Genomic DNA, 144,179 nt, shown 5'->3' on the forward strand with positions numbered 1-144,179 from the left:
TGTGAAGAATTCTTCTACATTCAGCAATAATTTCATGGAGAAATATTTTCCATATCATCTTTCTGTTTGATTTGATTCTTTTCCAGTGTGGAGGGTCAAACACATGCCCTTAACAGGTTAATCTTGTCACCATACCATTCAGCTACCTGTCCAACTGTCATCTTAGTACACAAAATAAATGATCACTATTCTTTAGAATGGTATAAGGAAGCATACTACATTTTCCTCTCCTTGTCTTCAAAGAAAGATGTCACAATAGCTCAAAATCTGATTAAAATGAGAAAGCTTTTGAAAACCTGCAGTTATAATGTTTAAAAAATAAATGAAAGGAAAAAATAACACACTATTTTGAACAAGTGTAGAAGAAAAGAACTTGAAATAGTCCTCAGAAGTCTATGGTGATGAAGGCTGCCAACCGCTTCTATAGCTAAGCTACTTCCTTCCACCTATAATATTTCCTCATGCTGTTCCCTTGACCTCAGAAAGGAGGAAGGGAGAAAACGCTCACAAAGACCCCACAGTCTCACCCTGAAATTCTCAGGATCCACGTGCAGTTTGTCACAGTGCAGCTCACTCAGACTTGCATAGGTGGCCTTCAGGTTGTCCAGATGATGCAGACCATCATCGAAGGAATGCAGCACTTTCTTGCCATGTGCCTTCACCTTAGGGTTGTTCATAATAGCATCAGCAGAGGACAGGTCGCCGAAGGAGTCAAAGAACCTCTGGGTCCATGGGTAGACGACCAGCAGCCTGAGCAGTTGAAAAGGGAACAAAAGACCATCAAAACCCAGAAGACTTCTTCATCTCCCATGCCTACTTTCCCTTTGCCTCCTTAACCAGCCTTATAACCAGATACCAACCTGCCCAGGGCCTCAGCACCAGCATTGTCCACGTTCACTTTGCTCCACACGGCGGCCACAGCGGCCTTCTCCTCACCAGACAGATGCACCATGGTGTCTGTGTCAGGGGTTGCTAGAGAACACAGATGTGTCAGAAGCAAGTGTAAACAGCAGCTGGCTCTGCCCCTGCTTTTATGCCCAGCCCTGGTTTCTGCCCTCCCTAATCTTAGAAGCAGATTGGCCAAGGCCAGGGTGTGGTCTGGTAGAGTGAGGCCTGAGTGAGGGCTGATGTACCTGTCCTTGGCAGTCTGACATTAGCTTAGGAGTCTGCCCTCAGATTCTCAGCCCTCCTCCTATGTATGTACCTCCTGGTCACAGACCAGCAGGGCATAAGGCTCCTAAAAACATGGTTTATGACAACTTTAGACAGTTTTTGGACTATTTGGCAATTTATTACAGCTTACTACCCCAATTTTCTGATTGCACAAATGGGAAAGTGAGACACAGAAAGAGGAAGGAATTTTTTCTTGTGGTTTACCTAAGAAGGTGTGGATGCCACTCCCCTGTATCTCCTGTGTGCGCAGAATTATTGTAAGGAAAGAATGGAAGAAGCTAGCCTAACATCTTGGATCTAAGTGTATCATCCTCCCCTGGTTTTAAAGTGTATCATCCTCCCCTGGTTTGGATTCAACTTCCTGATTAGAAAATAAATAGTCCTTCCATTGTCTGCTCTTGATCTTTTTTTAAATTTTTTTTCCAGGTGTGCAGGGTTAGGGATGTTCTTTTGATTCTACAGTTTGGACCCCTAGCCAAATAAATGATGTTTAAAAAGAACTGAATCAAGCAGACCCTTGTTCAATAAGTAGTCTGCTTGGTCTTATGACACAGAAATGGAAGCAGAATTCTCAATGAATTAAAAATAAAAATTGATATGAAGCTTCTTAAAATCTACGTTGCAGAGTAACATTACAAGAACTAAGAGTTTTCATTGGAAGACTACTACGTAGGCACATGTAAGTACTTCTGCTTCTCCTTCTCTGGTTGGGAACTCCCTAGTGACAAGAAGGGGGAACAGCGACTTGCCCTTAAAACAGAATTTTCTTCTGTTCAGTCCACTGAGCCCACTGTATTTTAGAACCATTTTCATCACTAAAATTCCTTAGCCTGATCTCTTCTTCTCTCTCTATTTTAATGTATCTACTTCTCTATCTCTAAAAAATTAAATATTTCTACTCATTCTCCTTCCACAATTAATAAACTGTCCATTTCTGAGGCCAAAACAAACTTCTGAAATGGTATGTTTGTTCTATGCTGCTAAATTATGTAATGAAAAAGCAAGGGCAATAATTGTAACTGAACACAACGCAGGATCTCAGCTGTCCTTCCTTGTAGACATCTCCTACTTCCCTTTGTCTCTACCCCTACTAACCTAGGCTCAGGCTTAAATCTGCATTTTTTGGAGTATGGAATGAGGCACACTTATTTATTTACTGTATCCTTACCACTTTATAAATTCCTCCTGTTTCAGGGGACTCATGTCTGGTATGTGCTTTCTCTCTCTTTGTCATCATTCACAAATAATATTTAAAGTGCTCTTGGCTTCTCAACATTATCATTCTGAAACTCCTATTGCAATGTTATTTTTAGATATACCAGACAAATAGCTGTGTGTGTATGGCGTGTGTGTGTGTGTGTGTGTGTGTGTGTGTGTTTGTGTGTGTGTGTGTGTGTGTGTGTGTGTGTGTGTGTGTGTGTTTATACTGATAGTTACTCTAAGGGAATTAACAAATTTTCCATTTCTTGTTCCATTTTTTGCTTCCTTCTCTAAATAAATTCCTCTGTCATTGTTAAAGTTTTCCTCATCCTTTTTACCCATTCAAACATATAACACATATTTTGAACAAAATTTATGAGATTATTTCTGGGATGTAGGAAAAGCTGTATATCACAGGGAGAAATTATGTGCTTAGCCAAGATTATATTGATAAATCAATATACTTCTAGTAATTTCTATGTTCTTCTTTCCTTTGAAGCAACAAAAATCTAATCAGTTATTTATCCCTAAGGAAAGATTTTTACACATTTTTCTGGGAGAAAAGAGTTTTCAAGTATTTATCAATATTAAGGAACAGAGGATTGATTTTCCTTACCTTTATATATGTAAAAATTTTATTATATTGTAAAGATGCTGTACAGAGGTGGTTACAGTTACAGGAGTAAGGTCATGAATACATTTCTTGTCAAGCATTTTCCATTTTATTAAAATTAAAGTTAGCCAGGTGCCAGTGGCTCATGCTTGCAATAATAACTATTTAGCAAGCTGAGATCTGAGGATTGCAGTTCAAAGCCAGCCAGGGCAGGGAAAACTTTATCCAATCCTTTCTTAAATCAAATTTCAAAAATCCTTAACACCATTAGAAAAGCTTCAACAGACTAATTTTTTTCATAAATGTTATCAAGGATTTATTTTACTATAATAGGGTTAACGTAGGGAGAAATAGAACAATACTTCCCATTCAGGATATAGGAGTTGAAGACTCAAAACAAACATTTTTGGGCTTTTTGACATCTTCCAAAAATGTTTGCCTAAAAGAATCCTATATTTTCCTCTTTTTTGTTTTTTGTCGGTTTTGGGGCTTGAACTCTGGGCCTGAGTGCTATCCCTGAACTCTTCAGTTCAAGGTGAGCACTCTACCACTTGAGCCACAGTGCCACTTCCAATTTTCTGATGGTTTATTGGAGATAAAAGTCTCACAGACTTTCCTGCCCGGGATGGCTTTGAACCGTGATTCTCAGATCTCAGCTTTCTGAGTAGCTAGAATTATAGACGTGAGCCACTGGCACCCAGCTAGGATCCTATATTTTCTAGAATGAACATGTTAAAAACAACTTACATGGTTGAGTTGGTGGCTCACACCTGTAATCCCAGCTACTGGGGAGGCTGAGATATGAGGATCACAGTTTCAAAACTAGATAGAGCAGGACAGTTCATGAGACTGTTACCACCAAAAAAAAAAAAAAAATCGATAAGTGGAGCTGTAGTTCAAGTGCTAGAGAATACATCTTAAACAACCGAGTTCAGGGACAATGATCAAGCCTTAAGTTCAAGCCCCAGGACCAAATAAAAGCAAAAAATAAAACCACACACAAATATTACAAAAAAGGAAAACATGTTTATACTTCTCTGTAAATTACCAAATTGTCAAGGGTACATCTTTAAAAATTTGAGATTACCAGTCATTCTAGCTATTCAGGAAGTTGGAATCTGAGGATCAAGGTTCAAAATCAGCCCTGGCAAGAAATTCTGTGAGATTCTTATCTCCAATTTATTGCCAAAAATTCAGAACTAGAGATGTGGCTCAAAGTGGTAAAGCACTAGCCTTGAGCACAAAAGCTCAGGGATATTACCCAGGCCCTGACTTCAAGCCCTGGGACCTACATAAAAATAAATAAATAAAATTTTTGAGAAAGAATTCTCACCGTGATACAGATTTTTTCCACTTTGCCCTTTGTGCAGAAATGGTTTACCAAAGTTCTAGCTTGTTTCCTTCCTTTGTGATTGGGTGGTTAGCCATGCTCTTGTACTGGTTATTGCTGAAGTAAAACATCATCTGGTTTTGGCATAAGTGCTACTGCTAGGTAGGTGCCAGTGGCTTATACCTGTAATCCTAGCTACCCAGGAGGCTGAGATCTGAGGATCAAGGTTCAAAGCCAGCCTGGGCAGGAAAGTCCCTAAGTTTCTTATCTCCAGTTAACCACCAGAAGACTGGAAGTGGTGCTGTGGCTCACGTGGTAGAGCACTGGCCTTGAGCTGAAGCGTTCAAGCCCCATGACAGACAAAACAAACAAATAAACAACAAAAATAAACAAGTACTGCTACTACTCATGGCTGTTGAAATATCTTTAGATCATAAAAAGACTTTCCCTTTTATTCCCTGTAACACTGTAGGGACAGGTTACAAATAGCTCAAGACTATAGAAAAGGGAAAGTAGTGATAAATTTGATTGTATACGGAATCCCGAGTTCAATTCTAGACCATTAAGAAAATGCTATGAGTACTCTAACTTGTTCACTGTTGGCTTGTTCCCATCCTATGAGGGTCCCACAGAGAGTCAGCTACACTTTGCTTCCTGCCACACTGGTTACTAAACACACATACACATTCATACACACATATATCCTCAAAGTGAGACACAAGTTTAGCCCCATAATCATGCCAAACTTTCATAATTCCATGTGTTCACTACCACAGTGGGCCTGGAACAGTCCAGGATAAATATTTAAAGGATAAATATTAACTTCTTCATGGGAACCATTACTATCTTCCACAGACATGAGGTGTGGTCATTTGTTTCAAAAAGGACATTGACCTGGAATATTTTTGCACATGCTCTGGGGTTTTATTTTGAATCCTGCAAGTAAGACTTTGCAACCATCTAGTGTATATTTTCCTGGATCAAGCATAGTCCAAATACTTGCTACAGTCTGTCTTCCAAAGATGTATCTTTCCCTTCACTTAGCATGTTCTCAAAATAATAAAATGAAACTATCGCTAGAAGAGTAGGACTATTACAACCAAACCCCAGACACACAAATTAGTTTGGGAATCAGGGTTTTATTTAAGACATGGGGTTTTATTTAAGCCAGTGACTCATGTTGTAATCCAGACTTATCAGGGGGCTGAGCCCCAAAGATCAGGGTTCAGAGTTAATCTGGGCAGAATAGTATGTGACTCCATCTCAAGTATAACCAGCAAAAACCATGGCTGGAGGTGTGGCTTAAGTCATAGAGCATCTCCAGGGCAAGCAAACTGAGTAAGCATGAGGCCCTAATTTCAAATCCCAGTACCAGAAAACACAAAAAGCAACATTTCTCTCCTTAAAGCAATAAAATCAATGTGATTTTACCTTGCTAAAATATGTATCTAATTACTACAGAGCCATTGTTATTCCAGTGTATAACATATACATTTATATTTCTTCCAATAGATGAAATTAACCTTTATTTACTTCATTGAGTGACTTATTGTATTGTCACGTGTTGAGCTGTCTTTAAAGGAGGAGGCTGCAATGCTTGATAAGAAATGTACGCATTATCCTGCCCATGTAATTGTAACTCCTCTGTACAGTGTGTTCACAAAAAAAAAATAAAATAAAAAAATAACAAAGCTAACTCAGAGACTGAACTTCCTTAAAGGCTAAATCTTGGCTTTAGCCTAAGTACCCATAAAATCATTGAGGTTTCAAATCCAAAGCCCAAATGATCAAATCACATCTCAGAGGCTCAATAGCTATGGATAGTCTTGGAGGATATTATGCTCAGTTTCCTTGACATTAAACTTGCATAAGTTTTATTCAAAAATCTTTTTTTTTGGGGGGGGGGTCTGGTTGTGGGGCCTGAACTCTGGGTCTGGGCGCTGTTCCTCAGCTCTTCAGCTCAAGGCTAGCACTCTACCACTTGAGCCACAGCGCCACTTTCCGGCTTTTTTCTTTTTTGCTTATGTGGTGCTGAGGAATCAAACCCAGGGCCTCAGGCATGCAAGGCAAGCACTTCTAACACTGAGCCAACTTCCCAGCCCCTCAAAAATCTTTGTATGAAGGTACTGGTGGCTCATACTTGTAATGCTAGTGACTCAGGTGGCTGAGATCTGAGGAATCTGAGTCGAATCAGTCTGGGCAGGAAAGTACCTCAGACTCTTATCTTCAATAAGTTGTTTAAAAATCCAGAAATAGAGCTGTAGCTCAAGTGGTAGAGCAATAGCTTTGAGCAGAAAAGCTCAAGGATAAGGCCCAAGCCCTGAGTTCAGGCCTCAGGACTTGCATGTGTGTGTGTGTGTGTGTGTGTGTGTGTGTGTGTGTGTGTGTGTGTGTGCGTGCGTGCATGCACGCACACGTGCACCCCTCCCCACACACATACAATGTATGTGGAGTCCAACACACATTGTGTCCTCTATTTCTGTTTCTATTATCTATCTTTCTCAATTCCTTTCTTTTTCCCTTTCACACACACAAGTAAACTTACGCATATATCTTCACTTAAACATGTTGAACATAGTGTATAAAACATCATAGAAAACTAAGAAATTAGCTAATTATCAAAATAAAAATAAGATCAAGAAACTACTTCTGTTCATATACATTTATGGTTCTACTTCAGCAATATTTTAGAACATAATAAACTCTTGAGTCTCTTTAAACTCCTCTACTCCTAATCCTTAACACTGACACTGTGATCAATATGATTCCCATCCAGGGGACATTTGTTTGGGGACTCATAGGCCTAACTTCTGTCATTGATTAACTATCTCCTTTCAGAAGTACAGGAATAGGAGAAGAGATATAAGTTCTCATTGCCTCTTATTGATCTTTTGTAAGAAAAATAACAACAGAACATTTATTTCTCTTATTCATGATCATGACCCACTTAGCTCTCTTGCCCTCTTTAAGTATTTCCTAAATCTCTTTTTTTTTTGTTTAGCTTCTGGGTTTTAAATACTTTACTAAGCATGAGACAAATCTTCTCAATGTTGACCTGAACTTATCTGCTTCTGAGATGTGAGCAGGAGTCAATGTCTCCTACACACAAGGTCTTGAGAAGGAAATATGGACATGAAGGAGCCTCTGCCTCAGGCAATGGCAGAACAGTGAAATATAAATATAATGCATTACCAGCATATCCTGGCTGTAATGGAAGAGTTACTATGAAAGCATTTTTCTACAGAAGGAGGAGCTGGGTTCTGCTTAGTGACTCAATAAGCCTAAAATTAACCTACAAGCACACTATGCTTAAAAACATCCATTTAAGTTAAAAAGTCAGAAAATCCCCTCTAATTTGACACTGAAAGAAATAGTTGCTACAATGATCAGAAAACAAATGTCTTCTTCAGAGTGCCTTAGGTTTCCTTGTGTATCATTGCATTTACATCGAAGGAACTCTAAGTGTTAGGTGATTGTCTGCTACTCCCAGAAATTCTAAGACAAGGAATAATTAGTCATTCATTTACTGATGATTTCATTGAATAAAATCTTTTCTTGTTGACTGTATAAGAATTTATAGCACAGCACAGGATGTGTGCAAGGTAGAACAAAGTAGACAGAAATACAGCACGCTGTGTGTCATGTATCTATGTGTGTCTGTGTGTGTGTTGTTTAATGGCTAACAGAAGTATATAAAGTTATATTCATTTGCTTCAACTCAATTTTTAAGGTCCACTTCACAAGGAAGAACTACTGGCCATATCTTTTTTAATTGGTTACTAATTTAAAACAGAATGTTCTGCTAAAGAATCAGAAGTGGGCATCACAACCCAATTTCCACTTAAATTCACACCTGGCAGAGCACTGGTGGCTCATGCCTATGATCTGAGGATCATGGTTTAAAGCCAGCCAGGACAGGAAAATTCATGATATGCTTATCTCCAGTTAATCAACAAAAGAGCTTGGAAGTGGAGCTCTGGCTCAAGTGGTAGAGCACTACCCTTGAGCCGAAAGATTCAGGGACAGTGCCCAGGCCCTAAATTCTAGCCCCAGGACTGGCACACACACACACACACACACACACACACACACACACACACACACACACACACACACACACACACACACACACACACACACACACACACACACACACACACACAGTATTTTTCAAGCCACAAGAGATAACAAGGGTAGGAGAATTGAAAACCAAGGCATTCACTGTGTATGCCTTAAAGATGGTTTCCTATCAACACCATTGAAGACAGTAAGAAAAAAGTTAAAGTATGAAACTTGACCCGATCTCTAGAAAAGTTCATCCTTAGCTCATTATAACTAGCCAAAAATGTTTCATATATTGAAGAAAAAATGACTATAACCACTAGGTGAGTTTTATCTGAGATCATATAAATAGGAGGCCAAACAGGAACCCTTTGTCAATCTTATCACATCATCACCAACTGTTAACAGTCTTCTTTTTTTATTTTTATTTTTTATTGTGCAAATACTGTACAGAGGGATTATAATTGCATAGGCAAGATAATGAGTACATTTCTTATCAAGCATTTTAGCCTCCTCCTTTGTTTCCCCTTCCCATCCTTTCCTATCCTCCCTCCCCCCAGTCCTCCCCCACAACCAAAGTTGTAAAGTTCGTTTTAGACATAACGACTTGTACATCTCATTGTTGCAATGGATCCACCTGTATCCCTAGTTAAACAATTTGTTTTTTCCCTTCCCCTCCACAAATTATACCGACATGAAATACAGTGAAAGCAGGGGTTATACTGTGGAGGGGGGGGATATATATAGCAACAAAGAACAGTCTTCTTATACCTCTAAAGAGTACCACTATTCCCTCTCTTTCATTAAAGACATTGTCATTGCTCCACAGTCAACTTTCCCTTCCTAGAAGTACTATCTACTTGAAGTCACTACAAGGTCTCCTTTATCTTGAAAGATTTCAGGAATGTCTGTTCTCAATCCCCCATAGATCATAGTGTACAATATTCCCACTATCTGTAGTACATTCTCACTGGAATCAACATAAATGGTAAGAACAGAGAAGAAAAAAGTGATATTCCTTGTAGAGAATGATTTTTATTCTATTCTGAGTCTGAGTCTGGTAGAAAAGCTTCATTCCCCCATTTTATCTTCAGATAACGGAATTTTAGGAGCCTCCAGGTTAGCAGATAGGAACATCTTTGGTACTTGTAGACCACAGAAGTTGTCAGATTCTGTCTAGAATCTGGATTGCTCTGACAATCAGTAAGCATCACACTGCCTAAAAATGGAAATGCAGATGGAAAATTATACAGTAAACAGAAGACCTCAACGTGGCATTGCTACAAGTAAGTATGAAACCTACTTCATTCTTATCCAGTGTGAACAACTTTTAGAGCCATATTCTCACAACATCATATCTCTCTTTGCCTGACATGGGCTTAACATGACACTAGTCTGGAAGTTCCCATTGCAACGTGGTGCTCTATTCTCTCACTAGCTCCCAGAACACTGTCATTGGTTGTTTTACTGCTTTACTTTCTATCATTTTAAAAGTAAAACTGCACACTAAAAACACTGAAATTGATTGAATGATCAAATAACAAAGAGCCCTGTGCCATATATTCAAGAATTTTTGACAAATAACTGCTAAATATGAAAACCTATGTACATATGACCATATAAGATGATGCCTAGTGAAATGAACCTCAAGATAGGGACACAAGAGGTTTTATCTTTCTTGCTGTTGTTTCTAATGTACTTATAATGTATCATGTGATTTTTTTGTTTCTCTTTTATGTTCTTCCCCCATGGTATAACCCCTGTTTTCACTGTATTTGATTCTGGTGCCCTAATTTAGGGAGGGGATGGGAAATGACAAAAAGCTGAAATAAGGATACAGGTTGACCCATTGTAACAGTGAGACGTATAAGACACTATGTTGAAAACGAACTTTACAACTTGCAGGGTGGGGGGGGGGGTGGAGAGAGGAGCTGGGGAGGTAGAGAAGGAAGAGATGATGGGGGAAAACAAAGGAGGAGATAACAATGACCTATAGGAAATGTACTTATTACCTTACCCCTCTCTATAGTATCTTCACAATAAAAATATATGTTAAAAAATACTAAAAAAAACTTAAACACAAAAAAGAAAAAATTGGTGTTCCTTTGTTCTGCCAAGCCTTGATGCTAACCTTAACAAACTTCAGAAACATATTCATAATTTCAGTTACAAAGGCAAGACTGTCTTCCTGATCAAATTTGTGTTATCCAGGACAAAAACTTTAGTTCAGTATTGGGCACTCCCTTTCACAGTATAGAGATTATTCAAAAATAGTGGATGATTAGTGGCCTCCACTGTTCCTCCTGTTTCACTTCTTCAGTTAAGGCCAACGTTCTACCACTTGAGTCATAGCTTCACCTCTGGCCTTTTCATGATTAATTGGAGATAAGATTCTCATAGAATCCCATGAACATATAGCCATTTAATATTTGATAAGGAAGCCAAAAACACAGGTGGGAAGACAGACAGCGTCTTCAACAAATGGTGCTGGGAAACCTGGCTATCTATGTGTAGAAAACTGAAGCTAGATACTCATATATCACCCTGGACCATAATTAATTCTAACTGGATCAAAGACCTCAATGTAACACCCGATATCATGAAAATATTACAGGAAGGAGTAGGGGGAACACTAGGCCTTCTAAGCACAAGTTGAAACTTCCTAAGTAAAGATCCAGAACCACAACAGATTGAAGAAAGACTGGATGAATAAGATTGCATCAAACTGAAGAGTTTTTGCATGGCAAAGGAATAGAAAGCCAAGAGAATGGGAGAAGATCTTTACTAGATATGCACTAGACAAGGACCTCATATCTAAAATATACTTAGTGCTCATAAAATTAACCCCCCCTCCAAATAAACCCTCAAAAACTCAACAACCAAATCAAGAACTGAGCTAAAGACTTAAAGAGGGAATTTTTAAAGGAAAAAGTAAGAATGGCTAATAGACACATGAAGAAATGTTCACCATCTCTAGTCATAAAAGAAATGCAAACTAAATATTGAGATTCTACCTCATCCCAGTTGGAATGGCCATTATCAACAATAACAATTGCTGGCAGGGATATGGCCAAAGAGGAAGTCTAGTACACTGTTGGTGAGAATGTAAACTTGTTCAATCACTCTGGAAAGCAGTATTCCTTAAAAGACTAAACATAGAGCTACCCTATCACCCAGCAATCCCACTTCAATAGAACAGAATGCCACACTAAAGCTACCAGTCCAACAATGCTTATTGAAGCATTGTGTAACATAGCCAAGATACAGACTCAACCCAGATGCCCCTCAGTGGATGAATGGATCAAGAAGATGTGGTATATACAAACCATGGAACTCTATTTATCCATCAGAAAGAATGACATAGCTCCATTTGTAAGGAAATGGAAAGAGTTGGAAAAAATTATATGAAGCAAAGTAAGCCAGAGCCAAAGAAACAGAGGTTGCATGGTTTCTTTCACTTGTAGTAAATAGAATGTGCCTTTAAATCTACAAGTAAACCCACTGAATTATTAATACACACATATATAAATACTGGGACATAATAAATTATATATGACTCTAGACATTCACACACTGACGCCAAAGCAGGATATGCATAGGAGTGCTTGACAAAGGCTAAATAGCTATGTGCATATGATCATATAAACTAATAATATATGAAATGAACTCCAAGAAAAGGAAACAAGAGATCTTTTAGTTGCTATTTTGGCTTTCTTTTCCTTTTGTCTTGTTTGTTTTTTGTTTGTATTAGGGAGGGTAAGGAGGAACACTGAAAAGATGGAACAAAGTGGTACATACTAGAGAGTATGTGGAAAATAAACACTTGTGGGTGCGGAAAGGAGGGAAAAACTGGGAGAGAGCAAGGGAAGGGGAGACATGATTCAAAAAGAATTGTACTGAGCAACCCCATTCACAATAACCTCCCCAAAATAAAATATTTAGGAATTAACCTAACCAAAGATGTAAAAGAACTATTTAATGAAAACTATAAAAAATTAAAGAAAGAAATTGCAGAAGACACTAGGAAATGGAAAGACCTCCGATGCTCTTGGATAGGCTGACTTGATATAGTAAAGATGGTAATACTTCTAAAACTAATATACAAATTCAACGCAATTCCTATTAAAATCCCAATGACGTACATCACTGAAATACAGAAAACAGTCCAAAAATTCATATGGAACAACAAAAGACCTAGAATAGCCAAAACAATTCAAGGGGATAAAGACAATATGGGAGGGCTATCCATGCCGAACTTCAAACTCTACTACAGAGCTATAATAACAAAGACAGCATGGTACTGGCACAAAAACAGACCCGAAGACCAATGGAAAAGAATAGAAGATCCAGAAATAAATCCACAGGCCTACAGCCAGCTGATATTCGATAAAGGAGCCAAAGACATACAATGGAAGAAACACAGCCTCTTCAACCGCTGATGCTGGGAAAACTGGGCGGCCACATGCAGAAAACTAAAAGTGGACCTCAGCCTATCACCATGCACCAACATCAACTCAAAATGGATTAAAGACCTTAACATTAAACCTGAATCTCTGAAACTTCTGCAGGACAGAGTAGGAGAGACACTTGAACTAATAGGCACAGGAAGGAACTTCCTGAACAGAGTCCCAGGGTCACAACAAGTTGGAGAGAGACTCGACAAATGGGACTACCTTAAAATAAAAAGCTTCTGCACAGCTAAATCTATCGCAACCAAGCTAGAAAGACAACCAACTAATTGGGAAAAAATATTTACCAGCAATATATCAGGCAAGGTGTTAACATCCTGTATATACAGTGAACTCAAGAAACTAATCCCTCCCAAACCTAACAAGCCAGTTACTAAATGGGCAAGGGAACTAAAGAGGGACTTCTCAAATGAAGAAATAAAAATGGCAAAGAAACACATGAGGAAATGTTCATCATCCCTGGTGGTGAAGGAAATGCAAATAAAGACAACCCTGAGATACCACCTTACCCCAGTCAGAATGTCCCACATCCACAAATCAGCCAACGACAAATGCTGGAGGGGATGTGGAGAAAGAGGAACCCTATTACACTGCTGGTGGGAATGTACACTTATACAACCACTTTGGAAAGCAGTCTGGAGGGTCCTCAGAAAGCTAAAGATTGACCTCCCTTACGACCCAGTCATACCACTTCTAGCCATCTACCCTGAACAACAGGAACCAATATACAAGGACACGTGCACCTCCATGTTTATTGCAGCACTGTTCACAATAGCTAGGATATGGAAACAACCTAGATGCCCTACCACAGATGAATGGATCCAAAAATTGTGGTATCTATACACAATGGAATATTATGCAGCCATTAGAAATGACAAAATAATGGCATTTGCAGGGAAATGGATGGAGCTAGAAGGAATCATGTTGAGCGAGGTAAGCCAAGAGCAAAGAGACAAACGGTACATGGTCTCCCTGATAAGTGGATGCTAAATCCAAAATGTTAGGTGATACGGCAAAACTAACAGGACTTAAGAAACAAAGAATTCCCACTCATCTGATGGAACCACTACTAAATATCCCCATGCTGCTGATCACATGTATGGTGTATAACATGTGAACACCGTTATATGTTATAGACTGTGATAGACAATTTGCTCCAGGAAAGTTAGAATGAACTTGTGACTTTAAATGAGCATCATTATTCCACAATACTGTGAAATTCCGGAAATTATGTAATCACTTAATCACAATCAAAAAAAAAAAAAAAAGAACCTCGGGGAAGGTAGGGAGGGAAGTGATAGTAGGGGGAAAACAATGGAGGGGGTAACAATGTTCAAGAGGAAGTGTACTCATTACCTCACTCATGTAACTGTAACCCTCTGTATAGTATCTTTACAATAAAAAAAGAATTGTACCCATAATTGATTCATATAACTGTAACCTGTCTGAATATCACCTCTATAATAACATTTTTAAAGAGTCTTGTGACTTTTCTCCCCATGCTAGCTTTGAATCTCAATCCTCAGATCTCAACTTCTTGAATAAAATCAAGACTTTGCCTCCAGTAGTACATCTCCCAATTACTTCTATAAAATAAAATATTATTGCGTGTTTCTTCTAAAAATTCATGGTATAAATGCTGCAGATAAAAGAAGAGATCAAGCCGAGCACCTGTGGCTCACGTCTGTAATCTTAGCTACTCAGAAGGCTGAGATCTGAGGATCATGGTTTAAAGCCAGCCTGGGCAGAAAAGTCCGAGAGACTCTCATCTCCAATAAATGACTAGAAAACCGGAAGTGGCACTTTAGCTCAAGCAGTAGTGCACTCACCTTGAGCTGAAGAGCTGAGAGATAGTGCCCAAGCCCAGAGTTCAAGCCCCACAATCACCAAAAAAAAAAAAAGAAGAAGAAATCAGGAGCATGTCCACAACTCACCCTGAAGCTCTTAGGCTCATAAACATTTTGTCACAGCATAGCTCACTCAGCACAGGTAGTTTTGAGCTCATTCATGTATCTAACTGCCTTTCCAAAGGAGATCAGCACCTTCTGGCCATGAACTTTGACTGTTGAGCTGTTCATTATTACTGAGACAGACGACGTTTTAAAAATTACCCAAGAATCTTCCTACCCAAGAACCTTCTCTGATTTCCATTGACTATCTGCTGAGTATCTTACTTTTTTCCTCTTTTAGCTTCATCTGGTTCCACAGGCTAGTAACCACAGCTTTCCCTTTGCAGGAAAATGTACCACTGTGTTATCCCTGGGAGTATACTGGTGATCATAGATGAGACAGAAGCAGGTCTTGCTGGCCCCTTTCTTTGTGGCCTTCCATTTCCTTTATTTTTCCTGATGAAATGAGGCTGATGGTCAATGGTAGTCTAACCTTAGGATAGAGTTTGGACAAAGATTTGTGGGAGGGCTATCTGTGTCTCAGCCTATCAGGAAAGTCTGTTGTCCTTTCCACTATCTTTCACTGTTCTATTCTTATCACTTTCACCACTTCCCCTAAAGTGACTCATATCCTGACCCTAAGAAGTGAATTAGAAACAAGAAGGCTAAGAAGAATAAACCTGTTGAGCATTGAGTACAATGCTGTTGTGTGCTTGTGCTAAATCATTCTATTATTCAGCTACAATGCATATGAATGAAGCCGTAGGTGCTCTGAGTCACCAATTTCCCTAAAGCGTAGGTGGTGCTCATGATTTTAAAACTCTTCTAAATGAAAAAGTATCCCAATCCAACATTAGTGTGGACACAGGATAGATTAAAATTGGTGGTTTAGACAAGAGATAATTGCTTCATTTTTTCTTCATATTCATAACGTATTCCAACTGAGCAAACTTTGTTCTCTCATATATATGGAGAAGTGTTTGGCTGGTGTGGGAGAATACTCAATTTGGTATTGGGGAAGGTTATTAATATGCCCAGTGAAGAGAGTCATACACAATTCAGTGGGGATGAGGTGATCTCTGTCTGATCTATATTGTGCTACATTCCTCTACTGAGTTATCTAATCAGACAGAGTCAGTCTTCACTGACAACATTCCACACGCTGTTGTGGTTGTGGGCTGCAGTTGGATTTCGTATAACAAGCAATTACTCATATGGACTGGGCATAATTTTAATGGCTAAGAAAATAGAGTGTTATTATTTTTCATACACACAACCTTAAGACTCTGATTTCTTTCTTTATACATGAGATTAATTCTTGCAAAAGCTACAATTTTAAAAGTCACTATTTATCAATATTTATAGAAGTATTGGAACACTCAGATCCAGTGTTAGACCTGAATTAGAAATTATTTGTGCCTACTTGAACATGTAAGAGACTTCATCTGTTTTATCTGTTCAGACTTAAAATATTTGTTTAATATTTTAAATATCCATTTACATAAATATTTGTTTGCAATATTTAATGTTTAGCAATTGCTAAAGAGCCAGGCTGTTTTATCATGGCATTCCGAAATGTCTGTGAGCTCTCATTCTCAAACTTAGTTGGCACAGAAACACAGGAGAATCTTTACTTTGGTAGAGAAGCAGGCAAAAAAGTTTGAGTCAAACCCAGAAGAGTTCAGTTTAAAAGAAAAGGGTACTGGTGGCTCATGACTGTAATTCTAGCAACTCAGGATGCTGAGATCTGAGGCTCATGATTCAAAGCCAACCCAGGAAGGAAAGTCCATAAGATTGTTATCTCCAATTAACCACCAAAACACTGCAGTGTTAGCCTTGAGCAAAAGAGCTCATAAACAGTACCCATGCACTGAGTTCAAGTCCCAGGACTTTCACACAGAGAAATAAAAATGTCAGTGGAATATAAAGAAGAGGCAACTTTGACCACAGAAAGACATCCCATTTACACTCATTAATAGACCTGTTCAGATGGCCTGGCTCTGATCTGGTACTGATCTCTCTAATGGCCTTAATGTCTATGCATTATGTCAGACTAGAAGCACTTGAAGTACATGTCAGGGAATGCCCTGTATTGAATTTTGAACTTCATCTCATCAGTAGTAGATCCCAATTATAACCACCTAGCAGCTATACAATTATTCATTATGTATTTTTAAACTCAAACATTTACTGAGCCTAAATATGTCACACATTATTTCAAATACTGGGGTATTTAGTGAGCAAGATAGAAGCTTACAGGGACTTGTGGTGGTCACATCTAATAAAGGAGATCAACACAAATCAATAGCCTAACAAATTGGAAAGTTTCAGATAATGTTATATGACAAGAAAAAGTGCATACAATCATACACTGGCAAGTGACTGCAGAAAAGTAATATGGGATAATGTTAATTTAAAAAAATTACATTAGAAGTGACTTAATGATCCAAAACGAGCTTTACAACATCGGTGCGGGGGGGGGGGGGAAGGGGGGGAAGGAGAAGGATTGGGATTGGGGGGGAGGGGGAGGCTGGGAAGGGATGTGAAGGGTAAACCAAAGGAGAAGGGTGCAATGCTTGGTAAGAAATGTACGCATTATCCTGCCCATGTAAGTGTAACCCCTCTGTACAGTATGTTCACAAATAAAATTTAAAAAAAAAATTTTACCCTAAAAAAAAAAATGAAGTGACTTAATGATAAAGCAGAGACCGTTATAAATAGTTGGGAGAAACAAATTCCTATCTAAAAGTAGGTAAAAACAAGTGCAATATCCCAATAAAATAGAAGACGAGTAAATAATAAAATCTTGGTATTTTATCATGATAAAGGTTTTGTATTACAAACTTGGAAAAAAATAAGCTAAGGGAACTATGAGTGGATTCAATGTTATAAAGATGAACTCAGGCAGCCTATTATTTGTGAATTATTTATGACAGTTGGGCAGGGATTTAATTCCATGACATAGAAAACAATGAAGATGAATACATCCATTAGTAAGATCTCTTCTGTCACCCAAACACACTTTAATTTTCCTGAACTCTCTATCACAATGTTACATTCTTTTCTACAAATACAAATTAACTCCCAATCATACAAGAAACCCAGTGAATCTGCCTGCCTAGTTGATCTAGTCAAAGTCTTCTCACTTCCTTTGGATAGCCTGCTGTGGTTCTATTGCTCAGACACAATGTGTCATGGAGGGCTTCTTGTAATAAGCTATTTTATTTCCTCCACAAATATCCCCTCCTCTTCCAGAAACATATAATGATACCTTGGCCTTCACATGCAGTAGTTCACCTGCATACTTGAGTGTTATTTCTCCTAAGGCCTTTGAGCTGACTTAACCATGGTAAGGCATATGTCAACACACAATACACCAAATTCCTTAGCAACAAAATGTAGTTAACTTGAGACAGGTGTCAACTGTTCTGAGTGCCAACATCTGCCCCATTCTATCCTCAAAGAAGCTCTGAACAGCAAAGCCCTGTTGAAAACTAGCTTATACTAAATAGAAAGGCATTGTAATCCCTCTTAGACCTTGACTTCTTAAAGCCTGGACTAATTTTCATATACTGAACTCCATCCTTGTTACTCTGCCCCCAGCCAGCCTTGAAGTCATCACCGTCTCCACTAAATTGTCTAATTCTAAGAGTCCTTTCTTCCCAATACCACTCTCCTACTCCTCATGCTTTCCATTCAAGTAATCTATGCATGTGGGACATTGCTTTCTTCTGTGATCTTCTCAATAAAATCCATAATGCAGGCAAAAACAAATAGGAACCCAACCTACCCCTCTCACACACAAAAACATGCAAACATACATACAAACATACCCCCTCATCATAAAATTGGGGGCTCTATGGAAATGAAGACTGAAGGACCATCACCTATGATTGCTTAGCAGACTACTTTTATTATTTGCATTATATGAGGGATAGAACTTCTCTGTTAGAGTTCTAAACCATAGGCAGGCAGGCAGCTCAGTGATACTTAGAGGCCAGGGCATTGGCAACTCCAGACATCAGCTTCTGAAAGGCAGCCTGCACCTCAGGGGTGAACTCCTTGCCGAAAGTTTTTGACAGAGCAACCATTAGCACATTTCCCAGGAGCTGTAAACCAGAAAAAGACAATAGATATAAAGACAGTTAGCAGGCAACTCTACGAGATGCTAGATTGGTCTCTAGATACCTGAACCCCCAGCTCTCACTCAGAACCAAGCCTGTATGAGCTTCCCTCTAAGTCTAGAGTTTCACCTAGTTAATAAACACAGGAAGTTTATTCCCCTGGCAAGTATAGTTATGGCCTTTTCTTATGATGAACAGTCCTATATTTTATAGACTGTCCTCCTGAAGTTGTAAGATATCAATTTGGTATTAGACATATTTTATATGTCTAATGTAGGACTATATAGTATATAATATAGTAACTATAGGAATAGCCACTGTAATATATGTTCAATTGCCTAGGTTCCTTTTATTTTCAACGAGTCAGTATATGCCTGAGTTTCTAGGGCCATCAATAAACAAAAACAAGACAGAACAGTGTGATATTCTTTCTCCAGAAAGAAAGAAAATCATTTTGAACAAGAGTTTATGGAAACCTATCATTTTTTCTCATCCCCATACAAGGTTTTTCTCAAAGCTAATGACATATAGACAAGTCCCTGTCGACTTCTAGGGTCAGCTCTTCTATACAAGCCTGTTCTCAGCAAGGTTAGGATTGTGAGGCTGCTTTACATCCAAACTCAAATCCACGAACACCTCATATCTTCCACAGAGTCTCAGACCTAGATCAATAATGTTTAATTACTTGTCTACATTGCCCTGAGGCCAAAGGTGAGAAGGCTTAGCATCTCCCAGACTGACCTTGAAGTTTTCAGGATCCACGTGCAGCTTGTCACAATGCAGCTGGCTCAGGTGAGCAAAGTTGCTCTTGAGATCATCCAGGTTCTTAGTGGCATCTCCCAGGGAACTCAGTACCTTCTTGCCATGAGCCTTGACCTTAGGGTTGTTCATGACGGCACAGGGTGAAGACATGTTTCCAAAGCTGTCAAAGAACCTCTGAGTCCATGGATAGACAACCAGGAGCCTACGAAATGGAACAGTCAGAAGAAGGCTCAAATCTGGAAACGAGGCCTGAATTTTGGTCAAGCAATTTCCCTTCCTCCCTCCCTCTCTTGTCATGGCCCCTCAGAGTTTACCTTCCCAGGGCTTCTCCTCCAAGTTCTTCTACATTCACATGTCCCCAAATGCTGTTGATAAAAGCCTTCTCTTCACATGTAAGGTGAACCATGGTGTCTGCTCTAGGAGTCTGCTGGATATCTCTGACGTTAGCAGCGCAAAGTGCGTATGGTTGCTAGAAAGTATGTCCTTTTATTCTTCATTCTTGACCCGCTGGCCCCTTGCTTCACCTGATACTATGAACCTATTGGTTAAGGCAAGCTGATCAATCAAGCTAGGGGTGGGGTCTGGGTAGGATAAGATTACAACAGGCATTTTCACAAAGCTAATGTCAGGGAGGGGCCCCTCAAGGAAACCCTGCTACTGAAGGTGTTTGGTTTGTTTTTTAACAGTCCCTCCCCCTATTTCAAGTCCATTATCTCTGTTTTCCTTTCACTCTTCCCTTCAGCTCTTTTCTTCTCCTCCCACCAGAGGATTATTTCTCTGTCAATCTTCCCTCCGTGTCTATCTCCAACTTCAGAGAAATCTATAGACTAAGACTAGAGACAAATATGTGAACAATTCCCAGGTTATGACATACTTTTTAGGCTTGGAGTTGAGCATCTGTGCTGGGACAAGTACCCATCTCATTCCATTAGAAATGGTTTCCAAGAACACCAATGGTTTCATTGGTGTTCGAATGATCTGAGGTGTTAGGGTGTGATTTCTCTAATTTACAGCAGTCTGAGGAAACATGAGGCGTCAGCTTCTCTATAGGAATAGACTAGTGTTATGTAATATAATGTAGATCTGCACCCTTGGCTCCCTGCATCTGTGTAAAATAGAGCATAAGAAGGACAATGTTTGCCTCCATGTGAATGTCCTTACATAGTCAGCAGATCTGTGTGTTCCCTGCTGAAATAAGTCTACACTAATTAGTGATCCAGGCTTTGGGTATAGCCTTCCATGCTCAGGAAAAACAGCTGTGAGTTTTCTTGGTGATCAATATGGACTTGTCTTTCAACTGTTAGGTCTTTCAAATCATTTCCACTGGTTTAATTCCAAGGCATATTATAGACAGAGAGCAAACTTTCTCTTGCATGCTTGTTAATCTCTGAACACACAGGACTTATCTTCCTGGAGTAACAATCCACACACTACACTGATAGCTGGGACCTTACTGCCTGTTAGACACATTGTCTGAGTCAGTTCTTTTTCTGACATATCACTTTCAACCTGAAAGAGAGAAGATGTATATATTTTTTCTCTGTGACCTTGCTAAATCACAATGCCTAAAATTTTTTTTAAATCAGCCTTGATTCTTTTCCCTGTAGGGCCAGCACTGATGATTCTTTGAAAGGGTGCACAAATGCATTTAAGTGAAGAATGTTCTTCAAATTCATTCTTGCTCTAACTTCTCATGTGGATTGACACTAATAGTATAGGAAGGCCTTTTAGTCTTTATGCAAAGTTTACAGTTTTTAATGGATGTAGACCAAGAAGTTGAGAAGATATCAGCAATGATTGTCTTCTCTTAGGGGTGACCGATAACTATATTTATAGATATATAGTATATATCTATATATACATTATATATATACATTATATATAGATAGATAGATATATACATTATATATAGATAGATGTGGAGGTATAGAGCATAGAACAGAGATGAATGCAGGTTAGGATCTCTCTCTTCTTTAATAAAATTGACTTTTTATTATGTCTATAGTGGCATGTATTCAATATGCCAGGATTCTATAAGATAAGAAGCCTACGAGATAAGTTTACTGTGTATACCAGATGTGATTATTCCACAGGGTTCAGCTTGTAGGGTCTTGGAGGATAACTTAAAGGCTTGGTTTGAGGCCTTTAAAAAATTAGTGACTCTTAATTATCCCTAATTAAACTACAGAAATTTATGATTATGCATGTCTACATACAGTTGTCTGTCCCGTTTTTTTCCCTGAAACTTAAACAGTGACCCCAAAGTCACCTATATCCACTGCTTCCCTTTTTGTGCTTTTGAGGAAATATCTTTTAGATTTTTGTTAATTGCTCCACATCCCTCCATGACTGTTTTACCCTTGCATTTTGCTCTTATCATTGCTTCATGGTGTTGGCTGATTCTTAACCTATGAAGCTGCTTCTATCCCACATGTTTTCTAGCATTCATCAGTAACTATTTTATTAAATAGCTGTTTCATAATTGTTGTAAATTCAGAGGAGTTAACATAAATAAGTCATAGGGGAGAATGAAAAGTGAATACATAAGCCAATCAACCAAATCAGTTCAGATATTATTTACACACTATCAAATTAGTATTTGGACTTGGGTAGAATTGTAGCAGGCAGACTTTCTTTTAAGGGGGAATTGTTTTAGCTGTGACAGAAATAAGGAGTAAGATGGATGGAAAGATTGTCCGAGATGTTTAGAAGTTGGAATAATAAATTCAAAACTGAAGCTGAAAATAACAAGCTAATTGTTACATTAAAGAAATAAATAATGGGCCTGTGAGGTACACATGCCAATGGAGAAAGAATGGCAGAAAATACTGTGGCAGAGGATGTACAACACCACTTGTCTGGTGACAGACAGCTCATCTTCTGTGTCAAGGAATGAGAAGCTGTAAGCCATTAATCCTCTTAATGACATGATCTCTAAGCCTCCTACACACTTTGCTAAGAGAATCAGTCTAATAATGTTTGTCACATTATTTTATTCAGACAGCTGATATTAAGTATGAGCAAGAATTATTTATTCTTTATCTATTAAAAATCTTGTGTCATTCAGAACTTGGGGGAGCGTGGTATAAATACTGAATTTGCTTTCTATTATGTTGTGCTGCACTGATGATGACTAGAACTAGGTATCATTCTTATCATCATCTTTTACTCCTTGACATTCAGAGTCATAATAGTAATTAGATTCTAAATGGAAAAATAAACAAGGAAAAAGAAGCCCAATATGTTGCTACATTACTAGGGATTCTGAGACAGGAGACTTATGAGTTTGAGGGCAGCTGCAGCTACATAACAAGAGTCTGTCCCCCAAAAGAGGAGATATATAGTTAATTTAATTAAAATGCATGTTGTTCCAATTTTTTTTTAAAGACTAGGTAGGAAAAATAGTGCTGTGAAGATACCCATTTATTCTGCGTTGGGCCACATTGAAATGTTACAGAACTTTGAAATATCAGTGTTGTTGATAGCCTGAAACTTTAACAATTATTAGTCTATTGCCCTGGACAAATTCTTATCAGTGTATGGAGACAAATGCCCAACTGAGTTGCATTTGCTAATATAGAGTACATGGACTTGTGATGTTTAAGGATCTCAAGCATGGACATGAGAGACTGACTTAGGGTTTGAACCTCAAAACTCTCAGAGAAATTAAAGCATTCCAGGAGTTATATTTAAGGTGGGCATTGGTGGCTCATGTCTATAATCCTAATTATTCAGGTAGCTGAAATTTGCACAACATAGTTTAGAGCCAGCTCAGGCAGACAATTCAGAAACTCTTTTTTTTTTTTTTTGGTTCGGTCGTGGGGCCTGAACTCTGGGCCTGGGCACTGTCCCTCAGCTCTTCAGCTCAAGGCTAGCGCTCTACCACTTGAACCACAGCACCACTTCCGGCTTTTTTCTTTTTGCTTATGTGGTGCTGAGGAATTGAACCCAGGGCCTCGAGCATGCAAGGCAAGCGCTCTACCACTGAGCCACCTTCCCAGCCCCCAAATCATAAACTCTTAATCTCCAATGAACTACTGAATCTACTTTGTATTCATAACATGACTACTTTTCCTAATAATCATTCTAAAGTGTTTATTATTAATTATTTCCAGTATCAGAATAAGTTGATTTATTATTTTATTCTCAAGACCATCTGCTATCTGGTCTTTGCTAATATTCCACCTAAACTGACTGTCCTTTTCATTTTGGAAAGCTAATTCATGCCAGTAACCAAAATCTGGTTTCAAACTATGAGTCTTATTAAGATCCATGTAATCTTACATCTCGAAAAGTCTACATCATGATGCTCCCAAAATGTATATACTTATAAGCTAACTCTATAGTTTAGTGCATGTTATATTCTAACAGAACATAATGCACATTGATTGTTTGATCCTTTGTTCCTCATGAAAAGACAGACACCTAAGAGAAGAGCTGGCTATAATTGATTGGTGGGAACTTTCAGGAAAACTCCAAGCTATAATTTAGTTCACTCATTTTTCTTAAATTCACTCTCCCAAGATATATGATGTATGTACACATATAAATTTTGTATATTACATAAATTAATACAGTAATCTTTAGACACCTACAAAGCTTGGTTTTGTCCTTCTCTTTTTTGGTGAAATTTGGCATATCCCACAAGTCTACTTCTGCAGGTTTCATTTTACTCCTCCTCCACCCTCTGCCATAGTGCTCCTCCAGTCTTTCCCCACATACCACCTGTCCCTCTCTGATGAGTCCCAACACTCTTGTGAGGAAAGATTTTGTTTCTTCCCATATTTCTCCCAAGAAATGTGTGCTCCTCTAACACAAAAGTAAAAGACAGAGAAGACAAAACATCACTATTGAAGAGAATGAACTTTATTAAGCAGAAGATGTGTACTCAAGGTCCAGTTCAGTCCCCGTGTATAGAAGAAGGGTTCAGGGGACACAGGGAGGGCTGGTGAATTGGAAAGAGGACTCAGTGGTACTTGTGAGCCAGAGCAGTGGCAACACCAGCCACGAGCTTCTGCCAGGCAGCCTGCACTTCAGGAGTAAAATCCTTGCCAAAGTGAGAAGAGAGGACAATCAACAGCACATTGCCCAGGAGCTATTAGAAAAAAAAGAGAAAAAGGACACATAGACATATTAAGTAGAGGTTTCCAGAAAAGAAAAATGTACAGGGGAATGGCTGCCCAACTCCAGTCTCCCTGAGAACCCCAACTTCAAGAATTCCACTCTCAGTCATCGCAAATGAACCTAGATTTAATTCCATTCAACATCCTTCTTACCTAGATCCTCATATCCTCCCCTAATGGCAACATTTTATTTACGTTTCCTCCTTTCTCATTAACTAAATCCAAGATTTCTGTGAAAACAGAATCTCAGGACTACCAGATTCTCATTGAGAGCTAGTCTTCATCTATGAAGGACAAGCCTCTGCTTGTCACAATATTTTGTGGGAATTTAATTTAATTTTAGGTAGTTTGTCATTGTGTGTGTGTATGTGTGTATGTGTGTGTGTGTGTGTGTGTGTGTGTGTGTGTGTGTGTGTGTGTGTGTGTGTGTGTGGTATGCCAATTCTGGGACTTGAATTCAGGGGCCTGGGTGCTGTTGCCAAGCTTTTATGCTCAAGGTTAACATCTACCACTTGAGCCATAGCTCCACTTTCAGCTTTTTGGTGATTAATTGGAAATAAAAGTCTCACAGACTTTCCTGCATGAGCTAGCTTCAATCTATCATCCTCATACCTCAGCCTTTTGAATAGGTAGGATTATAAGCATGAGCTACCAGCACCCAGGTGAATTTGTCATATTTTATTTGAAAAAAAAGCTGCACTGGAAATTTTTCCCTAAAAATCAATAATTCCTCAACTTCAACTATTAGTACCCATAACTCCATAACTCTCCCTCCATAACTCAGGCCATCCTCTACCAAAACCCAAATTCCATATTCTTACAACTCTGTCATTCTCTTAACATTATCTCCAAAATAAGCACAACTCAAATTCTTCTCGGACAGAATTCTGTAAGTGCAAGCAAATCCAGGCTTCTAATTATAAGGATCTCTATTCTTTGCTCTGAATAAAGCTGATGTAGAGTAGAGTCTCTTATAATCTATCTATCCGAACCAAGCTGAACTCATGATTTCTAGATCTGAGTGGACAGTTGCAACCATAGTTTTGCTCCCCCCCTACTCCCCCAGCCTTTAATGTCCTCAATACAAAAGCCAAAAGGAACTCACCCTGAAGTTTTCAGGATCCACATGCAACTTGTCACAGTGGAGTTCACTCAGCTTAGCAAAGGTCGTCTTCAGGTTGTCCATGTTCTTCACAGCCTCTCCAAAGGAAGTCAACACCTTCTTGCCATGGGCCTTGACTCTGGGGTTGCCCATGATGGCAGAGGGAGAAGACATGTTGCCAAAGCTGTCAAAGAACCTCTGGGTCCAAGGATACACAACCAGAAGCCTGTGATAGAGGACAAATGAGAGGTGGAAAATCAGAGTTACTAAAATGCACTGATGCTAGTCCTGGCCCATTTGCAAGGGTTGTGGTCATCCTTCTCTCCTACGTGATGAGAACGGGTACTTACCTTCCCAAGGCTTCTCCTCCAGTCTCCTCCACATTCACCTTGCTCCACAGACCATTGATAAGGGCCTTCTCCTCGGAAGTTAAATGCACCATGATGTCTGCTCTGGGAGCTTGCTGGTGATCACAGAAGTGTCAGAAGCAAGTATGTGCCGTTGCCAGAACCCCTCGCCTTTTATTCTTCACTGCTCTGAGGTCCTGGCCTCTTCTTCTCCATGGTACTTTGAGGTCATTGGTCAAGCTGACTAATGACTCATGGGTGGGGTCAGGGCAAAGAAAGGTCATCTGTGGAAAAAGGCGTTTTATGATAACGCGTGCTGGACCTTGCTGCGTCCTTACGCTTAGCTCCTCTTCCAGTGACAATAGGATTTTTCAGCCATTCTCCATTTTCTCTTTCTTCTCTCTCCATGTAAACCATCCAAAATACTATCCAATTCTCTCATTCCCCTTTCCCCACTTAAAAAGAAAACCCATAGACAAGAGCTAAATCCTTAATAGGAAAAGTTCCAGTCCAAAAAATGATTAACATTGTTTGAGAAATGGTTATAATGAAAAGAGCAAAGTTCAAGCAGTTGAAGCAATAGTTTCATCCAGTTCTTATTCTCCTGAAGATGGAACTGTGATTAAACCATCTTCATCTTTTGTTCCAGGGACACAAGACCCGTTCACAATTACTTACACAGTAATAAGAAGTCCACACTGGGACTAAAGCCTCAATTTCAATAATGCCAAAAGGTGATGTCTGAGAGAAGTCAAAAAGAAGAACATATCCTGTGCTTTTAGGGAATTTTCTTTCTTTTTATCTTCTTTGTGGCTCAGAAGACTGATTTCTTTGGGGATATCACCCTAGGAATTGCTTTCCTAACAGATTGTTTTTATTGGACACTATTGTTGTTTTACATTATATTCAGACTCATTTTTTATTTTCAGTGTGGCTTCTGTCTCTCTAGTTTTTACATTCCAAGTGTTCCCTGAGATTTTGTATATAACCTTGCCCTGGTAATTATGGTCATTAATATGGTATGAGATTAAAACCCTTAAGCTCATGTATTATCTTTGCCTGTTTCTTAAGACACTAGAATTCTTTATCTGATTTATTGGTACTCTCCTAAGTAGCATTACTCCAAGTCACTGAAAAACTACACAAGCTTTCAACAGAGATGATCTTTCTAGATATATATAAATATATACATACATTATATATGCATGGCAAATATAGATATAACCAGGTAATTCTACTCTTAGCTTTTTAATTTTTCTATCATGGCTTAGTTTGATTGACTAAATCATGTACTTTAAATAATGTACACTAAATAATGTACTCTTTTTTTTCTGATCATGGGGCTTGAACTCTGGACCTGGGTGCTGTCCCCCAGCTCTTCAGCTCAAGGCTAGTGCTCTACCACTTGAGCCACAGCGCTACTTTTGGCTTTTTCTGCTTATGTAATGCTGAGGAATTGAACCTCATGCATTCAAGGCAAGCACTCTACCACTGAGCCACCTTCCTAGCCCAAATAATGTACTTTTAATATATCAGATAATGCATAGAGAAATACATAGGTATTATTTAATATGTTAATGTAAATTAAATAATTTAATATATCAATGTAAATAATACATATAGAAATTTAGTCATCAAACAATTTGGGGGCAACATTATATGGGCTTCATTATAAATACTGTAGATATACCAAGGGTCCACAATTGCAGCAATACTCAACAAATGTTACAGATTAATATTAAAGATATCTGCAACAACTATAGTATCATTTGCAAATGACTGTGATTTCTCCCACAACAAAGAAATAGATAAGGCTATCAATAGACTACATTATTGCTATATTCAAAATGAAAAAATTTTGAAACTTCAGTTATAGTTTCCTGAATATACTGGAGGCGTTTTCCCCCAAATAAAATTTCAGCATCCTCATTTAGAATACACAGTTTAGGAAGATTCTAGGTTGGTAAAGAAAGAAGATATTTGACAATGCCAGTAAAAGATTCTTTTGTGTGTGTATAGGGGATGGGGGGAGTCAGAGGACCTGAACTCTGGGCCTGGGCACTGTCCCTCAGCTAGTCAGCTCAAGGCTAACACTCTACCACTTGATCCACAGCGCCACTTCCGGCTTCTTCTGTTTATGTGGTGCTAAGGAATCGAACCCAGGGTCTCATGAATGCAAGGCAAGCGCTCTACCACTAAGCCACCTTCCCAGCCCAATGCCAGTAAAAGATTCTTAAATAGATGAGAAGTTGGAGACACTGGGAAGAGCAGCTCTTGGCTTAAGAGTCAATGAAAATTAAGTTTTAGATGTCTCAGGCATATTTGTGAATCCACCATGTGAAGACAATAGTTCTGTCCGTAGAACGGTATGTTAGGATCAGAGACTGTCAAAGCCCATCAAGTAAGGAATGGATATCTGAAGTCTAAGAATTTGGAAGCAAATTTTCCCCTAAAACAAGCCCTGTTGCTATCTACCATCCTCTTCTCAATTCAGTGTGGACACAGACTTCTCTAATACATCAGAGTATGAGGTTTTTCTCTCTCCTCTTCCACCCAATTGCAAGGCTCATCTCTTATTCTCTGGTTATGATCTATGATATGAGATCTGGCTTCCATCCAGGGACCTGACCCATCCCACATGTCTTTGTTATTAACATCTGTGAGGACTTCAAGGAAGGATTTAAGAAGAAAAGGCAGCAAGCCCAAGGCTAAGGACATAAATTATCAATTCTGACTCAGAAATCAGGCAAGCTGGGAGCATTGTCAGTATAGCTTAGATGGTGCTGACTCATGCTAAACTATCCAAACTGCTCCTCCTATGAACCAAAGATGAATGATTTTTATCTCCCTTCTCTGGATAGAAAGCTCCAACTTTACAAAGATAACTGATGATCCAGTGGTCAGTACAAAATAGCAAGAAAAAAAGAACCAGTAAGAGCATTCATTTATGAACTAAAAAGTTAAAGTAATTTAAAGCCCTTACATACCTTATCTAAAAAAGAGATTCCTCTATATTAAGTAAGTATTCAGTCATCTTTGTCAGGGCTTCTTTCAGTAATTGTAGTTTTCTAAATTGTGTGTTAGATTTTAAGAAAGCGAAGATGACTTTTCAATGGGAAAAATCAATATTTTATTAAGTTTTTTTTTTTTTTTTTTTTTTTTTTGTCTGTCGTGGGGCCAGAACTCTGGTCTTGGGCTCTGTCTCTCAGCTCTTCAGCTCAAGGTTAATGCTCTACCACATGAGCCACAGCACCACTTCTGGCTTTTTCTGCTTATGTGGTACTGAGGAATTGAACCCAGGGCCTCATGCATGCAAGGCAAGCACTCTACCACTGAGCCACCTTCCCAGCCCATATTGAGTCTTTATATCTAAGATACTATTTTTATTTGGGGTATGAGGCAGTGTCTCTGACCTTGAACTCTTAATCTACCTGCTGAAAACTCTCTAGTTCTGGGATAACAGGCATGCATGTATTCCAAGAACATGCATTTAATCTAAAGAGTAAAATATTATATTTCCTCTAAATGATATTACTATGGACAAGTGTATGAAACAATTGTTGGTAGATAAAATATGGCCTTTCTTGACTTTTTCCCATAGTGTTTTCTGAGTAAAATAATTGTTTCAAGGATTATTCTTGGCCTTAATTTTGAAACACAAAAACCATAAGCAAAGTTTATAAACCACTGAAGAGGCAAAAGTCACTTGAGTTTATTTTTATTTTATTTTTATTAACATATGTGATCCAGACAATGTAAGAGAAATCATTGAGATTTACACACATGTGCCCCCTCTTTATGATCCTCTTTCTTTTCTCTCTTTATCCCTATAAGTTCTCTTTTGCTTTCATGTCTTTCTCCCTTAGATTCCACATACAAAAGGAAAATTACAACCTATCTTGGTGATTTGTTGACTTCCATTTTTTTGGAATATGTTCAGAAGGATATGTTTGAATTTTTTGTTTTGTATGGATGTTCTATTTTTAATATTTTATGAACCTGCATACTGGTTATTATAGAGGTAGACTAATTCTCATCCCCAGTAACAGTTCATATTCCATTTTTTCACATTCTTGACATTTGCTATCTATTGAACATTTGTTTGTTTTATATGTATTCCCTTCCCCCCCACCCCCAGTGATAGCCATTTCATGCTAAGAGTACACCTTTTTCCACGTGTAGGAAAAGTGCAATGTTTTTGAGTACATTATTTTGAATTCTTTAAAAATTATATTTCTTACCTAGGCATCAATCTTTTCTATTTTGGGAACTTTGTATTGAAGCTATACCATAGTATATATCTTGTATTGAAATTTGCATCTTTCTAGGAAATGATAAAACTAAAGACAGGCCAAGCAGATAGGACTTAAACAGAAGCAATAAGGATGATACTTACATCATCTGCTAGTCAGAAATAGGAGAAATCAAGGTCTTTTGCTTCATGTCACTAAGGACAGAGATACTGAATAGTTGCTCTTTCCCCCAAAATTCATGTAGAAGAGCTCCTTCTAAAAGTAAATCAGCTCAATCTCCTAGAGTTTGGGGCATCTGTAAATAGCAGAGTCTCTTTTTCACTTTGCTGCCAGAGTTTTTTATACTCAAACATCACAGAATCTCTTGCCATAAATCACTTTGTGAAATTAGTTTTCTTCTTTCCCTTTCTCATCTTTTTTTTTCCTCCTCCTGTCCCTCCTCCTGCGCCCCCCTCTGCCCTTCTTCTTTTTCTTTTCTCCTCCTTTTTTCCCCTTGTTTATTTGTTTTGTGAGGGTCTTAAGAGTCTTTTTAAAATTTACTTTTACTTCTAATTTACAGAATCAGGCAGAGCTGGTGTTTTTCTTCTTCTGGTGACTTGTGCTGGTGGTAGCCGGGTGGGGTCAAAGACTGTGGGTGTAGATAAGGTTTCAGCACAACCGGGAGTTTTGGCCACGTAGGAACCCAGCTGAAGACAATGGAAGCTGGAGTTCCTTCTCTTGACTTCATGGCTCCCATCCTCGATTCTTTCACTAGTAAGACAAGAAGAGGGGGACTATATGGCTATAAATTTATTATTGTTACTATTATTATTAAAATATAAATAGTATAGAGATTAAATAAGTTACAAAACTAGGCCAGGGAAAGAAGTTACACTCTCCTAATGCAAATAAGATGTTAAAAAAAATACTGGCCAAAAGAGAGGGTCAAATGGGAGGAAATAGAATGATTCCCTGGCCACTACAATTACTCTTAACGTTAGTCTTACATAATGCTCTGAAGTATAAAGAAGAATATATTAAAATTACACATATTCAACTTGAAACCGTAGAAAAAGGAATGTGTTCTGTTGGTTTATACTCGGGATATTTTGAACCTCACATAGTATCGATGCCCAGGCTGTGTCTGGATGAAGGTAGAAGGAGCAAAATGCTGGCTTTAGTGGCAGGATTAAGTCAAGCCACCAACCTTGGCACAGTTTGTTTCTTCTGCTTTCACTTGATTGACAAAAGAACTTATTTCTCACACAGGCCTGATTATTCTGATCACAAATGCCAATATAAAGAAATACCTTGCTTTTTATTTTTATTTGTGAAGACTTTCATTTTGCCAGTACAAGCTTTTAAGTGAAAGTCACAGCCTGAAAAAGAATGAGCTGGATGTTGGATCCTGGAGTTCAGTAAGCCATCAAGGTACTACCTGCTGATACCTATCTTGCTGTAGTCAGCCTTAGTATGTCCAGCACTGGTTATATGTCTTAGTAGTTAAGTATGTTGATATATGTCTATTTATTTGTACTTGCATAAGTGTTTGCCCATTCATTCATTCATTCATTCATTCGACACTCTAAAAATGATAAGCAGATAGCACAAAAATAAGACATAGACACAAATATTTTTATTTCATTGAATCAATAGTGGGGAAAGGCAGACAACCAATACATAAGCAAGTGAAATTTGTGGCATATCAGAATGATGTTAGGTGTTGTGGAATAAAAAGAAAAATAGAATGAAGGATAGAGTAAGATCAGGTTAATAAGGAAAGGGTATTGCTACTTTTACATAATGGGACAAGAAATTCCTCACTTTAACTTAATTGAGCAGTAGACTGTAGTCTTAATGCTCATAAGATTACGAGAATCGGATTCAAAGCCAGTCCAAGCAGAAAAATCAATGTGACTTCATCTCCAAAACATAACTAACAAAAAGGCTAGGCTGTAGGCATGTCGCAAGTGGTAGAAAGTTAGTTGAGAAGCAAATACAAGGCACTGCATTCAAATATCAGTACCACCCCTGAAAAAGAAGATACTAATAAATAAAAAGGCAGGTAGTTACAAGAAATAGAAAATGTCAATAACTTCAAGAAGGAAGATGTTGAGAATTCCTAGGAAATATTTTTAAGATGTTGAGAATTCCTAGGAAAATTTGTAAAAATCAATTTAATGATGTATAAATTGGAGATGGAAGCAGAAAAATATGGGAATACAGAGGTCCTAAACTATGAAATGTGGACACAAGTAATACTTAGATAATTATGAGAAAAATTATATACATATGAATAATAACATCTATACAGATACACACGTGTGTATACACATATATGTGTCATTGCCATATATGTACTGCATATGCATACATATCAAGTTGAGTCATAATAAACAAAATATGAGATTTCATCATGGTTCCTGGAGAAAAGTGATACTTTGAATTTGTAGGTTTTGGTGTATTGTTAGCGAGATGGAAACTATCAGAAGTCTTTGTATACACACACACACACACACACACACACACACACACACACACACAATTGGACATTATTCATCTATTAAAAAAAAAACAAAATCATGTCATTTGCAGTGAAATCGATGGAACTAGAAATTATCATTGTAAGTAAATTAAGACAGATTCAGGGCTGGGAAGGTGGCTCAGTGGTAGAGCGCTTGCCTTGCATGCCTGAGGCCCTGGGTTCCATTCCTCAGCACCACATAAGCAAGAAGAAAAAAAAAAAAAAAGACAGATTCAGAGAGGCTGCATGTTAGATGCCTTTATTTCTACAGGGACAGCCATAGAACTGGCTTTGAAGTGGTGTTGTTGGTTGGGTAGATGGGAAATCACAAACTATCTTTAGAACTTTTCTATGTATCAGAGCTTTTGTCAAAACAGCACTAACCAATGTCTCTCTTAGATGCTGACAAATAGTTCAGATGACAGGAAGCTCTAGATTATTTTTTATTTTCTTTGAGGAGAGAAACATATGGAATAACTTAGATAATAAGCAGATGGAAAACACATCTCTTGAGTTGAAGGCGTTGGGGCTATGGGACTCTATATGGGAAAAGAGATAATGTGTCCCCTCAATCTAAAAATGACCTAACACACTCCAGAGTGTCACCTTCTTCCTTAGCGTCCCTCCCTCCCACCTGAGTTTTCCTCTGTGTGACCAATAATACAAGAAGGATAAAATTCAATTCAACAAGCATTTTCATTCAGTACTAAACATACTCTAGGCATTATGTTGATAATTATGTGAGAGGAAGAAACAATCGTTTTAGAGATCATTTATAGAATATCTAGGCTCAATATAAAATAAAAATACACAATCCATTTTTCTAAGTTATTAAGAACATCACAGCATCAAAATCATAAGTACTAAATTCATGTTCAACTAAGAACATCAATCAATATTTAATCCTTGTGCTATAAAAGAATATTTAATACCCTAGTTTGGTCATCACCCATCATATATTTCCTCATACTCAATCCACCCCCTCAGAATTCTTTACCTTGTTTCCCATAAATGTGTGACTTAAATAGCTCTGTATTAGAAGCTATTTCACAGTTGTTATACACTTAGTGTACTCTTTGCCTTATATTAACTTTTAAATGATATATTCCTTTCCTAATGTCTGCAGCCTGCCTCTGTTTCTGTCCTAGATAAATACTTGAACCAAGAAGAAAGTTTCCAGTTAGCTTCACTAAATCTTCTTGACCAAATTAACTCATGCCCTTAGCAGTGATTATACGTACAAACGATTACAGCCTGTAGTGAATCCTTGGACATCGCAAACCATCATGGCTTCTAAGATGAGGACGCTCAATAGGATAAGAGATGCATAACAATCCCTGGAAAACTCTGATCAGCCTGCCTCTTTTCTTATATTTCATTCCTGGCTGTCTAAACCCTCAAGTCATCTCAAAATTCTGAAGCATGTTTGTGCAACAGTGAACTCCATTTGAAGCATAATTTCAGTCATGCTTTTAGAGTTTTTTTTCCTGATCTTGTAATTTCCTGATTTTTTTTCTTGCCCTAAGCATTATATTTATATGCCTGCCATAGGTATTTAGCTTTATAAACAGTCAGTCTCCATAAATGATTCTTCTTTCTCAAGATTGGAGCTGCCATATGTATATAGCTATTGAGCTATTCTGCTCATCTGCTAAGATTAATCTAGATGTATACTATTTATTGCAAATAAGGGAAACAATGGGATCTATGGTTCTTTGGGCCTTTCTTACTTCACTTAATATGATTTTTTTCCCAAGTCCTTCCATTTCCTTACGAATGGGGTGGTATGATTCTTTCTGATGGAAGTATAAAATTCTATTGTATACATATTCCACATATTCTTGATCCATTCATCTGTTGAGGAGCATCTGGCTTGGTTCCATATTATAGCTATGGTAAATAATGCTGTGATAAACATAGTTGTGCTGGTAACTTTAGTATGGCCTTGTTTGTGATCATTTGGGTAAATGCTCAGAAGTGGGATTGCTGGGTCATAGGGGATCTCTATGTTTAGTTTTTTGAGGAACCTCCATATTGCTTTCCAGAGTGGTTGAACAAGTTTACACTCCCACCAACAGTGTACATATGACCATATAAGATGATGCTAAGTGAAATGAACTCCAAGACATGGATACAAGAAGTTTTTCATTGTTGTTGTTGTTTTTAATGTTCTGGGTGATTTTTTTTCTTTTGTGTTTTTCCCCCTATGGTTTATACCCTGTTGTTACTATAGTTGATTTGGTGCCCTGGGTATTGTATATACATTTATCTGAATTAGAAAAGGGAAGGAAAACAAAAAAATATTGAGACAAAGGACAAAGGGGGAACCAATGCAACAGTGATACTCAAAAGAAAATATGTTGGAAATGATCTGTACACCTTGGGGGGCTGGAGGGAGATAAAGTGGGAGAAAATTGAGGAAGAGGGTAACAAGTTTGACAAGAAATGTACTCACGGGAAGGGATGGTAGGGGGAAAACAAAGGAGAGGGTAACAATGCTCGATAGGAAATGTACTCATTACCTTACTCATGTAACTATAACCCCTCTGTACAGTATCTTTACAATAAAACATATATATCAAAAAAGAAATGTACTCACTACCTTACTTATGTAACTGTAACCCCTATATACATCACCTTGACAATAAAATTTAAATTTAAATAAGAAAAAAAGAACAAGATGCAAATAAAAAATTGGAGCTGCTTTATCAAGTCTAACACATACTGAGCATTCCCATTAGTGAACCCATTCATATCTGACTCAGCCTGTGCCCTGTAAGAGGACAGGACTTTGGTCATTCAGTTATCCAATGGCACCCTGAAAGAGTGAACAATATTCTCCTTTCCCTCATTTTTAACCCTTCCTCTTCCATCTTTGTGTCAGGCCCTGTCTCTGGGACTCCATGTAAAGTGGACATTCAGTATGTTGAACCATCGAATGATGACAGCTGAGAAAGTCCTTTAGTATCTATCCCCATCGTATCTTTATGGAAAAAAATTAAAATTCTGCCTGGATTATAGTATGTATGGGAATGTGTCAAAGAAGTCATTGGCTCAGTTCAAGGCCTCAGTTTACTCCAACAGCATTTGATTAATGACTTGATATTTTGTGAACTAAAAATCTACATGCTGCTTCTAAATATGAGAGGAAACCTGCAAGATGATTGTTTGGTTTACAGTGACAGAGTATACTATGGCATCTCATAAGGACAACCAGATTGTTTGAGGATCAAAACATAATGCATTCTAGGATATGTTTCATTCTGTCTCAGGGTCTCTTTCTCTTCGTGATGCTGAGTGAGGTAGAGTTTTACTCAGACAGTCAATTTCTCTTTTTTTTTTTTTCCTTTTTGCCATCTGTTCTGTAAGCTTCCTGCTCAGGACCCAGATAGCAGACATCGCTCAAAGTTGAAAACATCTGGCCACACACCCTGGTCCCTGGCATGACTCAGCATGGCTCAGCATTTCCAGTAAGGCCAGATGCTGGTTCAGGCTATGGAGACTAGATGACAGAGAAGAGGGGATTGACTCAGACCAGACAGGGCCAAAATGTCTATGCTTGGGCTATGGGAAAGCAGCAGTGGGTACACAGAAACAGAATATGTCTAATGAAAACTGAAGCTAATGTAAGCAAAGACAGGAAAGCCAGAAGAAATAGAGCATACAAGGTGGATAGAAAGTGTAAAAGTCATTCAATTAGGGTTTGGGTTTTTTTTTGAGTATACTAAACATGAATTTCAGTGTTTGAGCATAAGTAGAATAAGAACATGTATATCTTATCCACTGAGAGTCCATAACACTTAATTCTAACAAAATTTCTATTTTCCAAACTTAACACGGATACACACACACACACACACACACACACACACACACACACACACACACACACACACACACACGGCATGGTAGAGGGAATTCATTTCTCCCTCAGTGTTGATTTCTTTACAAAGTGAAGAATGTACTAAAACAAGAAAATTAAGTTAAAATCAAGAAATTATAATCTGGGACTTGAGAGATGAAAACAGATGTATTTCATGGAGCATGCTTGTTCTCTGTCCTCAAGACAGAATATATGGACTCAATAAAATTCAACAATACAGAGTGGCTTATTGCTAAACAGGAGTTATATGGTGACAGGAACAAAGGAGACATTTTTGTTACTTAAAGTAGCTCCCCTTTTCTTCTCTACCCTGAGAACTTTCATAAGCCTAATAGAGTCACAGGAAAATAAGGTATAATGAGCCTCTTGCAAAGGCATTCACCCATTCTGTAGACAAATAAATAAATGACATTGACTTTCCATCTCACCTCAGTCAGATTGATAACTGCCAAGAAAGTTATCAACAAATTCCGGTTAGGTTGAGTCAAAGGGCCTGGGGAGGAAAGCAAACTTCTACTACTATGTGGGAATGTAAATTAGTGAAGCCACTATAGAAGTCAGCAGGAAGGTCACCAAATAACTAAACTGGAACCACCATGGGACCCTTCTATACACTCTCACACATATATCAGAAGAAATATAAGTCAACACATAAATAGCTAACTGAACACAAATGTTTATCGCAGCACTACACTACTCACAACTACAAGGCTGTACAGTCAACCTAAGTGCCCCCAAACCAATGAATGGATAAAACAAATGTGAAATATGTGCACAATGGAGTATAAGTCAGTCATAATGAAGACTTAAATTATACCGTTTGCAGGAAAGCTGATGGAAACAGAAGTCAGATTACCAAGGAATTAAACTAGCCTCTAAAAAACAATTACTACATGTTTCTCTTATATGTGGAATGCAGACCTAAGTAGTAGTAATAATAGAAATAATAACAATAAGAAAAATAAAAGGAGGAGGAGGAAGGAAAAGAAAAAGAGAAAGTAAAAAGAGGAAGAGAAGAAGAAGAACAAAAAGAAAGAGGAGGAGGAAGTGAAGACATGAATGCAAAATGGAAGACATGTACATTGGAAGGAATCAATACAAGAGGAAAGGAAATAAAAACAAGATGAGAGTAAATATGATTGATGTTCTCTATGTATGTGCAACAAAATAACAATGCCCACTGAGCACTGTAAAATAAAGAAGTAATGGGGAGAAGGAGAAAAGAAAGAACAACAGAGGTAGTGGTTTTCATCAAAGTCCAATGCTGGACAAGAAATGTACTCAGTATCTTACTCATATAACTGTAACCCCTTACAGCATCTTTACAATAAAAATAAAATTTTAAAAAAGAAATATATTTTCCAGTTTAAAAAAATGTTTAGTTAAATATTGCTATGAGGGATTTAGAGGGTTCCAGTAATCCCAGCAATACTAACTGTTTCTAACTTTTAATAATTTCTAATATGGGCTTTGGCAAGCTACTTAGCTTCTGTTCACCCTGAAATATAGACTGGAAATATGGTTCATGAACTTATGAGCATTAAGTTAGTTTGATAAACAAGAGCTAGGAACACAATATATCTTAAGTGTTACCTTGTACAACATTATATATACACATATACATATATATATATATATATATAAACTATTAAGGTTACACACTTCTTTCAAAGAATGTTTGGAAATATAGTTATTTTAACAATTTCTTGGATCTAAAAGGATAGCTCACACCTGTAATTCTAGCTACTCAAGAGACTAAGGCCTGAGAATCATGATTCAAAGCCAGTAAAGATGCTGTACAGGGGGCTACAGTGGGCATGTTAAAATGAAACCCTCTGTGTAACTATTTGAAGACAATAATAACTAAAATGAAATTTACCTATACTATTTGTGCCCAGTGTCCCTTATTGGGGAAGATGAAAATAACCCATCACTGATCATTGGAATGAGCATAAAAATAAGTTACTTTATAGAACTGACTTGAAATTTTTTCTAGTATCTACTAAGCACTCAATAAGTGTAATTTGTCATTAGTATTAATTGCAAGGCATTTGACAGTATATACCACACATGACTATAATATTAAATGAGATTATTTATATATCAAGGAATGGACCTGACATGGAAAGATTTCAGTTCAAATTCAGCTGATCTCTTTTATTTCCCCTTAGTCCAAATTCATCCTGCTTCCTTTATCATCTGTGTTCCTCTCAATTCCTGCTCAGGTTCCTAAGATTCCTTCATATTTCAGAACCTTAGCTAATGCTCCCAGTGAAGTGGGGTACTCTTAGTTTTAGCTCTTAGACAAAGTTGTCCTCCATTGCTTTCATTTTGCCCTGTGGCCTTAGACTAAGCATCTGATTAGAAGGTGTCAATGGGGCAAAGTGGGGCTCCTATTGTGTAACTTCTCAGGACATTGCTAATTTAACTTAAGGCTCTGAGGCTGTTATTATAACTCTTAGAATAGTTGGTGCTATTCTCTAGAATTTTCCTGCTACTTTGAGACTGCTGGCTCTTAGGGAGCTCCTAGTCTCAAAGTGCTAGCCCAGAGAACGTGGACTTCCTTTGATCCTCATAATAATCTCTGTAAAATATACAAATTATACTCCTATTTTATGAATGATGAGGTGAAACTCGGAAATCAAGGCATTCTTTTTGCCCTGCTGAAAGTACAGAAAATTCCATATAGGAGTCTAATGTAAAATTGTGCTCATGCCCTTTCTGGTGCTAATGGTCTATCTCCTCCCAGAGTCATGGACTCCACCCAGAGCTGAAAACCTGCTCTGATCAGCTATCTGAGCGGGCAGGCCTATAGCCCTTCTGTGCCTTGATAGCTGACAGCACTGGCCCTTCCCTCTCTGTGATCTCTGATAAGCACATCATGCACACCAGCTCTGGAAGTCCCTATGGGGACCTCAGGTTTGCTGAGTCAAACTTCTCTGAAACCTTAGCTCTAGAGAACTCTGTTCCTAAAGTTATAGGTCCTTCCATTGCTTCCTTCTTTATCTGCAGCCTTGTTCCTCTGCTTCCCCATCCCCTTTGAACCCTCCTCCTCACTAAGGCCAGGGGACCTCAAGCATAGCTGGAATCTAACTTGGGTCTGGGACTGCTGCTGACATTCTGTTCTTCAATAGATGCCTGGAATCTTCTAAGCTCAGTCTTGTTATGGAAGGGAAAACCCAGAAGTCTTAAAGGTACCTATTTATGGACTGAGAATAAAGACAGAAATCTAGATTATGAACGTCTCAATTTTACCGGAATGATCACAAACAAGACCATACTAAAGCTACCAGCACAACTATGTTTTTTGCAGCATTATTTACCATAGCTAAGATAGGGAAGAAACCCAGATGCCCCTCAGTAGATGAATGGATCAAGAAAATGTGACACACACACATACACACACACAATGAAATTCTATGTCTCTATCAGAAAGAATGGCATTGCCCCATTTGTTAGGAAATGGAAAGATGGAAAAAAAGTATATTAAGTGAAGCCAGGCCCAAAGAAACAGGTACCATGGTTTTCCTTATTTACAATAACTAGTATATATCTGAGACAAGCAGAAAGGGTCAGACAAGTTGATGTTAGGTGAAATGAACCCCAAGATAAGGACTCAAATTCTTTTTCTTTCTTGCTATTGTTTCTAACATATTTATAAGATGATTTCTTTGTTGCTTTATATGTCCCTTTCCCATGGTATAACCACTGTTTTCACTGTATTTGATGTTGGTATAATTTGTGGAGGGGAAGGGAAAAAACAAATTGGTTAAATAGAGATACAGATGGACCCATTGCAACAATGAAATGTACAGACGTTATGTCGAAAAAAGAACTTTACAAGTTTTTTTTGGGGGGGGGCGCGGCAGAGATGGGAAAGCAGGGATTAGAAGGGGAAACAAAGGAGGCAACAATGCTTGATAAGAAATGTTGTACTCATTTCCTTCCTCATGTAATTGTAACCCCTCTGTATGGTATATTTCACAATAAAAAAAACTTAATAATAAAAAATTATATTTATTGAAATGGATTCCAAGAAATGGAAAAAAAAGAAACTCTCAATAAACAGAAGTCAATTGTTATCATATCTTACCCTCTTTCATCTCCCCCAGCCGTCTCATTCATTCTTCACCCTTTTTATTCACTTCCATTCCCTTATACCTGCATGACATTTATTACTTTTTCTTATTGTGAGTCCAGCTATTAAAGAGGTAGGTAAGCCATTATTAAGTGGTGCCCTCATTGAAGGTGCATTATCTCAGCCAGGTTCATGAAAAAAAGGGAAGATCAAGGTCAAAGGAAAGAACTAAGGAGGGAACACAGTTACCTGACCTCAGTGCCCCACAGAATCAAAAAAAGTAGGAGTCTGGTCTGTGGTTAGGAAGAATTTCTACAACCTGGAAGGGGCTGGGCCTGGATAAACACTTTCTAGATGGAAGTGGATAGATTCAAATAGTCTAGGCTGAAGAGAGGAGTGTATCTATGGGAGTTTAGGGAAGAGCATTGCTCAGCGTAGCTTTATGTCTGTTCCCTTTGAGTATTCTATGAGGCTTCTGAGTTTAGGTCAGTCCTCAGAGAACCTGAATTCCATCTGTGTGGCGCTCACTAAGGGGGGAGCACTGTGAATTTTACTCCGTTCACAATTACTTCTTTCCCTGCTTCTCCATTTTCCTCAGTATTCCCCCTTAATACTCTGATTCACCCCATCAAAAAGTATAGGAAGAGCTTTCTCCTATGCCTAGGCCTTTATACCTCAATGTGTATGTATGTGAAGGAAGCAGAAAAGTTAATGTACCAGTATAGGACTTTTCCAAGCTGTAATCTCCTCTTTGGAGATTTACTGTGGGTGAAATACCTTCGATTGTTGGGAGAAGCTTGTGGATTTTCCATTGAGGCCTTTCACCCATCAACTTCATATTTATAAAATCCTTATATAAATGAGATTCTTCTATCATGGGCCATATAATTTAGATTGATTTCCTTTTCTGGAAAACAACCTTCTCATATTGGAGCATTAATACATTTGCTCAACTCAAAACAATGCTGAAGACATAAGAGTGAGCTGGTAGCCATGGACCCCTGAATTCACAAAGACAATTACAGTGATCATGGCCACCACTCTTTCTCAGCCTCATTGTAGTCTTTCTGATCTCAGGGATTTTATGCTCAGGTTGGATAAAATAAGCTATCACCTCAGATTAAGAAACATGGTGTGATTTTATACAAATTTGAAACAATGGACTATAGAGACCAAAATTTTTTCTAGGATAAAGAAAGCCTGGGTGTGATTTAAAGGCAGCTTCCTGGGGTTTAAATACACATGAACAGAGAGAGACAGAGAGAAAGAGAGAGAGAGAGAGAGAGAGAGAGAGAGAGAGAGAGAGAACAAATAGTTTTGCCTCAAATAACTCAAAAGGATTCAGTGAGTTGTAGAAAACACTTCACTGTCTGATACATAGAAAGTCTTTATCACTAATGTTAATTTTCTCTCTTTTTCTTTGCAAGTCATGGGGCTTGAATTCAGGGCCTGGGTGCTGTCCCTGAGCTCCTTTGCTTAAGGCTAGCACTCTACTACTTTGAGCCACAGTGCTATTTCCAGTTTTCTAGTAGTTCATTACAGATAAAAGTCTCATAGACTTTCCTGCTCAGCCTTGCTTTGAACCACAATCCTCAGATCTCAGCTTCCTGAGTAACTAGGATTATAGCCATGACCCCCGCAGCAGCCTCAAATCTAGTATTCTTCGTTTTTAAAAAATGAAAGTAGAATAAAGTATAGGAGTATAGTTCTTAGAATATAGTTCTAAGAATGACAGCAAATATTTCTAGACTTTGACATGTATGAGATACTGATTCTTATTTTTTCCATAATTAACTCAATATTCTGAAAACAACAACAACAACAACAACAGTCTTCTAAGAATGTGAAAAATACCAATGAAGAACTGAGACACAGATGTAAGAGCCAGTCACTCATTCAGTCTGGCTCCCATGTGTGTAATCTTGGCCACTGCTCTATTCCTCTTAAGTCCTCTGTAAAACAAAGCATTTGAAACCTTGAAATAAGTTATTGGAAAAGGCTATGTGGGTGAAATGTCAACTTCTGCCTCTGAGGTTTCTGAGACCTCAAAGAAGAAGGACTTCTTCTCATTTCCACTTGGCACTCATTTCCACACATCTGGTCTGCAGAGAACCTGGCTGAATGAAAATTTTCATTATTAAACAAGAAAACTTTGAAACATCTTGCCACTTGAGAAGCCTTAAGTACAATGGCATCCCTTGTCCAAAGTAGAGTTTATACCTGTAATGGATAGAAGGGCCATTAGGATTAATTTACTCTAGCCTGATGCTTACAGAAAAAGAAACTGAGGTTCAGAGGAGAATGGGAGCTGTGCTGGGGCTGAAAGTTCCTGATGTGCTATGTTTGAGCAGTTGTATGGAGCCCCTGTCTCTAAAGGTGCTCATTTTAGCAGGTATGGCTGGAATTAAAAATACTCAGGGTAATTTCCATGACACAGCCAGGGGCTGGAAAGGCCCCAAGTTATTTTTTTAATGTGCATACTAGTTAAATATATAAATGAGCAAACCCTGCTCAGAGACTGGGTGGGAAAGGCCCTGAAGCCTACTCCTCCTGGGTCCAGGCCTGGCAGATAATGATATCAGAGTGTTGTCAGGTTTCCCTCCCATGGCTGGGCCTTAAAGGGAATCAGCCTAGCACAGAGGCAGGACAAGCCAGCTCCTTCTAACCTGTATGGTTGGAGAGAGTGAAGGTGAGGGTGAAGGGCTCAGAACATGGTTATTCCTGCCCCCACCTTTAAGGAAAAAAAAAATAAGTGCTCTGGGTACTTCCATAATCTCCAGTTGCATAAAACAAGATCAAGGCCATTTCACTCTTATTCTATACAAATCTTTACCTTCCCCCCAGATGTTAGTCATGGACAATCCCCTCCCCTAAGGTCCACATACTTGTCTTCTTACAGCAGTTACAGAATTTTTGAGAAATATTTTTTAAACTTGCCCTGCTCTTCCTGCCTCACATGGCTCAGTGAGGAAGATGTGTGTGGTTTTTTTCCCCCATAAATTGCCAATAGATTTTACTTTGTAACAATGTTGATCTGTTTGTATAAATTCACAACAAAGTATAATTATTTTTTAATTGTGAAAATACCGTACAGATGGGTTACAATTACAGGGGCAAGATAATGAGTACATTTCTTATCAAGCATTGTTGCCTCCTCCTTTGTTTCCCCTTCCCATCCCTTCCCATCCTCCCCCACCCCCACCCAAAGTTGTAAAGTTCATTTTTCGACGTAATGACTTGTATATCTCACTGTTGAAATGGGTCCACTTGTATCCCTATTTAAACGATTTGTTTTTTCCTTTCCCCTCCACAAATTATACCAACATCAAATACAATGAAAGCAGGCTTATACTGTGAGGGAGGGACACACAAAGCAACAAAGAAGTCATCTTATAAATGTGCTAGAAACAATCGCAAGAAAGAAAAAAAAGCATTTGAATATTTATCTTGGAGTTCATTTCACCTAACATCAACTTATCTGACCTTTTCTGCTTGTCTCAGACATATATTAGTTATTGCAAATAAGGGAAACCATGGGACCTATGAACAACAAAGTGTAATTATTTTGCAGTATGAAAATTACATTATGGTGAATAAAAGAAGCCATTACAAATCCTAAAATAATTGAAGCTATCACCTTGGAGTCTCAGATTTCTATAATTAATAGAAATATTATAAAACTAAGTTAATGGTTGAAAACAACATATATAGTATATGTGTACTATATAGTATATATAGTATGTGTATTTTTGTGTGTTTGTGTAGGAGTAGTAGTAGTAGTAGTAGTAGTAGTAGTAGTAGTAGTAGTAGTAATAGTAGCTAGTCCTCTGGATGATGCAAGGTACAAAATCAAGGACATTCATTGCAGTATTTTAATGGCTAATGCCTGATTCCTGGGGGAACCTAGAGAGTAAATAACATAGCATAAATGTACTGAATTTTTTTAATGGAGCAATAATGGAATAAAGAACAGAATTCATTCTTTATATGCAAAAAGGCAAGACACACTGTGTGTCTTTGTCCAGGGACATATGCTTTTTAGCAATGGGAACAGGCTAGAGAGTACCCAGCAAAGGCCTGTACATGCTCTTTAGCTGAAGACTGAGCTATTGATCTCAATCATGCACTGCCAGGAGGCAAACTTCACCTCTAGAATGGGGGATGCTGTTCTTATATAAAAGTGTCAGGCAAATCCTATCTTTGTTCCCTAAAGCTGCCAAAGGAAACTGCCTACTTTCAGGGTTAAAGAAGGCTTGAGAAACTTGGATCTATTCCTTTGGGGGCTTCCACGCTTCTCTTCTTTATGGAGCCAAGATCAACTCTCCTATTCCCTTCCACAGTGTGCTGAAAGTGGGACCTGAAGGATTGAGAGGCTAGGATGTCAGATTTAAGGGAAAAAGGAGACATTACTGTCACCCTGTCAACACTCCTCCAGAAACCTTTAAACCCAGACATCTGGGAAGCATGAGTTATAGATCAGATATTGTTTTCATTTTAAAAATCTTGGGTTGCTCTCAACATCATAATCTAACCTAGCGACTGATGAATTAAATGACAATCAGGTATTTTTGATCTGCGATAGAAAACATTTTAAAGAGGACTGGGAGAAAACTATGAAGACAAGAGTTCAACTTATCTATCTCCGAGCTCCCTGTCATCCACCCATCCATTCATTTATAAAGATGAACAAAAAGTCTACTATGTACTGTAGTAAATTGAGCCCAGGGTTGTGTGTGTGAGATGGAGTGGTTGTTGGAGCTAGAAATGAAGGGGAAATAAAACTCTACTGCCACCTGTGGCTGTCATGCAAGCTTCTTTTTTCCCCCCCTTAAAACAGTTTATTAAATGACAACTCTTCTATACAACTATTTAAATTTTTAATTTTATTTTATTGTAAAGATGCTGTACAGGGGGTTACAGTTACATGAGTAAAGTAATGAGTACATTTCTCATCGAACATTGTTACCCCCTCCTTTGTTTTTCTTCTACTATCCTTTTCCTCCCCTACCTCCTTCACTCATCTGCCCCCAGAAGTTGGAAAGTTCTTTTCCAACATAATGTCTTGTGAGTATCATTCGGGGAGGAGAAGGGCAAGCAAACTTCTTTCAATTCAAAACAGTTGTTCAGTCCTTTGGGGGAATGCATCTTAACCCTGTGTTTCAACTTCCCTATAAGAAACAGAGAATCCTAATTCTGAAAAAGAAAATAGCAGATTAGTATCAGGTTTAGGGAAACAATATATAAAATCATATAGGCCATGGCTTGAATTCAGCCTTTGGAACAAATATATGACATGGGACAATTTAATTTTTGGAGGCTGCAGGTCTCCAGTGTGAAATTGGGTAACAGTATGTACCTTGTAGTGTTTCAATTAGAAACTATGACAATGATATCCATATACTCATCACAGTGCTTATCATGAAGCAAGAAGCCCAAAATGCTTCCCCTTAATATTATTAAGCAGCCTCAGTTTGATGCATTTTACACTCATTGCCTTACACAATCCTCATTCAGATTCTGTGTAATATTTTCAAGTAAGTAGAAATTAGGTTCTAGAAGTAAATATTCAAAGAGTAAATTGTTAGCATGTAACCAGAAAATAAGCTTATCATTAAGTCCTTCAACAATACAGTTGCACATAAACTGAATATTGAAAAGTCCTATCAAATCTATCTTCTCATCCTTATTCCTCTACCTTGAAGAAATTATCCTTACCTATATGTCTTTGAGAGAATGAGAGGAATAGGGAATCTAGGGGTGAGTAAGAAGGATATAAGATGAAAAAAGAAGGAAGAAAGGTTGGGAAGGAAGATTCAGTCACTAATTTGAAAAAGGCTCTTTCTGTTGTATTAAACTGAAAGTAGTTGTTCTTTTGGCATCCCGAAGATGAAGAAAGCCTGGCTGATAGGTAAAAACTCTTTGAAAGTCTGTAACATTATCAAAATCCATGGTAATATTTTTCTACCTTTACTTCACTATCATAAATGAGGATGAAGCATAGACACTTTCTCAGTAGATGTTATGGGTAAGAGGGAAGTTAGGAGGATACTTAAGGGTCTGTTGCCTCCAGTGTGGGGCCAACTATGTGCATTCAGGGGTGACTACTTAGTGGGAGAAGTGGAAAGGAGAAAGGGATAAAGGATAGGGAATAAAATTATTGGAATACATTGTAAGCACATATGAACGTATCTTAATAAAACCATTTAAAATTGTAAAAAGAAAAGAAAAAGAGGAAAAAAGGGACAAGAGAGCAATAGAAGAATAGATATGATCAAAGTACCTTATCTGCATGTGTGGAAACAAAACAATGCAATACTCTGTGCAGCTAATGTACACTAATAAGAAAAAGTAAAGTGTGAAAAGGGATGCTTTCAGCATTCCCCTCACTTGAGGCTCCACTCATCCTGATCAATTAGCTCCATATGTGTCTCCTTCCCTCTAGTGGTCATAATAAGAGCTTCAGGTGACTTCTCTCCAGGGTAAGATGTGTGTCATGAGCATACTCTTCTCCATAAACAGAGGGACCTCATAGGCCAATACCTCTGACTATAAATCCATTCTGAAATCTGAGACGTAATTAAAATGTTGCATTTATAAGAATGCAAAATGGATTTATGAAAGGTCCAAGATTTCTTGAAAAACATAATCAGTCTAAAAGAGTCTAAAGTTAGGGACAAATGGATTGAGGATATCGTCAACTGTTTTTGGAAGCCCGAGACTGAAATTCATTTCATGTCCACCTATGAATTAAGCTTGACATAGCGTTATAACAAAAATAACAATGTAGAAATGAAACAGACAAGCCACAGATTACTAGACACGTAATATGAGGAGAATGATTTATTGGCTTGACTTATTTAGGCAATTTGGGTTTAGGCTTAGGTCACAAATAAATGCTCATTGTCAGCATGTTTCCCTGAGCATACTACTGCAAATAGTGACCCTGGGATGCAGACTTCAGTATTTGATTTCACCATCTCAGATTCGATGGCCTCCTGTCCCATGGAAGGAGGGGGAGAGAATAATTAAGAGAACTCATCTCAGCCATGAACACATGACCATCTCTCCATTCCTTCAGTCAGACCCAGGCACATTAGCCAAGTTCATCATAGCAGCAGCACCTGGAAATTTCAGAGAAGTACACATATATTTTTAGTTACTGGCATTGTTTCTGCCACCCTGATCATAATGGTTATCAAGATCCTGTACCGGTGGCTCATACCTGTAATTCTAGCTACTCAGGAGGCTGAGATCTGAGGATCACAGTTCAAAGCCAGCTGGGGCAAGAAAATCCGTGAGACTCTTATCTCCAGTTAACCATCAGAAAACCAGAAGTGGTGCTGTGACTCAAGTGGTAGAGTACCCGCCTTGAACTAAAGAGGTGAGGGACAACACCCAGGCCCAGAATTCAAACCCCATGACCCCCCCCCCCGCCACCCCCAGAAAAAGGATCGCATACATCTCAAGCAGCAAGAATCTTTACTGCAAAATCACCAGCAGGGTGAGTGGTAATAAGATTGAGAGTTCCTAAAGATACTTGGATGAGTCTATACTTTCTTGCTCCAAATTGTATTTTATTTCAGAACAAATACATTAGGCTTTAAAATAAAGTTTTGTTGAGAATTGTTACATAGAGACTATGAATATATGCTTCTATTTCTGGATTGACTCATTTCCTTTGCTACTTAGTCGCTTTGATCTGGAGATGTTATTTAAAAGCTCCATGCTTTACTTTCCTTATCTGTAAGGGTGGCATTACTGTGACTATTAAGTGAGTTCACTTAGCATGGAAGTAGTTCCTTGTGGGTAATATCAACCACAAGAACATTAATTATATTATTAGTACTTTACACCTGTACGTACAAACATCTTCTCCTGGTCTATCCATTACCTCATTCCCAGTCTCTGCTAACCACTATTCTATACTGTGGTTTTATGAAATTGAGCTTTTTAGCTTCTACCTATGTGGAATATATGAGAATATGTTGTCTTTGGCTTTCTGTGTCTGAACATCATTTCACTGGAACTGGCCTCCAGTTCCATCTATGTTGAGAAAAAGGACAGAATTTCATTCTCGCCTCCCCCTCCCCCCGCCACTCAGCACTGGGCTTCACATATGCTAAGCAGAGTGCTTTGCCACTTGAGCCATGCCTCCAGTTTTATTTTGTTTCTGAGACAGTCTTTCTAATTTTGCCTGGGTTGGACTTGAGCATGAAATCCTCCTGTCTTTGCTTCTCAAGTAGGTGTGATTACAGGCATGTATCACCATACCTAGCAATATTCCTTTTTTAAAGGCTGGATTATATTCCAACACACACACACACACACACACACACACACACACACACACACACACACACACACACCATTTTCTGCACTCATTCATTCATCAATGGACACCTGGGTTGAAAGTATAGGAAAGTATGAAAGCAAGGACATGAAGATCACACCTGGATAATGGATAAAAGTAGAAATAAATGATTAAGATTGTATTGTTAATGATTAAGCAAGACTTTGGAAAGGGAGAGAGAACGTTAGTCCTTTCTGATGATCACCCTGGTAAAAGCAACATCTTTTCAAGAGAAGTCACCTATCTATCAAAACAGTGCTCAAAATTACTTAAATATTATTAAACAATAGATAATAAATTAAATCATGCTAAATTGAGCTCTGCCTCAAGGCTAAGGAGAGTCAGTGGAAAGCATGTGCCAATGGAGAGACACACAGCTCTGCTGGTTAACTTAGAGGTAGAAAGGAGATAAACCCCTTTTGTTTCCAGATATGCTAGTGGCTGAACACAAACACTTTAGGAGGCTGGATTCCACTATCCAAAAATCAGATTTCTGTGAAATGGTTCATAGCCTTCACAACTTTCTTCCACGTTCAGTCTATCTTTGTATACACTTGATCATGGTACATTAAGTAACTCAGTCATTTCAATTTAGAGGCCCTCACCTATGGAAAATATCACTTACAATGTGAGAAAAGGGGTCAATATCTAGCTCCGTTTTTTTTCTCTCCAATCAGCATTGAAAAGAAAAAACAATCTACTCACAGGGCGGCCTGCAGCGAGGACCTGGCACATGGCTGTGCAGTGCCCGGAGCCACCAGCATCTACAGACGGATCCCGGATGCCACTTGTGTTTGCTCATTGGATTCCTGCGGGGGAAAGGGCAGGCTGAGAAGTCACAGGAGGCCTGTGCCACTTCTCAAATTGGCTTCCCGAGACTCAGGGGTGGAGATGGTGGTTGGGGACACCCCCTTGGCCACCTTTCCAGGACTTTCTCCAGACTCTGTGAATCTTGAGCCCGCGGAGAACTCTGAGCCAGCTGCCCAGCCAGACCAGCTGCGGGCGAGCCCTAAGCTGGAGCAGGTGCTGGAGCCAGCCCCCGGGTTCCCGGGTTGCCAGGCCACCTCGCCAGCCTGACCGTGGAGCACCTGCTTTTGCAGACGGACGAGAGCCCACTGAGGCAGAAGCCAAGCTAGAGACAAGTCTGGAAGACGCGGAGCTGGAGGGTGGCATGGGACCTGAAGCCTGGGCCTGCCTCCCGGGGCGGGTCTTCGCTACCTGGAACACCTATGCCTCGTACTGGAGCAGATGGCAAAACTTTAGCAGCTCTACTTGCAACTGCAGACCCAGACGCGCCCTGGGGATCCTGAGGATGAGGAGGCAGCGGCCCTGGCTCACTCATCTTCCCTTTCACCTGCCCTAGACAATGGGGTACAGGGGATAGAGGAACTGCTAAGCCAGACAAAGACAGGAACAGAGGCAATTTCAGCCCCAAAGCTGGAGATGCTCAGCACCAGCCTTCCCCCCATGACAGAAGCCCCAGTGAAATCAATTCACACCTTCCCACCCTCCCACAGACACAAGGATCTCTCCCACTGGGACAAGGTCAAGGTTCTTCTGCTCAATCGGATCCGCTGGAGAAGTTCTAGACACCCTGAGCCCGCTGGTCCTTCCTGATGAATATGACCCCAGAATTGAGTCAAGGATCTCTCTGAAATCCCTCCATGCTGCCCTCACCAAAAGACCTTTATGCCATCAATAATGGTTAAGAAGGCACGAGCAAAAAACCTTTCTGTTTGCTGAGAACTCTTGGTGTACCTGGTGACCCCGGATGCAGGAAATTTGCTATGAGTCTTCCTCACCCTTTGTCTTGTGGCTGCTTCTTCACACTGCCAGAAAAAGCTATTAATGCTTGCCCTTCTATGAGGCAGAGACTGAGTTTTTCTCTTTTTAGCAGCCTCACAAAGGAGCTCTGTTTCTGAGAAGCTCCAAGGCCTGACAGCTCCAGGCCTCCTCCTCCTTTCCAGGCATTCAGAAGATAGGAACTAATATATCAGGTGTCCATAAAACATGTATGGCATGGTGGTCTGTCTGGGCCCTTCATGCTGCAGATGTGTGTTCATGCATAACGTACGTGCATCTTTGTGGACTGTTAGTATTGTCGATTGGCTGGACTCATCCTATAAAGTGTCAGTGTTCTAGGGAAGTAACTGGAAGGATGGAGCCGACCTTCATTTCACACTGACCAGCTACTGATATGGATTTCTGCTTTCTTCTTCATCCCTGAAATGGCAGCCCTAGAACACAGAACTGTGCTGTTTTGGCTGCCTCCCTATTGAACCTTGCTCTTGGAGAGGATCAGAGCCATGTGGGGAGTCACAGAATAACTTTAAAGGTCATCTCAAAGCTGTTCTCGGTACTATTGTTTCCATGCCAGAGCTGAAATCACACACATACACTCGCTTTTAGGCCATGTCAAAAATCTCTTAACTTCTGAACCACAGCTTCCTATTTGGGATTAAAACTTCCTGCCCTAACTACCTCACAAAGTTGTTATGAGGATAAAGTGACATTAAACTGTCTCAAAGTGTAAAAAAAAATCTACTCACATTCTTTATGAACAGATTGTATTATACATTGTATTATACATTGCAGAGTTGTAGATAGTCCTTACCTACTTGTGTACTCACTAGAAAGATCAACTTCTTCATTAGAATAAAAAGAAATTTGAAGCACTTTGTGAGAATTGATTAGACAACATGTGAAGGTTTCGGTGCAATGATAGAATGGGTAATAACTAACTATATAATTGATGTGAATCTCCTATCATTATAATCTCAACTCATGGAAAGATCCATCTTAAGTAACTTTGGAAATTTCTTGGTATACAACCACCCTGGTAGTTATAGTCAATGTTAACCTAGGTATTGTGTCTCTGCCTCTCTCTGGTACAGTTTATTTTACAAGTTGTGTTTCCTGTTCCCTCTCTGTCATCAGTACTTTGAGACACAGCTGTTGAACAGTGATAACAAACAACTGATACAGATGCTGAGAGGCTAAAGCAGATTATCAGGAGAGTCAGGGCCCAAGGATATGGCAGAGGAATCAAGTCAGAAGCCACATAAAGGGAGTGGTATGGCAAAGTTCTGATGAGGGAATATTCATGAGCTAGGGAATGAGGATAAGAGGAGATTGGTAAGGACAATACAGCTGTGCCAAGTCATGAGTGATTTCTTTCCAGAGACAGAAAGAGTAGAACAACTGGCAGTTAAAATCTGCATATGGAATAGTTCTAAACAGAGAGAATAGCCATTGGAGAGGCCACAGAAAAAGGCCTTGCCTGTCTCAGAGGCCAAAAGGAATACAAATATGCCTTTGTTCATCCAGGAGTTTATGAGCTACAATTGCCCTGGTTGTCTTTCCCATTTCTTTGAGAAAATCGGTTTTCATCCATAGGAACCTCAAAAAATCTCTAAAAGCCATGTGAACATAAAATATTTTACGTATTTTAGCTTCACTTTGTTTATATTTAGATAATTAGCCACTTTGTGCCAGCTCAGACCGTAGACTTGAATTGTAGAAGGAAAATACTTACCAGTAATTAATTTGCAAGGTAGTATGGCTGCATGCATGCCAATGTGTTATCGGAAATACATAAGATATATTTCAAGGAAATTTTCCCAAAGGAAAATTCAGCTGTTTAAGCTGAAATGTAAGTAAGAATTAAGGATACAGTGATTTTTGCTGTGACAAAACACTACTTCTACAAAAAGAATAAATTAATCAAACTAAGCAAAGAACAATATGTGTACTGTTCAAGAGACAAGATGAAATAATGATGAATTTGAACAGAAATTACTTTGTTTTGTTGTACTCAAGATATGCAGTATTGCTAGAATAATACACAAGAAAATAGTTATAATTTTAAAATGGCTTAAGAATCATGTAAAATATGTTGACATTGCCATAAGAGCAGGGAGTGTGTAGTAAGGAGCAAGATGGGTATTTGTGCTCAGCTAATCATTGGTTAAGGGTCACTTTTGGCCATAAAATGAATACTAGAACAAGAAGGAACAGAAAATATCAGCATATACTAAATCATGAGAAAATACAGAAGAAATATTAGGATATACTTATGTATGAGATAATGTGCTGATAATATTGTGACTAGGTATAATCAATAGAGTTGGGCAGCCATAGATGGAAGACAGATTCTACGACTTAGAAAAAAATGGAATTATTAGCTGAATGTGGTAGATTTGGTAAATGTTATAGTGTAAATGACATATTTCTGAAATTGGCCGCATGGAGGGTAGTTCTGTGGCTTTTATAAAGATCAAAGTACTGTGTTTGATGTTGGTATAATTTGGGGAAGAAAAGGGAAAAAACAAATTGTTTAAATAGGGATACAAATTGACCCATTGTAACAATGATGTACAAGACACTATAACGAAAAACTAACAAAAAATGAACTTTACAATTTAGGCGGGGTGGGGAAGAGGGGGTGGGAGGAGGGGGTGTAGTTGTGGAGATGGGAGGGAAGGGATGGTAGGCGGAAAACAAAGGAGGAGGCAACAATGCTTGATAAGAAATGTACCCATTGCCTTGCTCATAGAATTGCAACCCCTCTGTACAGTATTTTCACAATAAAAAAACATACTTAAAAAAGATCACACCAATTCTATCACTAAACCAGCCATTGTGTTGACTAAACTTTCACATTATTATTTTCTTTCATGCAATGCACTTGCGGAAAAGGAGGGGGGAAAACTAGCTCACTTTAGTTATCATGTAGACACTGAAGTAGAGCTGTCTCCTACGCAGTTACTTCTGTGTGCTTTGATTTTAGAGGGTTAGTATAAGAGCAGGAAAAGAGGCTTGAGAATCAACCAATAGATTCATGGAATCAGTTGTTTAAAGCATGAACTTTGAACAGAACTAAGTGCAAACCCTCAGCTAGGAACTCTGGATCTTTAACACCTTCACTTCACCCATGAAATGAGGAAGAGAGATGTTGAAATGATTGTCATGAGAATTAAATCAATAGTGATAAAACTGTATCCGTTGCATTATATAAAGGCAAAAGAAAGATTCAACTGTTAAAATATTTGTAAGACAGCAGAAAGATTTTTACTTATTTATGTTGTATTCAGGATTTTTCTATTATACACAAGCAGAAACTATACACTGCCTGCGCTAAAAAACACATTTTTTGTGAAAAGTCCTTACCAAGTAAATAAAAAATCAAGTCTGAGTAGTAAATATACTTGTTATATCTATCCTTGAAATAATGAGGAATAACAATCATTTATAAACCACATCTGAAAATCAATGAGACGATGGCCAAGAAGCTACATTTCTCATACAAAAAGGGGTAGATGAGATGAGTCACAAAAGAGGCAATGATTTAACGTGTAAAACGTTAGTCATCCAAATGTGCAATTAAAGGCTTGCTCATCCGAATGGCATTTAAAACATAAAAATGCCTTCTTCTAGGCAATCCAAAAATTCATATGGAACAATAAAAGACCCTGAATAGCAAAAATGATCCTCAACAGAAAGAACACTGCTGGAGGAATATCAATACCAAATTTCAAACTCTACTATAAAGCCACAATAATCAAAACAGCTTGGTACTGGCACAAGAACAGACCTCAGGACCAATGGAATAGAATTGAAAACCCAGAAATGAACACACAGACCTATAGCCATCTAATCTGTGATAAGGGAGCTAAAAAAAATAGAATGGAAGAAAGACAGCCTCTTCAGTAAATGCTGCTGGCAAAATTGGTTAACTACTTGTAGAAAACTAAAGCTAGACCCTTATATATCACCCTGCACAAGAATCAACTCCAAATGGATCAAAGACCTCAGAATCAAATCAGACACTCTGAAAACATTACAGGATGGAATAGGAGAAACCCTAGGTCTCCTTGGCACAGGCCAAAATTTTCTTAAGAGAGACCCAGAAACAAAACAAATTAAAGAAAGGTTGGACAAATGGGATTGCATGAAATTGCAGACCTTCTGCATGGCAAAGGACATAGCTAGCAAGATCAATAGAAAGCCCATGGATTGGGAGAAGATCTTCATTAGCCATACAATAGACAAGGGTCTCATATCTAAAATATACCTGGAACTCAAAAAATTAAATCCCCCAACAACAAATCTATAAAGAAACAATTGCCCAATAAATAAGTGGGCTAAAGACTTAAAAAGAAACTTCTCTGAAGAGGAAAGAAGGATGGCCAATACACACATAAAGAAATGCTCAACCTCCGTAGCCATAAAAGAAATGCAAATGAAAACAACATTGAGATACCACCTTACCACAGTTAGAATGCCTATAATCATGAGATCTAATAACAACAGATGCTGGAGGGGATGTGGACAGAAGGCAACCTTACTGAATTGTTGGTGGGAGTGTAAACTTGTTCAACCACGTTGGAAAGTAGTATGGAAGTTCCTCAAAAGACTCCACATAGAGCTCCCTTATGACCCAGCAATCCCACTTTTGGGCATTTACCCAAATGTTCACAAACAAGACCACACTAAAGCTGCCAGCACAACTATGTTTATTGCAGCATTGTTTACTATAGCTAGAGATATGGAACCAACACAGATGCCCCTCAGTAGATGAATGGATGAAGAAAATGTGGTATATATACACAATGGAATTCTATGCCTCCATCAGAAAGAATGACATTGCCCCATTTGTTAGGAAATGGAAAGACGTGGAAAAAATTACATTAAGTGAAGTAAGCCAGGCCCAAAGAAATATAGGTCCCATGGTTTCACTTATTTGCAATAACTAGTATGTCTGAGTCAAGCAGAAAAGATCAGATAAGTTGATGTTGGGAAATGAACCCTAACATATGTATTCAAATGTTTGTTTCTTTCATGCGATTGTTTCTAACACATTTACAAGATTACTATTTTGTTGCTTTGTATTTGCCTCCTCCATGGTATAACCCCTGCTTTCATTGTATTTGATGTTGTTATAATTTGTGGAGGGGAAGGGCAAAAACAAATTGTTTAAATAGGGACACCGGTGGACTTATTGCAACAATGAGACGTGCAAGTCGTTATGTCGAAAAACGAACTTTACAACTTTGGTGGGGGGGGGAGGAAGACTGGGTGGGGGGACAAGGGGGAGGATGGGAAGGGATGGGAAGGGGAAAAAAGGAGGAGGCTACAATGCTTGATAATAAATGTACTCATTATCTTGCCCATGAAATTGTAACCCCTCTGTACAGTATTTTCACAATAAAAAATGCCTTCTTCTATTAAGGAATTTAAACAAGGCTCTCATGAACTGAATATATGCGCACACACACACACACACACACACACACACACACACACACACACACACACACACACACTTTCTGTCCTTGCCCTGTTTTCATATGGAGTATATGAGAATGAGAACAAAGGATATAGAGAAAAAGTAACTAAGGACTAGAAAGAGGAACCACTCTCCAAACACTGATTCCTGGAACTGTGCCAGATGAGTCAGGGCTCTTAGAGACCTAAGACCTGGCTGCAGCCACACATCAAGTCTAGGGGAAAGAGCATGGGGTGGGGGGACCATGTGGAGTGGAAAAAGTCCTCCTCTTCTTTAATTATTGAATTTTCCTCATCTCAGAGATGGTGCTTAGTTTTTATTTGATTTGATTGTTTGTTTCGGTTTGAACTTAGATTATCATGCTTGTTTGGGCATCCACTCTATCACTCAATCCAGACCCTAAGCATGAACCCTTGTATTTGTGTTTCCAGGTTTGCATAGAGATGTCATCATGCCAGCAGCAAACCTTAAATCAACACTACAACACAAACCACAAACAAATGACTTGGGACCTGCTATTGAAACTCCAAATCCCCAAAGCATATGATAGTAGTAGAAGGAGGAAGATGAAATGATCCAAGGGAAGAAAGAAAGTAACAGAAGACCAAACAGTATCTAAATTGAGAATGGACCCTAAGGAGATGCTTCTAAATAAATGTGCCCTCCAGTAAGACTTCTGTGCAGATTTTGAAAGATGATGTTATGCAAAACTCCTTGACAAGGCTAAACATCTAGAATTCGTGATCATGGCACCGAAGCATGGGAAAACACAAGATTTCAGATCAGTGGGGTAGGTAACGAATTTTCTCTCAAAATCTCACTGCAGGCATTAAGGCCAAACAAGACGAGGAAGGTAGCTGGCTTGTCAGTGAGAGGAAAGTAACAGCATGATCTAAGAACAGACAAATCATAGTCATGGGTTCTAAAGACTGACATTTCTAAAACCTGGTTTCTTCAGGTACTATGTCAGATGTATAAAAGAAGGTGAGGGTCAGGCAAAGAAGAAGGTGGAAGCAGTCAGTAGGTGGAACGGATGAATTGTGTGTTTCCTATTCTTTCCATTCTAACACTGTGAGAAAAAAATCTCTTGCTTAGTATTTCAGATTAAGTTCCAAGGATAGAATTATTTCCAAATTCCTGAAGGCATCTAGTTTGAGAACATACTGTACAGAGGGGCTACAATTACATGGGCAGGATAATGCATACATTTCTTACCAAGCATTGCAGCCTCCTCCTTTGTTTACCCTTCACATCTAGTTTGAACCAGAGGGTTCATTCAAGACCTGTCTGAGAAAGAAAGTCACTGTCTGGTCATGAGACCAATTAGTCAAGTTAAAATTAAGGTTGGATGGGGCTTGGGCTGTATGTGCCTGAAGAGTAGGATTCACAAAACTGTCAGCACCTGGAAAACCATCACCGAGGGAAACATGCATTCTTTCCCACATAATGAGAACAGGGTTTATATTTTCCTTCCATATTCTTTATAAAAATTCTCTAAGACCTCTCCTGATTCTCAAGTATCCCAGAAGTCACAGCCCTATGACCACCAGGTAAACTGAATCAGCCAATCTATGTGCTTCAGGGACTCAAAAACCTGCTTACAGCCAGGGATATAACATGGTCACAGAATCAATCTATATACATGGGAAAGCCACTCAGTCAATAATTCTGAACATTTAACATTAATCCTGCTGTGATCTCAAGACTAAGAAAGAGACCATGAGAAGCCATTGAGATAAAATAAACATGTGTGGATCATACTCTTGAAGTGTGATCCTTCCTCCAAAAGACAGGTATGGAACAAAGTTAAAGAGATTTTAAAAAGAGGGCTAGATTTCCTGCTTGTGATACATAGGAGGATGGTCAAGAACTAAGAGGAAATGATCTAAAGGAAGGCAGGTGGACATGTAAAAAGCATAAGTCTAAGTGGAATTTTGGAACCCATGTGGCGGTTCTCACTTTACCTGGTAGAGTTTTACTGTAGTTGAGTTAGCATCTCATTCCTGAAACAAGTTCACTGTGGAGGAAGTGAGTCTTAGACTTTTAAACCATCCAGAACTTACAGGTAAGCTCATATGCCACAGAAACATCTCTGAGTGAAGCAAGTTGAAACATTGTCTTTCTACGGTTTCCCCTATTATGTTTTTGTTTATCATGAATACAAAGTGGGATCTGAATACAGCAAACTTCAACACAAGTCTCTATACAACTATTGTGAAGCGACTACTGGGCTTAATATTATGCCTTCTTAAACACTGTGCTTTAATAAGGTTTGTTGAAATCCAGTTCTATATTTTTTCTTAATGAAAGGAAATTACTCTTTAAAAATTCTAAAATCTTTATAATGTTTGTATCTGCTTATTATATTATAGCTTATCTGTTTATTGAACTTATTCAATGCATGAATCTATTAAAAAATAATATCCTTTGGTACCTAAATGGTAAAGTCAGTCTAGATTGTGCCCTTAAATTTCTACTCATACCTGAAGACTTCCTAATCCATATTGGACACAAAGAGGACTTTGGTATTTGATTAATGAGTCACGACATTCACATCTAGCACAAATCTATAAAATGGCAGAAAGTGCATTTGAAGAATTCTGTAATAAACAAAAGAGCATATTAATATTTCAGAGTATTGGTGAAGGATGAAAGCTGATCAATTATTTATTCCTCATATTGCTGCTTGACATTATATTGCCTTTCGAGTCACCACTCTTTATTTTTCTTCTTTTCTTTTTATTCATTTGTTATTTGTTTACTTTGCATTAACATAAATGACCTAGACAAATGCTCTATCTTAGTCTCTCAACATAATTAATGTATATTTGAAGTTTATTGAGAGTTCTTCACTTGCTTTCATTACAAAAGAAAAAGAAGTAACCATGCGAGGTAATTAGGTTTATTAAGAAGATTTTTTTGCCATTTTTATTACTGAAATATAAAACTGCTTTGTCCCCCGTACCGCACTTAACATTTAAGGAAAGGGACATCATAGCAGATAGACTGTGTTGCTGCGAGCTGGGTTGTGGAGTTCCTGTCAGTGAGGGCTTGGGCATGGGCGTCTCTGTCAGTGAGGGTTTGAGGTTGGCGCTCTGCAGTGGTAGTTTCTGTCAGTGGTGATTCGGGAGGTCTCTCAGTGGAGGTCTGGGGGGTGGTCTCTGTAGCAGAGGTCTGAAGGTAATGGTCTCTGTCGGTGGGGATCAGAGGGTGGAAGGGAGTTAGGGGTCTGTCATGGGAGAGGGGATACGGATAGGGGGTCTCTATAGTGGGCTTATGATACTGGCTCTGTCAATGTGGTCTTTTGCATCTGAGGGACAGAAAGGGGCTCAGAGAACCCTGTCTGAGGAGGGACAGGGACCAAGCACCCCTGAGAAGTGGTATTTGGATTTGTCTGCTTCCCTGAGAAGCAAGGCTCAGAGGATGTACATGGGGCCTGGACTCGGCTCAGGGCTCCTCTGAGCCCACACTGTGCCCTAGATCATCACCCTAGTCCTTCAGCGTGCCATGTGCACATCCGCGCTGAATATCCTGGTGAGAAGGAGCTGTTCACAGGAGAGGCCATGGGGCCCCGGGCTACATTAAACCTGTGCTTTACACTTCCATGCAAACACGCCCCCATGGCACACTACAGAAATACAGGGTCTGTGTCTGCCACACGTGGTTTTGAACCGTTCTGAAGGTGAGGCTTTCACTGGCAAGCAGGAGTTAGCTATTTCTGCTTTTCTCTCCCCTGGACAAACAGAGCTTCTGTGTCATCCGTTTCCCCCCACTGCAAAGGCTACAGAGTCAATGTTCTCTTCGGGAGTTCCCACAGGCATCATCAGGCTTTGCCCCCAGAGACACCCTCTGCTGAACAGATGACACTGCCACCGTCAGTGACGACTCCCTGGCTGCTTCACATCTCAGGAGCTTCCTAAGAAAATTGGACCACTTGACACCTCTCAGGGCGAATCCCGTTTCCTGTGAATTTGCCTCAATAATCCATTTCTACATTTACTTCTCCAAATAGATGATATGCAAATCTACCCTGCTGCTGCTCACGTAAAAATCTCTTCTTCATTGCTCAGCTTTATGTGCATATTATGGAATCTGGAGTTTAAGTTCATTAATAACTAGTATATGACTCTGCTGTTGATTATGGACATGTACGCATATAAGTGAGCCATGTCATATGGTAACCCCCCTCAAATTTCTATCTGTATCCGTTTTGTATTTTTATAAACTTTTTGCATTACCTTTAAGTAGGTGGACAAGGCGCGTTTAAGTCAACATGTCCACTTATGAGTACAGTGCCTCTTGAGCAATGTCACCCTTTCCGTCTTACTCTCCCAGACCTTTTGCATAGAAATCAATCCCTAAAATTCCCTTTTATTTGTTCATATATTTTTGTTATCTTTAAGAAGTTGTACAAAGGAATTGCCCTTCAACAAAGCAGCTTATGAATGCAAAGCATCTTGATCTATGTCACACCTTTGATTTATTAATGTTATTCTTTTTTACTATTATTGTGAAAATACTGTACAGAGGGGTTAGAGTTACATGGGCAAAGTAAAGAGTACATTTCTTATCAAGCATTGTTGCCTCCTGCTTTGATTCCCCTTCCAACCCGTTTCTCCCTACCCCCCTCCCTACCTTAAGCCAAAGTTATGCAGTTGTAGAACGTTCAGACCTGCTCTTCCAACACTGATTAGAATCTTCTTGACCTTTTAGGTGTCACGTACTCTGGGAAGCCACTATATCTCTGCTCAATGCCAGACATCAATGCAAGAAATCCTATGAAAATCACCCTTTATGTCCAACACTATGATAGCATTATTGAATGATGATTATTTTCTTCTTTCTTATATCTACAATATAAAATCTACAGAAACATCAAGATCTACTTTGTACACATTTCTCAATCTCCAGAGTATTTTCTAACAACTTGACATATACTAATCCTTGAACACTCGGTAGAGCTGGTTTTATCAATCCCATTCTGTCTAGGAATCTCTAAGGAATGACCAAACCGCCATCCTTGCTATTTCTGGAAGTCAGAACCAGTGAACATCTTACGAATGGGTAGCAAGCTGGATAAGTAACATCTACAGAACTCGTTTCTACTGCATTGCCTGAGAGGAATATTTTCTGGTTTCCAGTTCAGCTATGTGGCTCAACACCACTCCATCTGTATTTCTGCTTACTGGCTTCCCAGGTCTGGAGAAGGCCCATCACTGGATCTCCCTCCCACTGTTGATGGCCTACATCTCCATCCTTCTTGGCAATGGCACCCTTCTCTTTCTCATTAGGGATGACACTAACCTTCACGAGCCCATGTACTATTTTTTAGCTATGTTGGCAGCAACAGATCTCGGAGTGACCTTGACCACAATGCCTACGGTGCTGAGTGTTCTGTGGTTAAATAACAGAGAGATTGGCTATGGAGCTTGCTTCTCTCAGGCCTATTTCATCCATACTCTTTCTATTGTGGAATCCGGTGTCTTGCTTGCCATGGCCTACGACCGTTTCATTGCCATCCGAAACCCCTTAAGATATACCTCCATCCTTACTGACATGCAGGTAATTAAAATTGGGGTGGGAGTGTTGACAAGGGCCGGTCTGTCAATTATGCCAATAATCATTCGCCTGCACTGGTTTCCCTACTGTCGATCCCGCATCCTCTCCCATGCTTTCTGTCTGCACCAAGATGTCATCAAGCTCGCCTGTGCAGACATTAACTTCAATCGACTCTACCCAGTGGTGGTTGTATTTGCAATGGTTTTGTTGGACTTTCTCATTATCTTTTTCTCCTACATTTTGATTCTCAAGACGGTCATGGGCATTGCTTCTAGAGAGGAACGAGCCAAGGCCCTCAACACATGTGTCTCCCATATCTGCTGCATCCTGGTCTTCTACATCACTGTAGTTGGCCTGACGTTTATTCATAGGTTTGGCAAGCATGTTCCTCATGTGGTCCATATCACTATGAGCTACATCTACTTCCTCTTCCCCCCTTTCATGAACCCTGTCATCTACAGCATTAAAACCAAACAGATTCAGAGTGGGATACGGCGCTTGTTTTCTTTGCCTTGCTCTAGAACATGACTTGATTCCCTGTGCTATGAGAAATAACTCTTGGAACCCGAGCAAGCTGATAGCTGTGTAGGCATTTCAATGGAAATCAACCCATTTCTCTGTCACTTAGTGTATTGTCTTCTCTTGGCCATGTCTTTTTATAGGGCATAATATATACACAACATTTAGCACATGTCTTAAGGGCTTACCCTGGTATGAACTCTTTTTTCTAGATAATTCATAGTTTGGTGAGACTGTGGCATAGCTAGTAACATTTGAGTTAATGCCCATCATTTTTCTGAGGCCTCATATGCATGAGAGAAAGACATTTTTAACTTTGTGCATGCATCTAGTTTTCTTGCTCATATTGAGCTAGCTAATGTTTCTAGAAAAACACATTGAGTAAAGAAATGAGCCTTACCCTGCTCTCTCAGTTCAGGATGACTTTAGGAGAAACTGATCTGTGGGAAAAAATCCATTCTGTTAAAATTTTATCTGACAATAATTTTGAATATAATAACCTAAAAGCCAAGCTAACATTCCTAGTCCAAATAATCATTTTCTTAATGAGCTTGCCCTCAAATACTGATGAACAGAAGATAAGTATTTTGTTTAGCAAAGTGGTATTAAAAGTCTAATTTGTAAATGCATTATGGGTAACAGAGAGGAGTGTTCTGGTACACAGAGTGATCCTCAGAGGTGAGAAGCTCCTGGCCATCTGTATGGGAGAAGGAAAATGGAACTCCTGGTGACCACAAGAGAAAGTCTTCCTGGTCATACACATGGCTTTCAAAATTGACTCCATGGACTACCTAAAACTGGGAAGAAGGATATTATGGTTCTGTGGGAAGCTTTAAATTCAGTCAAGCAATTTCTGATGGACAGAATCTCAGATCTGAAATGCTAGAGTTACATAAGAGGTCATTGAGTAAATAGTCACTTCCTTCCATATAGATACATCTGATCTCTGGCTTCTGCCAGATTGACGTTCAAAGTAAACTGCATTGGCTACATAAAATCTTTCTTATCAAAGATGATAGAATGTCTGGGATTTATCAGAAACTGTAAAGGCTCAAAAAAAAAAGAATGAAATCATATCTTAGGGCAGTTTCCAAGATAGTAAATCATTTTTGTGATACATCCAATGGATGGTGCTTTATGTTTGGTTTACTCATTTTGACTGTATGTTTGTATTTTAGGTAAAATGTATTTCTCCTTTCATAGATTCTAGAGTGTTATTGAGGAAAAGTAAGAACAGCATAAGCCTCACTTGTTACTATGCTATAGTATCTGCCACCACATAGATTTTTTAATGAAATACAATTTGATTAAACTGATTGATTAAATTTAAATTCTGTGTCTATCGATTCTTCTATTTGTCTTAGTGTGCCTGACTATGTCTTCCAAGATAAGACCAAATTAAATTGAGTACCATTTCGCAGAATCACAACTCCTTAAATTCGAGTTCTTCCTTGTCTTGTGCTCTTGGGAATGTATTCAGAGACATCTAAGCCATATCAAAACACACATTTCTTTGTTTTCCTTTTGGTCCAGGGGCCCTGGGGCCTACTCTTATCAGATGAACATAACAGAATTTAGGATAGCAATACATTTAATAAAGCTGTAAAGAGATACATATGTTGAGCCTCCACACGTTTCTCTTTCCTTCTCTTTCCTTATATTGAAAAGAAAGGATGGAGAGTTTTGAGTAAATGTTCAAGAAAAATAAAAGACTGGGAATTTCCATTTTTCTATGTGGGGTTAATTCTATGAAAAAAGCAGAGTTCTGGGTCCATAAGGTCTTTAGCAGAACCTGTGCTATAAAAAGGAGTTAGGGAAATGATCTTTCTGGGTCATTGAACGTTCTTCTGTGATCCTGGTTTTACATGGACTTCAAGTAGAGTGGAAATCCACAGCTCTTTGGTGGACACAAATAAAGAAGCCAGGGCCAAAAGTCCATGCTCCCTTTCTCTTCTTCCCTTCTTGTTCCCCATGTGATTCCTAAACTGAATCACCTTCCTGGTGATGAGGATAGATTTCAAATCAGGTTATAGGAAGAGACCTTGAGGATCCCTAATTTAAACTTCCTAATCCCAATCCTGTAAAGATACAGATGTAGAGAAGGGTAAAGAAGAGGGAGCTGACAGTGAAGAAGATTGAAGAATGTTTTATATATGTATAGACAGAGGCATACACACATGCATGTTTACATACATCATACATACATACATACATACATACATATATACATACATACATACATACGTACGTATGTATGTAGATGATGTAGATGATGAAACCTGTCAAACACTATTTGAAGAAAAAGGAGAAGGAGGCATTAATGGAATGCAAGGGAAGGAGTGAGCTTGTTCAAAGTATTCTATGTCCATCTATGGAGTCATCACAATGCAGTCTCCTTGTACTCTTCATGTGTACTAATTGTAAAAAAAAGAGTAAAGATGCACAAATGGGCCTTGAGAACTTCTGAAGCAGATGTTCTTTGCATCTAAATTTCTGGACATGATACAGTAAAGTGTTACTTGAGTCAATAACTTCCATAGAACTATATCTCCAAGGCTTCCTTAAATCTCTCCCTCACACCTCCACCCCCAAACCCTGGTGTTTGAACTAGCATCTGCACTTGTTTGGCAGATATTCTACCATTTGTACCATGTCTCCAGGGCATAGTCTAGACTGTCTGTGCTTATGCAGATACCAGTGGGGAGAGAGATGTGGGAGTGGGGGGAAGAGGGAAGAAGGAAAAAGTAAACAGCATAAACTTTTCAGGCTGTAAGACCCATATAAATCATACAAAATCATACAGAATAGACTTCATGAAGCCTGGGCTTTGAATCAGGGAAAGAGTGAGTTGACTTGGTATCCATTTTCCATGGCAGAGGATGCAATGACTGGCTGCATCTGGAAATATGGAGACCCTGGAGCTAGGGTTTCATGTTGGTCAGGGTAGGGATTCAACTGGTGGCCAGTGTCACCAGACTAAAGAAATCTGTGTACTATGAGATGATTGCTTTGAACAGACAGAATTTTCAAGTAGAGAATAATTGTGTCTCTATCCATTTCAGGATTGTATGTGAGTTTACATGGGTATAGGTATGCCTGGTTTGTGTGTATATGAGACAAGGAGGTCATTCTGAAGGGAAGAGGAGGTGGCTGGCACTTCTTAGAGCTGTATGGTAGTCACAGTCAACATAGGAAGGTGATACTGGACGAAGGGAATCTGTGAGTGGAGACTTTGGTGTTGCCTTGAATCTAAGGTCATTTTTGAGCTGAATCCTCCCCCTGGTGGCTAAGTAAACTACAGACTGTGCATTAGCCTGGCTTTTCAGTTCTGCAGAAACCCCTTACTAGTCCAGCCTGGCTCAGTGGGCTAGATAGCATTCCAGATGGAAGGTCCCCAAAATACAATTTGTACTGGACCTGTGTAAATCAGAGTAGGTGATCTATCTGTCTCTTAGTCTGTTTCTGTCTTTCTCACTCACACATACATGCATACACACATTTTCATTCATATAGAGGCTCATTTGCAAACGTACAATTGATTACATACACTGAAAACAACTACTTTCCATAGTGGATTCAGCTATTTTAGTAATGAAATCTAACACATTCACACTGAAGACCCAAATGATTCATCTTAAGTTACTAATATTACATGACCTCAACCACCCAGCCACAATCACTCCATTTCATATCTGCTGGATTCCAGCATTACTCAAGGCAACAGAAATGGAACTTAGAACTATTGTTTTGTTGTCTCCATATTCTCTCTCTCTTTATCTCTCTCTTACGCGCGCACACACACACACACACACACACACACACACACACACACACACACACACACACACACACACACACACATTCCCCAGTTTTTAGAAACCATCTCTTCTTTCCTAGTGTGGGCTACTCATGCTATTGTACAAATTCTACTTAACAATCTATCTTCTTTACTAAATGTGAGCCTCAAAGGGGCAAGACTGCTTTAGGCTTATCTGAAAACCTGCAAAGCCCTGCCCAGCTTTTCACCTTCAAGAGAATCTATGAAGGGAGACAGGTGGAGCAGTGAGCAGTTCCTGTCCATAGGGGGCTCCACCCTGGGGACTCTCTGTGCTCAAGTTATCCCAACCAGAACATGCTATTGCCCATGGACTGGGGAATCAATTCTTCCTTTGCAGCAACCAGCCAGATTCCTATCCTTGATTCTACAACAATCCCTGCTTACAGTACAGACTTTTAAACTTCACTTCATGTTTTTAATATTAGCAGCTGCTGGTAGTTCTCCCTGTTTTCTTGGAAGCCAGGCTCCAATGTGTACGAGTATGTGGTGTAGGGGGGAGAAAGAAGAAAGAAGAGGCAAAATATAACAGAAGAGGGAGATACATGGGTACCTCAAAAGAACAGTGAGCCTGGAAGGAAGTGGTCTCTGTTCCAATTGTTTCCTGCCTACATGTCTGAGTAGCCTTACATGAATGTATCCTCCCTCCTCCCCCATCCCATGCCCTTTCTCTCCTAAACCTTAGGTGGTGTTTGTTACTTGTTTTTCTTGACAGATGAAGTCACAGAATCTGAAATCTCTACAGAATCTTTCCTGCTTCTGACACTCTTAGAGTCTCTGCACAGAAGCAGAACAGGGTGCAGATGAGAGCCTGCTCTCCTTAGAAAAGAGGAGGTGCTCAATGGCAGCGCTCTGTTATGAAGGTCAGGAGGAAGGGCTGACAGCTCTGCTTCACCAGGGCTTGCGTGGCAACCAGGCCAGTCCAGGCCATGAGCCTCTCACTGGCACAAAGATGATCATTCCTCTCTCTGGTCTCCATGCACTCAGCCTGGCTAGGTGTCTGCTCCTCTCTACCTGTCATTTTTCTCATCAATGAAACAGTCATTCATTCGGCCAGCAAGGATGCATTTTATGTGCCAGTCCAGTGACCACAACAGATAATCTTCTTAAATTAAAATAAACTTCAATAACTTCTTCAGTATGGAGGATATGATCTTCCCCTCCAAAATGCTCCTCTACACTACCAAAAAAGGTTCCACTACCCATTGAGGGGAAGGGAATTCGTTATGACTGCAGGCTCAGGAATCATGTTTCTGCATAGATTTATTTGAATATCTTCTTATTTACAAGACAAAATGCCTCTACCAATAGTATATTTTTTTAAAAAATACCAAATTGAAGGGGAATATTTATAAGAAAAATGAAGTTAACTACTCATTGTATACTAAAATCCCTCTTTTCTTGAATATGGTCCTTGGGTCTCCTCAGCAGCTTCTCTGCTGTGAGTGTTGTTATTATACTGTAATTAGAGATGACTAAGGGCCAATAAGCAACTACTCTGTTTTTTAATGGGAATGGAATAGTGGTGCTCATCCCATTGCCAGATGAAAGTCCTAATAACTTCCTTTCCAGTAGGAATAAACCTCCTCTTGTCATTGTCTCTGTAGAATTCTCACTTCCACCAGATCCTGCTCCCTGTGCATTCTTCTATCCAGATACCAGCGAGAACAGAGCTGAGCACAGAACTCCAGGCAAAGCCATTCAGAAGGAGAGGTAAGCTCATCATCCAGTCAATGGCTCATTTTATTTTTCATGCAAAGTATATGTAGACAATGTCCTTGGCCACAGAGTTCTAAGAGAAATTCAATAGATTTGATTTGAAGCCGGGCGCTGGTGGCTCACGCCTGTAATCCTAGCTACTCAGGAGGCTGAGATCTGAGGATCACGGTTCAAAGCCAGCCCGGGCAGGAGAGACCGTGAGACTCCTATCTCCAACAAACCACCAGAAAACCGGAAGAAGCGCTGTAGCTCAAGTGGTAGAGCGCTCGCCTTGAGCTGAAGAGCTGAGGGACAGCGCCCAGGCCCAGAGTTCAAGCCCCACCACCGACAAAAAAAAAAAAAAAAAATAGATTTGATTTGGAAAAAAAAAAGTTGTGTTAAAAATAAGTTGTAAGTACATGTATGTGAAGAGAATCTCTAAATATACAGATAGATAATGTAGGCAATATACAATCATGTATGTTGTACAAAATATATAAATAAATCAGGCACTGGTGGCTCATGCCTGTAATAATCACAAGAAAAAAAATTAGAGTCCTTATCTTGGGGTTCATTTCACCTAACATCAGCTTCTCTGACCATTTCTGCTTGTCTCAGACATATACTAGTAATGTGGCACGACATTCTTGAAAAGACACACACACACAAAAAAAAAACCTGTAGTGATAATAAAGAGATCAGTGATTGCCAGGTTAGGCATGAAACTAAATAAAGGCAGGATGTAAGAGTTAAGTTGACCCAATGGAACTGTTCTATATTAATTTTATTCTAATTAAGAGACAGACAAATAGAGAAGACACCAGATCCAATGTCCTTGTTCCACAGATGAGGAAACTAAAGGCCAGAAGCTTGGAGAATGCCAGTTGACTAGACAGATGAGAGCCCCCCCACCCCATCACCTGATATTTGTATTAGCATAGATATGCCAAGGCCTCCAGACTAGCCCTTAAGGAAGCAGGAGAGATAGGGCCAGAGAAGGAAGCTTTTAGGGGGTTTAAGAAAATTCAGAAGTGTGGGGAAATAAGATATTTCTCAAATTGCGAACAGAAAATAAAGGAAAGGAAAGGAGAGACAGATAACTCCTTCCCTCCATAGCTATTCATATACAAATACATAATTTAAATATAACTTATAATGCATAATATTATATAATGTATGTAATTTTACTGCTCAAGCATATTTCCTTCTTTATGCAATAATCAAAATTCCACTTTAACTCTTATACAGGACAGGCTAAATCAAGAGTTCTTTTCTGGTGATGATAAAGGTCCAAAAATAGTAGCGATCTTAAGGTTCCATAATAATAGGTCAAGTTCTGCTGGACCCAGAAAATAGGCGAACCATGCTTCTCCGAATCTGCCTGGTCTTGATGCTGTATATAATTGGGTTCATGAATGGAGGAAACAAGAAGTAGACATAGCTCATAGTTACATGGACCACAGGAGAGGCGTGTTTCCCAAACCTGTGGATGAAGGTCAGGCCGATCACAGTGATGTAAAATACTAGGACACAGCTAATGTGGGAGACACAAGTATTGAGGGCCTTCGCTCGCTCCTCTCCAGAGGCAATGCCCGTAACTGTCTTAAGGATCAGCACATAAGAAAAGACAATGATCAGAGCATCTAGGAAGAAAGTTAAGGAAACAAGAACAACGGGGTATATGCGATTGAATGTAATGTCAGCACAGGCGAGTTTCATGACATCTTGGTGGAGGCAAAAGGCATGGGAAAGAACATGGGAACGGCAGTATGGGAACCAAGAGAGTCGTACAATTAGGGGCACAATGGACACAAAGCCCCTCAACATTACCCCGAGGCCTATCTTCATCACCCTAGAATTAGTTAGAATCGTTTTGTACCTCAGAGGTGTCTGGATGGCAACAAAACGATCATAGGCCATGGCAAGCAGGACACCTGATTCTATAATAGAAAGGGAATGAATGAGATAGGCCTGCAAGAAGCAGGCTCCCGGGCTTATCTCCCTGTAGTCCAGCCATAATACTCTCATCACTGTTGGCATTGTGGTCACGGTCACTATGAGGTCTGTGCCTGCCAGCATGGCCAGGAAGTAGCACATAGGTTCGTGGAGTCTCCGGTCATCCCTGATGAGGTACAGAAGTGTGCCATTACCCAGAAGTACAAAGACATAGATGGCAAAGAAGAGGATGGAAATCCAGTGATAAACTCTCTTCAGACCTGGAAAGCCAGTCAGCAGAAATGGAGCATTGCTACTATTGGGCCACATAGTGTGACTGCAAATTGAAGCATGGTTTACAGAAGCTATGGGCCTGAAGATCTGGTCTTCCCACGTAGCAGTGGCTCTGTGTGGAAATATTTAACAGCTGACTCCATCCCAGTGTTCATACTCAGGGTGAACTGCATGGTTCTGTGAATCATTTCTGGCATAATCCTACGGATGTACGTGCTGTTCTAGGAATATTCTATGATCATCTTTTCCTAAGTTATGTATGTTAGGTGGTTGCTTAGAATTGTCTCAATTCAAAAGCACTTCTGCTAGGACATCATGTCATATTGTATGTAACTACACTGGAAAATGTTTAAAGTGACAATCCTTAAAAATTATTTTAAAATATGCTCAAATGAAAAATAAATTGCTAAATTAGATTGATTAGTTCAGAGGCAAATCACTTTGCTACATCTAAATTTTCATTTTATGTATCTTACACTCACAACAAAGACATATGGGAACTAATATAGTGGCAGCTTTTTCATCAGAAAATGTTCCTTACTTCGGTTGTAAGTTGATGCCCATACCTTATTGGATTCTGACAAAAACCATGATCCTACTATGGAAAAAATGGATATGAACAGATAGTAGCACATAGGGTGTCAGCACATGCACATTTTTCTAAAGTCCATCCTTGGAGGTACAGTATAAATGCTAAATCTGAACCAGGTACTGATGGCTCAAACTGTCATCCTGGCTATTGCAGAGGCTGACCCCTGGAGGATCTTGATTCTTCTCCAGCAAAATGTAGGACAGGAGCTATGGTTCAAGGAATTGAGTACCAGATGTAAGCAAACAAACTGAGCAAGAACATGAGGCCCTGAGTTCAATCCCTGGTAAAGGCAGGAAAAAGAAAGAATTAGAATCAGTTCCGAACTTGCCTAATCAATTTGATAAAATGAAAAGTCTGTGCCATCTCAAGTGTAACGTACCCTGTTATCAAGGCCTCCAGAAACTGGTGACTGTGTTTCACATCATAAATGGGAGAAGTGTTTGCTCTCTCTGTCCTTGCTACTCACTCACCTTCTTCAGTCTCTTTGCTGGAATAGGCACCTGTTCTTGATCATGCCAGACACTTCTTGCAGAGATTGTTGAAGGGGTAAGCTAGAGAATATATAAAATGGAGACATGATCTCCCCAGAGGACCTTCATTCAAAACACTCAGGAGACTTCTTGAGTCTCTTCCTTCTGTCTTCTGGGATACTCAACCAATGTACTCAGGCACTTCCCAAAGGATGGATGAGAAAAACTAAAAACTCAAATCTCAGCTTATTTAGGGATGCTCACACAGCCATGTGGTCCCCTAAGATCTTCAGCATCAGGGTTAGTAATATCATGGGTATCCTTACCCTTGCCTGTCTCAGAGGCCAAAAGGAATACAAATATGCCTTTGTTCATCCAGGAGTTTATGAGCTACAATTGCTCTGGTTGTCTTTCCCATTTCTTTGAGAATATCAGTTTTCATCCATAGGAACCTCAAAAAATCTCTAAAAGCCATGTGAACATAAAATATTTTACGTATTTTAGCTTCACTTTGTTTATATTTAGATAATTAGCCACTTTGTGCCAGCTCAGACAGTAGACTTGAATTGTAGAAGGAAAATACTTACCAGTAATTAATTTGCAAGGTACTATTGCTGCATGCATGCCAATGTGTTATCGGAAATACATAAGATATATTGCAAGGAAATTTTCCCAAAGGAAAATTCAGCTATTTAAGCTGAAATGTAAGTAAGAATTAAGGATACAGTGATTTTTGCTGTGACAAAACACTACTTCTACAAAAAGAATAAATTAATCAAACTAAGCAAAGAACAATATGTGTACTGTTCAAGAGACAAGATGAAATAATGATGAATTTGAACAGAAATTACTTTGTTTTGTTGTACTCAAGATATCCAGTATTGCTAGAATAATACACAAGAAAATAGTTATAATTTTAAAATGGCTTAAGAATAATGTAAAATATGTTGACATTGCCATTAGAGCAGGGAGTATGTAGTAAGGAGCAAGATGGGTATTTGTGCTCAGCTAATCATTGGTTAAGGGTCACTTTTGGCCATAAAATGAATACTAGAACAAGAAGGAACAGAAAATATCAGCATATACTAAATCATGAGAAAATACAGAAGAAATATTAGGATATACTTATGTATGAGATAATGTGCTGATAGTATTGTGACTAGAAAAAATGGAATTATTAGCTGAATGTGGTTGATTTGGTAAATGTTATAGTGTAAATGACATATTTCTGAAATTGGCTGCATGGAGGGTAGTTCTGTGGCTTTTATAAAGATCACAGTACTGTGTTTGATGTTGGTATAATTTGAGGAAGGGAAGGGAAAAAACAAATTGTTTAAATAGGGATACAAATTGACCCATTGTAATAATGATGTACAAGACACTATAACGAAAAGCGAACTTTACAATTTCGGCGGGGTGGGGAAGAGGATGTCTGGGGAGGAGGTGTAGTTGTAGAGATGGGAGGGAAGGGATGGTAGGGGAAAAACAAAGGAGGAGGCAAAAATGCTTGATAAGAAATGTACTCATTACCTTGCTCATAGAATTGTAACCCCTCTGTACAGTATTTTCACAATAAAAAATGAACTTTAAAAAAGATCACAGCAATTTTATCACTAAACCAGCCATTGTGTTGACTAAACTTTCACATTATTATTTTCTTTCATGCAATGCACTTGCGGAAAAGGAAGGGGAAAAAAACTAGCTCACTTTAGTTATCATGTAGACACTGAAGTAGAGCTGTCTCCTAGGCAGTTACTTCTGTGTGCTTTGATTTTAGAGGGTTAATATAAGAGCAGGAAAAGAGGCTTGAGAATCAACCAATAGATTCATGGAATCAGTTGTTTAAAGCATGAACTTTGAACAGAACTAAGTGCAAACCCTCAGCTAGGAACTCTGGATCTTTAACACCTTCACTTTACCCATGAAATGAGGAAGAGAGATGTTGAAATGATTGTCATGAGAATTAAATCAATAGTGATAAAACTGTATCTATTGCATTAGATGAAGGCAAAAGAAAGATTGAACTGCTAAAAAATTTGTAAGACAGCAGAAGGATTTTTACTTATTTATGTTGTATTCAGGATTTTTCTATTATACACAAGCAGAAACAATACGTTGCTTGCGCTAAAAAACACATTTTTTGTGAAAAATCCCAACGAAGTGAATAAAAAAATTAAGTGTGAGTAGTAAATATACTTGTTATATCTATCCTTGAAATAATCATTTATAAACCACACCAATGAGATGAAAATGAAAATCAATGAGATGATGGCCAAGAAGCTACATTTCTCATACAAAAAGGGCTAGATGAGATGTGTCACAAAAGAGGCAATTATTTTTTTTTCTTTTTGCTTATGTGGTGCTGAGTAATCGAACCCAGGGCCTCATGCATGGAAGGCAAGCGCTCTCCCACTGAGCCACCTTCCCAGCCCCAAAAGAGGCACTTATTTAACGTGTAAAACATTAGTCATCCAAATCTGCAATTAAGGGCTGGCTCATTCGAATGGCATTTAAAACATAAAAATACCTTCTTCTGTTAAGGAATTAAAACAAGACTCTCATGAACTAGAATATATGCGCACGTGCGCGCGCGCGCGCGCGGCACACACACACACACACACACACACACACACTTCCTATCCTTGCCCTGTTTTCATATGGAGTATATGAGAATGAGAATGAAGGATGTAGAGAAAGAGTAGCTAAGGACTAGAAAGAGGAACCACTCTCCACACACTATTCCTGGAACTGAGCCAGATGAGTCAAGGATCTTAGGTCTCACTGGCTGCAGCCACACATCAAGTCTAGGGGAAAGAGCATGGGGTGGGGGGACCGTGTGGAGTGGAAGAACTCCCCCTCTTCTCTAATTATTGCATATTCCTCATCTCAGAGATGGTGCTTCATTTTTGTTATTTGATGGTTTGTTTGGGTTTGAACTTGGATTATCATGCTTGTTTGGGCATCCACTCTATCACTCAATCCAGACCCTCCCATTAACTCTTGTACTTGTGTTTCCAGGTTTGCATAGAGATGTCATCATGCCAGCAGCAAAACTTAAACCAACACTACAACACAAACCACAAACATATGACTTGGGACCTGCTATTGAAACACCAAATCCCCAAAGCATATGGTAGTAGTAGATGGAGGAAGATGAAATGATCCCAGGGAAGAAGGAAAGTAACAGAAGACCAAAGAGTATCTAAATTGAGAATGGACCCTAAGGAGATGCTTCTAAAATAAATGTGCCCTCCAGCAAGACTTTTGTGCAGATTTTGAAAGATGATGTTATGAAAAATTCCTTGGCAAGGCTAAACATCTAGAATTCATGATCATGACACCAAAGCATGGGAAAACACAAGATTTCAGATCAGTGGGGTAGGTAACGAATTTTCTCTCAAAATCTCACTGCAGGCATTAAGGCCAAGCAAGACGAGGAAGGTAGCTGGCTTGTCAGTGAGAGGAAAGTAACAGCATGATCTGCTAAGAACAGACAAATCATAGTCATGGGTCCTAAAGACTGACATTTCTAAAACCTGGTTTCTTCAGGTACTATGTCAGATGTATAAAAGAAGGTGAGGGTCAGGCAAAGAAGAAGGTGGAAGCAGTCAGTAGGTGGAACGGATGAATTGTGTGTTTCCTATTCTTTCCATTCTAACACTGTGAGAAAAAAATCTCTTGCTTAGTATTTCAGATTAAGTTCCAAGGATAGAATTATTTCCAAATTCCTGAAGGCATCTAGTTTGAACCAGAGGGTTCATTCAAGACCTGTCTGAGAAAGAAAGTCACTGTCTGGTCATGAGACCAATTAGTCAAGTTAAAATTAAGGTTGGCTGGGGCTTGGGCTATATGTGCCTGAAGAGTAGGATTCACAAAACTGTCAGCACCTGGAAAACCATCACCGAGGGAAACATGCATTCTTTCCCACATAATGAGAACAGGGGTTATATTTTCCTTCCATATTCTTTATAAAAATCCTCTAAGACCTCTCCTGGTTCTCAAGTATCACAGAAGTCACAGCCCTATGACCACAGTGATGAATCCACCACCAGGTAAAGTGAGTCAGCCAATCTATGTGCTTCAGGGATTCGAAAACCTGCTTACAGCCAGGGATATAACATGGTCACAGAATCAATCTGTATAAATTGGAAAGCCATTCAGTCAAAAATTCTGAATATTTAACATAAATCCTGCTGTGATCTCAAGTACTGAGAATGAGACCATGAGAAGCCATTGAGATAAAATAAACATGTGTGCATCATACTCTTTTTTTTTTTTTTTAATTGTATTTTATTTTATTTGAGAACATACTGTACAAAGGGGCTACAATTACATGGGCAGGATAATGGATACATTTCTTACCAAGCATTGCAGCCTCCTCCTTTGTTTACCCTTCACTTCCCTTCCCGGCCTCCCCCCTCCCCCCACCCAATTTTACCCCCCTCCCCCCACCCAATTATACCCCCCTCCCCCCCCCCACACCGGCATTGTAAAGCTGGTTTTGACATGACATTTTGTACTTCTCATTGTTGCAACAGGTCCACCTGAATCCTTAAACGACTTGTTTGTCCCCATCTACTCCACATGTTATACTGACATCAAATATAGTGAAAACGGGGGTTACACTGTGGGGGAGGGACATACAAAGCAACAAAGAAATAATCTTATAAATGCATTAGAAATACATGCATGAAAGAAACGAAAACATTAAAATACATATTTAAGGGTTCATTTTCCTAGCATCACATTATCTGACCTTTTCCGCTTGACTCATACCTATACTAGATATTGCAAATAAGGGAAACCATGGGACCTATGTGCATCATACTCTTGAAGTGTGATCCTTCCCCCAAAAGACAGGTATGGAACAAAGTTAAAGAGATTTTAAAAAGAGGGCTTGATTTCCTGCTTGTGATACATAGGAGGATGGTCAAGAACTAAGAGGAAAAGATCTGAAGGAAGACAGGTGGACATGTAAAAAGCATAAGTGAAAGTGGAATTTTGGAACCCATGTGGCGGTTCTCACTTTACATGGTGGAGTTTTACTGTAGTCGAGTTAGCATCTCATTCCTGAAACAAGTTCACTGTGGAGAAAATGAGTCTTAGACTTTTAAACCATCCAGAACTTACAGGTAAGCTCATATGCCACAGAAACATCTCTGAGTGAAGCAAGTTGAAACATTGTCTTTCTACGGTTTCCCCTATTATGTTTTTGTTCATCATGAATACAAAGTGGGATCTGAATGCAGCAAACTTCAACACAAGTCTCTATACAACTATTGTGAAGCAACTACTGGACTTAATATTATGCCTTATTAAACACTGTGCTTTATTAGTTTGTTGAAATCCAGCTCTATATTTTTTCTTAGTGAAAGGAACTTACTCTTTAAAAAATTCTAAAATCCTTATAATGTTTGTATCTGCTAGTTATATCATAGCTTATCTGTTTATTAAATTTATTCAATGCATGAATCTATTTAAAAAATAGTATCCTTTGGTTCCTAAATGAGAAAGTCAGGCTATATTATGCTCTTAAATTTCTACTCACACCTGAAGACTTCCTAATCCATATTGGACAATGAGGACTTTGGTATTTGATTAATGAGTCACTTCATTCACATCCAGTCCAAATCTATAAAATGGCAGAAAGTGTATTTAAAGAATTCTATAATAGGACTGGGAAGGTGGCTCAGTGGTAGAGCCCTTGCCTTGCATGCATGAGGCCCTGGGTTCGATTCCTCAGCACCACATGAGCAAAAAGAAAAAAAGCCGGAAGTGGCGCAGTGGCTCTAGTGGTAGAGCCCTAGCCTTGAGCTGAAGAGCTGAGGGACAGTGGCCAGGCCCAGAGTTCAGGACCCACGACTGGACCCAAAAAAAAAAAAGAATTCTATAATAAACAAAAGAGCATATTAATATTTCAGAGTGTTGGTGAAGGATGAAAGCTTATCAATTATTTATTCCTCATATTGCTGCTTGACATTATATTGCCTTTCGAGTCACCACTCTTTATTTTTCTTCTTTTCTTTTTATTCTTTTGTTATTTGTTTACTTTGTATTAACATAAATGACCTAGACAGATGCTCTATCTTAGACTCTCAACATTATTAATGTATATTTGAAGTTTGTTGAGCGTTCTTATATTCATTGCAAAGAAAAAGAAGTGACCATGTGAGGTAATTAGGATTATTAAGAAGATTGTTTTGCCATTTTTATTACTGAAATATAAAACTGCTTTTTCCCAGGTACCTCATTTAACATTTAAGGAAAGTGACATCATAACAGATAGACTGAGTTGCTGCCAGCTGGGTTGTGGACTTTCTGTCAGTGAGGGCTTGGGCATGGGCGTCTCTGTCAGTGAGGGTTTGAGGTTGGCGCTCTGCAGTGGTAGTTTCTGTCAGTGGTGATTCGGGAGGTCTCTCAGTGGAGGTCTGGGGGGTGGTCTCTGTAGCAGAGGTCTGAAGGTAATGGTCTCTGTCGGTGGGATCAGAGGGTGGAAGGGTGTTAGGGGTCTGGGGTCTGTCATGGGAGAGGGGATATGGGTAGGGGGGCTCTTTAGTGGGGTTATGATACGGGCTCTGTCAATGTGGTCTTTTGCATCTGAGGGACAGAAAGGGGCTCAGAGAACCCTGTCTGAGGAGGGACAGGGACCAAGCACCCCTGAGAAGTGGTATTTGGATTTGTCTGCTTCCCTGAGAAGCAAGGCTCAGAGGATGTACATGGGGCCTGGACTCGGCTCAGGGCTCCTCTGAGCCCACACTGTGCCCTAGATCATCACCCTAGTCCTTCAGCGTGCCATGTGCACATCCGCGCTGAATATCCTGGTGAGAAGGAGCTGTTCACAGGAGAGGCCATGGGGCCCCGGGCTACATTAAACCTGTGCTTTACACTTCCATGCAAACACGCCCCCATGGCACACTACAGAAATACAGGGTCTGTATCTGCCACACGTGGTTTTGAACCGTTCTGAAGGTGAGGCTTTCACTGGCAAGCAGGAGTTAGCTATTTCTGCTTTTCTCTCCCCTGGACAAACAGAGCTTCTGTGTCATCCGTTTCCCCCCACTGCAAAGGCTACAGAGTCAATGTTCTCTTCGGGAGTTCCCACAGGCATCATGTGGCTTTGCCCCCAGAGAAACCCTCTGCTGAACAGATGACACTGCCACCGTCAGTGACGACTCCCTGGCTACTTCACATGTCTCAGGAGCTTCCTAAGAAAATTGGACCACTTGACACCTCTCAGGGCGAATCCCGTTTCCTGTGAATTTGCCTCAATAATCCATTTCTACTTTTACTTCTCCAAATAAATGATATGCAAATCTACCCTGCTGCTGTTCACGTAAAAATCTCTTCTTCATTGCTCAGCTTTATGTGCATATTATGGAATCTGGAGTTTAAGTTCATCAATAACTAATATATGACTCTGCTGTTGATTATGGACATGTACACATATAAGTGAGCCATGTCATATGGTAACCCCCCTCAAATCTCTATCTGTATCCATTTTGTATTTTTACAAACTTTTTGCATTACCTTTAAGTAGGTGGACAAGGCGCATTTAATTCAACACGTCCATTTATGAGTACAGTGCCTCTTGAGCAAGTCACCCTTTCCATCTTACTCTCCCAGACAGTATGCATAGAAATCAATCCCTAAAATTCCCTTTTATTGTTCATATATTTATTATTATATTTTTGTTATCTTTAAGAAGTTGTACAAAGGAATTGCCCTTCAACAAAGCAGCTTATGAATGCAAAGCATCTTGATCAATGTCACCCCTTTGATTTATTAATGTTATTCTTTTTTACTATTATTGTGAAAATACCGTACAGAGGGGTTACAATTACATGGGCAAGGTAATGAGTACATTTCTTATCAAGCATTGTTGCCTCTTCCTTTGCTTCCCTTTCCCATCCCTTTCCCCATAACCTCCTCCCCACCTCCCGCCAAATTATTCAGTTGTAGAATGTTCAGACCTGCTCTTCCAACACTGATTAGAATCTTCTTAAGCTTTTAGGTGTCAGGAACTCTGGGAAGCCATTATATCTCTCCTCAATGCCAGCCATCAACACAGGAAATCCTATGGAAATCACCCTTTATGTCCAACACTATGATAGCATTATTGAATGATGATTATTTTGTCCTTTCTTATATCTACAATATTGGATCTACAGAAACATCAAGATCTACTTTGTACACATTTCTGAATCTCCAGAGTATTTTCTAACAACCTGACATATACTAATCCTTGAACACTAGGTAGAGTTGGTTTTATGAATCCCATTCTGTCTTGGAATCTCTAAGGAAGGACTAAACCACCATCCTTGCTATTTCTGGAAGTCAGAACCAGTGAACATCTTATGGATGGGTAGCAATCTGGATAAGTAACATCTACAGAACTCGTATCTACTGCATTGCCTGAGAGGAATATTTTCTGGTTTCCAGTTCAGCTATGTGGCTCAACACCACTCCATCTGTATTTCTGCTTACTGGCTTCCCAGGCCTAGAGAAGGCCCATCACTGGATCTCCCTCCCACTGTTGATGGCCTACATCTCCATCCTTCTTGGCAATGGCACCCTTCTCTTTCTCATTAGGGATGACACCCACCTTCATGAGCCCATGTACTATTTTTTAGCTATGTTGGCAGTGACAGATCTCGGAGTGACCTTGACCACAATGCCTACAGTGCTGAGTGTTCTGTGGTTAAATAACAGAGAGATTGGCTATGGAGCTTGCTTCTCTCAGGCCTATTTCATCCATACTCTTTCTATTGTGGAATCCGGTGTCTTGCTTGCCATGGCCTACGACCGTTTCATTGCCATCCGAAACCCCTTAAGATATACCTCCATCCTTACTGACATGCAGGTAATTAAAATTGGGGTGGGAGTGTTGACAAGGGCCGGTCTGTCAATTATGCCAATAATCATTCGCCTGCACTGGTTTCCCTACTGTCGATCCCGCATCCTCTCTCATGCTTTCTGTCTGCACCAAGATGTCATCAAGCTCGCCTGTGCAGACATCACCTTCAATCAAGTCTACCCAGTGGTGGTTGTATTTGCAATGGGCCTGTTGGACTTTCTCATTATCTTTTTCTCCTACATTTTGATTCTCAAGACGGTCATGGGCATTGCTTCTAGAGAGGAACGAGCCAAGGCCCTCAACACATGTGTCTCCCATATCTGCTGCATCCTGGTCTTCTACATCACTGTAGTTGGCCTGACGTTTATTCATAGGTTTGGCAAGCATGTTCCTCATGTGGTCCATATCACTATGAGCTACATCTACTTCCTCTTCCCCCCTTTCATGAACCCTGTCATCTACAGCATTAAAACCAAACAGATTCAGAGTGGGATACGGCGCTTGTTTTCTTTGCCTTGCTCTAGAGCATGACTTGATTCCCTGTGCTATGAGAAATAACTCTTGGAACCCAAGCAAGCTGATAGCTGTGTAGGCATTTCAATGGAAATCAACCCATTTCTCTGTCACTTAGTGTATTGTCTTCTCTTGGCCATGTCTTTTTATAGGGCATAATATATACACAACGTTTAGCACATGTCTTAAGGGCTTACCCTGGTATGAACTCTTTTTTCTAGATAATTCATAGTTTGGTGAGACTGTGGCATAGCTAGCAACATTTGAGTTAATGCCATCATTTTCCTGAGGCCTCATATGCATGAGAGAAAGACATTTTTAACTTTGTGCATGCATCTAGTTTTCTTGCTCATATTGAGCTAGCTAATGTTTCTAGAAAAACACATTGAGTAAAGAAATGAGCCTTACCCTGCTCTCAGTTCAGGATGACTTTAGGAGAAACTGATCTGTGGGAAAAAATCCATTCTGTTAAAATTTTATCTGACAATAATTTTGAATATAATAACCTAAAAGCCAAGCTGACATTCCTAGTCCAAATAATCATTCTCTTAATGAGCTTGCCCTCAAATACTGATGAACAGAAGATAAGTATTTTGTTTAGCAAAGTGGTATTAAAAGTCTAATTTGTAAATACATTATGGGTAACAGGAGAGGAGTGTTCTGGTACTCAGAGTGATCCTCAGAGGTGAGGAGCTCCTGGGAGAAGGAAAATGGAACCCCTGGTGACCACAAGAGAAAGTCTTCCTGGCCATACACATGGCTTTCAAAATTGACTCCATGGACTACCTAAACCAGAGAAGAAGGATTTTATGGTTCTGTGGGAAGCTTTAAATTCAGTCAAGCAATTTCTGATGGACAGAATCCCAGATCTGAACTGCTAGAGTTACATAAGAGGTCATTGAGTAAATAGTCACTTCCTTCCATGTAGATAGATCTGATCTCTAGTGTCTGCCAGTTCAAAGTAACCTGCATTGGCTACATCAAATCTTTGTCATCAAAGATGACAGAATGTCTGGGATATATTAGAAACTGTAAAGGCTCAAAAGGGGAATGAAATCATATCTTAGGGCAGTTTCCAAGATAGTAAATCATTTTTGTGATACATCCAATGGATGGTGCTTTATGTTTGGTTTACTCATTTTGACTGTATGTTCGTATTTTAGGTAAAATATATTTCTCCTTTCATAGCTTCTAGAGTGTTATTTAGGAAAAGTATGAACAGTATAAGCCTCGCTTGTTACTATGCTATAGAACCCGCCACCACATAGATTTTTTTAATGAAATATAATTTGATTAAACTAATTGATTAAATTTAAACTCTGTGTCTATCAATTCTTCTGTTTGTCTTAGTGTGCCTGATTATGTCTTCCAAGATAAGACCAAATTAAATTGAGTACCATTTCGCAGAATCACAGCTCCTTAAATTCGAGTTCTTCCTGGTCTTGTGCTCTTGGGAATGTATTCAGAGCCATCTAAGCTACATCAAAAGACACATTTCTTTATTTTCCTTTTGGTCCAGGGGCCCTGGGGCCTACTCTTATCAGATGAACATAACAGATATTAGGATAGCAATACATTTAATAAAGCTGTAAAGAGATACATATGTTGAGCCTCCACACGTTTCTCTTTCCTTCTCTTTCCTTATATTGAAAAGAAGGGATGGAGAGTTTTGAGTAAATGTCCAAGAAAAATAAAAACTGGGAATTTCCATTTCTCTTTGTGGAGCAAATTCTATGAATAAAGCAGAGTTACGGCCCATAAGGTCTTTAGCAGAACCTGTGCTATAAAAAGAAGTTAGGGAAATGATCTTTCTGGGTCATTGAACGTTCTTCTGTGATCCTGGTTTTACATGGACTTCAAGTAGAGTGGAAATCCACAGCTCTTTGGTGGTCACAAAAAAAGAAGCCAGGACCAAAAGTCCATGCTCCCTTTCTCTTCTTCCCTTCTTGTTCCCCATGTGATTCCTAAACTGAATCATCTTCCTGGTGATGAGGATATATTTCAAATCAGGTTGTAGGAAGAGACCTTGAGGATCCCTAATTTAAACTTCCTAATCCCAATCCTGTAAAGATACAGATGTAGAGGAGAAGGGAAAAGAAGTGGGAGCTGACAGTGAAGAAGATTGAAGAATGTTTTATATATGTGTAGACAGAGGCATACACACATGCATATTTACATACATCGTACATACATACATACATACACGCACACAGATGTAGATGATGAAACCTGTCAAACACTATTTGAAAAAAAAGAAGGAGGCATTAATGGAATGCAAGGGAAGGAGTGAGCTTGTTCAAAGTATTCTATGTCCATCTATGGAGTCATCACAATGCAGTCTCCTTGTACTCTTCATGTGTACTAATTGTAAAAAAAAAAAGAGTAAAGAGGCACAAATGGGCCTTGAGAATTTCTGAAGCAGATGTTCTTTGCATCTAGATTTCTGGACATGATACAGTGAACTGTTACTTGAATCAACACCTTCCATAGAACTACATCTCCAAGGCTTCCTGAAATCTCTCCCTCCCACCTCCACCCCCAAACCCTGGTGTTTGAACTCAGCATCTGCACTTGCTTGGCAGACACTCTACGATTTGTGCCATGTTTGCAGGCCATAGTCTAGACTGTCTGTGCTTATGCAGATGCCTGTATCCAGAGAGATGTGGGAGTGGGGGGACGAGGGAAGAAGGAAAAAGTAAACAGCATAAACTTTTCAGGCTGCACAACCCATATAAATCAAACAAAATCATAGAGAATAGACTTCTTGAAGCCTGGGCTTTGAATCGGGAAAGGAGTGAGTTGACTTGGCATCCATTTTCCATGGCAGAGGATGCAATGACTGGCTGCATCTGGAAACATGGAGGCCCTGGAGCTAGGGTTTCATGTTGGTCAGGGTAGGGATTCAACTCTCAGTCAGTGTCACCAGACTAAAAAAATCTGTGTCACATGAGATGATTGCTTTGAACAGACAGAATTTTCAAGTAGAGAATAATTGTGTCTCTATCCATTTCAGGATTGTATGTGAGTTTGCATGGGTATAGGTATGTCTGGTTTTTGTGTATATGAGACAAGGGGATCATTCTGAAGGGAAGAGGAGGTGGCTGGCACTTCTTAGAGCTGTGTGGTAGTCACAGACAACATAGGAAGGTGATACTGGATGAAGGGAATCTGTGAGTGGAGACCTTGGTGTTGCCTTGAATCTAAGGTCATTTTTGAGCTGAATCCTCCCCCTGGTGGCTAAGTAAACTACAGACTGTGCATTAACCTGGCTTTTCAGTTCTGCAGAAACCCCTTACTAGTCCAGCCTGGCTCAGTGGGCTAGATAGCAATTCCAGATGGAAGGTCCCGAAAATACAATTTGTACTGGACCTGTGTAAATCAGAGTAGGTGATCTATCTGTTTCTTCGTCTGTTCCTGTCTTTCTCACTCACACATACATACATACAAACATTTTCATTCATATAGAGGCTCATTTGCAAACATACAATTGATCACATGCACTGAAAACGACTAGTGTGTTCATAAAAACCACATGTTTACACTGATACTTTCCACAGTGGATTCAGTTATTTTAGTAATGAAATCTAACACATTCAGACTGAAGACCCAAATGATTCATCTTATTGCATGACCTCAACCACTCAGCCACAATCACTCCATTTCATATCTGCTGGATTCCAGCATTACTCAAGGCAACAGAAATGGAACTAAGAACTATCGTTTTGTTGTCTCCATATTCTCTCTCTCTTTCTCTCTCTATCTCTTACACACACACACACACACACACACACACACACACACACACACACACACACACACACACACACATTCCCCAGTTTTTAGAAACCATCTCTTCTTTCCTAGTGTGGGCTACTCATGCTATTGTAAAAATTCTACTTAACAATCTATCTTCTTTACTAAATGTGAGCCTCAAAGGGGCAAGACTGCTTTAGGCTTATCTGAAAACCTGCAAAGCCCTGCCCAGCTTTACATCTCAAGAGAATCTGTGAAGGGCAACAGGTGGAGCAGTGAGCAGTTCCTGTCCATAGGGGGCTCCACCCTGGGGACTGTCTATGCTCAAGTTATCCCAACCAGAGCATACTATTGCCCATAGACTGGGGAATCAATTCTTCCTTTGCAGCAACCAGCCAGATTCCTATCCTTGATTCTACAACAATCCCTGCTTACAGTACAGACTTTTAAACTTCACTTCATGTTTTTAATATTAGCAGCTGCTGGTGAGTTCTCCCTGTTTTGTTGTAGGCCAGGCTCCAATATGTACGAGTATGTGGTGTAGGGGGGAGGAAGAAGAGAGAAGAGGCAAAATATACCAGAAGAGGGAGATACGTGGGTACATGGGTACCTCAAAAGAACAGTGAGCCTGGAAGGAAGTGGTCTCTGTTCTAATTATTTCCTGCCTACATTTCTAAGTTGCCTTATATGAATGTATCCTCCCTCCTCCCCCATCCGATGCCCTGTCTCTCTTAACAAAGTAACAAACACTTGTTTTTCTTGACAGATGAAGTCACAGAATCTGAAATCTCCACAGAATCTTTCCTGCTTCTGACACTCTTAGAGTCTCTGCACAGAAGCAGAACAGGGTGTAGATGAGAGCCTGCTCTCCTTAGAAAAGAGGAGGTGCTCAATGGCAGCGCTCTGTTATGAAGGTCAGGAGGAAGGGCTGACAGCTCTGCTTCACCAGGGCTTGCGTGGCAACCAGGCCAGTCCAGGCCATGAGCCTCTCACTGGCACAAAGATGATCATCCCTCTCTCTGGTCTCCATGCACTCAGCCTGGCTGGTTGTCTGCCCTCTCTACCTGTCATGTTTCTCATTAATGAAACAGTCATTCATTCGGTCAGCAAGGGTGCATTTTATGTGCCAGTCCAGTGACCACAACAGATAATCTTCTTAAATTAAAATAAACTTCAATAACTTCTTCAGTATGGAGGATATGATCTTCCCCTCCAAAGTGCTCCTCTACACTACTAAAAAGAGGCTCCACTACCCATTGAGGGGAAGGGAATTCTTCATGACGCAGGCTGAGGAATCATGTTTCTGCATAGATTTATTTGCGTATATTCTTATTCACAAGAAATAATGCCTCTACCAATAGTATATTTTTTTTTAAAAATACCAAATTGAAGGGAAATATTTGTAAGAAAAATGAAGTTAACTACTCATGGTATGCTAAAATCCCTCTTTTCTTGACTCTGGTCCTTGGGTCTCCTCAGCAGCTTCTCTGCTTTGAGTGTTATTATTATAGTGTAATTAAAGATGACTAAGGGCCAATGAACAACGTCTCTGTTTCTTAGTGGGAATGGAATAGTGGTGCTCATCCCATCACCAGATGAAAGTCCTAATAACTTCCTTTCGAGTAGGAATAAACCTCCTCCTGTCATTGCCTCTGTAGAATTCTCACTTCCACCAGATCCTGCTCCCTGTGCATTCTTCTACCCAGATACCAACGAGAACAGAGCTGAGCACAGAACTCCAGGCAAAGCCATTCAGAAGGAGAGGTAAGCTCATCATCCAGTCAATGGCTCATTTTATTTTTCATGCAAAGTATATGTAGACAATGTCCTTGGCCACAGAGTTCTAAGAGAAATTCAATAGATTTGATTTGGAAAAAAAAAGTTGTGTTAAAAATAAGTTGTAAGTACATGTATGTGAAGAGAATCTCTAAATATAAATATGTTGTACAAAATATATAAATAAACCAGACACTGGTGGCTCATGCCTGTAATCCTAGCTACGCAGAAGGCTGAAATCTAAGGATCACAATTGGAAACCAACCGATATAGGAAAGTCCATGAGACTCTTATTTCTAACTGAGCACCAAAAAGACAGAAGTAGAGCTGTGGCTCAAGTGGTAGAGTGCTAGCCTTGAACACAAAAGCTCAGGAACAATACCCAGGCCCTAAGATCAAGTCCCAGTACTGACATAAAAAGTACAAATATATAATTTAATGTTATATTTTATGTATAGAATTTGTACTACTTTTATGTTATAGCCCCATACTTATTTATAAATGTGTAGGTATCTGGATAATATATATATATATATATAATGTATATATGTTGGGGTTTATAATATATAAAATATATTCGTAATGTATAATATATAACATATTTATATGAGGATATCTAAAGTATATATCATTTATAGTGCATGTATTTGTATTTGTACTATTGTACAAATAAGAATATAATAACTAGAAATGTTTTCTTTCTAAATATAAAATGTATCTGTGTGCTTTGATATAAATACATATTATGCTTTAAAACTGCTGCATATATACCTTTAATAAAAATGATTCTAACTCAGTAGTTTGTGTGCATAGCATCTTAGATATATATGCCATGATGCAGCAGCAGAATATGCACTGGCTACATTGAGGTACAGAAAATTTGCCTTAATGCTGCTTACTTGGAAGATGGTAACATAAAAAACAATGGTATGGCTAATGATTATTAGAATTAAATGACATAAGTGTGAAAAAGAATTTATCTAATTCTATGCAAGAAAGTCAAGTGAAATTTATAAGAGGAAAATACTTGACTTAGTATCTACTTCTTAGAAAAATGAGTTTATTTGCTGAGAGCACAAAAAAGGTATAGCAGAAAACTAGGTATGCGTAACTAAAAATGATATCGATAGATTGACTAGATTAGAAAAAAAAGAGGTGCATTCGGAGAGATGATAAAGCAGAAAGAGTCTGGCTAAATGCAGATTATGAGAGGTGATTGCCTTTCATCAGAGCCACACTCTGGAATCAGCTAGACATGGGCTTACATACCAACGGTGACATTTGCTTACTGTAAGGCCTTGAGACAGTTACTTGCATTTTTGGGGCGGGGAGTCCGGTCATGGGGCCTGAACTCTGCTGTCCCTCAGCTCTTCAGCTCAAGGCTAGCGCTCGACCACTTGAGCCACAGCGCCACTTCCGGCTTTTTTCTTTTGCTTATGTGGTGCTGAGGAATCAAACCCATGGCCTCATGCATGCAAGGCAAGTGCTCTACCACTGAGCCACCTTCCCGGCCCCAGTTACTTGCACTTTTAAAAAATAGTTTCCTCCTGTTTAAGCAAGGATAAAATGATTTATAGTTATAAGAAATGTATGTGATTGTGTAAAGTCTTATGTAGTATCAGAATCATGTATGACCCACTTAACTGGAACTATCAGCACAGATTTTTCCTCCAGTAGAGAGAAGCTATTGAAAGATTGGAAATAATACAATGGGTCATAGAGTCCATCTTTTCCAGATAGCCCTGTGACTACAATGGGGCATGGATCAAGTGGCTGGGGCCAACTCCACATGCAGCTAGACAGAACCTTGAACATGTGTTCTATTTCACTCTCTCATTCTCTCTCTTTACTTCCTTCTTCCTTCCTTTTTCTTTCTTCTTTCTTTGTCTTTCCTTTTCTCTCTTTTCTTTCTTCCTATTTCTCTTTCCTTCCTTCCCTCTCTCCTTCCCTCCATCCCTCCATCCCTCCTTTTTTTTCCTTCCTCCCTCCCTCCCTTTCTCTTCCTTTCTTTCCTTTATTCTTTCTTTCCTTCATTTTTTCTTTCTGCTCCAGGACATTTTTCTTGCTCCTGGTCAGAATGTTCTCCAAAATATCCATACACTTGCCCTGTAGATTCAGGAGTCTTACTTCTAAGTCATCTCCTTGAGCAATCTTTCCTGACTAGCCTACAATTTTTATAGCACTACAATGCCTTGCATTTTACTATATGATCGCTACTTCTCTCTATTGCTACTTGATCTCTATTCTATTTCTGTAACAAATGAACTTTACCCAGTAAGTATTTATGAAATCAAAGAAGTCAAAGGGTAAAAGCATAATAAACTGTAAGAGCACCAAGTAGGGATGGCTTACCTAAATACGAGGAAATAAAACAGGTCTTCTAAAAGACAATGCATTAGCTAAGACGTGAGTGTGATTAGAAGTTAGCTATACAAAGAAAAAGAAAAGCCTATCCTGAAAGAATGAAAATACAAATGCTTGGATAAGTTAGAAAATAAAGGAGGTAAAGCAGGGCCTTACATATCAATTTAATCTCTTTGTATTTTGAGTCAAATTTAGTTATTAACTATAACTGATTAGAGGAGGGCAAAATAGGAGTTGTTGGAATTAATCCAGTGAGTATTAGTAATCTGAATTAGGACAACATCCATAAAGATAACATGAATAAACAGACTCAAAGTATTTGGTTCATGGAAATCCCAGGATATGTTGATTGATTCTTGATTGATCATTAGAGTGGTGACATGGAGAAATCTAACATAAAACTTAATTTAGGGGTGAGGAAATAGCTTAGTGGTAGAGTATTTTCCCTGGCATGTACAAGCACTGGGTTTTATCTCCAGCAGAGAACAAAAAATTAATTTTGGCTGAAACAACTGAGACTATCAACACAAATAAATAAGAACGTTGCTGGGAAATAGAAGGAAATAGAACATGGGAAGTTTGGAGATTTCTATGAGGTAATTAGAAAGCATCAAATATAGGTGCCAATGGCTCACACCTATAATTCCAGCTACTAAGGATGCTGACAGAGAACTGAGGTTCTAAGACAGCCCAGGCAGTAAAGTATGTGACACTCTATCACAGTGGACCAGCAAAATCCTGGACTGGAGATGTGACTCATATGGTATAAAGTCAGCTGAACAAACAAGCCAAGTGATAGTGTGAGGGCCCAACTTCAAATCCCGATATTAGAATAATACATTGATATAGATGCTCAGCAAGCTGCTAGATATGAATCTTGGAATCAAAAGAGAAGTTCTGGAGGCTTGTACATGATTCTCACCAATACATGGATAGCAAAATAAAATTATGGGCATGGATGATATTGCCTGAGGGAAGAAATAATGGTCACAACATTGCCAAAGATGGGAAAAACTATGTCTACGGGGTGAAGACTAATGATAACCCAGCAAAGAAGACTGAGACAGAAAAGAAAAAAAACAGAAGTGTAGGGGCAAATCTGGGGAGGATAGTGTTATCAAAGAGATTTTCAATGACATAATGAGAATAGCATTGACAACAGTGTAGTAAATAATAACCGGGGAAATTTGATGATCATAATGTTACTTTTGGTTATGGAGAGAGTAGTGACACTGAAGAATTAATACTCAGAACCATCCATTTATTTCCAGCTCAATCTCTGCAGAATGGTAGCCCATTATCCATTAAGTCTTCAATGGATCGTCTTACCCAACATTACTCATTTTAGCCCCGTGTTCTACCTCACTGGCTTTCCTGGTTTGGAAACCATCCAACACTGGATTTTCATCCCCTTTGTCTTCATGTACCTGGTGGCCATCTCAGGCAACTGCCTCATTCTGGTTATTATTAAGACCAACCTTCGTCTGCACACACCCATGTACTATCTTCTGTCCTTGTTGGCTTTCACTGACCTGGGGCTATCTGTGTCCACCTTGCCGACTACTCTGGGGATCTTTTGGTTCAACTCCCATCACATCTACTTTGGAGCCTGTCAAGTCCAGATGTTCTGCATTCACTCGTTTTCCTTCATGGAGTCGGCAGTTCTCCTGGTCATGTCCTTTGACCGTTTTGTGGCCATCTGCCACCCCTTGAGGTACTCAGTCATTATCACGGTGCAGCGAGTGATGAGGACAGGCCTGTGTGTCATCCTCCGGGGTCCTGTGACCCTTATCCCGATTGTTGTCCTCCTGAAAGCCTTTCCCTACTGCGGACGTCTGGTCCTCTCCCATTCATTTTGCCTCCACCAGGAAGTGATACACCTGGCATGCGTAGACACCACCTTCAACAACTTATATGGACTGAGCCTGGTGGTGTTCACTGTCATGTTGGACTTGGTGCTTATTGCACTGTCTTATGGATTCATCCTGCACACCGTGGCAGGCCTGGCCTCTCAAGAGGAGCAGCGACGAGCCTTCCAGACATGTACCTCCCATCTGTGTGCTGTGCTGGTGTTCTTCGTGCCCATGATGGGGCTCTCCCTGGTACACCGCTTCGGGAAGCATGCCCCACCTGCTGTCCACATTCTTATGGCCAACATCTACCTTTTTGTGCCTCCCATGCTTAACCCAATCATATATAGTATTAAGACTAAGGAGATCCGCCGTGCCCTCCTCAAGCTCCTAGGTCTTAAAAAAAGTTAATTCCGAGTCCTGGAGTTGAATCATTTAGTAGGTACTCATTCTCAAGTTCCTAATCCACATGCCACAAGAAAACAAATCTATCACATCAAGTACCTATTGTAATACTATACAGTTACCACAGACTTTCCCTCAACTCTGAATAAAGGATGGGGGAATTTCTTTCTTGGATTATGAATTAGGCACAGTGAACTTTGTTGCTGTTCTCTCCCATTACAGAATTTCTTTCCACATTTGGGAACTGGCCATTTTGCTGACATCAAAAGCTAGGCAGAGGAAGACCTTATGGAGGATCCTTATACATTTGTAAACACTAATGAAGCTAACACCAAAATAAAACTAACTAAAAATCAAAATGGAATAATAAATCACAAAGGACCCCAAATAGATACTAACAGAGACCTGGCCCTTTTCAGCTCTTCTTGTTTGGGCTGGGTACACCCTTCCTGCTCCCATCCTGATGCTTCAGAATTCCTGCATAGTTCCCTAAATGCAGTTTATGCAAATATCCCCCAGCTCTTTTTTTATTATTATTGTGAAAATACCATACAGAAGGGTTACAATTACATGAGCAAGGTCATGAGGACATTTCTTATCAAGCATTGTTGCCTCCTTCTTCCTTTTCCTTTACCATCCCTTCCCAACTCCCCCCCCCATTCTCTCCTCCCCCTTCCCCCGTCCCCGCACCAATATTGGAAAGTTCGTTTTTTGACATAATGTCTTGTGTATCTCATTGTTGCAATGGGTCCACCTGTACCCCTATTTAAATGATTTGTTTTTTTTCCCTTTCCCTCCACAAATTATACCAACATCAAATGCAGTGAAAACAGGAGTTTTACCGTAGAGGAGGGACATACAAAGCAACAAAGAAATCATCTTATAAATATTTAGAAATATTAGCAAGAAAGAAAAAACATTAGAGCGTTATCTTGGAATTCATTTCGCCTAACATCAACTTATCTGACCATTTCTGCTTGTACTAGTTATTGCAAATCAGGGAAACCATGGGACCTATGTTTCTTTGGGCCTGGCTTACTTCACTTAATATAATTTTTCCAAGTCTTTCCATTTCCTAACAAATAGGACATGTCATTCTTTCTGAAGGAGGCATACAATATATATATATATATATATATATATATATATATATATATATATATATCCCTAACTCTTTCTGAAGTTCTGAAGTTGCTCCCTTCTGACTATTTTCTGGTAGAAGCCTTTAACCCTACCCTTGATTCTTTGCATCTCTGCTTTTCCTTTCCTGTGGACCTCTGAGTCCTTTACCTCCCAGATGACTTAAGATGAAGGCAGGGTTGACTTGTGGAGGTGTTAGTTGTGAGAGCTTTCCCCTAAGGAAAGTACCACAAACACGTGAATTCACCATTCCATTTCTAAAGAGGGTATGAATTGAAAATTGTCAAAGCAGCTGACCTAACGATTGGCAAAGTCGAATCCATGCTGGTCTCACCTTTAAGGTTACTTTCTTAGGATATAGCCATTTTTCAAATTCAGAAACGGGCATACTGTGTCTGCTTGATTATGATACCTGAAAGAATAATTATAGAGTTGGGAAAATTTGGATTATTCAATAAATGAAATAGACAACTTCATCATCCAAATATGCATATAAAATTAGATCCCTACCTTACAATGTCCACATACATACATCTAATTAAAGGTATAAATGCTAAAACTGAAAAATGTTTATCACATAAGAGAAAACGTAGGTGGATGGATTGCTAGACTAACAATTGCTCAAATACAATCAAGAGAAAGTACCAAAAAGGAGATAAAATAAACCACAGACTAGGAAATTAGATCTGTAATGTATATCTACATAAGAAATTAGATCTGTAATGTATATCTACATAAGCAACTGAAGATTCATGTCTAGAACATAAATCTGAGAAACTATAAGACACTAAGTAAAGAACAAGTAGTACATAAAAGAGACTGGCGTGCTTTCACTCATTTTCACTAACCATTATGAAAACACAAAATAAGTGGCATAGTAATAACATACTTCATGAATAAATTTGAAAAAAGGAAAACACTTGATGATATAAAATATTGGTGGGAAAGTGGAATGACAATTTATTATCTGGCTGTCTGTGTACAGACAAAGACAGAGATTCAAAAAAGAATGTAAACTGAAAATAATAAATCTCTGTCTCCATTGAGTAGATGGCTGTCACTATATCTCACTTAAAATTGCATGTCAATGGCTCTCTCACCAACAAAGGTAAAACTGTTGCAACTGTTCAGATGAAGAAACTGAAATTAAGCAAATATCATGTGTCATAAAAGAGATCATTGATGATAGAGTTACTGTTTGAATGTATGTCTGAGCTCAGAGCATACTTCCAGCAACCGCAGTACACCTCCTTCGGAGACTCACTCGTCCACACAACCACATAGGTTCATCACTGCCACGCACTTGAGACAAGGAGGCTGGACAGTGGGCTCATCTCCTTTTAGGAGAGTGCTGGCCTCATGGTCCTTTGTGCGTCATCACCCCTGTAAGCTCATGCTTCTTTCATCGTTGTGTCTGTGTGACCACATTGTCCATCTCTCATCTTCTGTACCCCTAGATATCTCTCTCTCCTCTGTCTTTCTCTCATGTCTCTGTCTCTCTCTCTCTCCCTTCTCCTCCAACCTATTCTCACCTTCAGTCCACTTCTCACACTGCCCCTCTACCTGTCCCTGTTTCTTCCTCTTCCTCTCACAGAGCCTCTTTCTACTTCTCTGATTTTTCCCTTCACTCTCTGTAGTCTTCTCTCTATGTCTTTATGCAATCATCTCTCCTTCAGAATCTGTCCATACTGTAGCCCTCTCTAAGACATGTCATTTTCCTATTCTTCAGGCCCTTACACCCCCATGTCCCAACCTTTTTCTAAACTTCAGTGTATACCACTTTCTTCTTCTCTAACATTCAGATTACATTTTCTATCCTTCTGCATCTTTTTTAAATCTTTCACTGCTATTCCATTTGCTTTCTTTTACCTTCTCAAACTTTTATTTGTTTGTTTATTATTATCTTTAAGTAGTTGTACAAAGAGGTTTCAGGATGACACATCAGTTTGTGGGTTTAATGCATCTCAGTCAGGGACACCCTTCTCTCCATCCTTCCCCATATCATCATTCCCCCCCCTCCCAACTGTACCTCTCCCCTTCCCTTAGTTTACTTGTCATATTGTCAGTCACGAGTTTCATTATGACTGCATTCATCCACCATTCCTCTCCCCATTCAGGTGCACCCAGCTCCCCTTCTCGCCTGTGGCCACAACACAACTTCCTGGTATTCATTTGTTACACTGTAAGTTAGTTACTCAAAGGAGTTACACTGTTGGAATCTCCCCTGCATATACTGTAGATAATGTTTGTGTATATATGTCTCAATTAGTTACATAAAGGGATTCACCTTTGACAGGCCCTTATATGCATATACTTGATCAGATTCACCCTCTCTGTCACTCTTCTTCATCTTCCTTCTCTCTCCTTCCCAAGTCAGTCTCAACAGGCTTCATTGTTCTGTGTCCCTACACATGAACATGAAGTCTTTTGACCATATTCAAATTCTTTTATTACTATCCAGTCATAGCACTCTTGAGCATTTATCTGAGTCATTATAAGTAGGGATGTAATAAAAGCAAGTGCATACCCATGTCCATTGCTACAATATTCAAGAACCAAACTATGGAGACAGCCCAGGTGCCCTAACACTGAGGAATATGTATATGTATATATATATATATATATATATATATATATATGATTATTACTCATCTATAAAGAAGAATGAAATCATGTCATTTGTAGGTAAGTGGATGGATCTAGAGATTAAGTCAAGTGTGCCACTTTGTGTGTGTATGTGCGTGTTTGTGTGTGCATGCGTGCATATACGCATGCACATGCACATGCTGATCCTGGGGCTTGAACTCAGGGCCTGGGTGCTGTTCTGAGCTGCTTTTACTCAAGGTTCACATGCTACCACTTGAGCCACAGCTGTATTTTCTATGGGCTTTTTTGTAGGTTGTTTTCAAAGTTAAGCGTCTCTTGGACTTTCTTGCCAGAGCCAGCTTCAAACTGTAGTCCTCAGATCTCAGCTACCTGAGTACTAGGATTACATGCATGAGCCACTGATGCCCAACTTAGTCCTTGATATTCTATAGCCCACTTTCTGCACAAACATCTTATCATTGCCTGAAAGACTCAAGAACTGAATGCTTCCACTTCCCTGCATGGAAGGCATTCCTGTATACTTCACCATTAGCATCTATCATGTGCTGCTTGGCATCATCTCCTGCATATTGAACAGGTTGACCAGGCTGAACACTCTGTTTATGGTCCTTACATATTAATATTTTACATGATGCTAAGCACCATGTCTACATAAAATGTAAGCAGTTCTCTGCATACTTGTGCCTTTGTAGTATGTGTCAATGGCCGTTCTCTTCTGTCCAGTCAGTACAAGGCCTCTATTCTGCAGGCTACTATTGTCAACCTCTTCTTTTTGCCCATCTAAAATCAGTCCCAATATCTGGAACATCAAAGTCAAGGAAGATGAATTAGCAGTTTTGCACCTTGACCTATATCTCCTCCCCCAAAGACCCTAGTTAGGAATGTCAGACTACAGAAAACTTTATGTGATGGATTTCTTGATCATTCTGAACTGTAGTAGTGTCAACCTGAAGTATTCAGAGAACAGAATGGTTTTATATTATCTTTGCTAAGCAATAATATATACTGAATGGATGAGTGAGCAAAAAGAATGACAATAAAAATGGACACCTTAAAGCAAAAGACAAGGTGAAGTAGAATAGAATGCTAGGCTGAGTTGTTGCCAGGCAGAGAGAACAGCATCCTTACCACTCAACCTCACAGGGGCAAATCAAATGGCTTTGGACAGGGTCCATGGCATGATCCTGTGAGATCTAATGACACGCGTTAATATACATAGTGGGATTTTCTTGGTCAAAACATGTGTGGCTAATATCCTAAGCCAAATCACTTTCTCCTTTATATCTCATATAGTAGATGGATTCAAATGTATTTCAACAGTCAATGGATAAGGAATTTGTTTGCCCCGTCATGCCGTATCTGAGCTGTTTCTAATAACATATTTTATGTTTATAAATATATTTATAATTATGTTATATAATTATATATAATTAAATAATTATAAATGTATATTTATAAACAGAGGCAAATCTCTTCATGATTCTAATCTCAATCTGATAAGGTATAATGTCATTTATTTTAAAATTTCTGTATTAGGGGCTGGGAAGGTGGCTCAGTGGTAAAGCGCTTGCCTTGCATGCATGAGGCCCTGGTTCGATTCCTCAGCACCACATAAGCAGAAGAAAAAAAAGCCGGAGGTAGCGCTGTGGCTCAAGTGGTAGAGCGCTAGCCTTGAGCTGAAGAGATGAGGGACAGCGCCTAGGCCCAAAGTTCAGGCCCAGAACCGGACCCCCCACCAAAAAAAAAATTTCTGTATTATTGAAATTGCATTACCACTTTGCAAATCTGTACTCTATATTTCTTACCATGTTTATCATTCACATCTGAGACTATCACACACACACACACACGCACGCACGTGCACACACACACACACAAACACACACACACACACACACACACACACACACACACACACACACACTCATTATGTAAACATTGCCTGAAAAGGAGGGGAGGAGGCAGAGTGGAAGAATGGGAAGTGGGTTACTTGTTCAAAGCAAAACTGTGTACAGGAATGTCACCACTACCTGGCTTCTCTACTGTAGTTTTAATAAATGACATGCTTTCAAAGTCATTTAAGTATATTAGTTATCCAGTCACCATGCTAAGTAAATACTATTGGACTCATTTTTATATCCTTGTTTATTTCCCTTATAGGTCTCTAGATATTAAGAAAGGATGATACAGTTACTGGGGTAATTACTCCTCTGGGAAACTTATTCCATTCCCAGAGCTTCTCGTCATCTTAAAAAGAGCGTTCAGCTTCCAACGGGAAGAAGAAGAAAGCAAAAATGCCAGGGTGGAAGGCTTTGCTGAAGTGGGTTTCCCACTTGCTGTTGTGGTGAGTGTCCAAGCCCATGACTGACTCCTCAAACAGCTTCCAAATGGAGCCCCCCTTTACCCCTGTGCTTGAAACCAATCAGATTTTCCTCTAGTCAGTACTTAGCTTACCTCGATTCCTGAACGAATCAAGGTGGTGGAAAGAGAGGCACATCCCCTAAGCTAGATGATAGATGGTAAGAGTTAAACAAAACAAAATCAGAAAGTATTATAGCATTTAGAAGCAGTTTTGCCATTGTGTTATTTTTTTATTCCTCTTGCAAAGTATGTGTGTGTGTGTGTGTGTGTGTGTGTGTGTGTGTGTGTGTGTGTGTGTGTGTGTGTGTGTGTGTGTGTATGATGCTCCTTTATGGAGGGGGAAATTCTTGTCTTTTTACCTCCCTCACTATTACAGCCTGAGTGTCATTGGTGACAGAATAGTATGAGTAGAGAGTTGTGGATAAGCTGTGATGATATCTCAGAAAAATCCTGAAAGAAGAGATAGTGGGGCAAGGAATACTATCATTTAGTGGTTGCTAAAATGTCACATTAAATACTCAGAGTCAATGTCTGAGCTACATATTAGCATCTTACATTTAACAATAAAGAAACACATGTTCACAAAAACCAGGTAGATAAAGTCAAGCTGCACATAGGATTCACCTCAAATTCTGTCCAGTTCCAGGGGTGTAGGAGTTTCTGCTGATTTACATTATTCTGTCCTGTTATTCTAGGAGAAAAGCTAAATAATCTCTTTAATCACCTCCCCATTCAGATATGCTTTTAGAACAAGGAAAATGATTATATTTCAGTTATCTCTTTCTTTCTCCCTCTTTCCCTACCTCTCTTCCTTCTCCTTCTCTCTCTGACTCTTGGTGTCTGTGTCTGTGTCTGTCTCTCTGTACCTCTCTTTCTCTCTGTCTGTCTGTCTCTCTTTCTTTCTCTCTTTTCCCATTCCTGCAGTTTGAGCTCAGGGCCTGGGCAGTAACCTTAGCTTCTTTTTCTTTTCTTTTTTTAAAAAATTTTTATTTATTTTTTATTGTGAAAATACTATACAGAGGGGTTACAATTACATAGGCAAGATAATGAGTACATTTCTTATCAAGCATTGTAGCCTCCTCCTTTGTTTCCCCTTCCCATCCCTTCCCATCCTCCCCCTGACCCCCCCACAAAGGCTAGTACTCTACCACTGAGCCACTAGCTTCTGGTGTGCTCTCTTCTCTTCTCTTCTCTTCTCTTCTCTTCTCTTCTCTTCTCTCTCTCTCCCTCTCTCTCTCTCTCTCTCTCTCTCTATATATATATATATATATATGTATATATATATATACATATATATATATATATAACACACACATATATAAAGCATTTATTGCTTACATGCTTTAATATAGAGCAGCTTTATTTCCATTCTGAATTTGGAAGTTCTGTATAACCAAGTATAAAGTAAAACAAAATACCAAAGCCATGTGTGTGATTCTCTGTTCTGTACATAATATATAGCAGCAGTTTTTAAGCCCCATTTAGGAAAATGTGAATTTATATACTGTTCAAGGTATTGACTGAAATTAAGATGAATTTTCTTTTTGTAGAGAGTCAAGGGAAGAGATTATTCTTTCTGACACTGATGTCCCGATCCCAGCTCTGTTGGAGGGAACAGCCATTTATGGTCTAACTCAAGACCTGCCCTGTGTGGCCTGAGATAAAGGAAGGATATGGCAGGTGCAAAAATATAAGAATGAATAGAAAGCAAAACTCAAAGAAAACATGGACAAGTAGATAAGGTATAGAAAAGCATACCATTGTTTGAAGAATCTGTCATTTTTTTCCCTGCCATTGTCAAGCTGTGAAAATGTTATCTCTCTTGACAGGTAAAGTTCCACTGATAAGTTGTTTGAGGGTGACATGCAAGACTCAGATGCAATGGGACCAAGGATTACGTAAGACAGTATACGAGAAAGAGCTGCTCAGTCTATGGGAGACTAGTATTAGGTCTATTCAAGGAGCTCAAAAGATATACTGAGCATTTTGGAGGAAAGAAAAGACTATGGAAGAGGCATAACAAGTGAAGAAGAGAAATGTCCGAGCTCCCTTAGTCATGGGATGCTCTGACAATGTATGGTCATTTCTCAAGGTCAGTAATTTGTTCCAGAATATTTTTTTGGTCGGTCATGGGACTTGAACTGTGGTTTGGGAGCTGTTCCTAGCTACTCAGGAAGCTGAGATCTGAGGATCGCGGTTCAAAGCTAGCCCGGGGAAGGAAAGTCCATGAGACTCTTATCTCCAATAAACCACTAGAAAACCGGCTCAAGCGGTAGAGCGCTCACCTTGAGCAGAAGTGCTCAGGGACAGCACCCAAGCCGAGTTCAAGCCCCATGATCAACAAAAAAAAAAAATCCAAAACACAAACCCATCAGCTCAAGGCGAGTGCTCTACCGCTTGAGCCGGTTTTCTAGTGGTTTATTGGGGATAAGAGTCTTATGGACTTTCCTGCCCAGGTTGGCTTTGAACCATGATCCTCAGATCTCAGCTTCCTGAGTAGCTAGGAACAGAATTTTTTAATCTGTGTTTTAACACAGCCTAACACAGAGAACTTTTCCTACCTTGGTGTGTCTATTGAGATGCACTTCAACATAGCATGAGTGCCGAGGAATCACACATGTAGGCAAGCAATGTGTTTTTTCATTGTTGCCCAATATGTCTACAAAAGGAGAAATTGTGAGAAAACAAAACAAGCAATGATTTTAATACCCTAGTAGATCAACAGTGTTCATTTTCCCCATGTCTTATTCTAGTCTGCACTCAAGTTATGCATTAAACCTGGGACAATTCCAGTCCTCGGGTGCCAGCTAAAGTTTTTCTTTTAAAAATGACAATGAGGATCAAAGGACACACATCTTTATGTGTGTGTGTGTGTGTGTGTGTGTGTGTGTGTGTGTGAATCAGAATAATGGAACCCACCAAATGTTGTTTAAAAAGGAGGAGGGAGGGTAGGAAAGGAAAGAGGGAGGAGATGAATTTTTTCAAAGTGCACTGAGTACAAACAGCATAATGAAAACCCTTCAGATTATAAATGCGTATTAGCTCAAAAAGAAAGGAATAAAAGAAATCAGGATTTTTTAACCTCTCAGTCCCTTTCATAGTATCCTGAACTTCTCTTTTTTTGAATATTTTTATTATCTTTAAAGAGTAGTACAAAGGAGTTGCCATTCACGAAAGCAGTTTATGAACATAGTGCATCTTGATCAATGTCACCCTTTCAACATTCTCACCCACCCTTCCTAACCCACTCCTTCCCTTACTTATCTTAATTTTAGGTTATATATTGAACTTTTTTGCAGCTTAACAATGCAATAATTGTACGTGAACATTAGTGAGAGAAAAGTATTCTCTGAGGTCTGTGATTGGAAGGTGAAGAGATTTCCAGAGCAGAGCTCAGACTCTATGTTGCCTGAGTTCTACAAGGAGCCTGGCAGAGAAGATCAATGTTCCTGGTAGGATTAAAAATTAATAATAGCCATCATGGAGCAATGAGATTGGTGCTTCTAGGGGATTGGCTTTCAGAAGTGGCTGAAAGAAAACTCATATCAGTTGGGAGAATTATAACAAGCATGTGAGAACTGTGTACATGAATGAATAGGTAAGCAGTAGCGGTGTGCACGTGTGTGGGTGTGCATGTGTGCATGTGTACTTGGGATAGTTAGTACTCAGAAGTCTTTTCAATCCTCCCAGTCTAGGAATTTGCTATTATTACTGTGCTTGGCCAGATAATAGCTCAACTGAAGCAGATTATCTTCTTCTCTGCTTTTTCCTTTCCTCACCAGGAAAATGTTCCAGCATTGTTTTCAGCTTTGTTGCTGTAGTGCACTCCGTTTGGTAGCTGAGTCAAAAATATGTCCCAATGATTAAGATAAGCAGTTTATGTGCACACTTGAGTCAAGAGATTATGAGTCATTGTGGCAATATGTCCGTGCACCTTTAAAGTTCTGCGTGTAAAGCCACTAAGCTAGGTTTCTACTTCTTCCTAAATCACCCAATCATATACATATAGTTGCTTTCTAGACTTTTAAAAGTTCAGAACAGCTAAGATCAGCGTGGTTCCCTGCTCCAAGTATTTTTTTTTAATTCTTCTTCTGCTGGTCTCGGGCTCATCATTGCAGCTATTTCTGGCTTTGTCTTGGTCCTCAATTATTCACAAACCTGTTTATCATTTATAAAGTGGTTATGATCTCCATCATAAGGAAGTTCTTTTAAGCTATTTTTATGTACCATGCTAAACATTTATCAGTAATTTATGTTCACCTGCCCCCAACATTAGTCCATGTCTTATGCTATATATGTTTTATCTTCCCAGTGACTTTCTAAGACAGGAATCTCAACGCCCATACCAGGAACCCGTGTCTCCTTTACCTGACCCAAGGTGCACTATGATGCATACTGGTCAATCAGCCTAGAACTTCTTTATGATGGAGATCATAACCACTTTACAATGGGAAGTTATCTATCAGCTTCCAGAAATGAAGTTGTTGGTCCCACAAATCTGAGTTTGCTTTCTTCTTCCCTTTCCTTCATGCCCTGTGGTCTTTCTCCATGATAGTGTCATCAAACTGGTTTGTTTCTAATTTTTAAAGTGGACACTGATCCCCTGGCATGAGGTTTCAACATGAAGAACTCCAATAGCTCGTTAAGCTTCTTACCTGCATCATTCATTTTGGTTGGCATCCCAGGGCTGGAGACAGAGCACATCTGGATATCCATCCCCTTCTGCCTGATGTACCTGATCATCTTCCTTGGCAATGGCACCATTCTCCACGTCATCAGGAAAGACGCAGTGCTGCATCAGCCCATGTATCTCTTTCTTGCCATGCTGGCAGTGGCTGAGGTCGGTGTCTCAGTATCTACCCTGCCCACTGTGCTAGGCCTGTTCCTTTTTGGGAATTCTGAGATTCATTTTGAGGCATGCCTTCTCCAGATGTTCTCCATCCACTCTTTCTCCATCATGGAATCAGCTGTGTTGCTGGCCATGTCTGTGGACCGCTTTGTGGCCATCCACAGCCCTCTGCGCTACACAACTATCCTGACACTGCCTCGCATCTTTTGTACAGGAGCTATCATCGGGCTGAAAAGCATCGTGCTCATGGCCCCTTTGCCCCTGCTCTTGCGGAGACTTCCCTTCTGTGGCCATAATGCCCTCTCTCACTCCTATTGTCTCCATCCCAACCTTATTCATCTACCTTGTGGGGATATTTCTATCAACAACATCTATGGGCTTTTCATTGTGATATCCACTTTTGGATTGGATTCATTGCTCATCGTGGTCTCCTATGGGCTCATACTCCACACTGTACTGGGAATTGCCAACGGAGAAGGGCGGAAGAAGGCACTCAACACATGCGGGTCGCATGTCTGTGCTGTGCTTGCTTATTACGTGCCTATGATTGGTTTGTCTATGGTGCATCGTTTTGGACGTCATGTGTCTCCTCTGCTACAAGTTATGATGGCCAATGCTTACCTCTTCTTTCCACCTGTCATTAACCCCATTGTCTATAGCATTAAAACTAAGGAGATTCGTCGTGGCATTGCCCGAATGCTATCAGAGAAGAGATCTAGAGTTTAGTTAATGGTCAGAGTAAACAAAAAAAAAAAGATTTTGTTTGTTCCTTTGTTTTCTCTAACTACAAGTGGTCTTAACTTACAGGTTACGTAAATGATGATGGCATAAAATATGGCATCTAATAGGTTTTCTGATCATCTAGTAATTAACTACAGTGAAAATATAAAGAAGCATGGATTATGCATGATCAAAAACTACATAGAACGAATGGGTTTTTTTGAAGCATGTTGTGTGACATACATACGTAAATGTATTAACTTGCAGACCTAGAACAAGAAGGCAAAAAAATTGCTTTTGAAAGCACAGCATTCCTCATAAGGAAAATGCAAGCTGAGTTAGAAGGTATCCAAAGAAATTTATTGATAGAAATCTACCAAGATCTTTGTAATAAATAAAGAGTTATTGGTCTCTGAATTCTGTAGCAGGTGAACTGATCCCTGAACTCCAGCTCTCTCAAAGGAATTTTCCCATGTAGAATTTGATGAGTCATCCACCCAACTTCCCTAAGGCCCAAATTAGAAGTCCTTAAAGTGAGAAATCATGCTAATTGTGCAGAATTCTGAAGTTTTCCCACTCATATGCAGAAACTGTCAAAGAAACAAGCATCCTATTTTGAAGTCACATTCCTTTTAAGACATTTAAAGTATTATAAATAGTTTGCAATTGAATTTTCAGGGAAGGAAATTAAGATCTTAAAGAGATGAATGTATGCTAGGTCACTTCTATGACTACCTCCAAGTTTCCATGGATAATGTTTCTATAGATCCTGACTTGGGACTCTACAGTTGCCTGTAAATGCTACCCAGATCATAGTCAGCAGAACCCCACAAGGAGCATTGACTTAAAATTACCAAGCAGGTAAATCCAAGGAAGGACATCCCATAGATATCCAGAGAAACTAGAGAGTGGTTATTCCCTGGGAGGCATTTGGCAGCTAGAAAAATGTTGGGAACCAGCAAACAGCTTAGGATAAAATGAGAAACTAGCACTTCACTTCTATTTCTTCTCCAAGATTGCATGGTGGGTCTTCAGACTTCTTACAAATGATCGCGCCTATATTTAAATCTGGCAAAAGCACTGACTCTAATGAAAATATAGCTTGATTAACTTTGTTATCCAGATTTATTTTGTATGCCAGTAGTAGGGCTTGAACTCAATGTCCATGAGATTTTTATGCTCAAGGCTAAAAGCTCTACCATTGAGCGACAGCTCTATTTCCAGCTCTTTGGTGGTTAATTAGAGATAAGAATTCCATGGACTTCTTTGCCAGGGTAATCTTTGAACTGTGATCCTCAGATCTCAGCTTCCTGAGTAGCTAGGATTATAGGTATGAGCACAGGTGCTTGCATACAGAGTTTTAATAAAATGTTGATAAGATTATACATTCATATAATTCAATTTTTTATTGTGAAAATACCATACAGAGAGGTTACAAGGTAATGGACAAGGTAATGAGTACATTTTTTATTGTGAAAATACCATACAGAGGGGTTACAAGGTAATGGACAAGATAATGAGTACATTTCTTATCAAGCATTGTTGCTTCCCCATTTGTTTCCCCTTACCATCCCTTCCCATCTCCCCACCCACACTTCTCCCTACTCCCCCCCCCAAAGTTGTAAAGTTCATGTTTCGACATAACGTCTTGAACATCTCATGATACAATGGGTCCACCTGTATCCCTATTTAAACAATTTGTTTTTTCCCTTCCCCTCCACAAATTATACCAACATCAACTACAGTGAAAACCAGGGTTATACCATGGGGAAGGGACATACAAAGCAACAAAGAAATCATCTTATAAATATGTTAGAAACAATTGCAAGAAAGAAAAAAACATTTGAATCCTTATCTTGGGGTTCATTTCACCTAACATCAACTTATCTGACCGTACAGATGGACATCTTTTAGATTACTCATAATCACTTTGCAAGGAGCATTACCATTTATTTTTACATCTACTTATTTCATTCTGTGCACATTGTACATTACCAACATTCATTTATCAGTGTCCAGTTAACGGCTATCTAATTTGTTTACATTTTTATAATCGTACAAATAATTTGTGGGAATAAAGTCTTACAAATATGTTTCAAATGTATTAGTGTCTTCATGAAGTAAATTTATAGATAGGATTACTTTGCTAAAATTTTGTACATTCTGGCAGAAACATAACTCTAATTATCTGGAGGTACGTATTGACAAATCTTGATTTGAGGTCAGTTTGGGTAAATGAAGGTTGTCAGACTCCATCTTGATCAATGTCTAGGTATGGTGGTGCATGATTTCCCAGCAAATCAGGGAAGCACAAATAGGAGGATCGTAGTCTAGGCCTGTCTGGGCCTAAAAGTGAAATTGCACCTGAAAAAATAATGAGCAACCTAGCCAAATGCTAGTGGCTCATGTCTATAATTCTGGCTATTCAGGAAGCTAAGAGTTGAGAATTGTAGTTCCAAGCCAGCCCAAGGAAAACAAAATCTCAGAGAAGAGTTCCTCCAATTAAACAGAAAAAACAACAGAATTGGAATTGGGAGATATAAGCCAAGTAGGAGCACAAGGCTCTGAGTTCAAGCCCCAGTACTGGTACCAAAAAATAAATATATAAAATGATCCACACAAAAAGGCCTGGAGGTATGGCTCAAATGCAGGAAGACCTGCCTGGCAAGTGCAGTCCCCTGGAGTACAAACCCTAATAGCACCAAAAAACATGTTTGTGAGCAGTTACAATTTTGGTACTTACAATATTTTTATTGCCTCTCATAAACATTACATTCTTTTATTTACCAACGAATATTTTTTTCAGTATTTTTAAATCTTGTTCAGATGATGAATAAAAAGCCATTATCTCAATTTGATTACAACCCTTACTGGTTTTTTGTCTTCTCATAAGCTAACTAAACATTCTTTTTAATGTATATATAGATCAGTTTGTCATATTTTGAAAAAATATAATGTGATCTTGAATAAAAATCAGTGTCCATCAGAAAGATCTTTAAAGACTCAGCTTGAATAACTTGAGTCAAGTCTTACTTAGGAGACAGAACTCACAGATTTTTTTTCCAGAGCTCATACTTCAGATGCTGAATATATTTCTTGGCACCTGTGTAATCCTGAGAAGCAATTGTCTTCCCTCCATTCTTTTCTTCCTTCTTTCCATCTTTCCTTCTTTCTCTCCTTCCTTCCCTCCCTTTTCTATCTTCTATGTTTGTTTCTTTCTTCTTATGTTCTGTCTCTTCTTTCTCTCCATTCTCACTTCTTTCTATTCGTAATTATAGTTTATTTATGAGGTACAACATGGAGTTTATATTATCAATGGTTGTAAGCTTTTGAAATGATCAGAGGATATTTGCATCTCTATTATTTTAATTTGCTTTAATTTGCTTATAAGCGTAAGCCGGTGAGCTTATTTTAAAATGATAATGTCTTTTGTACATCAAAAGACAGAATAGGGTGGCTGGGAATACGGCTTAGTGGTAGAGTGCCTGCCTAGCATGTATGAAGCCCTGGGTTTGATTCCTCAGTACCATATACACAGAAAAAGCCGAAAGGGGTGCTGTGGCTCAAGTGGTAGAGTACTAGCCTTGAGCACAGATTAGCTCAGGGACAGTGCCCAGGCCCTGAATTCAAGCTCCAGGACTGAAAAAATAAAAGACAGACTATTAGAATAAATTCCTTTGTATGTTCCTTGTGCTTTAAGTTCAAGAATTTCAATTAGTGGATAGGGAGAGAAATAGGTTCTTAGGTAGGTGTGGACTATGAGGTAGGGGTCATGCTGGCAGGGAGGATAAATGTGGTTCAGTACTGTCAAAACAGGGTTTTTGCAACTGTAAAAATGAAAGGAAATCTCTTGGTGATGCTATTTTGAGGTGAGAGGAGGCAGGGAATGTAATAGAGAGGGGAAAATTGATTGGAATACAGTGTATATATAGGTGGAGATGTAACAATGAGAGATTACCTCTGTATAACCAATAAAAAAAAGAACTACAATTTTATGCTTGAAGTTGTAGTTTTCCTTTTGTGTTTAATTTCCAAGTCTTTCCTGTCTATGTCATGTGATACTTCATTGACTAACACTGAGATGTTCACTTTTCAAATATGAAACAGTTCTAATGTGTATTTTACAAGATTTTAACTGTTCCTTTATTATATTTGTTAAGATTTGAGTAGCTTTGTTTTAAATTTTAATTGCATATACTAATTGTACAAAGAGGTTTCATGATGTTATATCCATACAAATGTATTTGTTACTTGGATCATTTTACCCCCGCTATTATTTTCTTATTCTTCTTCTACGTACTTACTCCTTACTCCTATTTTTCATTATGGTATGTTTATACATTCATATCATACATATAACGTTTCTGCTTACATGAATTTCTCTTTTATTTTTTCTTAAAAAAGTTTTTCTATTGTGAAAATACTGTACAGAGGGGTTACAGTTACATGAGCAAGATAATGAGTACATTTCTTATCCAGCATTGTTGCCTCCTCCTTTGTTTTTCCCCTACCATCCCATCCCTCCCATCTCCTCAACTTCACCCCCCACTCCCCACCTCTCCATCCCCCACCCCCACCTAAATTTTAAAGTTCGTTTTTTCAACATAGCATCTTGTACATCTTATTGTTGCAATGGGTCCACCTGTATCCCTATTTAAACAATGTGGTTTTTCCCTTCCCCTCCACAAATTATAACAACATCAAATACAGTGAAAGCAGGGATTATACCGTGGGGGAGGGACATACAAAGCAACAAAGAAATCACATGATACCTTATAAATATGTTAGAAGCAATGGCAAAGAAGAAAAAAACCACTTGGTCCCTATCTTAGGGTTCATTTTGCTTAACATCATCTTATCTGATCTTTTCTGCTTTTCCCAGACATATACTAGTTATTGCAAATAAGAAAAAACATGGGATCTATGTTTCTTTGGGCCTGGCTTACTTCACTTAATATAATTTTTTCCATTTCCTAACAAATGGGACAATGTCATTCTTTCTGATGGAGGCATACAATTCCATTGTGTATATATACCACATTTTCTTGATCCATTCATCTACTGAGGGGCATCTGGGTTGGTTCCATATCTTAGCTATAGTAAATAATGCTGCAATAAACATAGTTGTGCTGGTAGCTTTAGTATGGTCTTGTTTGTGATCATTTGGGTAAATGCCCAAACATGGGATTGTTGGGTCATAGGGGAGCTCTATGTGGAGTCTTTTGAGAAACCTCCAAACTACTTTCCAAAGTGGTTGAACAAGTTTACACTCCCACCAACAATGCACTAGAGTTCCCTTCTATCCACATCCCCTCCAGCATCTGTTATCAGAGTTTTTTATTATAGCCATTCTAACTGGTGTGATGTGGAATCTCAATGTTGTTGTGATTTGCATTTCTTTTATGGCTAGGGAGGTTGAGCATTTCTTCATGTGTCTATTGGCCATCCTTCTTTCCTCTTCAGAGAAGAACTTCTCTTTTAATTTGTGATTCTTGTCTATGGTAGATAAGTTTTGAAAAATGCAAGTCAAAGGTAGTTTTAAATAAATATATTTAGTTTCCTCCATTTTATTTTTATATCATTTACATTTCATAAATTTGTAATTCATTTTGTGTGTCATAAGATATGAGTCAATAAATAAGTGCTGATATTTTTTCTTTCTAATTTGATTTTGACATCTCTTTTCATTTACTCAATACACATGTGTGTGAGAGAAAACTCTCTTTTCTCATTATTCCCAGAGGTTTCACTGCAAAAGGAATGCCTCTTGGAATGAAGGTATACTAGCATTCCTTTCATCTGCAGCTCTTGATTTTTTAACTCCACCCTCGAATTGCCAAGGTAATAATCAGATGGCTACATATAAGTATTCCACAAATAAGTATGCGGTTCCAAGCCAACTTTAACAAGCGAGAAAGACAGGGACTCAAGGTGGTTTTGTATTTCCTTGTTCTATGGAGACAAAAGGGAGAGCCACAGCTCGGGCTGACTTCCCAGAGGATCCACTTCTCCAGGAGCTTCTGCACAAAATCCCTTGCGAGCAGGGCCAAATCTCCCCACTCTCCCCAAAGATTGGCAAGGGTTTATAACACAGCTGACCTCTAAGCTGATCAGAGAACATCAAGTCCACAAACAGTGAAGAGGACAAACCCCAGGTAGGACTCCTCCATGAATCAATCAACAGAGAAAAGGAGGGAGGGTGATGGTTGTCAGAGAATGAGAATGATCATATAGGCTGTGCACTTAAAATAGTACATAAACAGTCACCAACCAGTGCTTTTCTACTCTCCTTTCCATGATCCCTTCCCTTTGCTTCAAGTTAGGTGTTTTTTTTGTTTGTTATGGGTGGTACTGGGATTCAAACTCAGAGCTTCATGCTTTCTAGGCAGTTGGTCTGTTTTGCTAAGCCACATCTCCAGCCTTTTTTTTTTTTTTGCACTCGTTATTTTGTGATAGAGTTTCACTTTAAGAGAAAGTGAGACTGGCCTACAGAAAGCCTCCTATTTTGTGCTTTCTGTAGTACCAGCATACCCAGCTTCTTCCAATGAAAGGAGATCTGGTAAAAAAAAAAAAAAAAAAGTTTTTGCTCAGGTTTGCCTAGAATGACTCTCTTTCTATTCTCAGAGTCCTATGCTTCTGTGATGACAGGTGTGAGTCACTGTACCTACTCCAACTGTGTTTTGATATCATAGAAATCGAATCCATGGTAGACATAAAGTACTAAAAAGCAATCAGGGATGAATATTAGCCACTGTCTTTGCACTGCGGCCGTTTTTAATCCTTTCTGGGAATAATATTGACATTGGGATTTGTGTGAGAAAAAAATAACTGTTGAGGAGAACTGAAAAGCAGTGGGAAAATAAAAGCAGCAAACAATGAAAAGGAGCTACAGGTGAATTAATCTGCACTGAGTGATGGGGTTAGAGGAGTGACTTTGAGGAGAGTCTGCAGGCTCGGCTAGGTAGAGACAATCAAGGTCTTCGTAGCTACCCTCACTAACTCTGAACCTTTGTATACAGTTTAGACCAGATGTGTGTCAGGGTTGGGTGAGGAAGAACAGATGATGTCACATGGTGCTCATGTTCTCCATGAGCGAAGATGCTGCCTCTGAAGTCATTTTCATCAGTCATGTCTGAGGTGACTAACAGCACACAAGGTGCTTTCTACTTCCTCCTCATGGGCATCCCTGGTTTTGAGGCCTCCCACATCTGGATCTCCATCCCCTTCTTCTGTCTCTACACCATCTCCATCACAGGTAACACCAGCATCCTTGCTGCCATCCGCACAGATCCATCACTCCACCAGCCCATGTACCGTTTCCTTTCCATGCTGGCCCTGACTGACCTGGGCCTCACGCTCACTACCCTACCCACGGTCATGCAGCTCCTCTGGTTCAACATCCATAAAATCAGTTTTGACGCCTGCTTTGCCCAGTTCTTCTTCCTCCATGGGTTCTCCTTCATGGAATCCTCTGTCCTGCTGGCCATGTCCTTTGACCGCTATGTGGCGATTTGCCGACCTCTCCATTATGCCTCTGTTCTCACCAATGAAGTCACTGGTCGGATTGGACTCACCATCATTTGCCGCTGTGTCCTGGCTGTCCTTCCTTCGCTTTTCCTGCTCAAGCGCCTGCCCTTCTGCCGCTCTCAGCTCTCCCACTCCTACTGTCTCCACCAGGATATGATTCGCCTGGTCTGTGCTGACATTCGCCTTAACAGCTGGTATGCGTTTGCTTTGGCTTTGGTCATCATTGTAATGGATCCTCTGCTCATTGTATTCTCCTATACACTCATCCTGAAAAATATCTTGAGCACAGCCACATGGACTGAGAGACTCCGTGCCCTCAATAACTGTCTGTCTCACGTTCTAGCTGTTCTTCTCCTCTATGTTCCCATGGTTGGTGTATCCATGACTCACCGCTTTGCCACACATGCCTCTCCATTGGTCCATGTTATCATGGCCAATGTCTACCTTCTGGCTCCACCAGTGATGAACCCCATCATTTACAGTGCAAAGACCAAGCAGATTCGCCGGGCAATCTTTCACCTCTTTTCCCCAAAATCTATGCAGTTGAAATGATGGGATAAATTTCTTATATTCAACATGAATAGAAGGCATAAAGTTAATGGGAGATTATAGGTCAAATTTGATCATGGGCATTATAAAATAAGATTACAGGATATTATGAAGGCAATAGGACTTTTTGTAACTCTTAGCAGATAGTTGGCTGAGGAAAGTTGGGAACAATGCTTCTATACAGAAGAGATATTGTTCTGAGTTGATAGCTTCCAGATCCTCAGCAGCTACGCCAATGAGACAAGCATTACTGAGTCTTGTGGCAGTTCTTCTGTCCCATGGTTGATTAAATACTAGAAGGAAATTCTTAGATCTTGAGTCACAGTCTATCCTGTTGGGTACCTCTGCTCAGATGTACAGGTGAACTCCAGCTCCTCTGTCAAGTACTCTCTGACTTACCCTTTCAGAATAACAGTAAATATTTCAGAAGAATTTGGGAGCAGGATTATTGGAGATCAAGTTTCTCAAACATTCAGGTTTATCTAATCAACACCCACCCTGACTCCAGCAGAACAAGGGATCATATGCAATGTATCTAAAATTAGGGCAAGGTGGTAAAATACCCTGTAACTAGAGTAGGACTCTTGCCTTGCTAGACCGAAGTCTTCAGAACTTACAATTTAAACTTCAAGTATGATAATGTTTGTAGGAAATAAGAGCTCATTTTTTTCTGACTAGAGCTTAAAAAAGACAAAGATAAAACAAGCCTAATGTCATTCCTATGTCTCTGCTTCTTAAGAGTCAGATTGCCCTGGGCCTCTTTCAGAAATATCAGCCTTCATTTGGTCACGTTTTCTCCTTATAGGACTACGCTGTGTAGGTGGATAATATTAGGACCCACTTAGATTTGAGTTAATGAGAATAGATCTCCAAAGGGAAATCAGTGGAAGCACAGTTGGAGAGGGAGTGGGCATTGAATGCTAGAGAGCAAGTTCCCCTCCCATGTTCTTGTCCTTTATTTTTGTCTTTCTTATATTTTTAACCAGAGCCTAGATGTTAGCATGACTTACTTTCCCCCAGAGTGCTATGAATCAGTTGGCATAAAGAAGTATATTTCAACAAGCTTTACAATTTGTGGGGGGGAGGGAGGGAGGAGTTGGAGAGGTGGGAAAGGAAGGATAGTAAGGGAAAAACAAAGGAGGCAACAATGCTTGATAGGAAATGTACTCATTACCTTACTCATGTAACTGTAACCCCTCTAAACACTATTTTTATAATAAAATGTATTTTTAAAAAAGAAGTATATTTCACAATGAAAGATACATATAATCTTAGGATGTTTAGGATCAGGAAATCCAAGTTGGGGGAAAAATGTTAAGAAAATGAGTAAAAACATGGTCAGCTGTTATTTCCCATTTAACTAATAGTACAAGTGTGTGAATGACAAATCTGTATGTTCAAAACACATCACCATGAATCACAAACCTGTATGAATCACAACATATCATCTGAAGCCAATGAACCTTTAGATAATGCCAGTATTTTTAAAGGAAAGATGTGACACAAGAAAAAATCTCTTGCTAGGAGAAGAGAAAAAGCAAAGCCCATAAAATCATCCTAAGTCATTCCATGTTACATTACACCAACATATGAATATTTTTGAAAAAATGTTGAACAAATGCAGCAATGATACTCACTAGACACTATGTTGGAAATGAACTATACAACTTCATGGGGAGGGGGGGTCAGGAGGGACAAAACTGGGAGAAATTGAGGGAGGGGGGTGACACTGTTCAAAAAGAAATGTTCTCATTACTTGACTTATGTAACTTAACTCTTCTGCATATTTTTGAGACTTCAAACAAAGGAACTCAAAGGAACTACCAGAAATATTGGCATCAATGACTGAGTAATAATCAATGTAAGACAAATGAGATCAATTTTTTTGCTTTCATCAAAAGTGCAGAGGAATCCAACAGATTCATTTCTTGTTAAGTTGCTAACATATTTTGGATAAGTCATATGTGTTTTATAATTTTATTCCAAGTATATTTAAAAAACAATGGCTCTAGCATTATTTACCATAGCTAAGATATGGAACCAACCCAGATGCCCCTCAGTAGATGAATGGATCAAGAAAATGTGGTATATATACACAATGGAATTGTATGCCTCCATCAGAAAGAATGACATTTCCCCATTTGTTAGGAAATGGAAAGGCTTGGAAAAAATTATATTAAGTGAAGTAAGCCAGGCCCAAAGAAGCATAGGTCCCATGGTTTCCCTTATTTGCAATATATAGTATAGGTATGAGTCAAGCAGAAAAGGTCAGATAATGTGATGTTAGGAAAATGAACCCTTAAATATGTATTTTAATGTTTTCGTTTCTTTCATGCATATGTTTCTAACGCATTTATAAGATTATTTCTTTGTTGCTTTGTATGTCCCTCCCCCACAGTGTAACCCCCGCTTTCACTATATTTGATGTCAGTATAACATGTGGAGGAGATGGGGGCAAACAAGTCGTTTAAGGATTCAGGTGGACCTGTTGCAACAATGAGAAGTACAAAATGTCATGTCAAAACCAGCTTTACAATGTCGGTGGGGGGGGGGGGGAGGGGGGTATAATTGGGTGGGGGGAGGGGGGAGGCTGGGAAGGGAGGTGAAGGGTAAACAAAGGAGGAGGCTGCAATGCTTGGTAAGAAATGTATGCATTATCCTGCCCATGTAATTGTAGCCCCTCTGTACAGTATGTTCTCAAATAAAATAAAATAATATTAAAAAAAAACAATGGCTCTAAGTGGTAAAATAATATTGATATTATCTTATTTATGTTATCAAATATTTCATTAACCTTCACAGTAAGGAGAACGTAAAATGGAATAAGATTCATGCTGAGCTAAGTCTCAATCCACTAGTAAATAATATTATTTTTAAATTAAATAAAAAGCTCAGGGTTATGGTGGCTCATGCCTGTAATCCTAGTTACTCAAGAGGCTGAGCTCTGAGAATCATGGTTCTTAGATAGACCTGGGAAAGAAAGTCTAAAAGAATCTTACCTCCAATTAAACACACAAAAATAAGCCAGAAATGGGTCTATGACTCAAGTTTAGAGTATTATTCTTGATCATAAAAGCTCAAAGTCGGTTCCAGGCTCTGAGTTCAAGGCCCAGAACTCATTAAATAAGGACAATTTTGAAAGTAAAAGTAGGTTCTATTATACAATGAAGAAAACACATGTACACCATGAATATCTGGTACAAACCGGAAAGCAGACTCACTCTGCTCAAAGGAATATTCCCAAATTATGTTTCTGTATTGGAAAGGGGATACTCTTAATCCCTAGTTATCTCATAAAAGTAAAATTTTGTTCTGTTTCAATACAGATATAGTAAAGTCTAAATTCTTTAAAATTGTACTTTGCTAGGAATGTTGAGAGAATATAGAAGCAGTGAATTCATTCTTTGTGGGGTTTTCTGTTTGTTTTTTATTTTTTTGTTGTTGGTTGGGGGGCCTGGGCGCTGTCCCTCAGATCTTCAGCTCAAGGCTAGATCTCTACCATTTGAACCACAGTGCTACTTCTGGCTTTTTCTGCTTATGTGGTGTTGCCTCATGCATGCAAGGCAAGCACTCTAACATTGAGCCACCTTCTCAGCACCCTGAATTCATTCTTTGTGCCCTCAAGTTTTCATATCTGGCCAGAGAAGAAAGGTATGTACACACATATGTACACAGAGAGGCACACACACACACACACACACACACACACACACACACACACACACACACACACAAACTGTAAATGTAAAGGTTTTAGAAATAACTTGAAATTTGGATAGATGATTATGACAGTGCTTAGACCACTTTCTTCCTTTTCCTTCTCAAAACGTCTGGTACAGAATTTTGCCCATATGAGAAGCTTGATAACAGTTTTGCAGATTGAAAGATGGTCCTTGTCCATAGTAATTCAGATTGATTCCTTTTTGCAGAATAAGCTGACAATTCCCTGTCGGATGGGGTGAGTCTTAACGCTGTAGATAATAGGGTTGAGCACTGGTGGCACAAAGAGGTAAATGCTGGACCAAGGGTGAAACATGCTCAGCAACGCGATGCATTATGGACACACCAATCATAGACACATAGTACACGAGGACTGCACAGATGTGTGACACACATGTGTTGAGTGCCTTCTTCCGTCCTTCCCCAGAAGCAAAGCCCAGTACTGTGTAAAGAATTAGTGCATAAGAAACCACAATAAGCAGGGAGTCCAGTCCAAAAGTGGCCAGAACAATGGATAAACCCAGGATGCTGCTGAGCTTAGTATCAGCACAGGGCAGCTGGATCAGGTCCAAATGGAGACAGTAGGAGTGGGAGAGGATGTTAATGTGGCAGTAGGGCAGTTGCTTCAAAAGAACCGGAAGCGGGGCCATGAGCACCACACTCTTCAGTGTAATTCCTACTCCCATGGAGAGGATACATGGCAGGGTCAGGATGGCTGTGTAGCGCAGTGGGTTGTAGATGGCTACAAAGTGGTCGTAACTCATGGCCAACAGGACACCTGACTCCATGCAGGAGAACGTGTGAATAAAGAACATCTGGGCCAAGCAATCATCAAAGTTAACCCTGTGAGCATCAAACCAAAGAATACCCATAACAGTAGGCAATGTAGACACGGAGACACCCACTTCAGTGATAGCCAACATGGAAAGGAACAGGTACATGGGCTCATGTAGGGCAGAGTCTGCGTGTACTGCTGCCATGATGAAGCTGTTGCCCACAATGGCCACTATGTACATAGTGAAGAAGGGGAAGGAGAGCCAGCCATGCTGGGCCTCCAGTCCTGGGAGTCCAGTCAGGAAGACAGATAAGAGGTCAAGACTGTCATTGATCTTCACTCCCATGGCACCACCAACAGGGATCAGTCTTCCCCTGCCATTTGAAAAAAAAATTCTAAGTTATCTTATGTCTTTTGAGTCTTCTGCCACAGGATCCCATCCTAAAGTTTGAAGAAAGGAGATAGGGAAGACAGGGAAAGTTGCAATAAGAGTCTCATCTTTCCTTCTGTTCTGAGTTTTAGAATCCTACCATGTGACATGTAAAATAGATACTTCAGATTGCCCAATCTTATGAGAGAAAACATACCCTAAAAAATGCAGAGCAGAAATGTTAGAACAAATTCCATCTGAGTCAAATTTTATAGTTGTTAGATATATGATATGTGTAATGACTTATACTTTGATCCCAAGTTCTGTTTTGTTTGCTTGTTTACTTCTCTTTTGTAAAATGAGGGTGATATTTCTAGTCTCTTATCTGAAAATAAAGAGAAAATATATACTCAGTGTTTGTTTCTAATTTCATGATAAAGATGTGAGCTGACTTGGTTTGATAGAGACTAGAGTTATAAGAAAGTGATATTCTCCATTGGTCCCTACTCTGCCTCAAAGAGGGAATAATGCTCTGAATGAAGGTTGCAATGTGATGGCTCACACCTGTAATTCTAGTTATGCTGGAGGTAGAGACAGGAAATACTGCATTTTGAGGTCAGCCTAGCCATAAACACAAGACCTTATCTCAACCAATAACTGAACTCAGTGGTGGTGCATGATTTTCTTAGCTATGTGAGAGACTGAGATCAAAAGGATTGTATCTCTGATGAGGCATACAGGTAAGATCTTATTGGAAAAATAATAAACCAGAAAGACTAAGGTATAAGAGGAATTATGCCTAAGAGGAATTATGCCTGCCTGGGAAGTGCTAGACCTTGAATTCAACCCTTACTACTCAAAGGAAAAAGGAAGGAAGAGACACTGTACCTTTAGAATACTGAAGAAAGAATTATGAATATGAATGATAAAGAAAATTGCATTAAAAAGTGACCCTCTGAGTGATAAAAAAAGAATTCATAAAGGCTAGTCAGTACTTTAAAGTGAGCCTATTTTACTTTGAATCCATGCAAAGATCAAAGACAAAGATTTAAAGAGTCATCTATGTGCTAAGCAAAATGAACCCCAAGATAAGGACACAAGAAGTTTTATCTTTCTTGCTGCTGTTTTTAACGTACTTCTAATGTACAATGTGATTTTTTTGTTTCTCTTGTATGTTCTTCCTCCATGGTATAACCCTTGTCTTCACTGTATTTGATTCTGGTGCCCTGTATCTTGTATATACATTTTTCTAATTTGGGGAGGGGAAGGGAAATAACAAAATGGTAAAATAAGGATACAGGTTGACACATTGTAACAATGAGATGTACAAGACACTATCTTGAAAACAAACTACAACTTTGCAGGGGGAGGGAGGAGACAGGGAAGGAAGGGATGGTAAGGGAAAAAGAAAGGAGGGGGTAACGAAGCGCAATAGGAAATGTACTTATTACCTTACTTATGTAACTGTAACCCCTCTGTACAGTATCTCTACAATAAAAATATATATTAAATAAAAAAGAAATTACAGTAGGGTTGGGAATGTGGTTTAGTGGTCGAGTGCTTGCCTGGCACGCATGAAGCCCTAGGTTTGATGTCTCAGTACTACATAAAAAGAAAAAGCCAGAAGTTGTGCTGTGGCTCAAATGGTAGAGTGCTAACCTTGAGCAAAAAGAAGTTCAGAAACAGTGCCCAGGCCTGAGTTCAAGCCCCAGGAAGAGCCAGAAAAAAATAAAAAATAAAAATGAATAGATTCCTTTAAAAAAAAAAAAGAAATACCGTAAAGGCTGGGGTACCCAAGGAAAAGATTTGAAAGAGGTGGTGCTTGCATCAACCTTAGGCAAAGAAAAACAAAAGAGATCGAGTTGCCTTGCCACAAAGAGTTATGTAGCATAAGGATATCCTCTAAGCATATTCAGTCTGAGAATCTCAAGAAATTGCTTTTTTTGCTTCATCTTTGCCTGATTTAATAGAAGTGTTTTTTTTCTCCACAAATACCTTTGAGCCATAGAGATGCAGAGATATTTTGTGTTGGAACCAGCTCTGCCAACATGCTTGAATAAGCAGAATTATAAGCTATCTGAAATGGAACTGAGTTACCAATAAGCAAACCATAACATACAAGATTGGAAAAAACAAACATTTATTCCCTCCAACTGGTGCTTGCGTTAATCTGATTAATTAAAGGATGAATGAAAACTAAAAAAAGAACTATGAGTATAAATGATAAAGGAAAACCATGTCTGGGTTAAAATTGCACTAAATAAAAGTGACCCTCTGAGTGATAAAACAGAATTCATAAAGGCTAACAATTGCTGAACAATTGCACCTACAGAGCTCTGCAGCGGTTGCAAGCATATCGTCCTATGGGGTAGGATGATACCAGCTGATTGGGAATATCTGTTTCTCGTTCCTCCCACCTGAGTACTGGTGATTAGAGTTTTTACCCCTTGACTCACATCAACCTGAGAAGTAAGTTGAACCGCTACTTATGGCAATGTGTTGAAGATTTGAGAACCAGACTTCCGTTTTTTTGGACGTGACCTATGGCCATCCATTGCTATGGACAGTGATGACTGGAAATATCAGCCTCTAAATACTCCACCGTTGTGGTTAGCGGAATGACCTATGCCAGGCACACTCAGAATGAGGTTCTGAGCCATGGCAACATAACAGCATTCCATGGCTTTCAAGGCTTCTTAGGAAGAATTCCGGATTCTTGCAGCCAGTAGGCCCACAAGTGTTCCGGGTTAATATCTGCTTCTAAATCCTAAAGTGAGCATATTTTACTTTGAATCCATGCAAAGATCAAAGACAAAGATTTAAAGAGTCATCTATGTGCTAAGCAAAATGAACCCCAAGATAAGGACAAAAGAAGTTTTATCTTTCTTGCTGCTGTTTTTAATGTACTTATAATGTACTATGTGATTGTTTTGTTTCTCTTGTATGTTCTTCCTCCATAACCCCTGTTTTCACTGTATTTGATTCCGGTGCCCTACATCTTGTATACACATTTTTCTAATTTGGGGAGGGGAAGGGAAATAACAAAAAGCTGAAATAAGGATACAGGATGACCCATTGTAACAATGAGATGTACAAGACACTATATTGAAAAAGAACTTGGCAAGAAACATAGGTCCCATGGTTTCCCTTATTTGCAATAATTAGTATATGTCTGAGACAAGCAGAAACAGTCAGATAAATTGATGTTAGGTGAAATGAACCCCAACATAAGGATTCAACTGTTTTTTTTTCTTTCTTGTGATTGTTTCTAACATATTTATAAGATTATTTCTTTGTTGCTTAGTATGTCCCTCCCCACGTTATAACCTGTTTTCACTGTATTTGATGTTGGTATAATTTGTAGAGGGGAAGGGAAAAAACAAATTGTTTAAATAGGGATACAGGTGGACCCATTGCAACAATGAGATGTACAAGACGTTATGTGGAAAAATGAACTTTACAACTTTGGTGGGAAGGGGCGGGGAGGGAGGAGGGAGAGCAGAGGTGGGGAGGGGAGATGGGAAGGAATGGGTAAGGGAAACAAAGGAGGAGGCAACAATACTTGATAAGAAATGTACTCATTACCTTACCCGTGTAATTGTAACCCCTCTGTACAGTATTTTCACAATAAAAAAAAAGAAAAGAAAAGAAAAAGAATTTTGCAACTTTGAGGAGGGAAGGGAGGAGTTGGGGAGGTGGGGAGGAAAGGGATGGTAGGGAAAAAACAAAGGAGGGGTAACAATGCTTGATAGGAAATACACTCATTACCTTACTCATGTAACTGTAACCCCTCTGTACAGTATCTTTACAATAAATAAATATATATATATATATATATATATAATAAAATGACATCAATGACTAAGAGATCAGGGAGAAAGATACAAGTTAATATAAATTATCAATACAGTAAAGCAACACAGCAAAACCCAATGTAATGTAATGGATGTAGCACAATAAATTAAATTTGTAATGCGTCAGTAGTAAGAGACAAGACAGTTACAATTAGAATGAGAAGAGAAAAAAAACTGGGAGAAAATGAAGGAGAAGGTAATCCTGTTCACAAAGGAATGTATTCATTACCAGATTTATGTATCTGTAACCCTCTCCATATCACCTTTACAATAGAAAAAAATTAATAGAAAAGCTGAAGTGACTCCAATCATCCATTTGTTCTACAGATCAGTTATATGAATCATTGATGCTGCATCAATTCTTCAAATTATGACTGTCCACTGTTGATGTGAATGGCTTAGACATCTTAAGCTTTTTGGAATGGGTAACTAGGGGCATTGTAGCAAAGAGAATAGAAAGAACTATGACCATGAAGAAGGACATTGCAACCATGAGTGGCCTGCATTCCTCCTGGCCTCGCTCTTCACACGCAGCTCTGCTGTGATCCAGTGCACAACATCTCTCTGCTTCCCTCACAACTAACAATGTCTCTTGCAGTTGAAATAGGATTTTGTCCATCTTATTCACACATTTCCTTTGGGTCCACCTTTAGAGATCAGGAGTTCTCAAGCTTGATTGCACATTACAAAAATCCCAGAGCCAGGATAATTAAATTCAGATTTTTGGGTGTGGTACCCAATTTTTAATATTTCAAGCCTTGTCAGTCAAATGCAGTGTTGAGCTATATTCTGGAATCATTTTTGTGACATTCTAGTCACTTTACAGTGACAATCTTTTAAACAGAAATGAAATTTGCAAGCATGCTGTAAGTGTCTACCTTTCTTTTCCACCTCAGTCTAGAGTACAACTTCATATTTCCATATATGGGGCTCTTCAGCATGCTGAAAAGTCTCTAAAGAAATGTGAATTTATCTGAATTTCCATACTGTTTATTGTATACATGAGCATGATTACCTAATGCATGAATAGATAAAAACATTTCTTTTTTTAAAAAAGAAAGATAAGAAAACTGGGATTTGCTCATAATACCCATAGACATAGTCTAGATTTGAGAATACTGTTGTAACTTCCTAAATTTCCAATCATGCCTCCAAAGAGAAAAATTCATCTATGGTATTCTTACCAAACTTGTCACCATGCTCAACATGAGCACTCACAGTGAACACATTCAGGTTATATCTAAAAGCCACTATTCCCATTAGATGTCCCTGACCTACAAAGAGCACTCTTATCTTAGGGTTAAGTCCGTTTTCACTACAGGCTTTGTTAAAGGAACAGCAGTACAATAAATCTTAATCAGGTTATCACAACCATCTTCATGACATCTGTAGTTTCCTTGCAAAATACCTTTCTATTTTTTAAAGTATCCATTTACTTGTTTATTACTTAATGTCTGTATCCCCTATTAGAGTGTAAACACCCCATAGAAAAGATCGTTTATGTTGACCTTTCCTAATACATACTCAATACTAACGCAAGTGAGTACTATAAGTAAATAGATATGGAATTGAAGTTTTGATGCTGAAAGCTTCTAAAGCTACTTCTCAAAATATCTGACTTACAGTTTCCACACCAGGTGAGTTCCTTTGTCAAGATGACCCATAGAAAGCGATCATAATGGGTATCAGCAGTGTCACATTTATTTCACAACAGTATTTTATAATAATACTTATGCAGAAAAAGAAACTAATCTTCTCATTTACAACTTCAGATTTCTCCTAGTTTATGAAGATGATATTCATGCTTGGCAGAATATTACATTATTTTGTCGGTCGTAGGGCTTGAACTCTGTGCCTGGGCGCTGTCCCTCAGCTCTTCAGCTCAAGGCTAGTGCTCTACCACTTGAGCCACAGCACCTCTTTGGCTTTTTCTGCCTATGTGGTGCTGAGGAATCAAACCCAGGGCCTCATCCATGCAAGGCAATCTCTCTACCACTGAGCCACCTTCCCAGCCCAAATAGTACATCTTTTAAAACTTATTTTGTCACCAATTGGCAACCAATCTGCTTCTTTATCCAATATAGAATAATTCTGCTAGTATTTTATTCTTCTTCTAGTATTTTATTATTTTGTTGACTATATCTTCATTCAGCATTTTCAAAATATCACAAAACCCAGTGAATAATTTATCTACATAATATATTTGAAATTAATCCTAATAAATGATAAAAGACATTTACCTTTATGTCTGTGTGCCTTGTGTGCTTTTTTTTTATTTTTTTGGTCATGGGGTTTGAACTCTGGGCCTGGGTGCTGTCTCTCAGCTCTTCAGCTCAAGTCAAGTGCTCTGCCACTTGAGTCACAGCACCATTTCCAGTTTTCTGGTGGTTTACGGGAGATCAGAGTCTCACAGATTTACCTGCCCCAGGCAGGCTTTGAACCACAATCCTCAGATCTCAGCCTCCTGAGTAGCAAGGATTACAGGTGTGAGCCACCAGTGCCTGGCTTGTGTGTTCTTTTAATGTCAAGATTGTATCTGATTCTCCTCACCTCACAAGATTTCCCACAGCTGGGATGCACAAATGTGTTCAAGAAAAAGTAAAAGGATAGATCAGGCATGTTGGCTCATGCCTATAATCTCAGCCACTTGCCCAAGGGTAGCCCTGACAAAAGCACAAGACTATCTGAAAAAGTAAACCACAGCAAAAAATGGACTGGAGCATGGTTCATGTGGTAAAACCCTTGCCTAGCAAGAGTGAGTCTCTGAATTCAAATTCCAATAATGCCAAAAGCAATAATAACAGCAAGAATGTACTAAATGAACAAACATACAAACTGACTGCTTGGACTAGATTGAACCTTAACAAGAGGAAAGCACAATAGAGTGGGAGGGGATGGGTAGGAGAGGAAGTAAGGGGTGATTGGTGAATATCATCGATAGAAGCTGGGTTTTAAACAAGGCACATTATTTTTCTCAGACCCAAAGCTATGATGACATAAGAAGCCTCTAGACAATGGACAGATGCAAACAAAGACAGGATTCTACCTTAAGACAAGCTAAAGGGAGGATGCCAGCATCTCCTGAATTGGGGTGAAAAGCCCTTTCAGCTTTCCTCCTAACCCCAGGCCTGATGTTCCAAGCTGTCAAGCCCTTTCCTGTTCAGCAACAGAACCTCAGGTGACACAGAGCAGAGGCCAGCTGTTGGCGGCTAGCATATACTCATCCATTCTGACAGCCCTCTCTGGAAGTGGCTGGGAGATCACAAAGGCATTTGAACGATTATTTCTTTTTGTATAGAACACCAACATTAAAATGAAATACTTTTTGTCCTCAGTTTCTGTCATGGGCTAAACCAAAGTGTCAACTATTCAAATGTACACAGACATTGATAGAAATTCACTCAAAGATACAGACACATAATTAAGAGAGGCTCAGGAAACCCACACAGAAAGACAAAGAAGGGCTGGGATGTAGCTCAGTGGCAAAGCGCTTGCCTAGCAAGTCCTGGGTTCGATCCCCAGTACCAAAAAAGAAAAGACAAAAAAAAAAAAAGAAAGACAAAGAAAATGGTTCACAGGAACCAAGTACTGCCCTCACACCCTGGAGACACATACAAATTGAAACACATGAGATAGCTTTGGGGGAGTGATAATTGGATTATCACAGGACCAGAGCTCAAAATGGATCCACAGTGGTTCTCAGGCAGGTGCTATACAAAGAGATGCAGATTTTATACTCTGAGTGCTAGTTCTCAGACGCCAGAGTCTCTGGGGTCCTGCTTTGTCTGAGTGTAAGGTTGTTCTGGTGAGCTCAAAAGGTATAGAGTTAAATTTCAGTCTAGGAATAGAAAAGTAATAATAATGATAGTAATAATAATAAAAGACTTTCCCCTCGAGGGATACTGTCGTCTCTCTCATCTCTCCATAGAGAACATACATTTTAACTCCTTTATGAGGAAAAAGAAAAAGGAGAAAAAATCCCCCCTGGGCTCCATGCCAGCATGCCAACACACATGTACACACACACACACACACACACACACACACACACACACACACACACACACACACAATTATCCTGCCTCAAAAATAAAACTGTTTGCCTGAAATCAAGGACCTTGATTTCTGAAGTCTGTCTTAAAACCCAGATTCCAGATAGAATCTAAAGTTCAGTGTATGACAGGCAAATTCCAAGGTTCAAATATCAGAGAATAAGTCCTGGATGCCAAAGACAATCCAGAATTTCAGCAATAGAGGATACAACCTTGGGTATTTAAATGTATTTATCCCTGTTATTCCCTAACCAATTCCCACTTTCCTTACCTTCCTCTCAACCCTACCCCAAGTTCCAGAAGTTCAGGGATTCTTTTCTAGAGAGTCATTCCAAGACACTGGAGTGATATGGGGTGTAACGTTGCATATACCTAGTTTTAAGCCCTAGCTTGATACATAGCTTCATGATTTTACTTTACCTCCTCACCTTGGAGTCTTATTTTAAGTGGTGTATTATTATCTATAAGAGATGGGGATACAAGTGAAAAGATGATCATAATTAGTTTCTTTGTTGTTTGTTTTTAACTGAATTTAGCACATATGAGAATGTATCTCATCGTAGGTTCTGCTTTGGATCCCCCATTCCCCAACATGTTCTTGCTTCCAATACCTGTCACTCCTACTGAAGATCTCACTTAACCCTTCTTCATTTTAGTTTCAGGTAGAGTAAGACTCTGTGAAGGGAAAGAGAGGCAGGAACATACTCTCCCTTTTCTGTCAGCTTATGAAATAGGTGTGGGAGGCAAACAGGACAATTATGAAGTATGAAGTAACAGAGGAGCCTTTTGAAAAGAATACCTATGCCTTCTATGATTGGTACAGGATTGGATGAGTCAGAGGTAATGAAGTTGTATCAGGACATGGAATTCAGAATAAATCAGTGTCATGCATGAGGCCACAGAATCATGGAGAAAGGAGACCTAAATGATGCCTCAAATTGGTAATAAGTCACTGGCAAGGAGTTGAGACATTTTAGAAGCCACAGAATGAATGATTAACTATATCCTTACAGGTAGCAAAAGGAAGAAAGAAAGAAAGAAAGAAAGAAAGAAAGAAAGAAAGAAAGAAAGAAAGAAAGAAAGAAAGAAAGAAAGAAAGAAAGAAAGAAAGAGAGAGAGAGAGGGAGGGAGAGAGGGAGGGAGGGAGGGAGGGAGGAAGGAAGGAAGGAAGGAAGGAAGGAAGGAAGGAAGGAAGGAAGGAAGGAAGGAAGGAAGAAAAGAAGGATCAGAGTTCAGTTCCCTCATTTATTAGTCATTGGATTATTTATTAGTCATTTGATTATTGGGGTATGCCAAACCCTAAAATAGAAATAGAATTTTAGCTATGATTGTAATATATCTTTTTTGTACCTTTGAAATGTCCTTTTCCAAGGTTCTATTAAGTGAGTGGCTAAATCATGAAAGCCTAAATATTCCTTCTGGTAGTAATAATTGAACAACGTATGCACATATCTCATAGAAAAAGTTTACTGTAAGTGTTCCAACTCATCTGTAGGGAAAATAGGAGTCTCTTTCCACAGCAACATTTCAGCAGAAAACAGAGTGTGCTCTGTAATGTAGTAGTGAAACTTTCTACAGTGGAGTAAAGCAGAAAGTTCTCAAATCAGATTCTTGTCAGGGGACTGGTACATACTCAATCTCCAGTCACAAACTAGTCTTGTCTGATCGCTCATCTTATAGAAAAACATTTGTTTCCGTTAAGTTCTATATACCCAGAGAGCAGCACTAAAATTGGAATTGAGATGAATTTTGAATGTCAGACAGTTGGATTAGCAGAGTAAGAACTGGGAGGAAAGGAAATGCTGTCACATTATGGAATAATGACTGAAGTGGCTGAAGACTCTCAAATTCTTCTGAAACTATCTGTCTTCTACCTCCATCAGTTCACAGGAATGGTAAGGCTACATTGTCTCTCAAGAGTCTGAGTATTCGGCTTCCTAGTTTTAGTGTGCCTGGAGGTAAATCACAGTTCTTCCTCCAAAGGATTTTCCTCCAGGTCTTCAATATTCATACCATATTCTTGTTTATAATGTACTTGGTATTCCTCTGGCTAAGCAATCTCTTAAGACTTTGTCTCTCAAGCTTCTCAATGAGAAAACCTCCTCTTTATCCATACAAAAGTAATAACAACTTTCCCACATATTGTAACAATATTCTAGGTTAATGAGTCAGAATAAGTTGGGATACCTGTTGAAATCCAAACTCCTGGATCCTGCTTCCCAGAATTTTTGGTATAGGTAGTCTGAGAAAGGTCCCTAGAATTTACACGACTAACAAAATACCAAGTGTTGCTGAAGGTGCTAGTCTGAGAATCAAACATTGAGAACCATTTTTTCCAAACTTGGGTTGTCTATGTGTCTGTTTACTCTTGTCATAGGGCTCATAGATAAGCATCTAATATCTGAGAGATATTAGAAAAGGGAAGCAGAATGCTTCTCAAGCTTTAGTCGCTCAACATTTTAGTAAAGGCAGTGCTCATTCAGTAGTGCGGCACCTAATATTGTGTTTCAGTGTTAAGGCTGTAAACACTTTATCCTAAAGATTTTTTCTAAGAAATTTTGATCTGCAGAGACTACTTCCTCCTTTCTCCTTGCCATCCTGAACCAGGTATTATATCTAATCCCTCTTATGCTTCACAAACTATTTCATAGCCACCTATAGAACTTGTTTTCATTTCTACAAACTAAATAGATCTTCCTCTTAAACAAAAACAGCAAGACTCCATGGCACTTTTGTCTCTCTTGTTGATAACAGAATTGTTCTCAAGAGCATCTGTTGTATTTTTCCTACCTTTTCAACTTGTCATATATATCTAGTAGTTTAATATTGTATGTTCACCATTGTAGCTTTCATAGCATAAGAATTTTCACAGTCAACTTTCAATAAAGATGTACATCATTTTATTGAATTAGACATTGTATTATACTTCATTATAAACTCCTTATCCATACAAAGTGGATTTCAACATGATATTTTCTTACATGCATAGAATGTACCTTGATCACATTTTCCCCCTGTTGTAGATACTCTTTAATTGGTATCAAACTCATAAGTCCCAAGAGTCTGGGTCTTCTTTATTTTAGCATGCTTGGAAGGTGAATCCAGTTTCCTGAGGCCTGAGGCCTTCTTCAGGTTTGGGATTTATGGAAGATCTTGAGGATCCCTCTGCGGATCTCTTTGGTCTTCACACTGTATATGATGGGGTTTAGCATGGGGGGTACAAACAGGTAGACGTTGGACATCATGACATGAACGACAGCTGGAGCCTGTTTCCAGAAGCGGTGAATCATAGAGACAGCGATGATGGGCACATAAAAGGCCAGCACCGCACAGATGTGTGACATGCAAGTGTTCAGGGCCTTGAGTCGCTGCTCCTGGGAGGCGATGGCCAATACAGCCCTCAAGATCAACGCGTAGGACAGAAGGATGAAAACCGAGTCCACGCCGTATGTGAAAATGACCACAAAGAGTCCGTAGATGTTGTTGACATGAATGTCGCCACAGGCCACTTTCATGAGATCGGGATGGAGACAATATGAATGATGCAAAACATTGCCCTTGCAGAATGGCAGCCTTTTCACCAGGAAGGGGAAAGGAAAGAGAGTGACGAAACTCTTGGCAAGGATCCCCAAGCCCATGGCCAGGATGCGGCTGTTGGTGAGCACCGTGGCATAGCGTAGTGGGTCACATATAGCCACGAAACGATCAAAGCTCATGGCCAGAAGGATGCCCGATTCCATGAAAGAAAACGTGTGAATGAAGAACATCTGCACCAGGCAGGCATCAAAGCCAACGTGGCGGTAGTTGAAGCAGAAGGTAGCCAGCACCGTTGGAAGTGTAGAAAAGGACACGCCCAGGTCGTTGAGAGAGAGCATAGAGAGGAAGTAGTACATGGGCTGGTGAAGAGCAGGCTCCCGAACCACCAGAGCAAGGATACTGAGGTTGCCTAAGATGGAGATCAGGTAGAGGATGCAGAAGATCAGGGCGACCCAGGCCTGGCCTGTCTGCATCCCCGGAATGCCTGTCAGTTGCAGTGTGGCTGGCTGGAAGGGAGTGCTGTTGAAGCCCAGCATGGCAGGCAGGAGGGAGAAACAGAGAAGGGTTGAGTCAGCCCAAGGAGGGTGCGTCAGGGGAAGATCTTCACTTGATTTCTTTCAGATATCCTGTCTCCACCACAAAAGCTCAGAGATTGAAATCGTGTGTCTGTGTTTCTGGCTCCCCTTTCAGACTCTGATTTGTTGGAGGAAGGAGATGGATTCCACTTGTTTCTATACAGCCAGGGCCCAGCATATTTTCTTTGCCATAGTGGAAACTCTGTCATCAAATGTGTGCCTATTGCATGACTGGAGAATAAGGTCAAAGGTAAGAAAAAACATGAGTGAGGGGCTTAAATCCTCACCACAAACCCCTTCACGTTCCCATCTAATCCAGAAGCAAAATTCTTACAGTGTTGAAGGAAAAATAGAAATTAGGGCAGTCCATGCAAGGAGGAGAGACCTGTCCATATGTATCTTTGAGGATTTTTTCAGTAGACCATCTAAAGCCATAAAACTAGAGCTTCGATATCCTTTATTCAGACTTCACCTCAGCCTGCCAATCCCACAGCCAGCCCCTGAATTTGTCATCCTCATGTCTGTGTAGCTCTGGAATCTTTATATTTCCTCCATCCTCTTCTAATCTATTTGGCAATCAACACCTTCATCTTAGTTTTTCATGACATGTTCACACATGAGACTAGTTTCATCTTCTCCTTTCTTCCCTTTCAGAGGGAGCAATCTTTGGATCTTTGGTCAGTTCTATAGCCAAATAGGCGTACAGGTGGGTGACTCAAAAAAGCAAGGGGAATAATGAATTACTGAGATAATAAAAAAAAGAAGAGAAAGAATCGTTACCATCCCCTAAGTTTTAAAGTTATGTATGCCTTTATTTATGCATATCCTTATTTTTTGTGAGAAGTCAATGTGTTTTCTTCTCCAAAGACAGACCCTCTAACTTCAAAAACCCATTTTCTGACACCTCCTTTGAAACAGCTTCTGTTAGCCCATTGTATGGCACTTCAACCTGATTCACTTTCTGCCTCTTTCCCTTATGGCGATTAAGTATATACAAAATCATCTCATACATAAATACTCCATGTACCTCTACCTTCTCACCCTTCTGCAATCCTTAGCCAAATTGCTTAAAACCCTACATTTCCTGATGTTAGTGAAAGATAGTTTGTAACTTATCTGCTTATATGTCTGCTTCCCCAACATGATTCTATGCTCCAGAATTCAATCATATTAAAATTATATTCTATTATAGCTCATTTCATTGTACTGTATCTTTTACATTCTCCTGGATCACTTACCCACCCCCCTCCCCAGCTCCTTCCTGAAACAGGAGAAGGTGACCACTGACCACTGTGCTTTTTTTTTTTTTTTTTTTTTTGGGTCCGGTCGTGGGGCCTGAACTCTGGGCCTGGGCGCTGTCCCTCAGCTCTTCAGCTCAAGGCTAGCGCTCTACCACTTGAGCCATAGCGCCACTTCCGGCTTTTTTCATTTTGCTTATGTGGTGCTGAGGAATCGAACCCAGGGCCTCAGGCATGCAAGGCAAGCGCTCTACCACTGAGCCACCTTCCCAGCCCTGACCACTGTGCTTTTAAGTGAAAAATACTTTCCTTATGTGCTAAGACATTTGTCACAGAATGAGCAGAATTAGAAACCCACCTGTTTAAAGCTGCCTTCTTTGTTTAAGGGAGTAGCATCTTAATTTTCTCCTTACATTGGCTCTTTTGTGTATACTTTGTTTACCAAATCATCTTTTGTTGTTTTTGTCTTTAAACAGTAGTAGCCTAACTCTAAGTAAAGTGAGTTGGGATGCTGAAAATGTAGAAAAAAGATCAAGATTTTCTTTTGGTCTAAAATATATTGACAACTATATTTCCATGATACCTGATAGCTCAAAATTGAAGCTTTCCTTCAGCATTCCAGCATATTGACTCTCCACATCCTTTGCCTTTCTTAGAGTTTCCACTCTATTCCTAGAACTCCTTGTAAACACAGGGAAATTCATTGGTGGCAAAGAGTGGATGAAGACACCATCCTGAAAGTTTATAGACAATGGGAAGACATTTATCTATTTCTTGGATTTTTCTCTCCCACTACTGAGCAAGAAAGCACTCCTTTCCTCAGTAGAATTCTTGTCCCTGACTCTCTAGAAACATTTTTCTCCCAACCAAGTTTAAAATCTACATACTTAAGATCCAGCCTTTCCAGATGTGATTTTCTACTCTGCTTTTGCAGATTCCTTCTGAATCCTAAAGAAATGGGAAGAGTCTTGCCAGCATCAAGAGATGCTCAGAGTTTTTCAGAAGTGAGATCATCTCATTCTCCTTAAACCCCTGCTATGCAAACTAAGATAGTCCTGAAGGGTAGTATTTCATCAATCTTCAGTTCATTCTGTGTGGGGAAAAACAAAGCCCACCAAACAAGTCTTTTCTATTTTTGTCACTGTTAATGAAGGATGTATGGTCAAATTCTCTAAATAGAACCATTCTGGGAAGAAAAGTCAGACCAGGAAAATGCAGGTCAAAACACGTGTGATACACATATATACAAAGCACATCAAAAGTGACAGAAAAAACCAACACATTTTCTGTCTAGATATTCATAGACACTGCTTCTCACCCCACTGTGGTATTTACACACAGAAATAATCACACACGCCCCGAGGTCACAAATAATACTCTTACTCCATATAATACTGGCAGACTTATGGCTTCATACACAGAGAGAGAGAGAGAGAGAGAGAGAGAGAGAGAGAGAGAGAGAGAGAGAGAGAGAGAGAGAGAGAGAGAGAGAGAGTGTTCCTCCACATTTACATCCTTCCAAACACTTACTTATAAGCATATACATACAAGATATAACAAGTGCACCAGCATTCATGTACCCACAACACTATTCCCAGGAATTACATTTCTGTGGCATATGAAATATGAGGGTAAAATGCAAGGATTAGAACTTGCTTGGAATTTCAGCAAGAATGTTAGAATTTGGGATGTAGTCCTGAGGAGGACCAAGTGTTCCATGGGAGCCAGGGAGTACTCACCGCATGGAAGAGGTCTCTCTTCCCTGCAGCCAGGTTGATTGTACTGTGGGTCCAGCCAGCAGACTGGCATTTGCACATTCTCCTTGACATACATTTATAAATGACCCCAAATCCCAAGACTCATTTCCATACAGTGAGAGGAGGGAAGATGAAATAATTGGGAGGGTGGCACCACTGAGTGGAGCAGTGGGGCAACAGGAGAATTACTCTCAGGAGAATCTCATGCTTAGATTCACATTCTTAGTGTCACCATTTGTAGCATATCAACCCTTCCTTGATCAGGATCACAAGCACACTACATATGATGCCCACAAACATATATCATCACAGCTACTCTACGGATCCCATGTATACATTTTTATTTACCTACTAATATTCACAATGCCTCTTTCAAATGTATACCCATTCCAACAAACACAAATATACTTTTACAATTGCTCAATGCTCTAGCCAGATATTTTGAAAGTTCAACACACACAATAATCTCTATAAGTTTTTATTGATAATAAATGCTAATTTAAAATATTGACATAATTTTTAAGTTAATGGACTCATACACATACTTGAAGACATATCCAAGAATATTTTAAATATACTCACCCTCTCCCAAAATCTATATTCTGTTCTAGCACACACTCACATTGCTATTATTAGCAGATCAACAAAGTGTCCCACAAATTCAGATGTCATATCTATGTATGGGTTAGTTTGTGGAATTTAGGTGCCAGATGCAATTCCTGTAAAAAAAATAGATTTCTTTGTGTAAAACCAATATATAACCCTGAGGTATTGCAATCATTCTTCTGAACATATTAAACCACATTTAAAATAATGATTAAAAACAAACAACAACAACAAAGAACCAAATACACATAATCTCATAGGCCAGCTTAAGCCAAACCTGGGCTACTTCTGTATCAAGTGTGCTAGGATGTATTGTAGAATTCATTATACGCATATGACACATGAATACTTTTTCATATGACTAAAGGTAATAATAGGTCTTCTTAGATGCAGCTTACGTTGAACAAACAAACATTCCTCCCCTTCTAGGAACTGTATATGTCCCTGGAAGAACTTTCTTTCCAACAGAGGCCACAGAAATATATGCAGCCACATTTAAGACAGTATGACCGCTCCTTTCAAGACAGAAAGAGAGTTGCAAAGAAAGCCACACATCCTACTTGAGTGAGTAAAATCTAGGCATGTAAGTAGGATTTAGTAAATTCCAGGGAAATCTGATTGTCTAGCCTGGAGGGAGAGCTTGTTACCCCTCAGAATCTTTACTCAGAACACAAGCTCATGCTCTACAGTGAGTTGACACTTTGCATAGTATGAAGATAAAAACCAATGGGTAATCACTTATCCAATGATGCTAATGAAACAATAAAAACAAGATGAACCCTGCTTCTTTTCAAAATCCAATCTTCACCATCCAATGGCTGTTCTCCATATAACCAAGATCCCATCATTATTTGAAGAAAATTCTAGTTTCCTAAATCAGCTACCCCTACAGACAAGTGCAACTTGTGGGAAGCATTCACAGAAATAGTTTCTCCCATTGACTGGTTCACCTGGGGAATGATCTCTAGCACGGATCACATCTCCTCTACGACTCCAGCTTCTCCTGGTTGGGCTTGCCTTTGTTACAGCCTTGGAAACCTTACATTTCACTCCCGTCGGTAAGTAAGAGTAGCTTCAGGCTGTTGTGAACCCCCAGCTCTATTGCCACCTACTGAAACAGATTTCAAAAATCCATTTAAACGATTTTCAGCATTACATTTATTCTAAATTTTGTGTAGGTTCCATTGTCACTCAGTTTTAGTTCCATCTTCTATACATTATGTGATGAGCATTTTGAACTGCATTTCTCATTTGGCATCCAGGTCCCAAATCATAGTATTCTAAAAATAAAGGTCATGAAGGAGGGACTTGTATGGTTCTCTTTGCTTCTGTTGCTATGTTACTCTATCAGCATGTCTTCACTGAAGTGATTAATACCAGAAGAACTGCAGAGCCTTGCAGCTTTCCAGCATTTCCAGATTCAATCCTACTATGCTCTCCTAATGACCTCAGAACAAGCTCCAAAAACACATGTCTCAAGGCAATAAGTCTCAGTTATAGCTGCCACCTTTCCCCTGACTCTTTATACCTTAGAACTACCAAATTCATGTCCACTCCTCAAAAGCTTAGGTTTTGGTTCTTTAGCACTTTTCCTCAATTTTATAATTTAATAAGCCCCACATACCTGCCTTTGTTCCTCCAACATTATGGTTAGAAGCTACTAGGAAGCACATTATATACACACATAAATAAATAACATAACATAACCCAGAAAAATAGCACAATGTAACCCGTGAGATAAAACTTTTTGTAAAGATTTCGACTGATCAAAATGCATTGCATATACACATAAACAGAAAATGGAACTCCTTTGTACAGCTAATTGATGCTAATAAAAAATTCTACTACTCAATAGGAAATGGACTCATTACCTTGCTCATATTAACTGTAACCCCTCTGTACAGTATCTTTACAATAAAATATATAATAAAAATTATACTAACTGATTGTGATTGGGACCCTGTGATGGAGTATTTGCCTGACAGTCTATCTAAACACTGTAAAAAGTAAAGTTTGATATAAACACTACAAAAATTTTTAATTAGTATCTGTTATATCAAAAAAAGAGAAAGATTCCTCCTTGAATAGTTAAGAGCCACACTAAATATGATAGTAGTTACTTTGGGCACTGAAGAATTAGAGGCTTCTATTTCCCCATCTCTTATTTTCACCATGGTTAGCAAGTTAGGTTAAGAGAAAACAAAAGAAAAAAAAAGAAAAAAAAGAGAAAACAAAAGGCTAAATGCTGGATGGTTCAACCATTACATAACGCTGGGCATTTGATTTACATATGAAAAGATATTATGTTATTTATTACTGCTATTATTAGGATGTGACCTACAAGTGTAAGGAACTGAGTTTTTATGAGGGATCAAGAAAACTGTGACCCACTCAATACATGTAAAGGAAAAAGATTAAGAATAGTTATTTTCAGATTGCACATTATTTCCTGGGTTTAAAATAACTATTGATTGCATAAAGCTGGGATCTCTTTGAGTATTGAGCTTTTCTCCTAGAGTGTTTGCCCATCTCTTGGAAAAAAAAGAGAAAAAAGTATCTTATATGGGGTAGAGAATTGGTCTCTCAGCTCTAAGAGCATTATTATTTATCCTCAGGAGTCATTAAAAGACCTGGAGAGACTATAACCTCCCAGAAGAATTTTCAGACTTCTCTCTCCCAGGGCTTAGAGTGAGATATAAACTGGAAGTCAAGAATTCAACTATAGCAGACAGAAGAATAATTTGAGGGTGTCTTCCACCTGCCTGACTTTGGTGAGTTGAGAAACATTGGGAGGGCAAAGCCTGTCTCAGGAGAGTGTTAAACTAGGGTCAAATTAGGCAGAAATAAAGTGTGAAATCCTGGGTGGAGGGCATCTGAAACAAGTTTCTTAGTAGAGTGAGTGTAGAAAGATTGGGGTTGGAAGACCTCAGACTCTTCTTTTTTTTTCTGGTCAGTCATGGGGCCTGAACTCTGGGCCTGGGCGCTGTCCCTCAGCTCTTCAGTTCAAGGCTAGCACTCTACCACTTGAACCACAGCACCACTTCCAGCATTTTCTGCTTGTGTAGTGCTAAGGAATCAAACCCAGGGCCTCATGCATGCGAGGCAAGCACTCTATCACTGAGCCACCTTCCCAGCCCCAGACCTCAGATTCTTGTGATAATGCTACTATTAGATTCTGTAGACCTGAGTTATTTACCCTACCTCTCTAGATCACTGGCACGCCATATTCAATTTCCAGTATCCAAAGGTCGAAGTTTCTGTGATTCACTAACCTTGCTGCAAACTTACGGAGTTATAAGCAGGACTTAGAACTCAGAAATGATTTCCCAACCACAGAAGTCAATTACATGGGTTCTACTTTGGCTCTTACCTTACAAGGCCCATAAAATTCACCAGGATTTTTTTTTCAATAGGAGAAATCAGGTAGTTGTGATTTCAAACAAGCCACCAATATCTACTGCTAATCTCTTGGTAGTTTTGATATAGATTTAAATCTATGGTGTTTAGACAAGCATACATACCTTATTTCTGAATACTACCAGCCCCCCCCAAAAAAACATCATAAATGTTCATTTCTAAGAAATTTAAAAGAAACATTAAAAAATCAAATACAGCTGGGCTCTGGTGGCTAACACATGTAATCCTAGCTACAGACTGAGATCTGAGGATTGTAGTTGGAAGCCTGCCAGGACAGAAGTCCATGAGACTTTTTTCTCCAATAAAATACTCTAAAAAGCCATGATTTAAGTGGTAGAGCACTCATCTAGAGCAAAAGAAGCTCAGGGACAGAGCCCAGGCCCAGAGTTCAAGTCCCAGGACTGGCAAACAGAAAAATCAAAGCCATAAAGAATCTTAGACACACATCAAAACACTCAAAGACTGGCCACTGTCCCTGAGCTTCTTTTGCTCAAGACTAGCACTATACCACTGGAGCCACGACTCCACTTTCATCTTGTTTGGAGTTTAATGGAGATAGGAGTGTCACAGACTTTTCTGCCCAGGCTGGCTTTCAACTGCAATATTCAGATCTCAGCCTCCTGAGTAGCTAGGATTACAGGCATGAGCTACCAGTGCCTGGCTTAGAAATGCATCGTGTGTGTGTGTGTGTGTGTGTGTGTGTGTGTGTGTGTGTGTGTGTGTGTGTGTGTGTGTGTGTGTGTGTGTGTGTGTTCCTTTTTGTCTTCCCTTCCACTGGTAAGACAGTTTGTAAATCTTTACAGAAGCTTTTTTGCCATTCATCATAAGCTATAAGTCAGGCTAATCCAACTGAACCTCAGTTTCTACATATGTGAGCATTACATGAGCAAGTATTTGAACAGTTCTCTGTAGAGTCACTCTGCCTGTAAAAGGTGATACTCAGAGGTAGCCAGCTCTATTCACATCCCACCGTTTCTCCTTAATGAATAAGCACTCATCATGGCTCAAACTGTCTCTTGATTTGTATCTCACTAACTATAGGCATCAACCTGAAATGTTTAAGCACATACAAAACATACTGATGACCCTATCTCCTGATTGCTTTGTATCATAACAATTGATGAATTCTTAACATGTTTCTACTCCATTATGCTTCTAATGCATGAAAGATGTAGATAATATGGAGGAAAGATTTTTTTTTCTCATAATTAGTTGGTATCTCTGATGTATTGTATGCATGTCCCTCTTCTGTAAAACAGAGAGAAATATTATTCCAGCCTGCGGTCTGGCCATAATACAATATGAAGAAAAGACACATTTGCCTGCTTTATCCCCACACCAGTAAATTGGATGCCTGGATCAGTTTCTAATTTTGGAGCCATCATCTTTTGGATGGGTTGATTCATGGTTTCCTGCCCCTCCAGTGTTGGTACAACTCTTAGAATTCTCCAAGGCAAAAGATCTGACACAGAGACTTCTTATCATGGGGCTCTTCAATGTCACTCGCCCTGCTTTTTTCCTCCTGACTGGTATCCCTGGCCTGGAGAGCCTTCATTCCTGGCTGGCAGGGCCCCTCTGCGTGATGTACGCTGTGGCCCTCGGGGGAAACACAGTGATCCTGCAGGCTGTACGCAGAGAGCCCAGCCTCCACGCCCCCATGTACTACTTCCTGTCCATGCTGTCTCTTAGCGACGTAGCCATGTCCCTAGCCACGCTGCCCACTGTACTCAGGACCTTCTGTCTCAATGCTCACAGCATTGCTTTTGATGCCTGTCTGATCCAGATGTTTCTCATTCACTCCTTCTCCATGATGGAGTCGGGGATACTGCTGGCCATGAGCTTCGATCGCTATGTGGCCATTTGTAATCCCTTGCGCTATGCCACTGTGCTCACCAATGAACTCATTGCCGGGACAGGTTTTGCTGTGACAGCTCGGAGCTTCATCACCCTCTTCCCTCTTCCTTTCCTCATTAAGAGGCTGCCCATCTGCAGATCCAATGTTCTCTCCCACTCCTACTGTCTGCACCCCGATATGATGAAGCTCGCCTGTGCAGACATCACCATCAACAGCATCTATGGACTCTTCGTTCTTGTATCTACCTTCGGCATGGACTTGTTGTTTATCTTCCTCTCCTATGTGCTCATTCTGCGTTCAGTCCTGGCCATTGCTTCCCATGAAGAACGTCTCAAAGCTCTCAACACGTGCGTATCACATATCTTGGCTGTGCTTGCGTTTTATGTGCCAATGATTGGGGTCTCCACGGTGCACCGCTTCGGGAAGCATGCTCCCCGCTACGTCCATGTCCTCATGTCCAACGTGTACCTCTTCGTGCCTCCTGTGCTCAACCCGCTCATCTACAGCGCCAAGACAAAGGAGATCCGCCGAGCCATCGTCCGCATGTTTCAACGCATCAAAATATGACTTTCCGGTTTGGTGATTGTGGCCACCGATCACGGGTCATTATGACCATCATCAAATATAGCATATTCTTGGAAAAAAATAGCACTTGCGGAAACGTTAATGATGCCAGGAAATGAAAACGCAGATGTTACAGCACAAACCAGGAGTTCAAAATAGATAGTTAATGTTGCAAATACTGTGGACGTTCACAGAAGAGTATATATTGGAGGTAATTGAGTGAGTAGTTAAAGATTACAGAAGACTAGGAGCTCAGAATTATTTTCAGCAATAATGAGTTTTACTAATACAATAAGCAATTGCACTGTATCTATATAGGTGGCTAGTTCTACTCTAAATTATTTATGTCCCTCCCTCATGGTATAACTCTTGCTTTCACTGTATTTGATGTCAGTATAATTTGTGAAGGGGAAGGGAAAAAAAACAAATCATTTAAATATGGATACAGGTAGACCCATTGCAACAATGAGATGTACAAGACATTATGTCAAAAAACGAACTTTACAACTTTTGGAGGGAGGAGATGGGGTGGGGAGAGAGATGGGAAGGGATGGGAAGGGGAAACAAAGGATGAGGCAACAATGCTTGATAAGAAATGTACTCATTATCTTGCCCATGTAATTGTAACTCCTCTGTATGGTATTTTCACAATAAAAAATTATTTATGCAAGTTAGCTCACTTCATATTCAAATCAGATCAGGCACAGAGATAATATATGAAGTAAAATTTTGTTTCCTTGTGTTTGTGAGACCATCTGACTATGAAAATAGTTCTTTTTGTTCTAATTATCATTGCTTAAAATCCCTAGTTTACCCCACCACAGTCATGATCAAACATTCATGAGTTGTTTCTGTTTCACTGAGTGAAATCCTATGGACTGTCAAATTTAGGATTTAACAACGAACGTGTATGAATATATATAATAATGTAGGGAACTGGTAGTTTCTGACGTCAAACAATGACCAGGTTCATTTCTGTTTGTTTTCTTTCTAACATCTTCACTCAATCCTCTTTCATGAAAAACCATGTGAGATTTCTGGCTCACAGACTTGAGGGAGGACATTGTACTGGGAGCTATGATTTCTCTTTCTCTTCCTTTCTTAGGATAATAACATTCTCCAACAGGGTGGGCGAAATGTCACAAATTATATCCTCAGATTTTCAGCTCTGATCTGCCTGGGATAATCAGCATACATCAGATATAGAAGATAGTTTATTTTACATTCTGTTAGACTAATTTTTCTTTATATACTTTCTTTAATAGAACAGGAATAAATACAGTCCTGAATCCCTCAGCCTAATTTTGAAAATCTCAGAATAAGTTTACACTTAGTGCAAGATGAAAATATATTTTAGAAGGAGGTAACCTGTGCAGTCTAGGAAAATTGTCCTGGAAACTTCATAGCAATTGAGCATATACACAATATAGAGAGATTTTCTCTGTGTGCAAAACTCTACTGAGGAAAACTCCACTGTGGAGAAGTGATAGGTGTGGAGAAAGAAGCTATTTTTAATGGAGATTTTAAGTATTAGGAAGCCACTTTCCCAAAAGCATCCATAGCTACAGTGGGGAGAGAAATGTGTTTTCTGGAATGAATTATTTTAGGTTGAATTGAATAACATAATTTAAATACTTCAAGTAGAAAATAATTAGGCTATTTAATGGTTTATAATAAGATATGCTCTTCCTCAGTAAAGATACTGTACAGAGGGGTTACAGTTACATGAGCAAGGTAATGAGTCCATTTCCTATCGAGCATTGTTACACCCTCCTTTATTATTCCCCTACCATCCCTTTCCTTCCCACCTCCCCAACTCCCTCCCTCCCTCCCCCCTCACACCCCCACAAAATTGTTAAGTTCATTTTCAACATATTGTCTTGTACATCTCATTGTTACAATGGGTCATCCAGTATCCTTATTTCAGCATTTTGTTTGTTTTTTTAAAAATATTTTATTTTATTTTATTTGTGAACATACTGTACAGAGGGGTTACAATTACATGGGCAGGATAATGCATACATTTCTTACCAAGCATTGCAGCCTCCTCCTTTGTTTACCCTTCACCTCCCTTCCCAGTCTCCCCCCTCCCCCCCACCGAATCCTTCTCCCCCTCCCCCCCCACCGACATTGTAAAGCTCGTTTTTGACATGACAATTTGTACTTCTCATTGTTGCAACAGGTCCACATGAATCCTCAAACAACTTGTTTTTCCCCATCTCCTCCACAAGTTATACTGACATCAAATATAGTGAAAGCAGGGGTTATACTGTGGGGGAGGGACATACAAAGCAACAAAGAAATAATCTTATAAATGCATTAGAAACACATGCATGAAAGAAAAAAAACATTAAAATACATATCTAAGGGTTCCTAACATCACATTATCTGACCTTTTCCGCTTGACTCATACCTATACTAGATATTGCAAATAAGGGAAACCATGGGACCTGTGTTTCTTTGGGCCTGGCTTACTTCACTTAATATAATTTTTTCCAAGTCTTTCCATTTCCTAACAAATGGGGCAATGTCATTCTTTCTGATGGAGGCATAGAATTCCATTGTGTATATATACCACATTTTCTTGATCCATTCATCTACTGAGGGGCATCTGGGTTGGTTCCATATCTTAGCTATGGTAAATAAGGCTGCAATAAACATAGTTGTGCTGGTAGCTTTAGTGTGGTCTTGTTTGTAAACATTTGGGTAAATGCCCAAAAGTGGGATTGCTGGATCATAGGGGAGATCTATGTGAAGTCTTTTGAGGAACCTCCATACTGCTTTCCAAAGTGGTTGAACAAGTTTACATTCCCACCAACAATGAAGTAAGGTTCCCTTCTGTCCACATCCCCTCCAGCATCTGTGGTTGTTAGAGTTCTTGATTTTTGCCATTCTAACTGGAGTGAGGTGGTATCTCAACGTTGTTTTGATTTGCTTCTTTTATGGCTAGGGATGTTGAGCATTTCTTCATGTGTCTATTGGCCATCCTTCTTTCTTCTTCAGAGAAGTTTCTCTTTAAGTCTTTAGCCCACTTATTTATTGGGCAGTTGTTTCTTTGAGGATTTGTTGTTGGGGGATTTAATTTTTTTGAGTTCCAAGTATATTTTAGATATGAGACCCTTGTCCGTTGTATGGCTAATAAAGATCTTCAGCATTTTGTTATTTCCCTTCCCCTCCCCAAATTAGAAAAAATGTACATACAAGATGCAGGACACTGGAATCAAATACAGTATCAACAGAGGTTGTACCATGGGGGAAGAACATACAAAGAAACAAAAAAAATCACATAGTACATTATAAGTACATTAAAAAGAACAGCAAAAAAGATAATTCTATGACATTCCAATTTCAAATTAGTCTATAGATGCAAAGACAAGGCCTAAGGAAACTACTAAGGGGAAGTGAAGGAAAATCAAGGCCACCTGGTAGAGAGGGAGGGAGATGCTGATTTTAACCACAGACCTGATTTTGAAAGCTGATAGTATGTAAAGCAAGTGAAAGAAGACACATTGAGAGAATAGAAGCCTCTCGGTGAGACCTTACACTCCATTCCACTTTACCAACCACTTCCTTTCTCCATCATTAATGAGAAAGTTGGTTACTTTGCAAGGAATATGGGAAACTATTCTCTTCTTACTTATTTATTCTCTCATGAGGCAGGTGCCATAAGAAAAACCAGTTCGTCTAATCCTTAGAAGGCCAAGTGATCTTTTATGAAATTGAATTGGAACTCACATCCTTTTATGTATTTAGCTTTCTTTGAAAACAATATTCCCCTATTATAATGACAAAAATACACAGAAAACAAATAAATGATGAAAAGTTTTTATATTTTTTAGCACCTTAGACTTGCTTCTACCTTAACTAAATAAAATGCTGAATATAGTTACAGCAAAGCTTGTAAGCAGTTTATTTTGAAGTTTATGGGAGGGGGAAATCTAAGTAGTAAGAATTCTGTATCAATCATGTCTTTTCTTAAACATACTGCTCATCATCTAAGGCCAGGGGTAAGTTGAAAGAGAGAGGGTGGGGGATAGGAGAAGCTAGGAGGAAGAATTATATTAGCACAGAATTGTTTACCTCTCAGCCTTGGAGTTCTGACACATAGGAGGGATAAGATAACTAGAATCCAATATGGAATTGAAACATCACAAAACTTGTTTGAGGTACCAAGAAATTAATTTGTGTGAAACCAGAGAATGAGAGGATCCTCAAAATAAGTCTTTTGGAGAGGAGAGAAATGACTAGGCCTCTAGGTACGGCTGACCATCATTGGTCCTTCCCCAATTTAGTGAAGTGATAGCCACATCTGACCAGCTTTTCTAAGACAGGGGTCTTTGCTGTTGCAGAGACAATTCAGAGAGATGGGAAGTGCTCTTCTCCCAGACATGATTAATAAACAAAAGCAGGACACAGAAAGTTCACCTTCTGAGCCAGCAAAAGGGCAATTCTTCTGTAAGAGAATATTCTATATGCTACAAGAACTGGACAGTCTTCTAAGTGTGCTGATCTACTGTGGACTTAGGACCACTATTCTATTTAATTCTCAGATAAGAAGTCTCTGTGCTGCTTCTTGTACATTTGAGTACAGGGAACTAGTACCTTCCCAACAATGTAACTAACAGAGCATTTGGTCCTAAATGTTTCAGGTTTCTTAGAATAAAAGACACTCAGGAAATAGACAGGTACTTTTTCAATTACTATCATCTTAATCTTGAGCAACTAGCCAAGAATTACAGCCAAGGAATCAGTCTTCATAAAGAACAGGGTGCCTGGTGGGACAGCAGCAACTGGACATGAATGTCAGAAACCAAGACTGTTTTGTCATCCTGCCTACCTCTAGTTGTCATATTTTAATTTTGCTCATATTTGCAGCAAAAACATGTTTTATTCTTCTCTTTCTCTATGCATAGAAGACTAGTTTATCAAATGTATTTGAAAAATACAAGGAATATTATCAACTGATTGTTTTTAATTCAATTATTTGATTTCTATATGTGTACATATTTTGCGCCAGTCCTGGGGCTTGATCTCAGAACCTAGCCTCTGTCCCTGAGCATTTTTGTTCAAGGCTAGCCATCTACCACATGAAGGGCAGCTCTAATTCCAGCTTTTTGCTGATTAATTGAAGATAAGAGTCCCACAGACTTTTCTTCCCAGGATGGTTTTGAACTGTGATCCTCAGATTGTAGCCTCCTGAGTAGATAGAATTTCAGGGGTGAGACACTAGTACCTGCCTACATATATAATTTCCACATAAATTGAGAACACTTAAACATTTGATATTTCACTGCAATTTGTATATGTCTCCAACACTCTTCATAATCTCCAGGTAAGATTTCCTATAAACCTCTGTAGCCTGGCACCACTTAACCAAAGTACTGATGTGTGTAAGTGTAGGGAAAACAAATTTCAATTAAGAGAAATTCAAAACAAAGGAGGAGGCAACAATGCTTGATAAGAAATGTACTCATAAAAAAAAAAAAAGAAATGTATTCGTTATCTTGCCCATGTAATTGTAACTCCTCTGTATGGTATTTTCACAATAAAAAAATAAAAAATAAAATAAAATAAAATAAAAAAGAAATGTACTCATGGAGGGGGAGTGATGAGAAGGGATAGTAAGGAGAAACAAAGGAGGAGGCAACAATGCTTGATAAGAAATGTACTCATTACCTTGCTCATGTAATTGTAACCCCTCTGTACGGTATTTTCACATTAAAAAATCTTATTAATAAAAAATGCTGCAATAAAAAAAGAGAAATTCAAAAGGCAGAGGTGAATATCACTCAGCTTCTGCTTTACATCATTTACAGAAAGCCATGTAGCTCAGGAAATTCTCACTGAGGTGCTTTTCTGTCTTTATTCCTTATCAGAAAGGATTCTTGTCATTCTTTAACTGCACTTGTTAAAAAAAAAAAGTTCAGGGTATTTTGAGTGGGGTAGTAATAACTCTTCAGTATAGCATATTTCTAGATTTGTTTTTCCAGTATTTGCTTATAAAGAATAACACAGCTCATTCTTTATTCACCCAAAAGTGTTTACTGGAATAATATGTAATATGAAAAGATTTTGTGTTAGAACTTGTGAGTGTGATTTATTCTTTACGGCTTATGAGAAGCAGCTACCTGAAGAGATACAGCAAGGATCAAACGTATCCACATCTGCCAGGAATTGTTACTATCTACATACTCCTGTGTTCTTTCTCCATGATCTTCTCTTTTTTATTAACACATAATAATTGTATAATGGTAATATGTGATATTTCCAAATACAGTATGTACTAATCAGATCTCTTGTCCAAACTTAAGTAATGATGTTTCTAAATTTGGGTCTCTCTCTCTCTCTCTCTCTCTCTCTCTCTCTCTCTCTCTCTCTCTCTCTCTCTCTCTCTCTCTCTCTCTCTTTCAGCTTTGTTTGTACAGAGTACTTTCAACTCAACGTGTCAGTTAGTGAGTAAACATATCTCAAAAAATGTTACCTCTTTCATCATTCTACTGGTTATTTTTTCCCCTTAATTCCACATTGGAGCAATGGCATGTAACACTTATCTGTATTGAATGGTTATAGTGTATCTTAGATTTTCTGTGTAAGAGGAAAACAAGCCTGAGAACCATAAGACTTTGTATGCATCTAAGGCAAAGATAAGCTGGGAGAAATCAGCTGCCTAGGTTGCAATTTGTATTTTCCTTTCTTTTTCTTTTTTGTCTATCATGGGGCTTTTATAGGGCCTGGTGCTATCCCTGAGCTCTTTTGCTCTAGTGCTCTACCACTTTAAGCCACAGTTCCATTTCCAATTTACTGGTGGTTAATTGGAGACAAGAGACTCACAGACTTTCCTGCCTGGGCTGGTTCAGACCACAATCCTCAGATCTCAGCTCCTGTGTAGCTAAGATTACAGGTGTGATCCATCACTGCCCAGTACAATTTGCATTTTCAGAGTAGAAGATACTCTATAAACAACTGTGGCTCAGAGTCTTTGTTAGGATTCTTCACAGTCAATCCCAGTATCTCTGACAGACATATTCTTTTATAAATGTTAAATATGTCAGCATCTGAAAGTTGGTTAATGGCTTTTTACCAGATATGACATGAAAAAGATTCCAGTGTGTGATTTTTAATCAAAAAAATTAAAACAAC

General features: G+C 39.3%; 12 protein-coding genes, 1 long non-coding RNA gene and 1 pseudogene across 15 annotated transcripts in view; 8 read left to right on the forward strand and 6 right to left on the reverse strand.

Moving 5' to 3' along the window:
- The window catches only part of LOC138836460 (hemoglobin subunit delta-like), a 1,401-nt gene extending 388 nt beyond the window's left edge, over positions 1-1,013 (reverse strand). The window contains exons 1-2 of the mRNA XM_070035164.1: positions 861-1,013; positions 528-750 (exon numbers count right to left, since the gene is read on the reverse strand). Of these exons, the coding sequence (XP_069891265.1) occupies positions 528-750; positions 861-952 (315 nt within the window). The 5' untranslated portion in view covers positions 953-1,013. The remainder of the gene's footprint in view (positions 1-527; positions 751-860) is intronic.
- A 17,703-nt stretch (positions 1,014-18,716) lies between these two features.
- Positions 18,717-20,028, reverse strand: LOC138836223 (hemoglobin subunit gamma-like). Its single transcript, XM_070034717.1, has 3 exons — positions 19,937-20,028; positions 19,602-19,824; positions 18,717-18,845 (listed from the first exon to the last, which is right to left on the reverse strand). Exons 1-3 carry the CDS (start codon positions 20,026-20,028, stop codon positions 18,717-18,719), a joined length of 444 nt encoding a protein of 147 aa, XP_069890818.1.
- A 4,493-nt stretch (positions 20,029-24,521) lies between these two features.
- LOC138836224 (hemoglobin subunit theta) lies at positions 24,522-26,289 on the reverse strand. The gene is made up of 3 exons (XM_070034718.1): positions 26,198-26,289; positions 25,851-26,073; positions 24,522-24,717 (listed from the first exon to the last, which is right to left on the reverse strand). Exons 1-3 carry the CDS (start codon positions 26,287-26,289, stop codon positions 24,589-24,591), a joined length of 444 nt encoding a protein of 147 aa, XP_069890819.1. The 3' UTR covers positions 24,522-24,588.
- Positions 26,290-31,123: 4,834 nt separating this feature from the next.
- Positions 31,124-35,919, forward strand: LOC138836225 (uncharacterized). Of its 2 annotated transcripts, none has more exons than XR_011374930.1 (3): positions 31,124-31,200; positions 31,696-31,857; positions 35,835-35,919. It is a non-coding gene; the product is annotated as an uncharacterized lncRNA (long non-coding RNA). The 2 variants fall into 2 exon arrangements; XR_011374929.1 differs by lacking the exon at positions 35,835-35,919 and adding an exon at positions 34,099-34,170.
- A 7,293-nt stretch (positions 35,920-43,212) lies between these two features.
- On the forward strand, positions 43,213-50,878 carry LOC138836590 (uncharacterized protein C8orf58 homolog pseudogene; annotated as a pseudogene).
- A 10,819-nt stretch (positions 50,879-61,697) lies between these two features.
- LOC138836226 (olfactory receptor 51B6) lies at positions 61,698-62,636 on the forward strand. Its single transcript, XM_070034719.1, has one exon. It carries the CDS (start codon positions 61,698-61,700, stop codon positions 62,634-62,636), a length of 939 nt encoding a protein of 312 aa, XP_069890820.1.
- Positions 62,637-69,489: 6,853 nt separating this feature from the next.
- On the reverse strand, positions 69,490-70,425 carry LOC138836228 (olfactory receptor 51B2-like). Its single transcript, XM_070034720.1, has one exon. The coding sequence runs from the start codon at positions 70,423-70,425 to the stop codon at positions 69,490-69,492; it is 936 nt and encodes a 311-aa protein (XP_069890821.1).
- Positions 70,426-79,897: 9,472 nt separating this feature from the next.
- LOC138836229 (olfactory receptor 51B6-like) lies at positions 79,898-80,836 on the forward strand. Its single transcript, XM_070034721.1, has one exon. The coding sequence runs from the start codon at positions 79,898-79,900 to the stop codon at positions 80,834-80,836; it is 939 nt and encodes a 312-aa protein (XP_069890822.1).
- A 9,296-nt stretch (positions 80,837-90,132) lies between these two features.
- On the forward strand, positions 90,133-90,972 carry LOC138836230 (olfactory receptor 51M1). The gene has a single exon (XM_070034722.1). It carries the CDS (start codon positions 90,133-90,135, stop codon positions 90,970-90,972), a length of 840 nt encoding a protein of 279 aa, XP_069890823.1.
- Positions 90,973-101,695: 10,723 nt separating this feature from the next.
- Positions 101,696-102,649, forward strand: LOC138836231 (olfactory receptor 51J1-like). The gene has a single exon (XM_070034723.1). It carries the CDS (start codon positions 101,696-101,698, stop codon positions 102,647-102,649), a length of 954 nt encoding a protein of 317 aa, XP_069890824.1.
- Positions 102,650-109,771: 7,122 nt separating this feature from the next.
- On the forward strand, positions 109,772-110,722 carry Or51q1 (olfactory receptor family 51 subfamily Q member 1). The gene has a single exon (XM_070035366.1). The coding sequence runs from the start codon at positions 109,772-109,774 to the stop codon at positions 110,720-110,722; it is 951 nt and encodes a 316-aa protein (XP_069891467.1).
- A 3,962-nt stretch (positions 110,723-114,684) lies between these two features.
- Positions 114,685-115,560, reverse strand: LOC138836232 (olfactory receptor 51G1-like). Its single transcript, XM_070034724.1, has one exon. The coding sequence runs from the start codon at positions 115,558-115,560 to the stop codon at positions 114,685-114,687; it is 876 nt and encodes a 291-aa protein (XP_069890825.1).
- An 11,058-nt stretch (positions 115,561-126,618) lies between these two features.
- Positions 126,619-127,563, reverse strand: LOC138836233 (olfactory receptor 51I1). Its single transcript, XM_070034725.1, has one exon. The coding sequence runs from the start codon at positions 127,561-127,563 to the stop codon at positions 126,619-126,621; it is 945 nt and encodes a 314-aa protein (XP_069890826.1).
- Positions 127,564-136,103: 8,540 nt separating this feature from the next.
- Positions 136,104-140,911, forward strand: LOC138836234 (olfactory receptor 51I2). 2 transcript variants are annotated; one of them, XM_070034726.1, is made up of 2 exons: positions 136,104-137,020; positions 140,887-140,911. In XM_070034726.1, exons 1-2 carry the CDS (start codon positions 136,104-136,106, stop codon positions 140,909-140,911), a joined length of 942 nt encoding a protein of 313 aa, XP_069890827.1. The 2 variants fall into 2 exon arrangements, with proteins under 2 accessions (XP_069890827.1, XP_069890828.1); XM_070034727.1 differs by lacking the exon at positions 140,887-140,911 and having other exon boundaries at positions 136,104-137,042.
- Positions 140,912-144,179: the final 3,268 nt, after the last annotated feature.

This window comes from Dipodomys merriami, unplaced genomic scaffold (assembly GCF_024711535.1).
Source record: "Dipodomys merriami isolate MVZ:Mamm:240054 unplaced genomic scaffold, mDipMer1.0.p SCAF_25, whole genome shotgun sequence".
NCBI classification, from domain to species: domain Eukaryota; kingdom Metazoa; phylum Chordata; class Mammalia; order Rodentia; family Heteromyidae; genus Dipodomys; species Dipodomys merriami.

Bases quoted from the DNA above. Each gene is read 5' to 3' on its own strand.
- LOC138836223 (XM_070034717.1), bottom strand. From the start codon at position 20,028: ATGGTTCACCTTACATGTGAAGAGAAGGCTTTTATCAACAGCATTTGG. The intron at 19,825-19,936 runs GTAAACTCTGAG...TCCATTTCGTAG, and splicing joins GGAGGAGAAGCCCTGGGAAG to GCTCCTGGTTGTCTATCCAT. The intron at 18,846-19,601 runs GTCAGTCTGGGA...TCTGGTTTACAG, and splicing joins TGGATCCTGAAAACTTCAAG to CTCCTGGGAAATGTGCTAAT.
- LOC138836224 (XM_070034718.1), bottom strand. From the start codon at position 26,289: ATGGTGCATTTAACTTCCGAGGAGAAGGCCCTTATCAATGGTCTGTGG. The intron at 26,074-26,197 runs GTAAGTACCCGT...CCTCTATCACAG, and splicing joins GGAGGAGAAGCCTTGGGAAG to GCTTCTGGTTGTGTATCCTT. The intron at 24,718-25,850 runs GTGAGTTCCTTT...TTTTTCTAATAG, and splicing joins TGGATCCTGAAAACTTCAGG to CTCCTGGGCAATGTGCTGTT.
- LOC138836226 (XM_070034719.1), top strand. From the start codon at position 61,698: ATGTGGCTCAACACCACTCCATCTGTATTTCTGCTTACTGGCTTCCCA.
- LOC138836228 (XM_070034720.1), bottom strand. From the start codon at position 70,425: ATGTGGCCCAATAGTAGCAATGCTCCATTTCTGCTGACTGGCTTTCCA.
- LOC138836229 (XM_070034721.1), top strand. From the start codon at position 79,898: ATGTGGCTCAACACCACTCCATCTGTATTTCTGCTTACTGGCTTCCCA.
- LOC138836230 (XM_070034722.1), top strand. From the start codon at position 90,133: ATGTACCTGGTGGCCATCTCAGGCAACTGCCTCATTCTGGTTATTATT.
- LOC138836231 (XM_070034723.1), top strand. From the start codon at position 101,696: ATGAAGAACTCCAATAGCTCGTTAAGCTTCTTACCTGCATCATTCATT.
- Or51q1 (XM_070035366.1), top strand. From the start codon at position 109,772: ATGTCTGAGGTGACTAACAGCACACAAGGTGCTTTCTACTTCCTCCTC.
- LOC138836232 (XM_070034724.1), bottom strand. From the start codon at position 115,560: ATGGGAGTGAAGATCAATGACAGTCTTGACCTCTTATCTGTCTTCCTG.
- LOC138836233 (XM_070034725.1), bottom strand. From the start codon at position 127,563: ATGCTGGGCTTCAACAGCACTCCCTTCCAGCCAGCCACACTGCAACTG.
- LOC138836234 (XM_070034726.1), top strand. From the start codon at position 136,104: ATGGGGCTCTTCAATGTCACTCGCCCTGCTTTTTTCCTCCTGACTGGT. The intron at 137,021-140,886 runs GTTTCAACGCAT...TTAGCACCTTAG, and splicing joins CGCCGAGCCATCGTCCGCAT to ACTTGCTTCTACCTTAACTA.